Source organism: Medicago sativa, chromosome 8 (assembly GCF_051527215.1).
Source record: "Medicago sativa cultivar Bolivia chromosome 8, Bolivia_mono, whole genome shotgun sequence".
In the NCBI taxonomy this organism is placed as follows: domain Eukaryota; kingdom Viridiplantae; phylum Streptophyta; class Magnoliopsida; order Fabales; family Fabaceae; genus Medicago; species Medicago sativa.
The window spans coordinates 64373503-64496747 of NC_140756.1; the positions used below are offsets into that span (position 1 = coordinate 64373503).

The following is a 123245-nucleotide window of genomic DNA, read 5'->3' on the forward strand; positions in this document are numbered from 1 at the left end:
GATAACCTTGTTGTGGAGGATACCCAGCAGGTGGATAACCTTGTTGTGGAGGGTATGCACCAGGTGGGTAACCATGTCCTCCATGTCCACCATGTGCAGCAGCACCAGCTATACCTTGAGCAAGATGTGAAAACACCCCTTTGTCAGAAGATTCATCATGTTTGTCCTTACCACCACCCATCTTTCAAACCAAATTAAAAAAACACCTGATGATCCAAAAATTACAAATTGTTACAACAGAATCAGATTATAAAAACAAAGAAACACAAAACATGGAAATATTGAATCCCTAATCCAATCCAAGACAAATTTGTTCAAATGCAAAAATTACAGATCAATGTTGACTAAACACAATTAGATGTGTCAGTGTCGTGTTGAACATCAGACATGCTTTCAATCAGAAATGTCAGATATAAGACGCAATGATTTAAGTGTGTCGTGTCGGTGTTGGATATCAGACACACCTTCGATCAGATGTGTGTCAGACACTAATAAAAAAGCTAACAATGATGATCAATGGAAATAAAGAAGCTATAAAATTGATGATAATGAGTAAAAAAACAATAGGGAACTAACCTTCGAATAAGAGAAAGAAATTGAGAAATTGAGAATTGGAATGGAAGAAGAGAGAAAGAGGGATCGTGTGAATATATATAGTATAGTATAGCGTAAATTGAGTGGAGACAAAAAGAGAGAGGATCAGAACCAAATACCGCGTTAAGCATTCTTACTACGCGTCATCAACGCGCCCAATTGTCGTTGTCATAGAGTGACACGTGGGAACCTTTAATTGAACAATGTATTCATCTTCATCTACTTCTTTTTTTGGTTAGAGGTCAAATTTTCTTGAGGATATTATATTATTTCTATCAAGTTGGATATTTTCAATAAAGAAAAATTTAAGTCTTTCAAAAAAAAAATTAGTGTCCCTACATGCAACACTAGTTAAGGAGATTTTTTTGGGTTACAATAAAATAAAATGATTTTTTTTAGGGAATAAAATAAAATGATTTGAAATTTTTGTAGTTAATGTATAAAGAATGCTCTTTTTATTATAATTTTCTTTTTAAAAAAAATGAATTTTTGTAGTTAAACTTTTAAAAGTGTAAAGAACATTGTTTTTCAATATAAATTTTTTTCTATTTACGAGTGTCCCAAGAACATTAATTAGCATCACGCTTCTATAAATCACATACAATTATATTTTTGTGTATTTGTGAAAGTTTTGATTAAAAATATATTAATACATTATTATTTAAAAAAGTTGTTATTGTGTATTTGGATTCTCTTCTTTATATCATTTTTCCTCCTTCTTCTATATCTTTTTTATATATCTCTTGATCTTTTTTGTTTCTCTCTCTTGGCAAAGTAGGGAGAAGAAGAGAATAGGGGAAATGTGAGAATCTGAATTCGCAATATCGCAAATGTTAAAACAACTAAAAATAATATATTTTTTATTGAAAACAAATTCAAAAATTAAATATTTAATATAAAATTACAAGTTTCCAAACAAACTTACAATTTTAAACTTTTTGTAGAGAGTAAATAGTGAATTATCCCCAAAATTGTAACTTTCGTCACAACTCCCCTTGAATTTTGCAAAACTTCAAAAGCCCCCATGAAATTGTCAAACGGTAGTCAATTACCCCCTCTGTTTATTTTGGCGGTTACACTCTATGACGTAGCAGTTAACTGTACCTGTGGCACCTTCATGTGGATTGAAGGTTATGCCACGTCACAGGTGGTAATTGATTTTTTTTGGCTTATTAGTAGAAAATTTGTTTGATATAGACAAATACCTCCTCAAATTTAACACTTATCTACAAATATCTTCCTCAAATTTTAAATTTATGTAGCAGCCTCAATTTTTCAACAAGTCCTAACAACGACGCCAAAAATTTGACATGCTCGCAAGTGTATGTGGATGTCGTCGTAATAAAAAGAATATTCAATATATAGAGATTTGTGAATCTCAATACTACCTTTCCCTCCTAAGTATTCAATTAAAAAGTTTTTTTTTTAATTTTTTTGCAAGATGGATGATTGTAAATTGGCTGGAAATATGCAATGGATGAAAACAACTCGAAATCATTGGAGTTCATCACTGCAATGAATGTTCCATATCTTATTCCTTTGTTAAGCAATGACAATTCACTACCTAAGGATAAAGTAATCTCTAAAATATCAAATAATTTATTGCTGGCAACAAAAGAAGTTCCACACCAACATAGATCTCTATTCTCATCATGTTCCTCCTCAAATGTTTCTTGGCTATTCCGTTGCTTCAAACCTTTTTTCTAGCCTTATATTTCTATGCCTAACTTCATCTCTAGGTCCTTCGGTCATTGCCTAATATTTTTTCTTAAACTTCCTAAGGCTTGGTTAGGTTTTGAAATCCCTTAGCAAAATAAAAGAACATGATTATAGAAACTTCGTCATAGAACAACTTTCCATGATCCCAAGATAAAGAAAAAATACAATATTGTCACAGTGATTAGATACCTAACAAAAATAAATAAAACAAGTAAATAAAAAATAAACTTTAATGAAAACAAATACAAGATTACAAGAGTTCCATGGTAAAATATGGTGAGAAATCAAGGCTAGGCTTGTCTTATTTATAACTGAAGCTTTCTGATTATCGTGCACCATCATAATTACAACGCAATAAGAATTATATTAACACAAAATCATTCAAGTTCTACAAAGAAATCCAACAAAATAAATTGCACAAGTTGCTACGGTGTAGCCCGACATTATGGTTGGCTCTAACAATAATATTTGTTTTTCCACATTGATGAACATGGTGATGATTCCTCAACTTCGAAACTAATTGATAAGTGGTTCCTGATTTTCCCGAAGTATTATGATTAATAGAACTACCAATAGAAAAAGAATTAGCTGCATAATTAACAACCAGTGTGTGTATATACACACACATACATACATACACACATATATATCTTAGAGCTCTATCATCATGAATGAGGTTGTTGTCTAAGGTATTTAATTGAAAATGAAAATTATGACACCTTTAATAATGAAGTGAGAAGTGTTGTTGTTGTACTCCATAGCATTGTGAGTAGTAGGAAGAGTTGATCCAAAAAGTCTTGGTGGGGTAGTGGAAGAAGTAGAAGAAGAAGAAGAAGCGTGATTATCATTACAGTTTCAAGTATCATTGGTTGAGGATAATGAAGATGATCACCACCATGACCAATAGCAATAATGTTTGTGTTTCCATGACGATGAACATGGAGATGATTCCTCAACTAATGAACTAACCGATTTGTAATTCTTGATCCTCCTACAATATTGTAATTATTAAAACTATCAACACAAAGAAGAATTAGTTACAAAATTAACAACCAACATATATCTTAGAGGTCTCGCATTTTGAATGAGTTTCTTTCCTTCACGGTGCTAGTTTCCCAAATGGTATTGATGACACATTTGCTTATGACCAGCATGCACACCATAATAACAACTATATATCAACACAAACATGGACAAAGGATACTAGTGTTGACGCTCACATGTAGACAACAATAATAATTTGATGAAAAATATAAACAAATGTAGATGATTGTCGTATATGTGAAGTATAAACATTATGACATCTTTGTACTCTATTGTTGTGCTTAAAAAAATATAATCATATGGATTAATGGGTGATTGGGCTATCACGTTAGCCTTCTTTGCACACTATTCTTCTACTTAAAAAAATAATAATAATATATTGCCTTAGGATCTCCATGTACACCCCACTCTTATTTTTGGCCTCGTGTATTTGGGATAACACATCAACAAGTTGTAGCATCAACTTCTTCATATCGAGAACACGCTTGCGGCCGAAGAATGTCACATAAGTTGTTACAAAGACACATATTTTAAGCACATAACAACAAGTTACATATACACATTTTTTAAAGGTTTTTGAATAAACATTGATGCGAGGATTGTATCATAATCAAGATCCCATGAGAATAACATTGTTAACAATTACTTCCCCTTATTTTATTTTCAAAATTTTGAAATGCTAATTTTTTGCGGCCTCATGTTGTTTAGAATAACTTACCTTGACTTTTTCAAAATAATTTTTTCATTTTAATTATTGTGTCTCATTACCTCAAAATACAATTTTTATACTTACAATAATACAATTACAAACTATTTATCACTGATATTTTTTTTAAAAAAAAAACACACACACATAATCACAGTACTCATAAATAAAATAGAGAATAACTACTAATAAATCATTTTTTTCTAACATAACTACTCGCTAAAACATGTAACATATTACCGATTACTCGCTAAAACATTTCATAAGGATGACATAAAGATAATTAAAATAAAAAATATAGTACTATACAAAATAAAATCAATTAATACAAAATAAACTACAATATATTTTTTGAACAATAAACTACAATATATTAATGAGGTTATATATTATTTTTTTCATATTAAAGATATTATAGTCTGTCAAAAAAAATATTAAAGATATTATAGATGAATGACTTCAATTAACATTTAGTATTATATTAATTGGACAAAATTAAATCACAATGAGTTCCTCTTACATATCATATACAAGTAGATATATGTGACATTTTTTAATATGAATGAGTGATAGACATGATCTTGAAAAACCAAATGAAAGATAATAACTAATAAGAGCAAAAGGTGACACAATGAGAGACGCGTGGAAGAGGCGCCGCTCGTATTGTGAAAGTAAATTTCACCAACTATGCATTTATAACAAGTTCATAGGATGAGTTGGTGTTAGGTTAGGTTTTGTACCTATCCATTGGAAAAATAAAAATAAGAGTAAATTACACTCATCTATCTTCCCTGAGAGAGTCCTGAATTACACTTCTCTCCCCTCTTATGTTAAAATATACACTCCCCTTTCTTGAAAAGTAAAATCTATACTCATCTCCCTTACGAGATGCTTGAATTATAACTCTCTTCCTTAATAATTAAATATGCACTACACTTTTTTTTTGAGAGAAAAATATGCACTACACTTAAATCTGTTTTAACATAAATAAATATTTTTATGATATATACTAATTTCGAACCATCGTTTAAGAAAAATAAATTCATTTATTTTTTATTTTTTTTGGTGGTGGCCGGGGTTCGAACCACGAAACTTGCATATTTTATGCATTGTCCATACCAACTAAGCTAACCTCACGAGGACATTTATTTCTTATTTAAATGTCAATGATAATTAAATTTAAATATTTTGTTATTAATTTTTAATTTAGAGTATTAAATTCAATTTTAAACGAGCATACTTTATTGACTTTAGTAATTTTTCACATATTTTAATTTTATTTTTTGTTGTTTCATATTTATATAATAGGATTTAAAATTAAATGTTAATGAAATTGTGAATAAAAAACAGCAAAAAAATATGCATTCAAACTTTGATTATACTAAACCGACATGCAATACTATTTTTTAAAGCAAAATATAAATTAAATAAAAGAACAAGGAAGTACAAGACTGGGGGGCATGAACCTGACCCATATAACCACTGACTCAAACCCTAACGGGTGATACATCAAATCAATACACAAATGGTAAAGAAAATAACTCTAAACAACACTACTACGGACAATCCAACGAAACCACATGTGGATACGAAATCGAACTGCAAAAAAAGATGCAGAGTGAGTGTTTAGAGTATCAAGGCAGGCGTATGAATTGTCTGCCAACACAGAAACAATTTAAGGTCCAACAGCTCCCTAAAAACATCAACAAGCCAAAGCGCCATTTCGGGCCAAATCAATCCAATCGAAGTCCAATTAATGAACAAACGACGAAACTCAGTCCACCTACGACACAACAGTGGCAGATGAAAAAATTCTGATGGTACGATCAAAGACTGCTACCACAAACATGGAGCGACTACGCACCAAACTCTTTCGAGCAACATCTGTCGAATCAAGACCGCACAGATGAATCAAAACTTATTGAAATCGGATCTTAAATCTAGAAAAACCAGATTTGAGATTCACAACATCCAAGATCCGGATCAAACCTCCATTAACTTCCTCTTCCTGGAAACAAAACAAAAACCAATAGAACAACACAAAAACGAAAAACCGGCAACACAACACAACACAACCACGAACACAAGCACAACCACGAACACATAGCCGGTGAAACAACAAAAAACACAGCAAGACCATAACCGTAACAGCTCACAGGCAAAGCAACGACGATTCGTACCATCATCGAGGAAGGCAGAACAACCGACGACGACCTAACCCACAGACCTGCGAGAAGAACGGAAAAACACTGGATCTGAGAAGAATCACCATAACCCCAGAACCCCAAGAGCGAAATCACGACCAGATGAAGCTGAGAAACCCATTTTTCCAACAAAAAACCGCCGAAAAAACAGAGAAAAGAGGCGGTGTGGATGGAAGATCCACCGTCACACCACCACCACCACCATCTACATCTTCATGATAGATGATTTGGAAAAAAGGGAAGATGGTTTGGTTAGTTTCTAGTGAGAGGTCAAAGAGATCGTTTTTTTAGAGAGAGAGAGCGTTTTCTCAGAGGAGGAAAAGTTGACATGCAATACTATTTCTATTTGAAGTGTGTTAGATTTTTTTTTTTTGCTGGATTGTTAGAAATAAAAAAATAATAATAAGGGTGTAAAGTGTAGATTTTAACATTAGAGGAGATGATAATGTAATTAAAGATTTGAATATCCTTATTTATTAATTTTGTTACGTCTGCAGCAATTTAACCTAATTTTTTCCCGCTCATTTGCTTTATTAGGTTTGCAATTATTTAACCTAACAAATTCCATCTAAAAAAAAATGCATCGCACCAATTTCATTCCTATCCTCTAGCCTTTTTTTTTTTGAAGAAAATATTTTCTACACTTATCCTTATTTATTAATTTTGTTACGTCTGCAGCAATTTAACCTAATTTTTTCCCGCTCATTTGCTTTATTAGGTTTGCAATTATTTAACCTAACAAATTCCATCTAAAAAAATGCATCGCACCAATTTCCTTCCTATCCACTTGCCTTTTTTTTTTGAAGAAAATATTTTCTACACTTATTTGATGTTGCACGTTTGTTCTAGAAACTATGAGCATATCAATGATCACGTTTGATGCCTTCTATTTTATACTTTTTTTCCGGCTACCCTAATTTCTATGTAAACTTGGTTATATATACCCGAATTATTGATAGGATTACCAATTTTTCTTTTATAATATTTTTAGATTTCATACATTTTATGAAGTGTTTTATTTTGTCTACTATGGATTATCACGTGTTATTTTTTCACCGTTACCTATTATATATTGCATTTTATTATTCGCATGTCAATCCCTTTACAATAAACCCGAGCGGAGCACAGGTCAAAAATCTAGTTTTCTAATATGTTTTGAATAAGAGGGGATACAAATGTATATTTTAAAATAAAGGGGAGGAGTGTTTAACTCTAAAAATGATAAGTATGTTATAAATATTAATAGTGGATGTTCAAATAGCAAATGGGTTAATGGACCATACTACTAGGTTATTGGGCTTAGTTCATAAGCTACTTTATTCCCCTATAAATAGAGCTCATTTGTAACATTTGATGTCAATATATGAGAATACTTCTCCCTATTCTCTCTTCTTCTCCTTCTCTCTATTGCTATAACTATTTACTTATTTTCGTAAGACGTTATCAGCACGGTCTAATTATAGTTTTTTTTTTGTTGCTATTTTACGTGATTGCATAGAATCATGAAAAAATGGTTTCTTTGTTTTCTTTTGGTATTCGATTTTGATATTCATGTATCTATGGGCCTGTTTAATTGTTCCTATGAATTCATATACGGTTCTTTAAAAATAATAATAATATTATTAAATGAATTCATATATGATATTGGTTTGTGTTTTTGAATCGGTAATAATAATTTGTTATGAAGGCAGGTGACCCTCCTTAATCTATTATAATATATAAATGTTTTAATTTTGTATCGATGATTATAGGCTACTGTTACTATTCCACCAAATGGAATCAGTGCCTTATAGATACACATAATTGTTTGTTATGCAAATTATATAGTGTTTATTTATTTTAATTCAACTTTCATGCATCCCTGAAGGACTCCTTAAAAAAGAAATAAAGAAACTCAAATTTGCACAAACAAAAATTAAGGATTACACAAACAAAAGTTTTCTTAATGAATTCATGAAGAATTCAATACTAGTACTAATGCATCTCTGGAGGATTGCACGGTCAAAATTTTGTTAATGAATTCCTGAAGAATTCAACACTAATGCATCCATAAGAGATTGATAAGAAATATGTTATATTAAAAAAAGGAAGGAACGCATCCCTGAAGGATTTCTTGAAAAAACTCAATTTTGAATGATTTCTTGAAGAATTCAACATTAATGCATCTCCGTTGGATTGCATAAATAAAATTTTCTAATGAACTCTGAAGAATTCAACAGCAGTGTATCCCTTGCTTAAAACCCCAATTTTTTTTCTAATGAATTCTAGATGAATTCAATAATGATGCATCCTTGAAGGATTGCACAAATGAATTGATTAAATTTATTAATTTTTTTAATCAAGATTAGATTTAGTATATAATTCTTGAAGAACTAAAAAGAATTCAATACATTATTGATGCGTCCCCGAAGGATTACAAAAATAATTGATTTATGTTGATTCTATATGTTCAATGAATTGGGATCAATTACGATATATGCCTGAAGCAGTAGTGGACTTTTGTGCTGTCTGGATTATTATATTTTTAATTAATTCAAATTCATAAGTATGTTTTCCATTGTGTATTGATATAAGTCTGGTGTTGTGTATACCTGAATTCATTCAATTGTTTCCACATGATTTCTTTTAGTTTTGGATCCAAAAACGTTGGTTTTCGATGTGCTTAAAAATCTAGTATAAGTAACAAAAACATAATATTTAGCCATGAAATTCTAGGCATATCAACTAGGAAATAAAACGGCGTCCAACCTTTGCTAGATGTAAGAGCAAGAAAGACACTCAATGATAAATCGTTCTTACTTAATTTAAGTTCAATTTATTTTTCTTTAAGTACTTTTGTTGAAACAAATCTTTTGGTTTAATTTTGTTTCCGAACGTAACAATAAGGATCCGATTTCTCTTCCTAAAAGTAAGGATCTAAATTATATGACTTATCATTTATTTGCTAATTTGATATTGTGGTTATACTTTTTGCTGTCCTTAAGTTTGGATCAAAAATATTATTTTCTATATTTTATTTCTTGGTCAGAAAAAAATTATTTAATTCTATTTAAAAGTTTTAGCAAACTTAGAGATTCATGATTGAATCATCATAGTATTAAGATAAGGATGTAAGTTGCAAAAGAAAGGATCGCTAAAAAAAAATGAATTTTTCTTCAACATTGTATAGGCAGATTTATAATATAGTTCTTGAAGAACTAACCATCTCAATAATCAAACATCCTTTCAGGATGACACTAAAACTTTCTCGAATATCATTTAGATTTATGGTACAATTCCTGAAGAACTATTAATTTGACATCAAAGATCCTTGTATGATTACAAATGTGTGATTTTTATTGGTCTGGTTTATGAAGGTTTGTTGTTGAATTCCTGAAGAACTAAACATTTAAACCACGATAGACATATATACGATCTATTTGATCATTGTATTAACCGAAGAAAAGAAGTTATGAAGATTTGATGTTGAGTTCCTGTAGAACTACATATTTACCATGATAGATATTTACGAGACTTATTTGATTTTCGTATTGATCTGAAGAGAAACGAAAAATGATGAGACAATAAGTGTATTTTTATACCACTTGAATATGCTCTTTAGTTAGTAAAATTGAGAAAACATCTTCAATAATATTTTTGAAATATTAGTTAAATTTATAATTTAAAAAAGAGTGGTTATTGATTAAAATAGTGAAAGGTCACATCATAAATTGAACGTCATTCCCATAAGTGAATTATTCAAAGTGATAAAGTTCCACTAGTATCATTTTAGATGAGTTGGAAAATTAGTATTTGATCAAAAATTTATTTTATTTTATTATTTGATCAAAAAATTTATTTTACGAGGTAATATTTTTATACTTTGTTTTTCTTTTAGAATCTTGCAAAATTGCTCTCTTATTCTATGAACAAATTAATATATTTGATTATGATTTTATTTTTTATTGCAGAAGATTTTTATCTCGTAAACATTACATGGGAGATATGCATATTTTCTTATGAAATACATTTATTTGGAGATGTGACAAACTTTAAAAATATATCTCATTGATAACTTGTGTTGCCTAATTACTCACATGAGAAATGTATATGATTTATAAAGTCTTATTTGTTGGAGAAATTTTGTGTCTATCTCCTAACTATGATAATGAAAAGATAAATCAAGACTTTAGAATATTTATTATATAGCTTCACTTGGATATAATAATTTTTTTGTTCATTATTGTTTCAAATGGATATGAACAAATGGAATACATGCTATTGTAAACCGGAAGTTTATGAATCAAGTTTTAAATGCTCATTCTTGAGTGTATTAAACAACTCGTGAAGGATTGTTCAAATAATGATTTATCTTGATCATTTATGATATAGTTCCCGAAGAACTGCAGAATTAATGAAGCAATGCTCCTGAAGAGCTATTGTATTGTTATATGGAGGAACAAAGTTACAGATTAAGATTGCATTCTTATAAAATTTTATTGAATTTTAAGATATCAATCTAAATGGATATCATACTGAGAAAGAAAAAAATTATATACTCTAGAGAAAATAAGTGTTGTGAAAAGTTATAATTTTTTTTCTGATTTGTACTACACTTATATTAGTGCAACGAAAGCACGTATTATTGTAAACCAGAAGTTTACATATTATATTAAGTTTGTCGTTGGCAAGACCGGTTGGGTTATCCCGGATTAATTATGATGCGAAAATACTTGAATTTTGATGGATTTGTGTTGAAGAGCCAGAAGATTCTTCAATCAAATAATTTTTTTTTGTCTTAATTTTTTTCTTTCAAAGAAGTAGAATTGAGGATTTTGGTCTCTCAATATATATAAATGCGTATGAGGTGGTATTTGTGAATCAATACACCGAAAGTGTGGATCAACTAAATGACATGTATGGTTATTGTCAACCCACAAACCTGAAGTTAGTGAGATTATCCTGTCAACAAATCTGACAAAGAGTTTATTTTCTGAACTCTTCAGAAAGCATTTGATAAGTTTCATTTGTCAATTGAAATTGATATTGAATAACTGCTAGCATATGCTCGTAAAAATGGACTTGAAGATCCATTCTTTAGACGTCTAAAGTTAATTGTATGAATGATACTTATGAGAGCATAACTTCTAAATTCTACTTTGGGAAAATGTATTCTTGTATGTTAAGATATTGTTTGCATCAAGCCAACAAGTTGCTACATGTAAGCCCTCCCCTTAATTTATAATTTATTTTAGGTCAACAACTTATTAATTTCTCATCTAAGTAAATTTTTGGATGTGTTGTGTATAGCACAATTGCTCCAATATAATGCACTTAGATAGATCTTGAAAGAATATTGGGAAAATGTATTGATATGAATCTTCATCTATTATAAATTATATTGAGCCAACTTGTTTACAGCCCAGTAGGCTGATTATTAATTGATGAATTAGTTTTCCCAATATTAGGGGGAGAGAATATGCAACTGAAAAATGTGAACCTGAAGTTCAAATAAAATATTTGAAAAGAAATATTATTGTCTCTTCTTAATCCTCAAGATGTAACTCATTTGCAAAGTTAAGAAATTAAAATAGCAGCTGCTAATGCTCCAAGCAAAATAGACCAATCGGATAATATAATATTGCAAATGAGCATCAACCATGCATGAAGCGTGGTAGACCAATCGGTTCCAAATATAAAAGTCCTCGAACAAGAAAAGGAGCTAAAAAGAAAGATAACCCAAATGAGGATGTGAAAACTCTAAAAGAGTTGTTTGACAAAATTGAATTTTAAGTTCCAAAAGGACTGATCAGGTACCTGAAATTTATGAAAAGAAAGTGATCTCGATAAATTATGTCATGAATGAAAGGAGATGGAACCAAAATGAAAGTCAGCGTTGATGATGTTTTTGCGTATAATATAGCGCTACATGTGATTAGTGATAATGAGGATCATGAATTAAAATTTATAAAAGATTATAGAAAAAGGAAATATATGTATATGGAAAGAGACAATTCTAGTGAAATCAAACTCGCTTTTTAAAGCTGAACTTTTTGGACTTGTAGTCCGCACACTTGAAGATGTGAAATTAATTAGATATATATGATTTTTCGCGCGAAAGAAAATTATATTGATAAAATACATACATATAGAGTTTGACATAATCACCTGAAGTGAATTCAAGAACTTTTATTGTTTGGTTAAGTTTAGTAGCACATTAAAGGCTCAATTTTTATGAAAGATATGTTACAATGTACTTGTATGGCTCACTTGAAATTGATGATTATATGAAACTCCATGAAGGAGCTAATTTTCATGAGGCATTGAAGAAATGACATCATATGTCCATCCTAAATATTTGAAAATTAATTTGTTACAACCATTTTAATGATGATGGTATAAATATTATTCAACTCCTGAAGAGATTCTAACATCTATCGATGATAGAAACATTTGAAATTAAATATATTGCATGCGCAAAGTTTGTTTGGATTGGCATATTTATTATGAGATTTTGTGCATCAAGAAACTTATATAGCACTTGTATTGGATATGGACAAATCTAGTTGATTGTATACTAGAATGATTGTGATGTCACTTGATGTTAGTATAGATCATGTCCTCAAGAAAATGATAAAGAACTTGAATTGGTCCTGAAGTGTAACAGCCCGATTTTCGCTAGTTTTATTTTATTATTTATTTATGTGTGTTATGTGTGCTCTTATGTGATTATTTACCTCTGTGTGTATTTTTGGTTGGGAATCGTAGAATTCGGTGTTAGAAGGGTATTTTAGTCATTTTGGACTTAGGGGCATTTTGGTCATTTTGAGGGCAGTGGCAATTTTGTAATTTTGCAGAAAGTTATTTTTTTTAGTGTTTAGTGGAAGTTATTATTTTACCTAGTTAGTAGAGAGGGTGTAGTAATTATTTTAATTACCGTTGAGTGGCCGTTAGTGTTATATTTTACCGGTAAGTGAGTAGTAACATTTTTGAGGTTGAATTAGAAATGGGTTAGACCCATTAAGGTTTAAGAGATAAGCCCAATTGAGTAGAGCTAGTATATAAACTCTAGTTGTGGGTGAAACTAGGTTTTACAAACATTATTCATTTCATTTCATTTGGAAAGGGAAGAGATAGAGACTAGAGGCAACAACAACAACAAGGGTTAGAAGGCAAAGAGGGGATTCAACATCTAGGAGCAAAATTGAGGCTTGGGTTAAAGAATCTTGGTGTTAGAGGTAAGAGGGTTAGGTTTCAACCATAATTCAAATCTTTTTCTCTTTACCCATTTTTGTAAAATTGTTGAATTGAACCTATTTGTTTTCAAATTCGTGTTCATGTTTTGATGCAATGTTTGAGTATGTAATTTGAATGATAATTGAGTTGTTAGTGATGAAATTACATGCTTAAGTGGTGGTTATATGTATACTTTGCATTTTTGCCCAAAAATGGTGATATGAGATGTTGTTGTGATGAATTGTTGGTAAATTCATGAGATATAGCTACTGTTGTTGCTGATATATGTTGTTGTTGATGATTAAAACATTGGGTAATCATAATTGGAGAGTTTGATATGACTTTGTGTTGTTTTTGGATATTTGATGAAAAATGGGTCAAATGATGATTTTTGTTTAGAGAATGTTTTGGGGCAAATTTTATATGGAATTGAGTGTCTTTTCATGTTTAGAAATGTTTAGACAAACTTTGGGATCAAAATTGGGCATTGGAGAGTCAAAATTGGGGTTTTGGGGTGAAAATGGCTCTCTTTCCCGAAACTACTGTCATAACTCGCAACCGTACTCGCAGTTGCGAGTTGAATTCTAGCAGGAGTGGCTTCCTGGAAGCTACTCGCAGTTGCGAGTAAAGTCACTCGCAGTTGCGAGTTGCACAGGACAGCAAACCCCTGTTTTGCATTCTTGCGCCTTTTCCCTCGTTTCAGTCGCGAACTGGTTTTTGGTATAAACATGAATATTGTAGAGAATATTTTTATCTTTCTAAGGGCGTTGGTTTGACTTGAATACGATTTTTGGTTTGCAAGTTATGGGGAAACTACTCTTGAAACGTTTTATTGAAAAATCCCGCGTAACTCGTTCCAAGTCGACCCAATCCTTGTGGAATGTTTTTAATCTTTGAAAACTTGATTTTTAAGAGTGCAACAGTGATGGTTAAGCTGTGTTGAGGTGAACTTACTCATTTTTGGGAAATTCTTTGAAAAATGATAATGGAGACGAACTTTGTGATTTTTATGAATTCGTCGGATTTGGCCGATGAAATGCTTACGTATCCTCTACTGCACACACATGTGGACTGTGAGAATACAAGACATGGGCTATCGAGCTGGTTTACTTGGTTTTGAATTAAATGTTGGATTAATTTTAATTTATGACTTGGAAAGACGAACTTAACTAAAGATGACTTTTGTGAATCAGTTGATTGTGAATCCTTTATGGAGAGTTATTATATGTTATGTGAGGATGATTAGTGGTGTGTTTATGTGACAACTTCATGTTGTGTGATTTTTGGATGTTGTTGGTAATTGTATATATGATATGTGGTGAGGAATTGTTAATGATTGCATATATACAAGTATTGGTGATGGTGAGGTGATTATTGTTGTGTGAACATATGCATTGTAGTTGGGTCATATGTTCATGCATACATGACTGATGGTGGTGGATTTATATCCAATGGAGGTGATTACGATGTTTTTGTTGCATCAAAGGTGACGACCTTGAGGTGTTTTGGTACCACATGCATCTAGATGAGTCTAGAGACATTGCATAGACTGTTGGTGGATTAAATTGCATTGAGATGTGTTTGATGGTTGATTATTGCTAATTGTACTTGCGGATTGAATTGTTAATTGTTGACTGACAAGGTGAGGTTGTGATATGTGTAAGATACACTTGTGGATATGAACTTGATATGATGATATTGAACGATCTTTGATTATTACATGTTGCGAATATTGTGGAACTATGTATGAATTGTCATTCTTTATCCTTGATTATATCTTTCATTTTCAAAGTTCTTATTAATCTTATATGGATTATGATGATGTAATGCTAACCCTCAGTGGTTTACCACCTACCTTTCTGTATGGACGGGTAGATGGAGTGCAGGATGCTTAGTGTTGCTTGTTGATGCCGAGGAGTGGAGTCCTCTTTTTCATGCAAGTGTCTAGATTAGGGCTCTGATCTAGGATAGTCTTTGCATGTTGTTATTTGACTTTATATTTTGGAATTGTTGAGCTATTTTGTTATTTGGAGTTTGGAGAATACATTTGTATTTTATTGAAGATCCAGATATGTTTATGGATTATATGTATATGTTCCGCTGCTATGTGATGTGACATGATCTTTATGCATGTATGTATTGTGGTTTATTTGAAGACGTAGCATCTATTTCTAGAATATGGTTGTATATTCGCGCGTTTTACCGCTTATTAGAAATAGGGTGTTACATGAAGCACCATATCTTAACGAGGATATTAATGTATTTTGTTAATTATATGTATTGTGGTATTTTGTTTTTGTCAATATTTGTAAATACAGATATCGGAACAAAGTCAAGCATATGTTTTGTATCTTAAAGAAACAACATAATCAAGAAAGTGAAGAATACTCTTTTATTAAGGATGAAGATTTTACGAATACAAGAAACTTGTGGATTTCTTAAAGGGGCTCTTGCAACAAATCAATATGAAGAAACTCCTCAAGCAGCTAATTTGGAGAAGAGCATGAAGATATCATTTTATAGAATCATTTTCAAGTGAAGATTTTAAGTAGTATAAAAGATTATTTGACTTTCTTCGTCTCATATACAGTTGTCTTTATGAGGGGGAGATATAAATGTGTTCTGCACTCTTTTTTCCTTAACCATGGTTTTATCCCATTGGGTTTTCCTGGTAAGGTTTTTAACGAGGCAAATTATCACACACAAAAGGGATATTGTACTCTTTTTCCTTCACTAGATATATTTTTCCCACTGGGTTTTTCTCTAGTAAGGTTTTAATGAGGCATATCCTCAATGGACATCCAAGGGGGAGTGTTATAAATATTAATAGTGGATGTCCAAATAGCAAATGGGTTAATGAGCCATACTACTAGGTTATTGGGCTTAGTTCATAGGCTACTTTATTCCCCTATAAATAGAGCTCATTTGTAACATTCAGGATGATATCAATATATGAGAATACTTCTCTCTATTCTCTCTTCTTCTCCTTCTCTCTATTGCTATAACTATTTACTTATTTTCATAACAAAGTATACTTTTTGGATAACTAAATTATTAGAAAAATAATGTTTGGTTTATTTCTCCAAAGTAAATTTCATTTTTTTTTATGAAAATTAACTTTTTTGGTGTTGAAAGTATATAAAATCTAATGTTATACTCATTATTAAAGATTTAAAGGTTGATGTACGACCCAATCTAACCCGGTCAATTCATTTTTTAACATAAAAATTAAGATTGTCACCGTACATTTTTATAATTTAGTTTGCATTTTTTTATATTTGATTAAAAAAAATTGAAAAAATTCCGCAAGGTCAACATATTCATTTTTAGGCTCATCTCCAATTAAATGCAAAATCTACTAAAAGTCAATATTACAAATTAAAAGGAAGAAAGAGAGAGTACATCATGGTGATTCAACCGGTGATCCTTTTCTCATGTTCTATAGGTTAGGTCATGAAAGGCGAACTTCATTATAATTATTTGTTCATGTAACTTTAAGAGGTTGTTTGGTTCTAAAGATTGAAGGAGGATGGATAGCAATACCATGGAAAGTTTTCTGCAATTTGTGCTTTCCATGGTTTGGTTCACTATTAGAGAGGAAAGAAAGGTACTGTTTTCGTGGGGCCCATATGTTGAAAGCTTTCCGTCCCTGATGCGAAGAAAGATTGGTGAAAAGTGTTAATGTCCTGAAATCCTTCATTTTCCACATTTACATTTTACCTATCATTTTTCATTTTAATTTAGGCTTTTGGGTTATAGCGTCACTTGTTTTTTGATTTTTTATATTATTACTTCATAAACATTTTTTTAAATATATTACTGGTGCAGTGGCAACTTTTAATAAAAATTAATTAATTACAAAAATAAAATAATAATCAAATTAATATTTATTCTACAAATATATACATACATAAGGATAGTTATGTCTTTTATGAAATATACATCTTTCTTTCCTCACATAATCTAGTCACTTTCACTCATACCAAACAACCAAAACAATCATCTAACTTTCCACTCACTTTCTACTCACTTTCATTCTTTCAACAATCTTTCCTCTTACTATCTTTCCTACTACTTTCTTTTCTCTTCCAAACAAAGCCTAAATGATTGTATGGATTTAATTACTTTGTTATTTTATTCGATAAATATTGTTTTTAATGTTTTTTATTTGTTCAATGATTATTAACCATAACTTTGTCTATAAATCGATTTTAGGTCATCAAGGATTTTATTTTTATTTTGAATGAAAGGATTATTAAACCTAATTTTTAGACCTAACTTATTTTAACCGATCAATTATTGATTCAGTTTAGACATAAACTTTTTTTTGGTGGTGTTACATAGTAACAAAACAAAAAGGAACATTAGAGCGCATAACAATTGATTGGGACAAAAACTAATAATAATTGTTGTTTACTTTGACGTTCATAAACCTTCAATGATTATACTCATCTAAGACATTTGAGCACATCTCCATTGAAAACAGTTAGTGACGAAGACATTGATCTAACTATTTTGTTCAAAGATTTTAAAATCAAGCAATCAACAATACTGTATTCATAGTTTGTAGTTACTAAATGATCGAAGGAATAAAATCTAACATGACCCGATCTCTTTCTCACTCTCTCTTAAGAGATTAAAACCAACCTAATCATAATATTCACACTAGTTACGTTGAAGCTAAACAATCCATATCCATATTGTTAAGAGTCCCACATCGGATAAGTGATGGCCTGACAATGTGTTTATAAGTGGGGGCAATTCTCACCTCACAAGCAGGTTTTGTGGGGTTGTGTTAGGCCCAACCACGATTTCTAAGACATATAAAAACAAACAATTTTCTTATAAATATTAAGGGGAATTAGTCACTTTAGTCCCTGAATGGGGAACGATTCGTCAATTTAGTCCCTGAATGCAGATAAATTACAAAATAGTCCCTGAATGTAGACTTTGTTAGTCAATTTAGTCCCTGAATGCAGACTCCGTTAGTCAATTTAGTCCCTGAATGTAGACTTCGTTAGTCACTTTAGTCCCTGAAATTGATCATGCAGGGACTGTTTTGCATATTATCTGCATTCAGGGACTAAATTGACGAATCGTTCCCCATTCAAGGACTAAAGTGACTAATTCCCCAAATATTAATAGTTGCAACTATTAATAGTTGCAACTAATTTTGTGATCACAAATTGAGTCTAATTTTGTGATCACAAATTGAGTCCTTTTGGTCTTATGCATCATGTCTTTTTATGGTATTAATTTGATAATTTTCTCTTTTATTTGATTTTATGGTTATTAAGTTTCCAAGTATTTTCCACTAGTTGTAAGGAAAAAAATAAAGGGGAATTAGTCACTTTAGTCCCTGAATCGGAAGTGATTCGTCACTTTAGTCCCTGAATGCAGATAAATTGCAAAATAGTCCCTGAATGTAGACTTTGTTAGTCAATTTAGTCCCTGAATGCAAACTTCGTTAGTCAATTTAGTCCCTGAATGTAGGCTCCGTTAGTCACTTTAGTCCATGAAATTGACCATGCAGAGACTGTTTTGCAATTTCTCTTCATTCAGGGACTAAAGTGACGAATCCTCTCCCATCCAGGGACTAAAGTGACTAATAGTAGTTTGAAGGAGCCGGCACGGCAAGAAGAAGACAATAGACATTAGCGTAGACTACTCTAACAAAAAAAAAAAATTGGCCTAACTTCATTCAATTCATTTTTGTCCAAACTCAAACTCAGAAACAAAGCATCATTGGATCTTGTCTTGTCTCTCTTAATAAACCCACAACCAACACCAAACTTGTTTGTTACAAAACCCAACAAACCAATAACAACCTTCGATCTCCTTCACTCGTGCACTCATTCGATTCTCGTGCGCGAGTGATGATACAATAGAAAAGAGGAGGATCGTGTGAATTCTTATCAAATCAATTGAATTGAATTGCGATCTAAGAATCGAAGAATAATGGGAGTCGGAATCGGAGGAGGGAATGGTGATATATGGAAAGCACATTCGGCGATGGCAGTGGTTCAATTATTCACAGGAGGTTATCATGTTATCACCAAATTGGCTCTTAATGTTGGTGTTAATCAAATCGTTTTTTGTGTTTTTCGTGATCTTCTTGCTCTCTCTATTCTCGCTCCCATCGCTTTTTTTCGTGAAAGGTACTCACTCAATTCTTCTCCTGTTTTGTTGCCATTTGTATAATCTGTGTTTAGGGTATGCTTAACTGTGTCAAAATTATACCCTTATGTTTGTTCGTATCATCTTCAATATTTAATTAATTAAGGGTTAGGTTATAGTGGATTGTTTAAATTCCACTATTCAATAGTGTGTTAGAGCGCCAATTTTGGTGTGCTAGTCCATACACAGCTTTGCTCTGGCTTTGAATGCGGCCCTCGCAAGTGGACGGTGAGATTGGATCCCTCAGATTAGTCGGTCCTTGGACTGGATGCAAAGTTTTTTAACAAAAACAAACTAGTGTTTCAGTGCCACAATAGCAGATATTTGACAACATTTTCCCTTAAATAATGTACCCCGGAACAATAGCGGTTTGTCCAAATTCCGCTACACTATAGCAGTTTAGTGCCGCTATAGATAATGCTCCAGTAAAAAAACGTAAAAATACTAAAGAAAAACCTGTGTGGAAGGGTACGGCCTTAAAAATAAGTGGAAGCAGTTGGTGGCTGTTATAGTCTACTTTTAGTGTGGAACATGACCAACATGATTTAAGTTGTGGAACAGTAATGATTTATTCAAATTCTGCTATGTTATAGTCCCGTTTATATACAGCTGCTATTTGATGATACTGATCAGCGATCATCTCAAGTTTGATCCTAGGGTTGCTCTTTTTATTGCTATAGTCATAGTTTGCAATTATGAAGGTGGATGCTAATTTTGTTTTCGGGCCGGCGTTGTGTACATTTAACTTTGCAACTGTTACAAATTCAAACTTCAGTAGTGATATTTTGACTTGCAACTACTTTGTATCCTAATCTTGTCATCTGCACTTTATTGTAATGCATGAGTATCCTAATAATGCCATGTTGTATTGTATGTAGACGTACACGGCCGCCCCTAACCAAGAGCTTAGTGACATCATTTTTCTTTCTCGGACTAACTGGGTAAGGTTTTTGATGTAGTCACATACTCACTAGTTTTATTATGTTTGACTTATATGCTATCTTATTGATGCATTGGTATTTTGCTTCGTTATTTGTGCTCAGGATATTTGGAAATCATCTTTTGTTTCTTATTGGTTTGAGCTATACTAATCCAACTTATGCTGCTGCAATTCAGCCAGCTACTCCGGTCTTTACATTTTTGTTGGCTATAATGATGGGGTTAGTTTCTCTCTTTTCAATTTCTGTGTTGTGATTCTGTGAATGCATTTTTTTTTTGTGGAACGCACAACTCACGCTAATGTTGCACCAAATCTGCACATTAATTAAATTCAGTTACACCAGAACATATGATAATGTGTAACTTAATAAACTTATTCATGCAGTACAGAAAGAGTGAACTTGCTAAGATATGAAGGTCTGGCTAAGGTTGGAGGAATTCTTGTATGTGTTTTGGGGGCCTTGGTGATGGTTTTGTACCGTGGTCCAGCACTGGTAGGATATTCAGAAATGGACCTTATATCACACAGTGAAATAACTGCAAGAGGTCAACCAGAGCCATCTGGATGGTTAGTTAGTGGTTTAATGAATCTTGGATTAGACCATTTTCATGTTGGGGTTCTGTGCTTAATAGGAAACTGCATGTGCATGGCTACTTTTCTATCCATTCAGGTACATATCTTTTTATACCCTTTAAATGATTGTTTATTACAGCCGCATTAAGTTAAGGCAAAAAATAGTGATTACTGTCGCTTATCTCCGTTACTTATTTGTTAAGCGGCTAAGCCCCAACTCCCATGTATTATACACATTTGATGACTACAAGAGTCATAGTTGTCTGGGCTGGACCAGATAGTTCAGCTGGAAAACCTGCAAACTGGCCTCCATGGCAGTCTGTTTAGAGCCTTGGTCCAATTTTCACATCAACCTAATCACACCTGCTCGACTTAGTCGACCAGAAATGAATACAAGACTGCACCAATTTTGATCACTTAGGGTCTGTTTGGGAGGGGTTTTTGGAGGGTAGGACTTTGGAGGGCTAAGCCTATATTTTGAAATATAATTGATATTTTAAAAAAATTGAAATACAATATGATAAATGATCATATAATACTTCAATCACACTTAATTTGTTTTAAAACACATTATATAGTGTCTGTAATTTAAAAAAGAAAAGTAAGCCCTCCCCTCCCTTTCCCTCCTTATCCAAACATACCCTTAGTCCTTTCGAATGCTTTCAAGTCACAAGGTGGATGCACCTTTCATGTAGAACCGGAACAATGAGATTAGAATCAGAAAAATCAATGATTTTATTCAGACATAGTTTCAGAATTGAATTCAGATTTCAGACCAAGAATGAGAGTAAGAGAGCATTTTTCTAACCTAAAGAGAAAGAATGTTATTGATTTGCTGAAGAAAAAAAAAACAGGTTTTTTGGAGCTAAATCTTTTGAAGTATTAAACTCTTCATATACTCAAAATTTATAGTAATGGACACCTCCATTTCTTTTATGATGCTGATTGGACGAATCCTCTGGTTACTGGAGATCCACTTATGGTTACTGTTCTTGTTGGAGGTAACCTTGAGGGGATTATATTCCAACTTTATACTTAAGTGCCTAATGACCAGGCATTGGAAATATATGTCCCAGCTTGAGGGGATTTTCAGAAATAACCATTAGTTAAGTGTTATTGGGCTAGGCATATCCCTCCTGTATTGTGCTTTATTTCTTAGTATAAATATAGAGACAGGGAAACTGACAGCACTGAGTCAATTTGATTCTTAATTTTCTTTAACAATGACAATGAAAGATCCCCATATCCGTTCATCTCCATCCAAATAAAGCGATATTTTACACATATTGATGTCTTATTGGATGACCTCCAAAGGTTGTCATTTTTGTTTTCAGATTTAATGATTTATTAGAAGAATATCATTCAATATTTCTTCGTTGAGCAGATTAGTCATGCTTGCTCCTTAATATTTTTGAAAATCTATGGTGATATTGGGGTATTTTATATGTGAAATTCTTATGTTTAATTTATCATCATGGATTATTTTCAGGCTCCAATATTAAAGAAGTATCCTGCAAACCTATCTGTCACAGCATATTCATACTTCTTTGGAGCTTTACTGATGGTCACTACATCATACTTCGTGACCGATGAATCAACTGATTGGAGTTTGACACAGTCTGAAACATTTGCTGTTTTATATGCTGTGAGTAACCAGAATTTCCAATCAACCTTCAATGTCATGAGCCATTGTTAGTTATATTGCTAATCATTTTGGTCCATTTTCCCTATTCATTGTTTGTTGCTTTTATTCGATACGTCCATTTTCATTTTTTTGTGTTTTTGTAATGGAAGCCATCTTTTTAGGAGTCAATGTTGTTATAATACCACCTTTTTTCATAGTGATCCAAGTTTTTGCAAGTGAGGAAAATAGAAGAACCACTTTTTTATAAGCTTTCCTTAATTTTGTCTTTTAACTTTGGGTTCAATTTTGAATCTACTAATGATAGTATAAGTCCGCTACTTGTTAACTATATGTTGCCACTTCCACCGGTTAGAAAAACAGAAAAGTGAACCCCATTATGGCATTATTTAATCCATTCCCACTTGGTCGGAAAAAGCTTTGGTTGTAAGTAACATGATTTTATGCAATTTTCTATATGTGGTCTTTTTGTTTGTGTTTCTTTTTATTTGATTTGCTCACTTATAGGTATTGGCAAAAAAAACATAACAAATCTCTTAGCATTAGATGAATCCAAATGCTTTTGTAAAGCATTTACACCTCTCGAACACTTTTAATACTAGCAACCAAGTGATATGTAATGTCATGTTTGTTTTAATTATACACCACAGTTTGTGACCTAAGCAACCAGTCTTGGCATTATTTGTCACCTAAGCAACTAGTCTTGGCATTATAATGATTGGGAAAATTTATGTTTTTCTTTTTCTTTTTTGACTCAAAATTATGTTTTTGTTGGAGCAGCGTAATTTTGTAATTTGGGTTTCCTGATATGCTCTGGTGGTTTCTATCTGTCTAGCCATACAAGAGTGAGAAAAAAAATACTTAAACCGACGCGTGTGAAACAGGCCATAAATGTTGATGAAATTTGCATGTTAGGCTGTGTTCTTTTGAGCATGAAAAGAATTGGACCCAAGTTCTCTGCAGTTGCGAAATGTTGCATTCACTCCAGTCGGTGAATGTTGGCTGTTGGATGGAGATCGGATCACTCATATTTAAAATTCATCAAATCAGATTAAAAATACATCATGAAATCTGAGATGTCCGATCTTGATCCTACAGCTGAGATCTCGATTATTGAAAATGTCGACTGCAGGAAAAATCCATTTGTGTAAGAGTGCAAGTATCTTCTGTTCCTAGATTTTAGAACTCAGTGGTCTTGATATTGACTTCTATAAATTTATTACTTCGAAGGATATTGTCCATGTTGTTTCTTAAACATGTCTTTCTTCTTTATTCAGGGAATTATTGCATCTGCCCTTAACTATGGAATCATTACATGGAGCAACAAGATCTTGGGCCCAGCCATGGTTGCCCTTTATAATCCGCTTCAACCTGGGGCGGCTGCTCTCCTGTCTAGAATTTTTATTGGAAGTCCGATTTACATGGGAAGGTACATCTCTCGTATAACTTCCCACTTATTGATGCATTGTTGTCTTAGAATCTTTTTCGACGAACTCCTCAATAGGTACCAACAGAAAAAAGAGATTTTGAAAGAATATAGCAAATAATTTTGAGTTGTTAAACAATAACTCCTTATATATGAGATGAAATTAGTTTTTACATAATTTTTTTTCTTTCAGAAACTCTTTTATTTAAACACTTAATCTTAAGAAGAACTTTTTCATAAGTGATTGTAAGCCTATTGTCACTTTGTTAATGGTGGTGACACAAAAAAGACACGACACACTTCATTTTTCAGAAAAACAAATAACTTATTTTATGACTAATGAAATGTCTTAGTTAATTGATTACTTGAGTTTCCCCTGCTTTCCTTTTTCTAGTGATATTCTTAAACAAGCTTAGTATATTCAAGTTGTTTACATTAAGCCAATAACTTACACATCATTATTTGCAATATGAATTGTATAGCAGATAGATTGATGAAATAATGAAACATGTATGCTTTAGCTTAGCCTGCATGCATAACTTGTGTAAACGATGATTATGCAAGAATTCTTCCTATTTTTTTAACATCCAGAGGTGACTGAAATAATTTTATTGTTTAAAGCTATGTAGCACTGACATTAGTGTCCGACATCCTTCACGATACCAATGCACGTGTTTACATTCAATCACTTTCATTTTCTTAAACTATTATTAGTGTCTGCGTGTCGGTGCATATATCGTGTCTATGTTAATGTTTGATACAATTAAAGTCTTATTTTTCTGAATTATTTGTCCATGATGACAACAGTGTCTTAGGTGGATCTCTAATCATCATTGGTCTGTACGCGGTTACTTGGGCATCATATAGAGAAAGACAGGCAGCTGCCGGAGTTATTCCTCATCATAGCTCTAAAAGGGTCCCTGAATCTCTTCACAAAACTTCATTTCCTAGAGTTAACATTTTCTCAGTCTTATCTACAAAGCCTTCGGATTGATGAAATGAATTGTGAAAGGCTGTGTAAAAAGTTGTGCCATAATTTTTCTCTCTCTTATTGATATCCTATATACACATATAACTGGTTAGAAGAACTAAAATTAAGAGAATTGAAACTCTAATTTTGTAGGATATATTACAAATTCGACAAGGTTATCTGTTACCTGTGAAAAATACTTGAAAAGAATTTGGTTTTGAAACTCTATGCTATCACTTTAAGACGTTAAATGATAACAAAAATGGTGTCACAGTCATAGTACTTTGACGGTGTATACTGTTATTTATTTTGGGCGCACAAATTATCTAAAACTGCATATTTGGATATGCAACCTTTGGTGATTTTTCTAAGATGGTTGCTCCATAGGCTTCGTGTTTCTCATTCTCAAAATAGACAAAGTAGTCTTATCGGAAGATAGCTTTCGATAGAATATTTCCAAAAAAGAGTAACCCATGTGATGAATACCTTCTTATAGTACTAAACTTGTAGTTGCTTTATAGAAATCGTTGTTCAATTGGGTTGCTTGAAAGCTTTTCTAAAGGTAAAATACTAAACAACAAATAAATGGAGCAACTTTTCCTCTTCCCTCAAGCACTTTGGAAATACGCACCCAAAAATAATGCAACAATTTTTTTGCGTCTAAATGTGATTTTTCAGACAAAAACACGGGTTTTTCCCCAACTCCTATTGTATTTCTGAAATCACGTAGACGTAGGGTGAATAAAATGGACCCACAAATAAATGCAAGTAGGAAGGAAACACAACATGAATTTCTTTTTCCCACCAAAAACGCTTCTTAGAGCATCCACAAGGGTAGTTCCTTAATAAGGACTTTTTAAATGGACCTCACATGACACATCACTTATTTAGGACTCAATGACTCCAACAGCAATATACTAATAAGGGCTCCAATGAAAAGTACTTAAATATGTCCCAATATTTTTACATATTAAACAAAAATAGTTTATCTATTACTCATTTATACAAGTGGGACCAAGTAGTACACATTTTATTACTTCTTTATGCAAGTGGGACCAAGTAGTACATATTTTATTACTTTTTTGAACGTGGGACCCGTTAGTTACCTAGGAGAGAGAGGGTCCTTATATAGTTGTCCGTTCCTTAACGGGGAGTGATCATTGTTAAGTAAGGACCCCCCATTGGAGATGCTCTTAAGAGGCTGTTGGTGTGGTGTGGATTTTAAAATTTGAACGTGTAAAAAGGTTGTCCTTGCATCCCCCCATTTTACACATTTGAATTTTAAAATTCTGACAAACTATGGATATTTGAGATGCAAGCTGGGTGAGAAAGGAGATAGTCAAACACAACCCAATAGTAGGGGTGTTAAAATTGAATCAACTCAATAGAAAACCATAAATCGAACTAACTCAAACTGAAAACCGTAAAAAAACACATTTATCAGATGTGTTTGGACCAATTTGTGGCTTTGGTTTCGTCACACAAACCAAACCAAACCACACAGTAAAAGAAACGCTAACTCAATCCATGTTTAAACTGCATGGTTTTTTATCTTATAGTTTAATGTTTAAACTGCATGGTTCTTTATCTTGTAGATCAGATTATTTTTTATCTCAAAAGCGAACCAAATTGTATCGCGAACGCATCTCCCATGTAATAGTACAAAAAAGAAAATTGTTCTTCTCCCTTTCGAAATTGCTAATTTTAGTGGAAGTTAACTCACACTCGACATTTTTCAGCACAAGTTAACTCACAGTGATACTTTTAAGATTAGTTGACTCAACTTTTTTTGACCGAAGATTAGTTGACTCAACTTAAAAAAGGATTAAACCGAAAAGGAGAAAAGTAATTTTCTAAAAAAAAATGGGACAACCATATTCATTTGTCAAATCTAGCCCAATAAAATACCATAACTGCAAAATTCAAAAAATAAAAAAATAAAAAACCAGTTCTTCTTCTTCTTCTTCTTTGTTTTCACCAGCTCTGTTCTACAGAGAGATCCAACTCCATCTCTCTCTCTCTCTCTTCACTGTGAATCTCTCTCTCTCTCTCTCTCTCTCTCTTCAAACTCCCAACACTCCACACCAGATCTCATCAACTACACAATACCCATCAACAACAACTCTAATTCCTTTCCATTCAGTTTTCACAACCTCTAAATCTCATTCACTTTCTCACTCCACATTTCAGAACCCTAATTCACACAAATCACAATGCACTGAAATCTCTCTCTCTCTCTCTCTCTCTCTCTCATCGCAACAAAGCGCCATGGTCTTTGGCAAAACCTCCGGCGGCAAAAGCACCCTCCGTATCTCATCTTCCCTCCAAGATCTCACCTCCTACCGCCACCTCAATCCACAAGATCCAATCACAACCGTCCATCCAATCACCCAACACCAACAACAACAACAACTTCTTCCAAATTCAACTTTCTCCAAAACCAAACCACCTCAAACCCAAAGCCCAGCTCGTAAAAAATGGGCCCGGCCCATTACCCTCATCATCTTCCTCCTCTTCCTCATCCTCATCATCTACACAATTTACTCTCACCATCAATCTTCATCTAATAAATACTACGTCGTTTTGGATTCTGGTAGCACCGGTACACGTGTTTATGTTTACAAAGCCGAAATTCAACCTCAAAAAAAGGAACACACTTCACTTCCGATTTCAGTTACTTCATTGCGAAACGGGTTAAAGAAAAAACCCGGTTCACAGAGTGGCCGTGCTTATGATCGAATGGAAACTGAACCGGGTTTGGATAAACTGGTTCATAATGTAACCGGTTTAAAAGGCGCGTTGAGACCGCTTTTAAAATGGGCTATGAAACAGATTCCTGAAGATTTTCATAAAAGCACTTCGCTTTTTTTATATGCTACTGCTGGTGTTAGGAGATTACCGAATGAGGATTCAAAATGGTTACTTGATAATGCTTGGAATGTTGTTAGGAAAAGTTCGGGTTTTGTTTGTAGGAAAGATTGGGTTAAGATTATTAGTGGGACTGAAGAAGCTTATTTTGGGTGGATTGCTTTGAATTATGATAGTGGGATTTTGGGGGTTAAGCCTAGGAAAGATACTTATGGTGCACTTGATTTAGGTGGGTCGAGTTTGCAAGTTACGTTTGAAAGCGATCAAGAACGTTTGAATGGGGAAACTAGTTTGTTTGTTAGGATTGGTGATGTTAATCATCATTTAACGGCGTATTCTTTAGCTGGGTATGGTCTTAATGAAGCATTTGATAAATCGGTTGCATATGTTTTTAAGAAAGGGAAAGTTGGTTTAGGTGGAGTTGTTAAACATCCTTGTTTGCAAAATGGGTTTAAGAATCAGTATACGTGTTCTCGGTGTTTGGTTGGTGAGAGAGGGAATGGAGGGGAGAGTCCGAAAGTTAATGGGAGCGGGAGTGGGAATGTTGTTGGTGGTGGTGGGAAAGAAGCGATGAAGACACCGGTGACACTTGTAGGTGCGCCAAATTGGCAAGAGTGTAGCGCGATTGCTAAGGTGGCTGTTAATTTGTCGGAATGGTCTGATGTTGGTCAGGGTCTTGATTGTGAAGTGAATCCTTGTGCTTTGCGAGAGAATCTTCCTCGCCCGTTGGGTCATTTTTATGTGATTTCGGGGTTTTTTGTGGTGTATAGGTTTTTCAATTTGACTTCTGAGGCTACTATTGATGATGTGTTGGAAAAGGGTAGGGAGTTTTGTGAAAAAAAATGGGACGTGGCTAAGAAAAGTGTTGCTCCACAGCCTTTTATCGAGCAATATTGTTTCAGGGCGCCTTATGTTGCGTCTTTGCTGAGAGAGGGTTTGCATATTACAGATAGACATATAACTGTTGGCTCTGGAAGTATCACTTGGACGCTTGGGGTGGCTTTGTTGGAAGCTGGGAAGTCTTATTCGACCAGATTTGGGCTTCGTGGATTTGACTTGGTTCAGATGAAGATGAATCCTCTGATTCTTATTCCCATTTTGTTACTTTCTCTTATTCTTTTATGTTGCGCTTTATCATGTGTCCTCAAATGGGTGCCAAGATTTTTCCGGAGGCAATACCTTCCCCTTTTCAGGCATAACACCACGTCCAGTTCATCTGTTCTTAATATCCCGTCTCCTTTATGGTTCAAGAGTTGGAGTCCAATTATTTCTGGTAAGCTATTTACATGCATACAAATTATATATTACATCACCACATAGCTTATTTATCAGAGTTATCCATTCCATTTTACAACTAATGACCCCATAAGTTTAATGGCATGAGATTGCTGACACATCATCAACAGTTAAGTTAGTGACCTTTGTGCAATTGTTTATTGTAATATGTTGGAAATTCTGCCTCCATTGCGGTTCACCCCTAGCTGCCTAACTGTAGCATTTGGGTTGCCTTCATTGCAGCCTCCAACACCTTCATTGTGTTGGGTGTGAAGGGGTGGATTTAGTCCCACATTGCATAGATATATGGCATGTGTAGTGTTTATAAAGCTTGGGCAGCCCTCACCTTACAAGCCGGTTTTGTAAGGTTGACTTAGGCCTAGCCCAAATTCTAATATGGTATCAAAGCTTATCCAAGATGTGTTGAGTCATCTAATATTATTTTGGAAATAAACTGTAAATAATGTACAACCTTGGACCTAGAAGATAGTGTTAGGAAGTTTGAACTATGAAAGTGATTTTTAGTGAAGCATAGATGTGTGAAGTTATCTTTCTTCTCATCTGAATTTGTGTGATGCCTCTCCATTAATACACGTCACCTCGGTGAAGGTTGACTTAGGCCTAGCCCAAATTCTAATATGGTATCAAAGCTTATCCAAGATGTGTTGAGTCATCTAATATTATTTTGGAAATAAACTGATAGTGTTAGGAAGTTTGAACTATGAAAGTGATTTTTAGTGAAGCATAGATGTGTGAAGTTATCTTTCTTCTCATCTGAATTTGTGTGATGCCTCTCCATTAATACACGTCACCTCGGTGAAGCATTTGAAACAGAATTATCTTAGTTTGTATCTTGATTCTTGACCCCTTGTTCGGAAAGAACAATGTCCCAGTTTTCAGGGCCTGCTCGAGGGCCAAGCTGTCCAAGCTAGGACTTTAGGCCCCAAAATTTTGAGCCAAAAAACGACCTAAAGAATTTCAACTTAGTTATAGAAATATATAGTATATATGATAGATAATTCAGAGATGTTTGTCCAGCTCAATTGGTCAAACTGAAGGCGTCATATCCTCTTAACCTAGATTCAAGTCTTAGTGAACAAAACTTAATTCTTATTTATTATTTTCTGTACGTCTTGTGTTATTTTTATTTATTTTAATTTAAAAAGCATCAATATAAAATTTGCTTTAGGCCTCTATAACATTGAAATTTCTATACGCTTTGTGTTCTTTCTATATTTATCAATTTCTATTTTCCCCACTCCTAGTCACTAGGCTTTGTTTGCGAGTTTTGAGGGGAAGGAAAGGAAAGGCTAAGGAGGGGAAGGGAAGGGAAGGGAGGGAAGGGAGAAAGGAGGGAAAGCCTCCCCCTTGTTTGGGAGTTAAAGAAACCAACAAGGAAAGGAGATGGAGGGCTTATGTGATAATTTTACTATTTCACCATTTTTTCTCTTAAAATCAATACATTATGTTATACTTTGTAATTTATCTTGTAAATTATAATTGGAATTTTGAATTATTATGAGGACAAAATTGTCAATATGTATGTTTAACCCCCCAAAACCCCCCAATTTGGGGGAACTTTAAAATTGGACAAATTAAGCCCTTCAAAACCCCCCAAAACCTTTCCTTGTTTTTTTAAAACTCCCAACCAAGGGTTAACCTCTCCATAAGCCTTTCCTTCCCCTCCCCTCACCTTCAAAACCCAACTCGCAAACAAAGCCTAAGTAACTGTCAGATAGTTGTCCTGCCATATAACCATCCTTTTACTCAATTAAATAGCTATTACGTAACTATCCTACATATACTAGCTCTCCCCTGCTAGTACTCTAGCCATATTTCAGGCTTGTTTTCTGCTAGATCTAGAACTTGGATCATGTTTAAATTTGGGATCTAGTATACCGCAGCCATAACCTTGTCCTCAAGGCTAAGATTAGGAAATTGAGAATGGCACCTGATTGACTGTAGGTGAATCACCACTCAGTATTGAACAATTTCTCTACTAGTAAGCACTGATTCTGATTCGACTTCATCTTCTATAGCAATCATCTCCATACCACTTGGTTAGTTGGCTTGCAGATGATATCTGCCAACTCCCTTAAGGAGTGAACAGAAAAGTTGAAGTTGCATGCACCCTCGCCATATTCAACAATAATTTAAAAAGGCTGTAATATGTTGCTGCCAATTTCTGGTAGAACCTTCTAGAAATTGTGGGTTACGTATGGGGCCTCAATTTAAGAAAGACCACTTCTCCCAATTGAAATTGCACTGGTGACGGTCTCCTGTTCTTGTTTGCACATTTCTTCATTTTGTTATTGCACCCTAGCGAGATTATATTTTAAGCAATACCTGCCCAATGGCGGTGCTATATTGGCCAATCTATCTATACTATAGCGTGTTTGAGATTGGCTGCTTCGCACCTCTATTCAGGATTGACGACTGTGATCTCTTCTATCTAATACTTTCTCCCCACTGCCTTAACTATAGTCTCATTACTTAAGAAACTGAGGGACAGTAGGACTTTTCCTGCCATAGAATACTCAAAAAAGGGTTCAACGGAAAATTGAGATGAAATTTCATTTTGGAATTCCGCCTATAATTCATTCCAATCAGCCCAAATTATTTGTTGTTCAGCAGTTAAACATTTCAAATAGCTTCGAAGCACCTGCTCAAAACTTCTGTTTGCTTCTGGGTGATAGGAAGAACTGATGGAATCAGAGACCGCATAGGAAACGGTAAGAGTAACCGTCTAATGGTAGTTAAAGTTAGGAAAAAATTAGTGATAGACATATTAGCAAACATATTAGCCACTATAATCTTCATGAAGCCGTATAATCTCCGTAGCAAACATATTAGCCACAATATTGGCTATATAAGGGTGTTTAATAAGATGAAATGAACATATTTTGACTATACTTTGGATTTAGGAAGTCTTAAATTAAAATCTTTAAGGTAAATTTTCCCATATTAGATCCAGTGTAAGCAATGGGGGAAGTAGTCCCCCAAGGGGTTGTGGCTGCATGTTTGTGTCTTTGACACAACACAGAACTTTACCAAGTCCAATAAAGATTTTCATCAATCTTCTATTGGTCCTGAAAAACCTGAATTTCCACCCGAAGGAGCAAAGTCAAATTCCTTTCGAATTACTGCAATATAATGATGAAGCTAAAATTACAGAGTCTTTAAGAGGATCCCAGATTCAATATATTTGATGCAAACTTGGGCATTTAACTTATATATGTCCTGGTTTGATTGGCGAGTGTTGGGAAAAGTTAGATGGTTGCCAGGAATAACAGCATTTCAAGCCTTATGTAATTTGTAGATTCATGTACTGTGATTTAATCCACGCACTTTGGGAAATTGAACTTGAATTTATTTTCCTTGTAAATGTAACATGTACGTTGTAAAGGGGGTATGGTATAATAATAAAATTTGCTGAGTGCTAATTACACACTCAAGCATTTCACAATTCCTTCAGTCTAAACTCTTGATACAATCTGTGTAGAGTATTTGAAATGATTCTTTATGATTGAGCTTTGAAGATAATGTACCTATGTTATTGTAGGAGAGTCAAGAACAAAGACACCACTCAGCCCAACTATCGCAGGTTCACAAGATAGACCATTTAGCCTGGGACATGGTCTTGGTGATAACAGTGCAGGCATCCAGATGATGGAATCTTCCTTTTACCCGGCAGCTAGTAGTGTCTCGCACAGTTATTCCTCTACCAATTTAGGGCAGATGCCGTTTGACAGTAGTAATATAGGGACCTTCTGGAAGCCCCACAGAAGTCAGATGCGTCTGCAGAGTAGAAGATCGCAATCTCGAGAAGACTTGAATTCGTCAGTGGCTGATGCACACATGGTGAATGTTTAGGGCCTCATCTTCTGGACATTGGTATGATTACACTAATATCTTCTCGAATGTTTCATTTTTATATAGAAAAACTTTTTTTTTTAATTTTATTTTATTTTATTATAGTTTTGCTTTATCTATTCTTTATAGGCATTCTTTTTGTAACATAAAAATAGTTAGCCTTATAGGTAAATACTAGTAAAGCACATGCATATTTTTGTCAATTGTTCTTTCTATATTTATATTGGAGTTATTAGTGCAAGTGCCTTCCCTGTGCTTAATAAGATTTCCACCCATTTCTTCAATGTTTGTAATTTTTGGATTACACTTGTACCTCCAAATTTTATGGCAGGCTGAGTTGTTGTCCAATCAATTGAAGATGCATTTTTTCTGGGCATTGTACTGTCATCAGAAATCATTGTTATTCACTAAAGGATATTTTTGGGTCCATACCATGTGTTCTTTCTCTTTAATATTCATTGCAAATTATAAAGGGTTTGTACATGTCCCGGCATTTCAGTTTTTTGTCGTGGAGATGACCGAGGAGACTGAAGAAGAGCTGGCAAGAATATGTTTAATTCCAAACTAATTTGCTTCCCTGGATCTCACTTCTACATCAAATTCCTCCACAAGCTTCCTTGCACGAATGAGCACTCTTGTTCCATCATTCCTTACCACTCTCCTGCAACGGCTACTGATGTTTCCATGTTCTGCCTCGACTGTACAGGTTTCCGGTGGTCGTAAGCCTTCAAAGCACCCGAGTCCATTGAGCTTGAGAAGCTCATCAACCTGCTAAGATAAATTAATTTGTGACTTTGTTCTCATACCATTTTTTGGACTAATAAATCACCATTACTTACTAATTAGAATCTCCCCTTGTTTCGAAAGTGAATGATGGCCGAGAAAAACACTTGGAAAACATAAACCAGTGGGAGAAGTTGTAACATAATACTACAATGCTCACATCTTATACATATAATAATTATATTTAGTCATTGACAAAAAATAAATAAATAATTATATTTAGTTGTATTTTGCTAGCAATTTAACTCCTAAAATAAGGAATATGTCTCTGAAGAACACATTTGAACTAGGGGTGGGCATGGTTCAGTTCGTGATGAAAACTGAATCGAACCGAACTGAACTGTTTGCTAAATTTAAAATAACTGAACTGTTCTGAACTGTTATTATTGGTACCTTTGAAAAAAAATATGAAAAAAAATGAAATTGAATTTTAGTTACCGAACTGAACTGAACTGTTCCGAACTGAACTGTTTTGAATCGAACTGAACTGTTTTGAACTGAACTGTTTCAGTTCAGTTTCAGAATTGTTAGTAATAGTTCAAATTTTTTTTTTTTTGTTCAGTTCAGCAGTTCAGTTTTTGGTTTTTTTGCCCACACCCCTAATTTGAACATCTATACGAAAATGCATTTCCATCATGTATAGTGTTGTATTTCTTTTTTATTTCAAAATATGGAATATTTATTTTGATAATATTCTGTGGGAATATTTTTGGATTTGTTTTAAGTTTTGGCAATTATTTATTGGTGTCTTCTATAGAGTAAAACATAATCTTTGCATATAGGGAATAATCAACTGAGTGCAATTTTTTTTTTTTTTATAATAAAATTTTTAGGGTGAGGGGGATGGTGTCTTGGTCCAAGGCAAGAAAGTATTTACATTTACTTTCTTGCAAGGGAACCAGTGAGACCTATGTGTGTTAGACCTGTCTTTCTACTACTAGATCAAAACCTTTCGAGTTAATTGAAAACCTCTGGGTGTACCATTCCGGATGGCCAAGAAACATTGTTTTTCCACGTTTAGAATGGTGCACTGGACATATTTGGTTTTCTAAAAATGCATATGGGAAACTTTAGGAAATGTTTTGATTATGATGGGTAAATACCAAAAAATGCATACAGGGCTAATATAAAAAAATTACTGGAAACTTTAGCAACCGTAGAAGCTCGCGACTCTTCTTGTCCCCCTGAATGAGAGTGGACATCGGCATTGATCATATCAAGTTTTCATTCATGAGAAATAAGGACGAGTGACAACATCTACTTTCAAAAGGAGACATAGGCCGTGCTGAAATGTCGTCGTTGTTATTTCAAGTAATTTTCAATTGGTTCTATGTAGATCGTTTATCGAATATTTTTTTTATTTTAAAATAGATTTTAATTTGAAGATGTTGCCTGAATACATAACATTTAAACTTAAATTTATCAAACTCAATTTAACAACAAATGGATTCATCAGAAGCTCTACATTGCGGAACTATTTCTTCTTAGCTAAAAGGATAACCCCGCAAGAGTTATATAAAACAGGTTTTTTCTTTGGACTACTGGTGAGAGACATGGATTGAATACATAATTAAAAGAATCCATTTGCTGACTTGAGCATAGAAACACATTAAGACTTTTGATATTATAAAGTAATACAAATCTTCAAAGTATAGGCATTATGAAGAGCAACTTTTAATAATTGACACAAATAAATAACTTTATGCTTAATCTTCTTTGAATAAAAAAATATTGTGTTTCAATTCAACATTTGAAATCCCAAATCAATGAAACATGTTTTGATGGTAATTTAATTTATCATATATGCAGACATGTATAACAACAATAATTAGCATAGTACCTTCTATTTACTTTCAGCACCTCAGACAACATAGCAACCAGATGATTTAGCAAATTGAACAAGTTGACTTAATGTATAAAAAAAATCAAATAAATCAGTATCAGATGTACCAAAAGATATTTCCAAGCTACTATACTATTTTATAAAAGTGCATTTAAAAGCTTACTAATAGACTGACTACTTATGCCCGTAAATAAACTCAAATAAGCAAATCCAAGCGGACCCCAATGCGATAAAATACACAAATTAAGCCAGTAATTAAACTCGAACAATAAATTATTATCATGTCATGCATGCACCAGCAGCTTCAGTAGATTGTTGTCTTGACTTGTATCCAAGTAATCATGTAGAACTGCTATTTTAAGGCCCGGGGGCCTAACACCGCAACAATCTTCGACAATTCTAAATTCCACACCACCAATTCATCTCCTTCACTGTGAATATGCTCTAATTATTCCCATTTCCCATGTAAACAACAATGACAATGTAAATCCACCCCAGGTGTTGAAATCCACAATCTTAGCTCTCTCATCATTTGTAATGTAAACATCAAACACATAGTTTTCTGACTCAAATTTAGTTCTCACATAATTGTTGAAAAATCTTCGTATCTGTAATAGGAAATCATTCTTCTTTTCAAGAAGAACAGGATAAAAAGTAGTAACCTCTAGCTGAGAGATTCCAACTAATTCCTGATTCTACATTAAGCACTTAAACTCCATCTCTGGCTTAAGGGACGGATACCATATTACCATTTACGTATAACAAGGAAGAAATTATGCGGTCTAGATGAAGATTTATCATGGCAAGAGTCATTAGCATATGGCACAAGTCATGGACTAATGAGTTGGATGCTTGGAAAAGAAGTGCAATCTCACTGAAAGTGGTGCAGCCAAGAGTTCCCTTACATTAATATAATGTTGTAGGTACGAGAGATGAAATATGAAAAATGAAGTTAGACGTGTGATGGGAGCGGGGAAACCCACATTTACGTGTCGGTGTCATTTACGTGTCAGTGTTGTGTTTGTGTCTGTGTTTGCTTCATTGGTTGCAGCTAATAGTTGGCTAAAATATAATAATATTGTTGGCTTTGCGAATTTGCGTGACAATGTAAGGACTCATTCATGCCGTTGATTCAAATTGTGATGTGCATATTCTCCATTTGTTTAGGTTACAGGGGAATCCAGGAAAAAATACCAGTATCTGTGTTTTACTGAAAACTTTTGTGCCTGTTACTCTTTCTTTTACGATTTCGTCAACAGAGGGGAACAACTCTGTGTAAGGCCATACACTTTCTTGCTGTGTTTTTATTTTTCTTATTCAATTAATTATAAGCATTCTTATCACTCTAAGCTGAAGTATACAATAAATGTGCATTGTATGTGTGCGTGTATTTTTCAGTGTAAACATCAATTAGCTGCAAGATTTGCTGCATAATTAGGATCATAGATTGAAGTCAAGGTATCTGATGAGGAATTAGCTTTGTTGCTATCCAAACTATAGCCCTTTTGTTATTCAACATTGGCGGTTATCAACTTCATACATTATTCCTTAAAATGCCTAATGCATCATGTTTGTTGAATATGCAAAATATTAGTTGCCAGGGTTCCAGAACTTGAACTCTGGATGTCATTCTTAAAACTTCTTCAATGTCTCTTGGCTCCCCGGTCGAGCTACCGTGGTTCACATTAATGCAGCATGTATTCTAGAGGATCTGAATTTGGCCTTTATGATATTACTATGAAGAAAGATGAACAAATAAAAGGAAAAAAGAAGAATACAATGATGGATAAAGCTGTTTCATTTTAATAAGTGATTACATAAGTTTTTTGGGTGCAATGATACACCATGCAAAGTAAAAACATAGTAAAGATGTTGGATTTTTTTTTGGTTACAAGGCTAAAATCAAACAAAAACAAAAACAGAGAGAGGAAAAACAAAGCCAGAAGCCTAAGCTCTAGGAAAAGAGGTTCCTATGGCATCAGTAAAGATGTTGGATTACTAAAAGCTATATGTTTTTTTGTATCAAAGACTGAAAATGAACACTGCTCCCTTCATATGACGGCTACAAGGAGCGTGAAGATATATATGCATTCAAATCTGTTATGCAAAAGAGGATGGAGGTCCTACAACATAGTTGGTCTCACAATGCATGCGCATCAGAAACTTGTCACCTGGTTTAAAGGCTAGTGGGGCTATACAGAGGGATACCCCAACATGGAATGTTGTGTGTGATATCCTTAGGGAGGCTAGTAGTGCCTTGGCAGAGGTGGATGAAGTCTATGACAGACATAGTAGGATTTGTATTTGTGTAATATTTACTGATATACGGTCTAGGATGCACCAACAGTTCGTGTTGAATAGAATGTGTTGAAACTTATATAAATTTGTGTGTTTGATTCATGATCATTCATAAACCACCTTACCCACTTGGGTTGGTCTGGTGGTATTGGCTTGGGTCTTGGGAGTGCGCTCCTCCGCAAGGTCTCAGGTTCGATTCTCTCTGGTGCCAATTTGGATGGGCTATTTAGCTTCTTCAAAAAAAAACATAGTCGCAGTTTACTATAAGCGGTAAACCAAATTTGTTTAAGATCAATGATAATGTTACATTTTATGATACAAAAAGTCAACTAAATGGTCGCCTCAACTATGATAAATACGTTAGTGTTGAGTATCTCCGTTGACAAAAAGTTTATGTGTTCATGACTATCGCTACAAAATATTGATCATGGACTGAAAGCTGCCAATAAACCCAAAAAGAAATTTGCTCTTTATACATCTAGTAATTAGTCGCAGACACTTCAAACTATTAAAACTGCCATCAACGATATCTAAAGAGCAATTATTAGGTGTCTAAAGAGGAAATCCCACCCAAGAATTGTATGACGAGTCCAGAAACGAGTCTCCTAAATCCAACGGAGACAATTTAGTTCATTGAAGCTATAGTTCTTTAAAAAGTTGGAATTGTTAATTGTTAAAAGCGAGCCATAGTTTTTTTTTTTTTTTTTGAAGGAACACATTCATCATCTATGATATTTGATAGAATTTAGGAATAATCGATTGTTATAATTCTTCCACAAACGATGACTTATCTTATTTAAAGTAAACAAATCCATGCACCATAATTTGCTTTTGACCCCATTTGCGTTTCAGGGCAATCAAAATATGACTAGTTAATCAAATTTTATCAAGTACACTGCAACAGCAATGGAACATAAAGCAAAAATGACAAAACTCATTTGTGACGCAAACTCCTATACTATGCTTATAGTTCAGAGGTAGGAGATTATGCATGTCAGTTAACGGCGGCTTCCACGCTTCTCTCTCAAATCTTGTTCCCTGAATACATACTTTAGCTTTATCATTCAAGAGTATGGAACTATTACAATGTAAATACAGAGAGCATAAATTCCCTACCTCTGGATGTGGTCAAGAATCAAAAGTAGAGAAATTTTCACATCCCTCAGAACGCTGAAACAACACATCAGAGTAAAACAAAGTACCTTAAGTCAATAAATGGTAAACAAAATAAGTGGAGAAACTCTGACAATAAAGAAAGTAAGCATCCTACCTGTCATTGAGTAGAGGCAATAATAAGCCTCTCTTAAAATCCTTCTTCATGTTTCTTGTTTCATCAGCATGGCGAGATAACGATTCATCCATCTGCATGATTAATGTATAGTTTAATAAATGCTATGGGTTAAGGGGGCACCAAAATAAAAATCGGCAATACATATAACAACGAATCTAGGCAAGAACATCTCACTTGGACAGGTGATAGAAGAAACCCAACAACAATTAACCCAAAAAACTTGTTAATAAACAACAAACATTCACTGAGGTCGCCAACATGAAAATTGAAAGATGCAAGAGATATAAGACCTAGACATTCCTTTATAAAAATTTGGCATCGCCTAAAAGCCTATTTAAAAAGTCTATCTAGAAAGAGAAAAGGAGACATGCACTACCAGTGTAAACTAGTTTTACACTGACATCCAATATGACTTGAGTATTTGACAGTTATTTTCAAAAATCGGTTATAATGTAGACTTGCATGGCAATATGATAGGTTCTTATTGGGATCTATCTTAAATCGTTAGTGCATCTCCGATAAACTCATCTTGCAATAAGGCTTTCAAGGTCATGGTGCTATTGTAAAATCACATCAATGGTTTCTGTTAATGTGAACAATGAATCCTTTGAACATGGGAACAATGAATCCTTTGTTCCAGGTGAACAAACAACTGTTGCAACACCTATTATCATGCCTATCACAATTTATGATGAGATACTTGGGCCTGATAAGGGCAAGATTTCGGCACCTGCTACTGTTAAAAACACTACTGCGGCTTGTAGAAAGAGTGAGCAAATTCTGACCAAATTCTGGGCAGAGGAATTGGAAACTGATGACGCATCTGACAACACCTTAGATCTGGATAACATTGCTGAAAGATCTCATGATTTCTTTTCCGAATTAAATGTTGCTGACCAATATCTGATGCAAAATACTACAATCACTAAGAGGGGAAAGAGAGGAAGGCCAAGAAAGACCAAGAGTCCCAATATTCTCTCTGGCACCAGGACAAAGAGTAAACATATTATAGAACCTGTTGATGATGGGTCTGATGGTGTTCTTACAAGATCCAAATCACATAATTCCTCTAATATTGCTCTATGATGGAGTATCTGGCTCGAGAGGAATCAGAGTGGTGTTTATGCCTTGGTTTAGGCTTTTGTTCTCTGTTGCTTTGTTTAATGTAACTTGGTACTATCATTAGTAGCAGAGTGTGTTAGGATCCTAAGGAAGTGACCTTGATTTATTTCTGGTCTTTGTTGTTTAATTGGGTTTTGGCCTAGTCCCCCCAATATTGTGCTTTTCCCTTTTTCCTTTTAATGCAATTTTTCAAGCTTTATCAAAAAAAAAATCCATACATAGCAAAAATGTTTACACCTTTAAATGGGTCCGTAAGTCTAAGATCTGATGCTATACACACGCAAACACCTGCCTAATAGGCCCTGCAAGGCTTTTTCGATGGATGGCCGAAAAATTTGACATTTATAACTACACAACACAGGCTTGTATGTTGACTTGGTAAATATAAGCCTTAGTCGACATAGATTTGGCATAGAGTACGCTCTACTGCTCTAGGACTCCATGGGGGTACTACAAGATAATTTTGGTTTACAAAGCTGTCAAAAAGATGCATTTTGTTCATGCTCACCTTGAAATTCCCAGCTTGAGCCATTGCAAATTGTATTCCAATTGAGACTGGCCCACCCATACCAAATAACAATGAAAACATGGCCCCAGAACCAAAACCTGCCGCCATGCTGCAACAAATAATTGTAGTGCTGTTAAATTACTGCTATAAGAAGACGCATCAATGATAATCAAATCAAAATACTGGGTAGAGCATTAAGAAAGCTCTTCAAGTACATCATATATGTTTGTTTAGGCTACAATACAACCAATCATACAGACCAATAACATACATAAAATGGTGATTAACTAAAACCTTATAGCACTAGTTGGGCATGAATCATGTAACACCTTACATTATAATGGTTTATTTGACCCTTTTAGGCAATCCTGTCTAGACCAATAACATACATAAAATGGTGATTAACTAAAGCCTAAAGCATGAAAATATACCATCTTTTGAGATGGGTGGCAGATTAACAAATTTGATGTAATTCATGTTGAAAAAACTCAATATCTTAATGCTTATTACTTAATTTTTTCATAAACTCTTTGCAAAAATAAATAAATAAATTAGGTTAAGAAATTTGACCTAGATAGAACATCTTCCTTTCCTCTCAACCTTTTAAAAACACAACGAATACCAGCATTCACTCCAGCCACAACAGCAAGATTCTGAGCAGGAATCAAAGGACGTTGAATAAAGTCCTGTAAAATCATAAACAATAAACCCTAAATTTTCAAATTCAACAAAATTAAATTAGAAAATTCAATGAAACCCTGACCTGATGAGCAGGAGTCATGTTTTTAAAAGACACATCCGACACATCCCACGGCATAATGAATACAAAAGGAGTAGCAAGAGCACCAACAGCGAACCATTTAGCGGCGGTGGTGGCGGTGACGGCGGCGGCTTCAACGGCGATGGACTGTTTAGAGAGCCAAAGATTGAAACCATTTTCTAACTGTTTGTAGCGAGTTTGAAATTGAATTTGAATTCGCTCAACTGGGTCTCGAATTTCTTCTTGCGGTGAAGCATTCAACACCTTTGCTCCTTGCTTTCCTTGTTCCAGCCAAAGCTTGAAACCATTTTCGAAGTGTTTGTAGCGAGTTTGAATTTGTTCGATTGGGTTTTGAAGTTGTTGTTGTGAACCTTTCAACATCGTTGCTCCTTGCTTTCCTTGTTCCCCTTTCTTTGATTTCAACTCAGCAGTGAAAAGTAGGAAAGTAAAAATTAAAATAACTACTTTCTCCTTGTCTTTGTTATAAAAATCAATTGACTTTTTTCTCTAAAAAAATATCAATTGACTGAGTAATTGACTAGGGTTAAATATGTTTTTAAACCTTACTAGTCTAAATACCCGGCGTTGTCCGGGTTAATTATTATAAGCAAATTTTTGTGTTTGGGCAAACATAAATATATTAGGTTAAAATAATTTAAATTCATAAATAAAATTCATTAAACAACATAACATATTAATGGTTAAAATCCTTTAACCAACAAATATTGACTTTAGTTTCACACCTAAATAAGCTATCAATACTTGGCTTATAGTGGTAGAAAATAATATTCATAGTCTGCATCATAAATAAAATAATATGTTAAAAGGTATAATACTTTGCCATAAAATAAAATTTTAAAGACGTGTGAAAATAAAGAAGTATGAGAATATTTGGTTTAAAGTTATTGGACTTTAGGAATATTAACATTAATTATTGTAAAAAAAAAGTCTACAGAAACAATAAATATATACAAACGATTACAAAACATGATAGGGAAAATTGCTGTTGACACATTAGAGAAGGCTGGGACACACATGTAAAATACGTTTTTGCCCCCTCGGCAGTTAACTGCCGAGGAATTTAAAATCCGGCTGCAGTTAACTGCCGATGATTTCCTCGGTAGTTAACTGCCGAAGATCTTCTGCTACAAGTCTGGCAGAAGCTCTCTCATCTCCATTATTCATCACATCTTCAAAATTTTTTTCTCAAATCTCTCTCACAAATCTCTCGAAAAAAACCCAACCAAATTTATTCAACAAAATCACAAGTAAGTAATTATAATGCTATTAACTTAAATTTTAGTTGTTATAAATGTTTTTATTTTTTAGTTTTTGAGTAGATTTATTTTATTTTAGTTTTTGAGTAGATTTACATAGTATAATTCATTTTTAGAGTAAAATGTTTGTATGATGTTTATGTTATAGTTTAAAGTTTATTGGTTATATTTTAATTTGGTGTTTTAAATTAATTTTTTATTTTAGTTTTTAATTAGATTTACATGTTATAAATCATTTTTAGATTAGATGTTAGTTGATTAATTTTGTTAAAATGTTTGCATGATGATTATGTTATAATTTAAAAAATTTAGGGTTATTTTTTAATTTGGTGTTTTATATTTTTTATTTTATTTTAGTAAGACTATATGATTTATTTTAAGAGTAAATATAATTTGAATAATTTTCCTATATTTTTCGTTAATTTTTTTTTTTAGACAATTACATTTTAGGGTTATTTTTATGATTTTTAGAGTCTATGTATAATTTGCACATTAATTGTTTGATGAAATGTTTGAATGAGTTTTTCATTGATTATTTTAAATTTCTACGTGCGTAGATTTGAAACAATGGCCAGATGGATCGACGTTCAGGCAACATTCAACGGAGGAGAACCTCAAAGGTTGAAGGTTCGGTGCCTTGATGTAACGTTAAGAGATCTCAAGGATCAACTGAATGAATTCAACCAAGGAGTCAACCCAAGAGACACAAGAAGGGTGCAATCATTCATACAATCATCATTATGTCCATCATAACTTAATCATTTCTATACACTTAATCATTCACATCATAACCTAAATACACTAAAAAATCAATATACACTTAATCAAACTATAATTAACATCACTTCTATCATTTCCATAACCTAAACTAACTAAATAATCAAAATAATTTTCATTGAGGCATTTGATCAAACACTTTGTGTGCAAAGTATAAAACATTCAAATTGTGTTCATTTGCCACCATTCAAAGCCACATTATCATTTAAACAGCATAGGCAACATCTACATTCATTTATCAATTCAAAAACTACACATGCAATCATCAAATTGTCAATTTTAATCATCAAATCATCATTAACCTAACCACATGCAAACTACTCTATTTTTTAAAAAAAATAAACCTAACAAACTAACATTAACATTGCAATGATTAAGGGTACTTACTTGTGATAATGTGGTGATGATTTGCTTGCAATTCGTGAAAATGTGCTTTTGGAGAGAATTTGGATGTGTTTGAAACAAAATATTGAAACTGGAAACTGCTTCTGTTCGTTCTGTTTATGTTCAGAAAACCTCGGCAGTTAACTACCGAGGAAATCCTCGGCAGTTAACTGCAGCCGGATTTTAAATTCCTCGGCAGTTAACTACCGAGGGGGCAAAAACGTATTTTACACGTGTGTCCCAGCCTTCTCTAATGTGTGAACAACAATTTTCCATGATAGGAATGAAAAGCAAGCAGAAATATTAGGGATTACGGCATTTTAGAGGGAATTTGTTAGGTTAAATTGATGCGCTGCATTTTAGATGGAATTTGTTAGGTTAAATTGCTGCTAACCTAATACATCATTTTAGAGGGAAATTATTAGGTTAAGTTGCTGCAGACCTAATAAAATTTTAAAAAAAGGCAAGAGAATATGAATGAAATTGGTGCGATGCATTTTTTTAGATGGAATTTGTTAGATTAAATAATTGCAAACCTAATAAAGCAAATGAGCGGGAAAAAATTAGGTTAAATTGTTGCAGACCTAACAAAGTTAATAAATAAGGAAAAATTAGGTTAAATTGCTGCAGACGTAACAAAATTAATAAATAAGGATAAAAGTAGAAAAAAAAGGCAAGAGGATAGAATGAAACTGGTGCGATGCATTTTTTTAGATGGAATTTGTTAGGATAAATAATTGCAAACCTAATAAAGCAAATGAGCGGGAAAAAATTAGGTTAAGTTGCTGCAGACGTAACAAAATTAATAAATAAGGATAAATATGTCAACTTTTCGTTTTAATCCCTTTAAAAAGACTTTTAGTCTCAAAAAATTTTAACACTCACTTTTAGTCCCTACTTTAAAGTAAACTCATATGTAAAATTCATATTTTTTAATAAAATCTTACAGAAAAAATTATAATATTATAAGAATCTCTCCAAAAAAATTGGAATTTTTTAACAAAACATGAATTAAATATGAATTTTTATATTTTTTGCGGTTAAAAATTCATATTTAATTTATGTTTTATTAAAAAATTCTAATTTTTTTGGGATAAATTTTTACAATACTCTATACATTTCTGCGCAATTTCATTAAAAAAATACAAAATTTAACTTAAAAATAGTGACCAAAAGTAGTTATTGAAAATTTTATGGACTAAAAGTTGAAGGAAAATTTTAGAGGGACTAAAACGAAAAGTTGGTATATTTATAAGGACTAAAAATATATTTAACCCTAATTAATATATCTCGTTATAAATAATTAAATATAGACTAGATACATTACTTACACAATAAACTTAAAAAATCAATTGTATTTATAATAAGAATAAGAGAGACTAGTGATCGGTGATGAATACTAACTAAAACTTTAAGCATTTTTTTTTAAAGACAAAATGAAATATATTAATGAGCGGAGCCGATACAAGGATTGTTAGGTAAGGACTTAAAACAGTTACGGTCACATACAAGGATTCAAAAGCAAGCTAGGGAAGGTAAATTATTTTTTCTCGCTTGTAACCCTTCTAAAAGATAATAGATTTTTGCTTACAATAATGACATAATGTGTATTCCAGATAGAAAGTCATCCTTATAACATGAATTTAAGCAAAATTATTAACAATAACATTAAATGTGGGTGTTTATCGGTGTTTTTGGTAAACAACAGGACTAGTTTTGATTATTACAAGCATAATCAAATTAGAAATCGTAGGATATGTTGTGCAACCTTTATCCAAAAAATGCATGAATGTTTATCATATTCATATGTTGCTTTATGAACAAGATGAAAAAACAGTTTTTTGTTATGAGGGTGATGTCTTTCGATAGAGAACACTAAAGAAAATGCAAGTGAAAAAGACTTAAAAGTTTAAAAGTAGAAACTTAAAGAAATGTAAATTGCATTGCATTTGAATATAAAGGTGGTTCAACAAATCAAGTTACATACATTTTGTGACTCTTTTCTCTAGACGCTGGTACTTCGAGTTCTAGAATTCTATAAATGATTTGCGACCTGTTTTTCCTATGAAAAACTATTATTTATACAAAGAAGAAATAACTGCAAAAACTAAACTGCTAAGAACTGCACTTCCTCGACCAGAAATTATCTGTCTCCCACATCCTGGACATTTGAAACTAACCTCTTCGCTAAATTATATGCCTGTCGAATCGTGGCTTATGTCGATTCCAGCAACCTCTAATCATGGACTTAGAGAATTTTGCAGTTTTGGACCTTCTTTTACCTGTCGAATGCACCTAAGATAAAATAAGGTCCAACCAATTGCCCCTTAAAATAACATTTTTGACTCAGAAATATGAGGGAGAGAAATGGTATTTTTGAAGTTTCTACACATTCTTTACAAAATGACGTCATGTTAAGCATCATTTTCAAAAATGATCTTTTCAGTTTCCGCTTAACTGCGCAACTTTCAGACTAAGTGAGCCCTCACTTTGCAATTTTGAAAAAATTAGTAGGGTCTTTCTATTGCCCTGGGGAACCAAGTGTCACCTTCAGACCCTTCATGATCCCACTAAAACTCAACATCTCGACCACGAAGCAGCTTTTAAGGGGTTAAGAACTCCAAAGCTTCTCCTCTCTCTTGGCTTTATAAAGGCCACCCTTCTTCCCGAAGTCCACTCTTCGAAAACTTTCTCTCTTTTATTCTCTAAAAACCTAAACAGTAACCTCCATTGTTACCCCTCAAAAAACTTTGAAACGAGCTTCAACATCCTTCAAAAACTTTTACCAAGACCTTAAATCTCCATCAATCACCCGTTTCAAGCTTAAAAATGGAATCTTATAGTGGACATGCAAACGAATATGGAAAATCCCAGGGAATCCCTTTCGCTGTCAATGTTGATGTTTTTCCAGTGAAGAACATGCAATTTCACGCCCAGAACCTAAATTGGATGCTGAAAAGGCAAAAATCTGGCAATCTCGGGTAATAATTTCTTACTCCGTTTCTAGCACTACCAACGCTTTCTTAGGGTCATTTCCAGATTCTAAATTAGATCCCAAAGAGACTGAAAGTACATTTACAGGCCACGAAGAACTAAAACCTAGGATCTTTTCTACTAGGCCACATAAAATGTCTTTTATGAATCAGAGGATTTTTAGGTCAGCCCCTTCACCTATTCACGCTTCGACCTATTTAAAATGGGTAAAGAAGGTCGAAGCCCAAAAAGCTCAAGTTTGGAAAAACTTAGGAATTTTAACCTTATTCAACTTTGTAAGACTGGGTTAGACTATGACAAAAACTTGTTGTTGGTTGCTATGCATTTTTGGGAAGGTTCTACTAACACCATGCAACTCAAATGTGGCATTCTAACCCCCACCTTGTTCGACATAGCTTCCATTACTGGACTTCCACCAACTTGTGAGATCTACGACCCAAACTTAGAGAGCGCAACACAATTCAACTTCGACACAGCTACCTATGGTGCATACATGAATGAACATTTTGACAAGGACACCACTGAAGTTTATGACGAAGAGCATATTGATTTTCTCACTTTTTGCCTTTGTCGTTATGTTTTTTGCACTAGTTCCCTCCAAATAGCCAAGAAATTTGTCGTAATGGTCATTCAAATTCATGAAGGTCACATGCTGAGCAAACTGATCATGGGAAACTTATACGAAGCTATAGAAACTGGATGTCAAACTATGAGAACTCTGGCTGAAGGAAAAGCCCTTGTTCTTTCTTGTCCTTGGTGGCTATTACAATTTATCTTCATCTGTATAGTTCAGCAGTTCCCGCCTTTTTCCCTCCTTCATAAAGGTAATTAGATATAGAAGCAAACACATCAATCAATAATCGATAATTGAATTTCATTTTATGTTATGTTATATTTCATATTTTAGCGGCACCGTGAGCAGCGGTGGTGGCGGTGACGACAACAACTTCAACGACGATGGATTGTTTAGAGAGCCGAAGCTTGAAACCATTTTCTAAATGTTTGTAGCGAGTTTGAATTTGGTCAATTGGGTTTTGAAGTTGTTGTGGTGAACCTTTCAAGTTTCAACACCGTTGCTCCTTGCTTTCCTTGTTCCATTTTCTCGAATTCCAACGCCGCAATAATGAATGCACTAATAATTCACAAGAGTATTTAAAATAATTTTTATCTTTATTTCATGGTTCACCCATTTTGAGAGATATGTGACCATGAAAGAAAGTTACATCAAGTAATACATTAAGACTTATATAGTTAATTAAACTAACTAACTCTTAATTAATGCAACCAATGTGTAACTAATTTTTACACATCTAATCGTCTCCTGCGAGCTTGAAAGTGCTTACAACACTTTTAACTTAGGATATAAAAAAAAATGTCGAAAACATTGACAAATTCCAATTAAGATAAAAGTCACTGTGTAATTAGATTATAATTAAAATCACATACAATTGGATGATGATATGGAGAACTTTTTATAGTAATGATGTATAGAAATTAATCTCAGAAAATATTTCAAACACACATGAAGATTTTAAATGAAGGTATTACATAAAATCATATAATTATTACTATGCTAAAACAAGAAACATGTTGCAAAACCTTGGTCTTCAGAATTACGAGAAGAATTTTAAGAAAAGGCTTATTATCCGACAACACTTTGCCTCTACTCAATGACAGGTAGGATGCTTAGTTTTAAGCAGGGCCGGTCCTACAGGTTAAGAGGCCTAAAGAAAAAAATTTAACGTGGCCTTTAAAAATATATTTTCCTAACAGAATATTTATATAAAATCAATTTTGTGTAGACCAAAATTTGAATTCATGATCAAGAGTAATTGAGATCTTTTTAGTAATCAGTTATGTTATGAAAATGTATATAATTTATCTATCATGTAATATATTTATAACCAAATTAATTTTTTAGAGACATTTTTTTTTCACCCAAAATTTTGAGACCTAAAGCCCTTGCTTGGGTTGCTTGGTCCTTAGACCGGCCCTGGTTTTAAGTAAGAAAATTGCTTTTCTGACATTGAGAACTTCACAATGACACAAGAAAATTACGTAAAAGGCCCCAACGGTTGTTAACAACCGTTGGGATAAGCGGCGGCTGTTAACAACCGCTGGCACCAACGCCATTTAACTGTCGTTGTGTTCGTAATATATCCAAGTCAGTAGCCAGAATCCAGACACTCACTCTATCGTCACCATCTTTCTCTAAAAATCTAAAATTTTCACTTTCTCTCTAAAAAAAACTATACCAAATCATCCAATTTTTTCCACTAAATCACATGTAAGTTATCACTTATGTTATTGTCATACATTTTAGTTAGTATATGTGTTTATATGTTTATAATTTTAGTTGTAGTTTAATTTTTAAATTTTGAATTTTTGTTTTTAATATAGTTATGTTGTAGATCTAAAATGCTATTAAAAAAATATTATGAATACTTGTTATAATGGAGTTATATTGCTTAAATTTATAAAAATTTTCGAATTTTATAAATTATTTAGGGTTTATTTTTTTTTAATATAGTTATGTTGTAGATCTGAAATGCTATTAACATATATTATCAATACCTGTTATAATGGAGTTATATTGCTTAAATTTATAATTTTTTTCGAATTTTATAAATTATTTAGGGTTTGTTTAGGATTTTTTTAATATAGTTATGTTGTAGATCTGAAATGCTATTAACATATATTATGAATACCTGTTATAATGAAGTTATATTGCTTAAATTTATAATTTTTTTCGAATTTTATAAATTATTTAGGGTTTGTTTAGGATTTTTTTAATATAGTTATGTTGTAGATCTGAAATGCTATTAACATATATTATGAATACATGTTATAATGGAGTTATATTGCTTAAATTTATATTTTTTCCGAATTTAATAAATTTTTTAGGGTTTGTTTAGGATTTTTAGGATTTATGTCAAATTTTCACTACAAGTGTTTGAATGAGTTTTTCATTGATTGTTTTTAATTTCTTATTGTGTAGATTTGAAGCAATGGTCGGGTGGATCGACGTTCATGCACAATTCAACGGCAGAGAACCTCATAGGTTGAAGGTTCGGTGCCTTGGTGTAACGTTAAGAGGTCTCAAGGATGAACTGGATGAATTCAACCAAGGAGTCAACCCCGGAGACACAAGGAGGGTGGAACACGTTCGGTATAAACGTCCAACGATCGACGAGGGGAGGGTATCATTCACTTGGGTGGAATTAAAGAACGACGAAAACGTGACGAGCATGTTTTGGGAGCACAACATGTTCCAGTGGATCGATATGCGGGTGACGTTGCTGAGATCAACTGAAGATATCATTAAAAGTTTGATTCCGCCAGAAGATCGAGATTAGGTAGGGAATGCACATTCCAACTACAACAATTGTGTTCCTCTGAATGGGGTAATTCAAACTTGTTAAACGGCAGAACTCCAACATTCGACCGACATTTCTATTGTTCCATTCAAAAGATTAAATTCTTGTTAGGCTGGTTTAAATGAATCTATTGAAGTGTCAAGGAATGAACCTTATTCTTTTGACACTTGAATACCGTCATTTAAACAAAGCCTAACAAGAATTTAATCTTTTGAATGGAACAATAGAAACGCTGGTCGAATGTTGGAGACTTGCTGCTTAGCAAGTTTGAATTTACCCCATTCAGAGGTAAGATAATTGTTGTAGTTGGAAGGTACATTCCTGAATGTAATGTAATGCAATGTAATGACTCGCCTATAATAAGTTAGGAACATGTATTATTGAGAATCAGCTATATAAGTTATGATATCGAATGGAACAATACTTTATTTATTCACTTTTCGAATTTATTTATTCATTACGCAATTTTTATTCGAATTCACGTTAGATTTAATCAGTGTTTATTAGAATACACAATTTTTATTGGAATTCACGTTAGATTTTTATTTGAAAGACCAAAGTAGCATGTCCTCCCGCTCCTCCTCAACCTCGACTGATTGTACACCAGCACCTTCGAATCCTTGTTTTTGACGGAACCATCACATGTGATTCCGGAACCATCGCACCTGAGAAATCCAAAAATGCAACAATGGAGTTTTGGAAACTCCTATGTCTATTCTGTTCATATAACAGAACGCAATGACAGTTAACTACCGATGAGGCCAGCGGCAGTTAACTGCCGCCGGTTTTCCCAACGGTAGTTAACTACCGCTGGGGGCTTTTGCGTAATTTACTTGTGTCAATGTGAAGTTATGCATGTCAAAAAAGCAATTTTCTTTAAGTAAGTTATGCACATTCTTGCACAATTTCATTGAAAAATATAAAAGCTACGTATAAGTTGGCTTAAAACTAAAAACCAAAATGAGAATTTGAGGAAGTGTCCCATCCTCCTTAACTTGATCTTATTCTTGACCAAAATTTCTCATGTACCTCCTTCTTCTTTTTTTTTTTTTGGTACAATGTACCTCCTTCTTTAATTGGTTAGTTTTTCTATTTTATTTTCTCTTGTTTAAAAAAAAATTGTTTTTTCTTTTTAATTTTTTTTATTATTATTAATGCATAATTTTTTTAAGGATTTAAGACATAAGTTTTGTCTTTTTTTTTTGGTACTAAAATTTTGCCCTTTTTTAAAGGAAATGTTAACTTATGCCGCCCTTAAGGCACAAGTTTAGAAGTCAAATGTAGAAATTTATTTTTGAAAATTGTGCATTCAATGTCTTGGAAAGTTAAAAACTTATTTTTTCAATATAACACACATGTTTTAATTCTTTTTTTAGATTCTTAACTTGTGCCTTTAGGGAACAAGTTAATGACCCTTTTTTTAATTAATAAATAAATCACCAGTGAAAATGAGAGTTTGACCAAATTTTCATATTCATATTTATTTACTATTACTTGAGAATCACTTCCGACTCTTGTCGGCGGTGGTGGGGAAAATGTCGCGGCGGACGATGGAGTGGGCGGCGAAGTCGGACCACCTTCACGGCATACCTCGCAAAATCGTAATAGCAGCAGTCGGTTCCTTCGCGAAAACAGTCTCATCTCTCATCAACACAACCTCCGTTCACAACGCCGACACTCTCCTCCATCTCGTTCGTTCCAGACCCAAAGGCATCCCTCTCCTCACCGTCAGCAATCACATGTCCACGTCAGCTCTCTCTCTCTCTCTCTAGATTCTCTCTCTTGTTTTGATTTTGTTTAGTTTTTGTAATGATGATTGGAAATGGTGTTGTTGTTGTTGTTGCAGTTTGGATGATCCGGCAATGTGGGGATTTAAGGGTTTTCCTATATTTGATACTAAGTTAGCCAGATGGGTTCTTGCTGCTGAAGATATTTGTTTTAGAAATCCACTTTATTCATATGTTTTTCGCACCGGTATGTTTAGTTTTCACATTCCCTGATTAGTTTTAATTTGATTTGTAATGTATACTTAGTTTGATTTCAACGTCGTCACGAAAAATAATAGTTTGTTCGAATTCTGCTATGCTACATTGCTATAGTGCTACCATGGGAGCCGCTATTTGACTATATTTTGTAGTGGAATTTGAAAAAATAGCTATTGTTCTGTGTTGGATATTCAGCCTTCAGTGCGGCTTTTGGGTTGCCTTCATTGCAGCCTCCAACATCTCCAACGGCTATAGCGGCGCTATAGCATTGTACCGTAGTTGAAGTTGAACAAACTGATATTTTCCATGATCTACGATTGACATCACTGCTTCGATTATAGAAACAACTTATACATAAGCTCTTATATGGCAAACACTTAATTAAGTTGTTTATCAAAATGCTCTCTTATTGTATTTTATTAACCTGTGTTAATGTATAGTTGAGTGTGTGCATCAAGAAGATAGATTCAATTACTCAAAAATAATAAAGGTCTATTTGGTCTGGCTTTTTTCTTTGTTTTGGCTTAAATTTATATTTGTTCTTGATTGAAAACATGTGTGAGAAATGGTATCAATAAAATGTCGTTTTCCCTAATAAGATAGGATGGGATAGGAACATGTGGGTAGTTTACCTTCCTGCTAGAGTGCTCTAACAAAGAAAGCGTATCGGCGTTTCTCAACCCTTGATTATTATGGTGAAATTTAATTATGAGTTGCATAAAAAAAACCAAAATTGGTGACGATTTGTTATAGAGAACAAATTTTGAAATCAAGGGCATATTCTTCATTGAACACAATTGCTTGAATTTAGATTGTGCTTGTCCAATCACTATATAGTACTTCAGATGAAGTCCTTTTGTGCATCGTCTATATTTCAGTAGTATTGAATTAAGTCCATTTCGCTTTGCAAAACTAAACTTGGACTAATTGGAAGGTTACAATGTAATGATCTATTACTATTTAGTGTAATTGGTTTTTAGCTTATTGATTTATACATCAAAATATCCTGAAAACTTTTCTATGATTTTGTAGATTATTGTAGTTTTGTTGTTTCTAAAATGGTAACATTCACAGGAAAATGCATACCTATTACAAGAGGTGGGGGGATTTATCAAGAGCACATGAATGAAGCGCTTGGGCGCTTAAATGATGGAGAATGGGTATCTATGTAACATTTACTACCTTCTTCCCTCCACACAAGCATAACTCTTTTACGATGATAATTTGGGTAATTTATATCATGTTTTGATTATCATAGCCCTCTAGTATCGCTAAGAGTTTTTATTGTCCTTGCTTTTTCTCGGTTGATGTTAAATGGACTGCATGTTTTCGAGTCTAATTTTCTGATAGTAGCCAGAATATGAGATGATCCTAGAGGACAGATAGTAGGCACCTATTGTCTCATGGGTCAACACTTGATAGGAAAGGTCTACACGAGGCGGTCTAAGAAAGTGGCCAGGATGGGCCTAGTGAGAGTCTGTTACTTACTCTGTAGCATCCAAAAGGTGTTATAATGAGAATGAATATTCAGGGGAGGTTTTTTAGAGTAGAAAGTGAATAATTTTTCTCGAGTCCAAATCAAAGCTACGAGTGATTTTTATTTATAGTTTTCCAATTTTTTCTTTGAGAATTCTTAGACACCAAATCAAAGCTCTAGCAACCATTTTCTGCCATGGATAACAAGCTTTAACTGCATTTATTTTTTATTTTCTCTTGTTTTTGATGCATTTATGGACTGAATTGGAGAAGAGTAGCGATGCAAAGAAGGAAATAAATCTCTATTTACTTTATTTTCAAATAGTGTAAAATGAACTTTTCATAGTAAATCTCCACGAAGCTTGATCAGTGTTGGTTTTCCTTTTTATTTGGTAAACAATCTTTCTTGTGTGTCACTGGGTGAGTAGAGTTTAGACTTTAGAGTGTGTGTTTCTTTCGTAAAGAGAAAATTGTGGATGTAAAAGAAGCCACTGTGGTTTAGTGGGAACACATTTTCCTCTTAGTCAAATCAAGCTCAAGCTTTGTTTCCTATTATTTGTGAAAATGAAATATTCTCTTATATTTTAATAAACTTACATTCTGGCTGCTTATCTTGAAAATGTGGGCGAGTTACTGAATTTTACTGTGTTTTTGAGTGTTTAATGCCTCAACTTCACCAGATTTTTTTTATCGCTTAATGATATTTTCAATTTATATATATTTTAACGAGAAGCTGATTATTTTATAAAAGACTTCATCAACTATTGTCTACTCTGAAATATTGGGTGATTGGCATATCACAAGCAGTTAATAGAAGTATAGGATAAACAGGTTTGTGGGTGTATGTCCCTTCTGTTTTATTGGTTATTAGATTCATCCTATTTTTTTTTATTTGACTGTTTTATTTGCTTGACCATTGGGTGTTTGACAATTGATTAAGAACAAAAGCTATAAAAATTGGATAAGATTGCGTTGATTTCATGGGTAAATTCAGAGGCCATCAACTTTCCACAATTGAGTCTCGTTAGCAATCATATCATCTTTCCTTGCTTTTTATATTTGGGCACACTATTTTCTGGTCACTTGTACTCCTCTATTACGTTTTGGCAGGGTGATCTCCGTGTGCAACTTCTATGGAGATGCATGCAGTAATTTGATATACCAGAACTAAAAGATACAAAGTTTCAGAAGTTTCTGAAACTATTGCTTTAAAAAGATTGATATTGCATTTTAGTGCCCCAAATGGAAAGTTCTCTGAACTGGTACAGCAGATCTCATCTGACACAACATTTATGAATTTTGCCATTGCAGCTGCATACTTTTCCAGAAGGAAAAGTTCATCAAGACGATGCACCCATAAGGCGATTGAAATGGGGAACTGCTAGTCTAATCGTCCGTGCACCTATAACTCCGATTGTATTGCCAATTGTTCATCATGGTTTTCATGAGGTAACTTAGAGCATTCCTCTTTCCTCTAATACCTTTGGGGTTCGAGGATTGCCTTATATACCATTTGTAGCACTTCTAATTGATCTTGTCTGTTATATTAAGAGAGTCTAATGTAAGTCATTGAATTTAGTTGTTAGACTTTTGGAATTGGAGCATTTGAATCTTGTAAATCAGCAGTATTTTCTTACAAGGAACACAATTTTAATATTACCTATAAATTCATGATGCAAAATAATCATTTTAAGATAGTAATGAGCATGTATCGATGGTTCAAAGACTAAATGAAGAGTTGAACAATGAGTCAATAAGCCTTGATATATGTCCTGTCATTTTCTAATTATTTGGCATTGTAATTTACACATTTTAAGTTTGATCTTGCCATGATCTTTTTCTTAATGCTTGCTTTCTTCTCAAGGATTTCAATACATTATAAATTTGTCGTAACAAAAGGCTTATATAAATTCTTGTTATTATCTATTGCAAGAGATTAGAGATCAAAGGATTGCTACTTGTGAGAATTATTGAAGGAGCAATTCTTTCATGAGCATATGCCCATTGAACAATGACCAATCAGAAGATTAAGATAATATTTTTATTTTTTTGACTCAGATAATTTTGTTATTCAAATAATTGAAATAACTTCATCACAATGTTTTATGTATTTTTATTATTGTTTTAATATATCTTAAGCATACGATTGGTTATCCAATAAGCACTGTGCTCGTAGTAAACCGTACTAGACTTTTTTTCTCTGCATGACCGGATCTGCAATTGTCTTAATGCTATTGTGATTCATATTTAGAAACTGGAGCGATTTTAAAGATTTCTGACTTTTTCCATATTTCTTGTATTATGTTCTGCATAAGAGATTTGATTCTGCCATTACTCTTATGATTCTTGTTTAAAAAATGCTGCATATGCCTAACCGTTGCTATGCAAGTATCTCATCATTGTTTCTATGCATGTTTTTGCGCTGTCGTATTGTGGCATTGTATACTAAATTTTAATTTCGTTATGCTGATTCTGGTTTCTAATGTAAATTTCTGCTTATGTTTTCTAGGTGATGCCAGAGAAATATATGTTTGGTAGACGACCTCCTTTACCATTATGCAATAAGAAGATTAACATAATTATTGGCGATCCAATTGAATTTGACCTTCCAGCAATGAGTGAAATGGCTATTGCCCAGTCTCGGAATGATTCATTCCCTGCTATCGGGTGGCCCAAAACTTCCGATGGTTTGGATGAGGCAGCACAACGATATCTGTACACTACACTTTCAGAGAAAATTCGTGTTGCCATGGAGAAATTAAGGTGTTATGGTAAAAGTTTTCTGAAGTCTTAAGTTAAACCCCACCTAAGCCTTTTAAGATGTTACAAATTTGTTCATTGTATTGTATCATTCTTTGTTATTGTAGTTGATGCTTGAGTGAGAACTCTCAACTTGGGGTTCTTAACTCGAGTTAGCAATAGAATATTTTAGTTCTGTAGGGGCTTTGGCCTATGCGCAACCCTCCATGCACAGCCCAAAATTAGATGGGCTAATATTTGAATAATCATTTTTTCAAGAGAAGGTCAACAAGTTTTAGGGTTTTAGCTCAATCCTCTTATAGTCTAGGGATCCTAGTTAGTAATTTTTTACTTTTATAAGAAACATGCATGCATTTTTCTCCTTTGCATTTTAGTAGTGCCTTATCATTTGTTGTGAGATATAAATAAACGGCCAGGATTCGCAGATCCGGTTGGGATGCGGTTCAAGCAGGCTTGTTTATTTCTCTTTGTAATGTACAAATCCTGTAATACACGATCGCATAGAATGTCATGTGCTCCTTGGTTATTACTCCTCAAGGTACTTGTCCTATTTAGTTTGTTCCCTTATTTTGTGGTGCAGAACAGAACTGGTTGTTTTGCTGATTAATAATTCACAGCAAACAAAGTGCAAGGGAAGCACCGTTCATTGAGTGTACTGTTAGCAGAAAAGATTTCACTTGGTTGGGTCCATCAGGCTCTGTTATCCATCAATGATTACCTCATTTCCAAAATTGAACTTGTTGTTTCTGATCACCTCATTTCCAAAATTACTGGTTATGATTGACAGTGACAATGGCAAATTGTACTGTATTTCATATTTTGTTTTAGTTTCTTTTACTATTCTGTGGTGAAGCTTCATATGGTCCTACTAAAAAGTATGAGGTTAAAATTGGACTTCACTCAATAATAGAGATAGTTTGAGAAATAATGAAGCACTACATTAAAAAAAGTACTTTTGTTTACATTTCTCTTTGCATATGGGCTAGATATTTTCAAAATTAAGCAATTGTATATTGTGTACATCAATTGCATCATTTGTAGCAGCTTTATTTAAATAAAGAGCTCATGTTAAAGGAGCAATGATTAATTATTATTATTATTTAGATTTTTTTTACCATTTTTAAATCTAGATTTCTACACTCAAGTTTCTAATGAAAATCACAATCATTTCCACTAGAACAAGTTTCATTGATCAAAACAAAAATTCTCAAAGTGGTTACCAAACTGCCTTTGCCAACAACTATTGGTCATTTCAATCAAAGCTTGAAATCACAATCATTTTACGTGTTTTTTCCTCCTATCAATTGGTCCACCCAACTGAAGAGTCAAGACTTAATAGGGTTTCTCCCCAACTTTTTCATGCTTGTCTTAATTGTCAATGAAGACCCTTACGTTATGGATAACAATACTCCTCTGGTTGTTGGTGTAGAGTAACTACTTTTAGTGTGTGTTTGTTAATTCCACATCAAAACACCAATAGATACACATCTAAGGCAAAATTCATAGCTTCTCGAATTCACGGCAAAATATGACATTGGGACGTGGTTTTGCGGTTGTCGTGGTTTTCAAACGTGGATCTAAACACACCATTAGTATGTCGAAACAAGGAAGTGATTATTGCACAATATAGCTCAATGGATGTGAAATTAAGCTAAAGTAGCTATTCTCGTGAGTGTTAAGTTCACATTAGCTAGCCCATGTTTCGTTACTCACTTTGTAATCACAAGATAAACACTTTTGTTTCATTTCACATGCTAAGGCCGGCGACGTGGGCTATGTACTGCCTGCCTACCTACAACTTTGCCTTTTTTTTACTCCAACTTCAGCTGTTATGATAGTTAAATTAAAAAAAAAAAAATAGATTGTAGATGTTTTTGTCTTTCATTAGATTATAGATATTGTTTCTACAAAATTTAAGAATGAAGTTTATCCAAAGAAAAAGGAAAATCAAATGACATTGTATTTAACATTAAACTTTTGATGTTAAAGTATTGTTTTTCTTATTTTTAACATATTATAGTTAAATGTTGGATATATCATACAACTATTTTAGTGCATGTTTAATATCATGACGAGTTTATTAAAATTACAGTAAGCCATTGTAATTTAATAAAAGATAAACATTGTAAGTTTTTCAAAATCACAACGGTTCATTTCAACTTTGACAAATTCATTACGATGCAATGTGTACATTATTTTTTTTTGTCTGTTGAAGAAGTGAAAATATTCAACCAAAATTAGAAAGTGGACATTAATTTAGTCCCTTAGACTAATAGGTTGTGCCCCTCCAATGCCCTCTCTCCAAATTTTTATTAACAAAAACATTTTAAGTTTTAACATCAAAATAGGTTATAGATGATTTTGGAGTTGGATCCTCCCCAGTCCCCACCAGCACCCATTTCCAACAAAAAAGAATAGAATGAAAGGCGAGAGAAGGTGGGTGAAAAGTGAAAACGATGAATGATAAACATATAAAAAATAATTAAAATGTAGATATGTAGAAATGAGTTGCTATAGAAGGATGTTATGAAGTTTCGTAGGACATATTCCAGATCAGATAATTTTTTTTTTATACTTGCATGAACATTTTTTTTTCTTTTATACAAAAATGCATGGACATTTCACAACTTAAAAAAGAATAACATTAAATATATGGTTTGATCTCGACAAAATTACAAATTGTTAAGACCAAACTATCAATTTAGTTTATAAACTATCAACCTATTTAAAATTTAGTCCTTAAACTATGTAATATAATAAATAGTGTCTAATGTATATGAAAATTTAGTCCTTAAAAGGTCATAATTTTATAGACTTAGAGGCAAGAGGGCAGAGGCTCTAAATATATTTAATAAAAAAAGGTGTAAAACAAATTAACATGACAATCACTCTGAGAATGAAAATTGTTGGTAAAAGTAAGACGGCATAGAATACAGAATATAAAGACTGGGATTTTAAGTTTCAAAATTTGTCTTCTAAAGTTATTATGGGAGGATGTTTCAAAAAAAAAAAAAGTTATTATGGGAGGAGAGAATATGGATAAACACAAGGGACCCATAGATACATGCATGCATGTTGTAATGTCAAAATCCTAACTGGGGCCTCAACTTTTTGGAAGGAGCATGTTGGTACTGCCTTGTTAGTGCTGGCAATACAACCCTTCAGATGAGAAGTCACGTCTCACTTTGAAGGAACAAAAGGAGCTCAAAAGTCGTGGGTCCAATCTTATTAGCTACTTCAATTTATTTACACATACATCTTTTTTTATACAATTTATTTACACATACATATTACTTCTAATTTTTACATGCAATAGTAGAATAGTAGACATATGCTCGATAAAATAGATATTTGTGGGTTCTTAAGTTTGGGTACAATTGCAATGTCGATATTGTTAGGTTGTGTGATAAGGGTGTGCAACATGCGAATGTCTACCCTTGTTGCAATGGTGGTGAGTTTGAAAATATAAACCATTTATTATTACCTTGCACGGAGAGTAGAGTCGTGTGGTGTTCAATTAATTAATGGGAGAGGATTGAACCTTTAGTGCTGAACAACTTATGTTTCAGATAAATTCTCTAGAAGTTATTTAATTTTTTGTCGAAGGATAGTTGCCATGTGCTAACTACGATGATGTGGAGTTTGTGGTGGATCAGGAACCTTGTTGTTTGGGAGCATGAAGTGGAGCGACCAATTGAGATTGTTTATAGGGGCAAAATCTTGTCAAATGAATTTAGGACTACTCGATCCTGCCATAGGATTTATTAAATGTAATATTGATGTTGCTTTCTCATCTTTACACAACATAACATGAATTGGATTTTACCTGAGAGACCAAACATGTCTCTTTATCGGTGCTAAAACAATTTGGTTGCAACATGTTGTCCCGGTCAAAATCAATGAAGCTTTAGGGCTCCTTGTGACTTTAGAATGGATTGTGAAGTTGAGTTTCAATCAAATTATTTTTTCAATGGACTCGAACAAACAGCCTCAAGATAACATGAAAGTAGACGTTATTCTTGCTAAATGTAGATCCTCATTTGGGATTTTGTTACGATTTTCATGTGAAATTTTCTATGAAAAGCGGCTAATATGGTCTGTTATATCTTGCAAAGACGATCATTCAAATGTCAATTATCATGTTTATTAATTGAACACTTGATATTTAATGATATGAATTAGTTTTTCTCTTGTAAACAAAAGTCACACGAGCTATTAAAACTCAGCAATTTTTTTAAAAAATAATAATATTGAATATGAAGGAGAAATGGACGTGTTCTTATGTCCAAAAATATATTTGGAATTCAAAAAAATCGCATTAGGTTTTATTACCGTTTGGTTTTCCATTCCAACTAATAGAAAAACTCTTCCTTCTTAATTCAAATTCAAAAACTCAATTTTCAGTCTAATTTTTTTCCTCTTTCTTATCTTCATGTACTAAAATAATAAAACCAAACAGAAATTCATGCCAAATTCCAAATCTTAAACCTTCATTTTATTTTTAGTTTTTGTTTAACCAATTCCTTCATTCTTAGTTAATCACTAAAAAATTGTGAAAACATAATACATAGAATCTGTTTTGTTTGTCGATCGAAACATTATTCTCACGTCCCAATGCCACTTCAACGTGACTTTTAAGAAGTTGAAAATCCTAACATCAGCCTATACATGCGTTGTTCAACGTAATTCCAAACACGAGTAATTTTTTGAGCAAGAGTTTTAGCCACATTGAGATTCAAACCGGCTCGAAAAATTAATCTATCCAATTACGCGCAAAATATTCAGTTTAAACAATAAAAAAGTAATTTTGATAGTAAAAAGTAAAAATGAGTGAATTATTGATAATTTGAAAGTAAAGAAAGGGTTGTTTGGCATTTATAACGCACATGTGACTTTGTGTTTCTCTTCTCTCAACTCTCTTCCATTCAGCTCTTTCCTCGTTTCTCTCACTCTTCACAATTTTGGACTCATTCATCATTCTCTCAGATCTCCTTCTCTCTCCAAGACAACCTCTTTCCAGACAGACACCATTGTTGTCCTCTTCCATTTCTGTTTCAAAGGTTGGTTTTTTATTTTCATTTTCATTTGTTAGCTCTTAGTTTCTGTGACCATTTTATCTATCAATTTCACTGTCAATGCTCAACTGGGTCAGTGCTAATTTTCAAACTCATGTGCCTGTTAATGCTTGATTTTTGAAAGTTTCTGACTTTTTCCGATCTTACGCTTCCTTGTTTGATGTTTCAAGCATTTTGGTTTCTGGGTTTGTCTTTGTTTTGCTCTTCATCGTTTTTTTTTGTTGCTTATTTCACAAATTTGACTAATGGGATTTTTGTTTTCCTTCTATGCATTCATTTCCTTGTTTATTTGTTTGTTTTGTTTTGATGATTCTATTAGTTATGTTATGTTCATGTACTTCATTTGATTCATGTTTGCTTAGTGCCTATGTTTGAAGAGGTTTTTTTCAGTTTTCAATACAATTACACTAAATTATATAGCTCAAATGGTTAATGTGTTTCAGTCAATGACAAATTGATTTGATTGAGAATTCCTGAATTCAAACTTGGTCAAACCTTTACTAACCTCTTGGTCGAACTCTGGATTAACAGAGTTCATAAACGGGTCGCTTTTTAGTTTTTAAAATGTGTTGTTTGAACTTGTGTCTTGGATTTTTGTTATGCAGTGGAAGAAGTTGAAGGATAAAGCAATGCTAATATGTGATGTTAAGATAATCAGAAAGTAACATGATCATTGATAGGCCACCATCCATGGCTCAAAATCATATGACAAGCAGATCTTCTTTTAGCTCTAACAATGGCAATGAGAATACCAATGTGAACAACTATGCTGCTGCTAACAATGCTGATGACTATGATAGTGATAGCTCGAATTTGGCAACACCGTAAGTAATGAGTATCTTATCATTCTTTCTGTTAGCGATGTATTGTAAATTTTAAAATGATGACAATTTTAGTCTGAAAATCTTTATTTAGTAAAATCTCGTATTATTATGTGTATTTTTTGAATAATAGTAATTTTGAAAATCTTTATTTGTTTTGTTTTTGCAGCACACCGTCAACTCTGTCTATGACTGTTCCAGCAGAACTCGCTGGAGCTATACCCTTAATCGACAGATTTCAGGTTAGAAAGTTTATATTTTAATCTAGATAATGACTAGATATAAACTATGGTCTGTCTTAATAATTTCTTTTTTTCATTGTCAGTTATGTGTCTCATGGATCAGTTTTACTAATTACCTAAATCAATAGTGGATTTTAGGTCCTTGTTTTATGTGCATTAGCATTTGATATTGTCAATTTTCTGTTATAAATGTTTGTCATAGGTGGATGGATTTTTAAAGCTGATGCATAAACAAATTCAATCTGCTGGGAAACGTGGATTTTTTTCTAAAAGATCTTCAGATCCCCAAGCTCGTGAAAAATTTACATTCGAGGACATGCTGTCTTTTCAAAAGGTAATCAAATTCAAATTAAATACGGAAAATTCTTTTTAACCTACAAAGAGCTAACAAACTGAATCCTGTAGGATCCAATACCAACAGCGTTGCTTAAGATTAACGGTGATTTAGTAAGTCGAGCGACAAAGTTATTCCAGATAATTTTGAAGTATATTGGAGTTGATTCGTCTGATTGCGCAACTCCATTAAGCTTAGATGAACGAGTTGAGCTTGTCGGGAAACTATACAAGCAAAGTTTGAAACGCGCAGAACTCCGAGACGAGCTTTTTGTTCAGATATCAAAACAAACAAGAAATAACCCTGATAGGTATGTAGCTTTAATATTTAGTGTTGAGTGTCCTGTTTCATCTTTTCTTGGTATTTTCTTGATTTTTGTTGTCTTAAAAATAGGCAATACTTGATCAAATCATGGGAGCTTATGTATGCATGTGCATCCTCTATGTCTCCAAGTAAAGACATTGCCATTTATCTGTCAGAATACGTTCATAACATAGCACATAATGTTGCTACTGATTCTGAGATCCAAGCCCTTGCGTTAAATACGTTGAATGCTTTGAAGCGTTCTGTTAAGGCTGGTCCTAGACATATAATACCTGGGCGAGAAGAGATTGAAGCTTTGTTGACTGGGAGAAAGCTTACAACTATAGTGTTCTTCTTAGATGAGACTTTTGAAGAAATTACATATGATATGTCAACAACAGTTGCCGATGCTGTCGAGGTTCTTTCAAACTCTTATATCATATGCTTCTGTTTGGATTTGCATGCATTTATAACTAATGTAAATATATTCAAAATATTATGGAGATTGAAAATTCGAGTAAGTGAAATGTGAAATAGATAGGACTCAAGACTACAAATGAGTTCAATGAACATGATTAGGAGCAGTAAGAGAAGTCTCTTGACAAAATCTACTCAATGTAATGAAGGTTATCCATATGTATCCAATTTCAAAGTTCTACAAATTGAATAAGACTTGAGGCTTGAACTAAAAAAAGGGTATTAGTCACCATCATCATCACCACCACCACCACCATCATCATCATTATTATTAGACTTTCATAATTGCTATCTGTAGATACTAAAATCCAAGGATTTCAATACTAGTTTCTCCTGTAAATCTATTTGTACAAATCGTTATAAATATATAGAAATTATTTAGATTTGATTTGGTAATAGAACATTTTAGTTCGACAACCTTCCACTTTTTTTTAGGGGTTTACCCACTGTTCATGTTGGCCAACTTTATATTGTCAACCACATAAAATAGCACTGCTGTTTACCTCAATAGCCACCGTCCAGACATCGTTCTTTTATGTGGCTGCATGAAAATTGGCCCGTGTTGGTTAGATATTAAAATACTTTCTTGCAGTCCTCTCATCTGTAGGAGGAAATCTAAGTATGTGTTGAAAGAATGCTATTTTGTATTAGTTTGTATGCTTCTGTGTGAAGTTCTTGATACCATAATTTCTTTTGTGTATATATCTTTTTGTTGCTTACTCGACATGTTTACTCTAGGAACTTGCGGGGCTCATTAAACTGTCAACATACTCTAGCTTTAGTCTGTTTGAATGTCGTAAAGTTGTTACAAGTTCCAAATCACCTGATCCTGTGAATGGTATGCCATTTTCAATCTCCCCTCAATTGTTATGTGGCAGTTCTATATCCTAGCTTAATTTATTAGTCTAATGGTTTCTATTGTTGTTGCTCAGAGGAGTACATTGGATTAGATGATAACAAATATATTGGGGATCTCTTGACGGAATTTAGAGCAGCAAAAGATCGAAGTAAAGGAGAAATCTTGCACTGTAAACTGATATTCAAGAAAAAGTTATTTCGTGAGTCAGATGAAGCCGTGACAGATCCAATGTTTGTGCAGTTGTCCTATGTACAAGTATGAAAACTAACAAATGATTGAAAGCATATTTACTTTAACTTTGAAGCTGAAAATACCTTCAAGCTCATAGATTTGTTGATGTTGAATGCGTTGTTACAGATGCAACATGATTATATTTTGGGTAATTATCCTGTTGGAAAAGACGATGCTGCTCAGCTTTCTGCATTACAAATCTTGGCTGAGATTGGATTTGTTAGCACACCTGAATCATGCACGTAAGTCATTTACAATGTTCATTTTGCAAGTAAATATCTTGCAGCAATGTTTAGTGCTTTTTAAATTTTCTCCACGTGGGTGAAATTGTCAAATTCTATTTCTTATTACGTTTGTAATTTGTGCTTCTCAGCAACTGGAATTCACTTCTGGAGCGATTCCTTCCCAGACAAATTTCAATGACACGAGCAAAACGTGAATGGGAGTTTGATATTCTCTCTAGATATCGTTCATTGGTATGGGGAAAACCATGTGTGTGTGTGTGTGTCTATATATATATATATATATATATATATATATATATATATATATATATATATATATATATATATTACCTTTGATAAATAGCTGAGATAAAGCTGAGTTGTTAATTGTTTTTGTATATATGACTATGCACGGAATGAGTGTATTTATAATCGCAAGAATATATCTTAGGGAGGATCAATTAATTCCCTAATTCGTAGCAAGTTTTATTTACACAATAAGCACATGTTAAATGTATTTTCTAACTCCCGCAAAAAAGTTTTTTCCCTAATTACATTCCTTCATTGTTTATGTAATTTCTGTCTTTTTTTTTTTGGTCAGAATTTCTGACTTTTTTTACTTATGCGTTTCTTTAGAATTTGGAAAGTTGATATTTGCTTCTAGCATATGCTTTATAATTGATGAGTATGTACTTGCAAATTTCTTTTCTTTTATTTTCACTGATACAATGTTTTTTTTTTCTCTTCTCATAGGAGCATCAGACAAAAGATGATGCAAGACAACAATTTCTGCGTATATTGAGAGCACTCCCTTATGGGAATTCAGTTTTCTTCAACGTTCGCAAGATTGATGATCCTATTGGACTCTTGCCCGGACGAATAATAATTGGAATCAATAAAAGAGGGGTATGCATGATTCAGCATAAATATAAACTGATCAAGTTATATTATTATTTAATATTAAAAAAATGAACTATGCTTTTAATTGTGTGCTTTTTCTTAATCAATTGTCTATAGATTCATTTTTTTCGTCCAGTTCCTAAGGAATATTTGCACTCGGCTGAGTTGAGAGACATAATGCAATTTGGAAGCAGCAATTCAGCAGTCTTTTTCAAAATGCGAGTAGCAGGTGTTCTTCACATATTCCAGTTTGAAACCAAGCAGGTATAGCACCTTTCTTAACACCATACAAGCTCTCGAGTGTTTTGAAATTATTTTTACTCACTGGCATTGTGGCTTTGTTGTAGGGTGAAGAAATTTGTGTAGCTCTTCAGACACACATAAATGATGTAATGCTGCGCCGCTATTCGAAAGCACGATCTTCTAGTGGCGGTAGTTCTTTGAATGGAGATGCTTCTATCAATTCAAAGCCTCCTAATTTAGAATCGTATGAGAAGCGCATTCAAGATTTATCAAAACTTGTTGAAGAATCTCAAAGAAGTGCTGATCAAGTAAGTCTAAAGTTCTTCTAATGTATAATATAACGTGTTATGAAATTTGTGCATCAAACACCAAACTGAATAATTAATTATTTTATGCTTTGTTCTCTCAAAAAAAAAGTATTTTATGCTTTGTTACATGGTAGTATTTATTTGTTTAGCTTTGGCTTGTCAATGTTGAATTTTGGTACTGATTGTATTTTGCATACAATTAAGAGACTTGTTATGTTCATATCATATGTGATTGGGATGTCTAATTAATGTGTTTTAGTCGATTAGTTATAACTTTAAATTGTCTTGACTAGTTGCATAAAGATTTGAGTGAGAAGCAAGAAAAGGAAGTAAAAATGCAAGAACAATTGGAGGGTTTGAAGGAATCTTTAAAAGCTAATAAGCAAAATCTTGAAGCAGTTACAAGTGACTGTGAAAGACTTAGGTCACTATGCAATAAAAAAGATCAGGCGCTACAGGTAAAGTTCTTGACTCCATGAAATGAATCATATTTTATCTTTTAGTTACCAGTCTGTGTTAATAATCATATGCAATCTACCAGGTTATAGAGAGCAGTTCCAAAAAGGATCTCGTTGAAACAAACAACCAAGTAAGATATACCTACTGTATGAAACTATTATTCATGCTTACAATATCAATTATTTTATTATTATGGTTGTTGGTTGACTTTGGATTTATAAAATGCGGACTTCAATGGTATCAATAGGTGCTACAAAAGCTTAAATATGAGCTAAAACATTGTAAAGGTGAGCTGGATTCGGCTGAAGAAACTATCAAAACCTTGAGAAGTGAAAAGGCGATTTTGGAACAGAAGCTATCTGTGCTTGAGAAGAGGAATTCTGAAGAGGTAACACAGAAGATACAAATCATTATTCAAAATTATAAAACTATAAGATTAAGATAATGATGGTTTTTGTAATGCAGAGTAGTTCTCTTCAACGGAAGCTTGAGCAAGAACGCAAAGCTGTGAAGTCTGAAGTGTATGACCTTGAAAGAAAGATAGAAGGGTACAGACAAGAATTAATGGCTGCGAAGTCTATTATTTCAGTCAAGGACTCTGAATTGGCTGCATTGCAAAATAATTTCAAGGAACTGGAAGAACTGCGAGAAATGAAAGAGGTTTAAACTCTTATGTAACTTTTTACTTGTATAATGTTTTTTATATTCTCATTATTATTTCTTAGGGTTTATGTACAATAGTGTGTATATTAGATCCTGTAATTTGAGACTTATCTAGTCAATAATACTTGTATAATTCAGACCTAGAATAACACATGCCTTTTTCAATGTTTTATTTATTTTTCATTGTATTGTTAGTTTAAAAAACATATCAACTTTTTTGTCTGATTGTTTGTCCAGGATATTGATAGAAAGAATGAACAGACAGCTTCCATATTGAAGATGCAAAGGGCTCAACTAGCCGAAATGGAAGGTCTTTATAAAGAAGAACAAGTTTTAAGAAAACGTTATTTTAATGTAATAGAAGGTAATTGACCAGGTCTATTTGAATGTGTTGAAATATTTACATGCCTGATCTGTATTTAACCTTTCAACTTGTTTTATTAGACATGAAAGGCAAGATCAGGGTTTATTGTCGGTTAAGACCTATCAGTGAAAAAGAGGTTGCTGAGAAAGAAAGAGAAGCTGTTACTGCGGTAGATGAATTTACTGTTGAGTTTCTCTGGAAAGATGATAATCCAAAACAGTATATATATGATCGTGTTTTTGGTGGTGATGCAACTCAAGAAACTGTATTTGAGGATACAAGGGTAAGCCTTACTATGACATCTTATAGATCATAATTAAGCCTAAAACTCATTACTAATTTCGTCACAATTTATTCTGCAGTATTTGGTGCAATCTGCTGTTGATGGTTATAATGTGTGCATATTTGCTTACGGTCAAACTGGCTCTGGAAAGACATTCACAATCTATGGATCAGAAGACAACCCCGGTCTTACACCTCGTGCAATTGCTGAACTTTTCAGAATTTTAAGGAGAGATAGTAACAAGTATTCCTTTTCCTTGAAGGTAATATTTCTGAAATGGATAAGAATCAAATTTCATTTCTAGTCTCAGGTTGAAAATTTTCATGTCATTAGATCTAGTGGTTATATGCATAAAAATTCAATAGGTAAACGATTAAAGAATTTATTTTTTAGTCTCTAAATTGTGTGATTTTCACAACTACCAATCACAAGAGTTAAATAATACTCTGCTTATTATCCTGTGTTGACTTCTCTTGTGTTAACAATGCAGGCATACATGGTGGAATTATATCAAGATACCCTAATAGATCTTCTGTTACCTAAGAATGCAAAGCATTCTCGATTGGATATCAAGAAGGATTCAACGGTAATGATCCTTATGTCGTCATTGTGATTTCCCATTTGCAAATATTTTTGTTACTTGAGTGCAAACCATTTACCATTGGTCACGAAAAATGATTTAAAGATGTCCATCTGTTTGCTTAATTTTGACTAGTTGCTTAACATTCTTCACATATTACTTAACCATATTTTCGAGCAAGTGTTTAAGTAGTCTGTCAGATATTTCAAAATAAGTTCTAGACTCTTATTCATAACAGTTTCATTTTTAATTCATTGATGTTAGGGAATGGTCGTTGTGGAAAATGTGACAGTGATGTCAATTTCCACAATTGAAGAATTGAATTATATAATACAAAAGGGTTCTGAGCGACGACATATATCCGGGACACAAATGAATGAAGAAAGTTCAAGGTCTCATCTCATTCTTTCAATAGTAATTGAAAGTACCAACCTTCAAAGCCAGTCAGTTGCAAGGGGAAAGGTATTCTTTACAATTTTTTCCCTTTGATCTACATTGATATTATTGGTTTATCAATTTTTAAGACTTTTTAAATATATGTAAAGAAAGTGCCAAAAAACGAGTATATGATTATGTTAGCGTAAAATTTCTCTACATTGTTTAGCAACAATGTGGAGTATTGATTGTTTCTTGAGCTCAAGGTATTATCGCAATACTGTTACGTACATTAACTTATTTTATGTTGATTTAACTTGCAGCTGAGTTTTGTTGATCTTGCTGGTTCAGAAAGAGTGAAAAAGTCAGGTTCCATGGGTAGTCAACTCAAAGAAGCACAAAGTATCAACAAATCCTTATCAGCACTTGGAGATGTTATAAGTGCTTTATCTTCTGGTGGCCAACACACACCTTACAGGAATCACAAGTTAACTATGTTGATGAGTGATTCACTTGGTGGTAATGCCAAAACTCTCATGTTTGTCAATGTCTCTCCAATAGAATCAAGCTTGGATGAGACTCATAACTCTCTCACGTATGTTATTTGTTATGCTTATTTTCTTATTATTATTTTTTTAACTTGAAAAAGCTTAGGGTCTATTTGGTTTGAGAAAATGTTTATATTTTCATTTCCACTAGCTATCATCATTGTATAAATCTTTAAAATACGAACAAATTGAAAAACAAGATGACAGCTCTGTAATTAAACGTGAAACATAACATGGTAAAAAAAATAGTTTTCTGCTACCAAACACATACTTATTGTATGTTTGGGTATTGGGTTGGACGTGGATTTGGTAAAATCACGGCGACAATGTGATTTGGTTGAAGCTCCAAAGTGTAAGTATCTTTTGCCAAAATCGCGGCGGTTCAATGTGATTCTTACAATCCGACTATCAATCCAAACATACACTTAGCCCTTAGAAATTGTAGTAGTATGTTCCAGCTTAAATTCTCTCATGTTCTAACAGTCATTCCATTATACTTTTTTATAGGTACGCATCACGAGTAAGATCGATTGTGAACGACCCTAGCAAAAATGTTAGTTCAAAAGAAATTGCGCGATTAAAGAAGTTGGTTACATATTGGAAACAACAAGCTGGAAGAGCAATTGAGTATGAAGACTTAGAAGAAATTCAAGATGAACGACAAAATAAGGAGAGACCATCTAGTCATGGTAGCTCTAGCTCTAGGTAAATAAGAGTATTCAAACAGCCTCTAGTGCACTGGATTGACCATGTGCACAATATTCTTTTCTAAATGTACTGTCATCTATCAATTACCTTGATCAATCAGGCTGAGTATATTGTATTGTTTTGTTAGATGGATCTAAGATGTATAGTGGGATTTTGTATATATTATTAATTAACCCTTTTTACTCCTGCTGATATAAACACACACACACACACACATTATAATTCTAACTAAATATTCTGTTATTCAATTTGTCCCTGAAAGTAGTAACATTTTCACATATACCGTAGATGTCTCATTTTCCAAGACACTAGGAGTACAAAAAGGACATTGGTACAAGAAAGTTATTTTTGAAACTTAAGGACCAAAATTTAGTATTAACATAAAGTTGGTGGATTAAAAAAAAAAATCCTTAGATATTTTATGCAACAATGCAACCAAGGACTGCATGGAGAGTTTAAAATGTAATTCGCGTATACGAGATCGAGAAAATTTACTAAGGAATGTCCACAACCCTGGCTTGAGGCCATTAAAATAAAAACCTGGCTTGAGCTTCAACCTTTTTGCTAGATTTTTGAGCTATATGTCGACCAAAAAACAGACATTCATTTGTTTGTCGGGATATAATGTTACTGATTTGCAATATTTTTATTTTGGTTTTAAATAATCTAGCGATGGACTTACACACACACTAAACGTTAGAAATTGTGGAGTTGCATGTTCGAACCTGCTCCCCAACATATCAAATGTCTCTGCAACCTTTATATCATCTGACTTGCATTACTTACTTGGTAAGATATATTTTTTCCTTGTGACGACCTAAGTGTAATTAATCTAAATTTCTTTGAATTATTTAGCTTTTTTCTAATTGTTTTTTTTTAAATAAAAGGTTTGTAATTGGGTCTACAAATTTGCCAATGATTTGTAATTAGGTTTATTTCAAGAACCTAATTAGAAATTATTAATATATTTATGCAACTCTACAGTAATTAAACCAATTGAAAATGAAACATGTGATCCTTAAATTGTGTAACATTGTTGCCAAAATCCAATAGTTTATAATATAAATAAAAATGGGATTTAGACAAGTGTTTTTCATCTCAAAATACTGTATAATCAACCTTGCTGCAGAAAACTGACAAATAAAAACGAATTTCATAGTAATTTCATTGCATGACCTAAATACAAGATTTCTTTGGATTTATTTTAGGTAACTGTTACTTCTCCAATCATACACCTAACACAATTTTGGCATTGATATAATCTAATCTACATCATAATTTTTCAGTATGAATGATTTGTGATTGTTCTATTGATTATAATAACATACTCAAAGCCCTATATAGATATTTACAATCATTGTTATCTAACCAACCTTTACAACCAAAGGACTAGTAACTTGTAACCTTTTATTTGTCCATGACAAAAATCCAAATTTGTATCCTTTTGAAGGAGAAGTTACTTTGAAATTCACACTGAACTTGATTTTCTGACCAACTCTTGTGAACACTAACCGGTTCGGCACAACGGTGACATTAACACCAGGTGGAGAAGAAACTACAGAATTATATATAATTGTTGCTTTTCCAACATTAGTCACAACCCTTGTAACTGAAAAGTTGTCTTTGAGATTAGGAACTGAAATGGATGGATAGTTGAGGTTTGATGCAGTGGTGAGTTTGCTTTTACAAGTGCTGTTGTCTCTTGTAACAAGATGGAGTGATCTTTGATCATAACCAAGTGAACATAGGAATGTAATGAAATCTGTTGGCTCAGAATCATAGATTAGACCAGGATCAAGAACTCTTGCAGGGTTCAAAAACCCTGACCCATAATCAAATGCATTAGCCCTTTTTTGTTCCGGATCTACACTGATCGGTTTGTGGCGCTTATCTAGGATTGTAGCTGCAAAATAAAAAATTCACAATTAGTTTCTTGAGAGGAAATACATAATATATAATTCAATGACTGCGATTCTCTGCAATATCAAATATGGCAACAACTTTGGTTGAAAATCACAAGTGAATTGAAAGGTGTATGTATTTTGTTTTCTTTTTTGGTGATACAGTGGAGTGCTCACTGTCTAGATTAGTAGCAATCAAGGGTCAAATGAAATTTAATCCTATTATAAGGAGTTCTGTATCACTTTGTTTATTTAGATGAATAACTAATTAGATTTAGATAAATGTAGGTCTTGGAAAATGATAATAATATGAGTATGTAATGTAATACCGGTTGTCATGATGGCCGACTTGATAGCAGATGGAGACCACGAAGGATGAACAGCTTTGACTAAGGTTGCAATTCCAGTTACATGAGGACAAGCCATGGAAGTTCCTGACAGAATGTTGAACATGTTTCCAGCAACTGGAGACCATGCTGCAAGAATATTTAGTCCTGGAGCTGTGATATCAGGCTACATAACGAATATCAGTTTTACAGTTAGAGTTATGGTCATTTTACGACAGTCGTAAGAGGTTACAAGGTCAGACTTTAACTACTGAGCTGATACCTCATTAACTAATTCTCGGTAAAGTCCAACAAAGAAGTAAAAAAATCATGATCGATATTGTAAAGTAAGCTAAGATAGATTATGGTAATTCATTTGCATATAAATAAGAATTTCACCTTCAAAATCTCAGGGTTTAATGCATTAGGACCTCTAGAAGAAAATGCCGCTACACGCGGTGCAGATTGAGCTCCTATTACTGTCTTTGCTCTTAATATCTTTGTCATAGGTTTACTGTTCAACATATAACAGAATGTGAAGTTAGATTTTGGATAATAGCCCTAACAGTAAAAATTGGACCCTCCATAGCTGCAGTATAATGTTGCAGCTGTAGGCAGAATTATATTTAGAGAGAGAAATTTCTAAATCTAACGGGTCCCTACCTCTATAGTACCAAACTGTACTTGTAGAGGATTTAGGTCCATAAAAGTATAGTTAATTTGCAAACTATAAACAAACCGTGTAGTCTTGAGATAGGATAGAATCTTCTGTCCTTTTTTCTTTCCAACAATAGCTGAAGGGATCACAAATGGGATGGCAACATCTTGATCTGCCTCATCAATAAGTATCATGCCAACTCCACCTGCTTCTTTCACAATTTTGCTCTTTGCCACTTTTGATTCTGTTGAACGCTCTACATGTCTACAAACAAGAACCTTCCCTTTGGTCTTTGTTTTATTCATAGAACTCTCTAAACAGTAGCTACAAAACCAAATATAATATAAGTTTAAAAGGCATCATTTTGCAGTGATTTTTTTGTTAGTTCTAACTTTTAAGTACCTTGCTTCACCTGGATTGGTAAGGAGTGAAGTATCCGGAAAATGCTTCAGAAGCAGAAATTATCCTTGTGGAGGCATTCATTTCAAAGAGACTTAAACTTTCACCCTGATCCAATCACAGAAAAATAATAAGGTTCCTCATGGTGTGCAACAAATTACCTTAAAATAGGTTAGTTATGGTTTTAGTCTTTTAACATATTACCCTAAAGGCCTATTTGGATTGACTTATTTGAACTTATCTACGGACATAAGTACTTAAGCTGCTTTCTGCTATTTCCATAAGCTCTCTAAGAAAAATTATGAAAACAACTTATAGCTTACACAAAAACAATTTGATTTTATTTTGTCTTTTGTTATAGAAATAGCTTATACAAATGCACTTCTATGAGGCTCTTAATTAAGTTGTTTATCCAAACGGGGCCTAAAAGTGTAATTATGAAAGCACTTCAAATTACCGTGATTTTAGCACCATTTCCTAATATGATATCAGAAGTGAAATCCCTATCAGTTGAGCCAGCAGCAACAGTAAGCATCCAAGGTGCAAGGTTAGTAGCAGAACCAGGATTTCCTTCATTTCCAGCAGATGAAACAACAAGCACGCCGCGGTTTGCAGCATGAAATGACCCTATAGATATAGCATCATTGAAATAATCTCCCTGTGGTGATTGAGCACCAAGAGAAAGAGACAAAATGTGAACACCATCTCTTATAGCATCATCAAATGCAGCTAGCAAGTCCACATCATAGCAACCTGAATCCCAACATGTTTTGTACACAGCAATTCTAGCCATAGGTGCACCTCCCCTTGCACCTCCACTTGCTAGTCCTTTATAATTCATGTTTTGTACATATCTCCCTGCAGCTATTGAAGCTGTATGGCTACCATGTCCTGTGCTGTCCCTAGCTGATCTGAATGAGATTTTTGCATTTGACTCTTCCTCTGCTTCATATCCACTCTTATAGTATCTTGCTCCTATCACTTTCCTATTCCATAAATAAATCATCAACCAATGAAGGTGAAACAAATGGAAACCAGTGTTTTAAATAGAGGTCGCGGTTGTGTCACGACCTTTGATATTTTAGAGCAATGTGGCCTATGCAGGCTCAATCACGGTCGCGTTAACATAAAAAACCATTATGCTACAGTCAATATTGCGGTAGCAGACCTTTATTTAAAACCCTTCTGGAAACTAATTCATGTGAAGTCATGAAAGGAGTATTGAGGGCAACAGTTAACCACAAACCTGTTGCAAGTTGAGGCATTGAATGCTTCTCCTGATTGACAATGACCTTTCCACCCTTGTGGCACTGCAGGCATGTCGGTGTCACTGAAACTTGGAGATTCTGGCCAAATTCCTGGTGAATCATGGTTATTATTAACAGAACTCATTGTGATAAATTCATGTTTACTAACAAAATCCAACTAATTAACATTTTCAGCATGCAGTGCCTAAACCATTTTCCTCAATGTGATGTTTTCGATATTAAGTTTCATATCATGCAGTAATTTTACCAACAACAGAACAAGAAATGAATAAAAAAATATATTTAGAGTTCATTAGTAGGAATTTGAATGCCATAATGATGTAATTAAAATTCCATTTTTTTTTATTTGATGAACATCCACATGTTCCCTTTTACCAAGGTAGTCATGTCTGACATCTGTATCTATTAAACACCGACATAGACACCAGTCACGACACGACACTGATCATGACATGTAGACACCGGTAATAATTTATAAAAATGAAAGTGATTGAACATAAACACATGTGTCGTACACCAAATATGCCTTCGATCTTAAATGTCGGTGATATATATATTTGTACTAATTCAGTCCTCTTCAAGTGAATTTGTTTTTCACATGGTTCAAAGTAGGGGCCTCCCAAATTCCCAATGAAGAGTACCCTTAAATTCCAATTTTGGATTTTACCATTAGTCATACTACTTTCCTTAAACATGATAATGCTAAAGCTAAAGCAGAAAAAATAAAGTGATAGTTTTTCAGCTAGTGAAGTAATAAATGAGTGTGGAAGTGAAAATTCTTGTGAACCGATTAATAAATGCCACATCATGGAACAATAACTGAACTTGAGAATGAATGTGTTACTTTTTTCCATAGAAGTTATCAACTTTATCATAAAGGCTGAAACTTTACTTAAAATAGTACAAAGATACTCACCAGTATCAATGAAACCAATGATGATATTTTCTTGATTTTTAACTGAGTAGCCAAGTGTTTCCATGGTTTGATCATCCAAAAGTCCCATGAAATCCCATGAATGAGTTGTATGCAGCTTTCTTTTAGAATTTGGAAAAACAGAAACCACTCCTGCCATTTCTGCTCAAATTTTTCAAGTTACAGAAGCCATTATATTCTTTCTAAATCAAACTAGTATAGTAGTAACTAGCAAAAATAAATACTACTACCTCCCTTAGTAACTAAATATAGGATTCTCTTGAGATATCTTTCAAATTTTTAACTGCATTAATTACTTTTTTACCACCATAATACTCCTTATTATATCACATATTTTTCTGCAATCATTAATAACACTATCAACTTTCTTAACTCTTGTGATTTAATCAATGTGGTCCTATATTTAGGGACATAGGTGGTAGTAAGGGACAAGGATTTAACCAGCATTAAAAACAGAAAAACAACTAAACTTACTAGAAATTTTGGAAGCTTGTTCATCAGTGAGCTTAGCTGCAAAGCCTCTGAAACCATGTCTATAGCTATAAATATGAGAAGCTTGTGCTTCTTCAATGCTGTCAAAAACATTCAAAACATAAAAATGAAAAAACAAAATCACTTTAATCTCCAACAATAGTATATTAATAAATCAACTACAGCTGAAAACACCTGCAGAATTTGTAAATAAAATCCAAAATTGCTATTCATAGTAACCTCAGCAACACTGACACTTGTGATTGAAAGCGTGTTCGGTGTGCGACACTGACACGAGACTACTGATACATGTGATTACATTCATTTAATTCATTTTTTCAAATTTTTACCGGTGTTGACGTGTTCATGTCAGTGTCATAGTGTCATATCGAGTGTCTGTGTCAGTGCTTCATAGATAATATCTCTAACCTTCCACTATGAACGGAGGCAAGAATTTGATGATCTTCATTCAAAATATCACCTGGGTATTCCAAACTTTTGCTTCCCATGTAAACAACATAAACCTGAAATTCAATCAAGATTTCAAAACTGTGATTCACAAACTCAAAATCAAAACCAAAACCAAAAAAGCAATAAAAAAGACACTAGTTTTGAATTTACCTTGGTAGAAAAGCAAAAGCTAACTTTTGCAACAAGCACAAAAAGAAACAAGAGAGAAAACAAGACACTGTTCATAGGATAACCAGAAGAAGAAGACATTGTTAAAGTTTCAAACTTTTTAGTGTATATGACAAACTAGAACAAAGTTCTATATAAATAAAGAAAAGGGTATAGAAAATTTTCAACTTTAAAAAAATTCTGATAATGAAAAATAAAAATGAAATATTTTTAAGGTAAAAAGTGAAGGGTAAGAATCATGGTTGAGGTGTCATGTGTTTAAGATTCAACAAGGTTGTTATATAACAAAAAAAAAAAACAGTGATGGTTGTAATGAGAGAACATGGAGCAGTAGTGGCAGAAAAGGAGCTGAATGGTTGAAGCACTAGTGGTTAAATTGGTGAATTATATAATGACTATGAGAGAGAGAGAGAGAAAGAGATAGATATAGAGAGAGAGAAAGAGATAGAGAGTGGTGGTTTTGTTTTGTAACAATTTTGGTGGGTCCATTTAAAATGTGAATATGGGCCCTCATATTGAGGAGACTGTTGGAAGTAATGTGATTAACACTCAAGATTAGTGGAGGATTAGCTAGCATAAAGCATGTGACCTTACTTATGTTTTGATTAATGGAAATCAGAATCTAATTATGATTTAAGAAATTAGTTGTTGATGTTGTGAAGTTTGTCAGTAGATGATAGTTCAATTTATAATTGAGTGGCAATCCCCAAATTCTGTGGGTGAATTAATGATCATTGATTTAAGAAATGAATCTAAATTATTGGTTAGTTATGTATCAATCAATACTAGTATATTTTTTTTGAAGAATCAATACTAGTATATTGAAATGTTGGATTTGTGATTTTCGGATATCACATAGTAGCTGTCTAAACCAGAAAGAGACAAATTCATCATCATCCATCGATGGTGAACTAAAATAATATAGAATACATGGAATTATAGTGAATTATAACTGATTGTTCGATTAAAATTAAACGACTCATATTTTAATTTAACAAAATACGTGTCTTGAACTGTCACGTGATTGATGAAACTAAAGTTGCGGTGACACAAAATCTATAAGTTGGAGCTTCCGATTTTTTCGGTGAAATGGTTCTGGATTGCTATAAAGAAATGATACCGGGAATCCAAAGAGGGGCGAAGTAGGAATATTAGTTAGTGATTTTTTTTTTCTCTTCTTATTGGTCAACTATAGTGATTAGATTCATACATTTTAAGTGTAGAGAATTGAAAATATCATGTTCAAACTTAAACTCATGCATATCAACGTTCTTGCACTATCAATTGAATTATACTTGTCAAACTTAGGCATAAAATTTTGATTTGACATAATTGCGTCAAATATGTGATTTCTAAATTTGAATATGAAAATCCTTAAAAAAAAATTGAATATGAAAAATATTAATTACTTTGCAAACTAATGACACTAAAGTAGTGTCCAATATATTTGAGATGCATAATTAACTCAATTTCTCTAATTATGTATCTTAGAGGGGTTAGTTGGAGTTAAGATCCTCTCCATTTGTTAAAATAAATGGAGTATACAATTTGTAGAGAGATAGACACAAAAAAGAGATAGTGGATATTTTAATTAAATGAGTCTTACCACCATTAATTACTTTAAATTTTTTTATCAAGATTTTTTGTATATTCATCTCTCCAAATGAAGGAAATAGAGAGAATTGTAAATGAAGAGTATCTTGACTCGACTAGTTGTAATGTCTTAGCACGATTTCTGAACCATTTTAAGTTACCTACGCCCTTCAAAAAATAAATTATGCTTCTCAAAGGGGCTAGTTTTAGGTGCACAAGTAAGGATCATGAGTTTTTTTTTTATAAAATATTGTATGAAATAATAAATTTAGATTTACAAAATTGCACTCTAACAATAATTGTGCAGAAGATAGACACCCAATGGTGGGCAAAATAAAGAGGAAATTTACCGTTAGCCTGGAATCATTCGGATGGAATTTCAGTGCCTAAAGTCAACATTCTTGTTGATGTGTGCTTTTGCTCGGTTAATTTCAATTATGATAAGCTCACTGACAAATATATCATCAATTATCTTTCAAAAAAAAAATATCATCAATTACAATCATTAATCATTATTCTATCTTTCCCTTTCATATCAGAAAGAAAGCACAATAATTACCTTCATCAAGACTTTTTTTAGTAAAACTACCATAATCATGATACTTATTTGTTGGCAGCAACGGTTCACTATTGTCTCTTTTAATTCTTGATTTTTTTAAACTATACATATTTCCCTATTTATAAGTCCTTCTAGTGTTTTTGATATATCTTAAGAAAACTAGACAATTAATGTATTCTTTCAAAAAAAAAAGAAAGACAATTAATGTATAAGTATTATATATATATAGTATATCGTCCTTTCTTTATAATAAATATGTTCAAATTGACTTTTTATCTTTAAGATAAATTATTAATTTTTTTTTTGAAGGAAAATAAATTAGTAATAAGGATCCGACTCCTTTTAAACGTGTTGTTAGTAAGATGGAGAAATCAAGAGCTGATAATTTAACCATCATAATTAATTTGTTATGTATGTGCATATAATAAAAACATTGATTGCTTCTTAAAAAAAATTGATCTATTTATCGATTGTTGATATAACTCACATTATTTTATCTAGCTCAGAGTTATACCACCTCAGTAATTTGATCTCTTTTTCTCTATATGCACTAGTATCGCTTATCAGAATGCATCAAGAGACATAAAAGCAGCTTTGTTTTTTAGTTTTCTTTGGACAAGTCTAACATGATCCATTAAATTATCATATGAGATCATGTGCTTGTGTGGGATATTATTGTTAAGGCTATTGTAATTAAATAAAACCTATCCAATCTAAATAATTGGATTTTATTTGTTTATGGGTCATGTTAACTTGTGCTCTTGGGGCCCAAATGTAGAAATGATTTCTTAAATTTTGTACATTCAATTAGTTAAAAGTCAAAAAGTTAAATTCAAATGCATTAATTACAACAAAACATTTCTACTTTTACTTCTTAACTTGTGTCTTGAGGGCACAAGTTAACATTAACCTTTGTTTATTTAATCAAGTTCAGTTGTTTCAGTTTTTTTCCATCGGTTTCAAACTATACATAAGGGAAACATGCAGAAAATTAATCATTTTGTCTTGGTCCTCGATTTTCACTATAATGATGAGTAACTTTACAAAAGAGATATCAATGAGTTATAAGAATAAGTCTTCCGCCTAATTCTACCCAAAGTCCCAATCTCTTCCCGTGACAAAGAGACTCAATCCTAATAGTGTTTTCCAAGGTGAATCAACCCAACCCTAGTGTTTGTTGCCAATAGCAAACTCTATACAAACCCTAGTTTGATTTCTAAACCCTTGTTTCAGCCCCCTCTATCTCAAGGTTTACTCTGATACAATGTCTATATTTATAGAGAAATATAACTCATAAATTTGGAACGAATATCACACTGAAGATACGTTTCTTTTTTTTTCTCCTTCAGTGAAAGAATATTTGCATAAAAAATATTTCAAAATATATCTGCATCAAATCGTCCTTAAAATATATTTATTGTCCATAAATATATTTTCAGCACAAAATATATTTGAAACAAACCTTTTATATTTTTAGCAACAATATTCTCCATCCATCGAATTTTGAGTCATACTAAAACACAGGTCTGGACCTTAGTTAAGGTTATATATCCCTCTCTCAACAAATAGATTTATCTACTAGACACCAATTTATTAAGGAAATCAGAAGATGGATTCCAATATTATCGAACATCTAGCATAACATTGCATACAGGAATCATCAATATTATCGAGACAGAAAATTTCAAGCAATCATACGGCCTAAGAAATTGAGAAAAAATGGAAAACCAAAAATACCTTGCTGAATCTTCTTTCAAAATCTTCCTAGGTTGTCTGTCGAGTAATGCAAATAACTCACCCTAGGGCAGAAGTCAGCAATCAAACATACATGTGTGTCTGTATGTAGAAACAATGGAAATAGCAGAACAGACGGTTAGCAGCCAATACTCAATAGGCATTGCCATTATTAGTAATAATCAAAACTGAAATTTTCATGCATTTTATTTAGTTAAATCAAGAATGCTTTGAGTGAACATAAGAAGAGAATATAGTCATAATAAGATAAGAGTAATAATAATTCACAAGATGCTACTACACAAGTGAGACTTACCTGAAATGATGAGGTGTATAGTGTTGGAAGAAAAGGATGATCCAGTAATGATATAAGTGTGATTGCTAGTGATTTCTACTGTAGAGTGTGATTGCTCAATTTCTCTTTATTTTCATTTCCATTTCATTTTTCATATAAGTGGTTTGCATATGAAGTAAAATTTAATGAGAATTGTAAAACTTCCCAAGTTTAGGAAGCTTGAACAAAATGATATAGCTGCAAATGATAATATCTTGTTCGAGCTTTTAGACTTCGGAAGTTTCTACGATTTCGGTGGTGCGTTTTTTTTAGTAGAAACCGGTGGTGCTTTTGGTATTCCATGTGACTTTTAGTTCATTACCCGCAAGGAGGTCGATAATTTTTATTTTGTTACCATCGTGATACGAAGTTTTCATTGCAGCTCCGCTTAGTAGTGTTGATCTCCGTTGGAGAATTTGTGGACACACAAGGCAAATTCTCCTTTCCAATCAGATTTTTTTTATACGTTAGAGCTAGTATTCATAGTCAACAGTTTTTTACACTTATATTTAGTAGTTAAACGCTAGTTTTAAATGTGTTTTTAATATCTTAGTAAAAACAATGTTTTGAATATCTATAAAATTAAAACATTTCATTTTTATATTTCAATTTTTAATCTCTATAAAATCATTATGCAAGAATATGATATTAAATTGGCTTCAATTTTAATGTTTTTTTTTAGACTTGATTAGAACATTAAGAAGAATATGCACATAAAATAAGTTTAAAATTTGATCTATGAGTTCCAATTTTTGTTACGTCATTGCAAGTTTTTGACATTTAAAAAGTTTATATTTAATTCATATTATTTTAAAAAAATCTAAATTTTTGGGTAGGATAGTTAAAAATTTAAAAGATAATTAAACATGTTTCATTTATGCAGAAATAAATTTATTTTGCACATTTAACAATGTAAAACCTATCTTCAAAACTTGTTATTTACACATTTAACATAACAATTATGTAGATGAAAAGTGTTTTGCCCATTTATTCCACACAATGTTGATGTATCCAACTTACTTTTTTTTATTTTACAAATTGTATGCAACATACATGTATGCAACATACATATAAGAAGATTAATTACAAAATATATATAAATTTTTAATCTAGATATAGAAAAAGGAAATATATATTACTGCATAAATTTCACAACAAAGGAAAGTGAAACAAATAGATTGGTACCTTTTGAATAGCTACCCAAGAAGGATTGTCCCTTTTGTGTGGTCTTGGAGAAACTGCTTGAGAATGAATTGCCCACAAATGTTCTGGTCTCTATAACCAAAAAGTACAAAATCAATCATAATCTATTTTTTTACATAAAAATATGAAACAATACTATTTTATTTATAACCCAAAAGGAATACCTTACCAAATTGGCATCAGGAAGTTATCTAACAGCTCCATCAACATTTTCTGCAGTAGCTTTCACCTGGTAAGGTACAAATAATATGAAGACATTTTAGTAACAATTTCTTGTCATTCATTTTCTTATCTCAAATGTGATAGAATATCAACATAATAAGGAAGAATTGGAGGCCATTGAGAGGGGAGAAAAGAGAGGTATTTTTGCAGCGGCTAATTAGGGATTTTGGATCGAACCCTAGCTGATACCATATAAGAAATAGGCTAACAGAGAGACAGGCTATAAGAAATATGTTCGATGATTATTATTGATCTGACTGAATCATTATATACAAGAATTGGTAAGCTAAATAAATAGTAACTAATCATGGCTCATGAAGGCTAACCATTGACTAGTGCTACCTAATAAACAGTAATGATATTTACATCAATAATAATAAAGACTAGGCTAAAGTGCAACTTTGGCCCCCTATCTTTCAAAAAGTTGCGATTTTGACCACCTAAGTATGAAAACTACAATTTTGGCCCCCTAAGTTTTAGCCTCATTGCAAATTTGGTCCTTTTGGTCAATTTTGACCGGTCAATGCCCATGTGGCATGCCACGTGGGTAATTATTAAATTAAAAAAAATAAAAAAACCACTTAATCATTTTTTAATTAAATAAATAAAAAATCTAATTAAAAATATATAAAAAATCTGGAAAATTGAAAAATTAATAAAAAATTGAAAAAAAATTCTGGAAAAATGAAAAATTAATAAAAAAATACAAAATTCTGGAAAATTGAAAAATTAATAAAAATGAAAAAATTGAAAAAATACGGAAAAAATTTAAAAATTCTGGAAAAATTAATAAAAATAAAAAATGATTAAAAAAATAAAATAATCTAATAAAATGAAAAATAATGAAAAATTCTGAAAAAAATAAAAAAGATTAAAAAATTCTGAAAATATTAAAAAATTCTGGAAAAATGAAAAATTAATAAAAAAAATGAAAAAAACATTAAAAAATTTCGAAATTTTCTAAAAAATAAAAAGAATAATCATTTTTAAAAAAATGAAATTTTTGAAATTAATTTCGAAATTTTCATTAGTATATTTGTCGAGCTTAGATTTTTTCAGTGTATTTATTTCCAAAAAAATTTCCTGGAATTTTTGCGTATTTATAAATCGGAAATTTTTGTGTATTTATAAACCGAGAATAAGGGAAAAAATATGTGTATTTATAAACCGAGCTTAGGTTTTATGTGTATTTTTCGAAATTTCGAAATTTTTATTAGTATTTTTTCCCTGAATTTTTGTGTATTTATAAACCGGGAATTTTTGTGTATTTATAAACCGGGAATTTTACAATGAGAATTTCGAAATATGCATATTACAATGAAAATTTTGAATTTTTTTAAATATTTTCCAGAATTTTTATTATTCATTAAAATTTTAATTAGAATTTTAATTAAAATTTCGAAAATTTTAATTAAAATTTCATTTTTCCAGAATTTTAATTTTTTCAGAAAATTTTGAAATTATATTTTTTCAGAATTTTTTAATCTTTCTTATTTTTTTAGAATTTTTCATTATTTTTCATTTTATTAGATTATTTTATTTTTTTAATCATTTTTTATTTTTATTAATTTTTCATGAGTTTTTAAATTTTTTCCGTATTTTTTCAATTTTTTTCATTTTTATTAATTTTTCCATTTTCCAGAATTTTTTTTTATTTTTTTTCAATTTTTTCATTTTTCCAGAATTTTTTAATATTTTTTCTGATTTTTTTAATATTTTTAATTAGATTTTTTATTTATTTAATTAAAAAATGATTAAGTGGCTTTTTTTATTTTTTTAATTTAATAATTACCCACGTGGCATGCCACATGGGCATTGACCAGTCAAAATTCACCAAAAGGACCAAATTTGCAATGGAGCTAAAACTTAGGGGGCCAAAATTGTTGTTTACATACTTAGGGGGCCAAAATCGCAACTTTTTGAAAGATAGGGGGCTAAAGTTGCACTTTAGACTAATGATATTTACATTAATTAACAGATATTCTGTTGATATTCTATCAAAATGATCATCTAGCAAATTTTTTCACTTAAGTATTTGAGAAATCCTAAAAAAAATAAAATAATTTCACATGTAAAAAAAGTAAAATATTTGAAAGCATGTGAATAGTGCCATGATACATTATTGTACTCGAATCATGTTATAAATTATTTTTGTAAGTTTTCCCAAGTGTTTTTGTTAGTACATAAGTTCAAATAAGTAGACATAGCTAATTCAAGGTGAATTCAAAGAAAAATAATTAGAAGAAAGAGATTCCGAACACTTACCAATTTAGCACTTTGTTGTATATCAGAACCCTCGGACAGGCGATTTCTTAAAGGTTCTAAGTGATCACTTCCATCTAATTGAACACCGATGAAGTATTGAAGTTCACCCTTGAAGTAGCAATAAACGTCACAAGAAAGGGGGTTTGAATTGTGACCCTTTTTAAATTTTAATTCTGAAAAGAAAATTAAGTATATGTATGCTCAAGAAAGTTCTTGGTTAGTGTTACGCAAATAATAAAATATTATAATATTAGGACCAGAGAACTCTGGATAATAAAATAAGTAAAAGGACCAGAAAGTTCTGGAATAAAAGACTGAAATAAATAAAGCAGTAAAGGACCAAAAAAATCTGGATATATAACTGAAATAAATAAAGCGATAAAGGACCAGAAGGTTCTGGATAATTAATTAAGTAGTAAGTTAATTATTTAATTTTAGTTTAAGGACCAGAACACTCTGGAAAATTAATACGATTAGTTATAGTTATATGTGACGGCCAAAATATAAGAGATAGGAGAAGAGAGAGAACACAAGAGATTTATCCTAGTTCACCCAACGTGGGCTACGTCTAGTCCCCACACTTTCAGTGTGAGATTTTTCCACTATAGTTTCAAGCCACCAAATCGTCCTTAGTAGCACTACAGTTCTTGATCACACCAGATCAGTCTAGTCACAATTCTTGATCACACCAGATCAGTCCTATCTCAAACTATTAAGCCCAATAGACTTGAGATCTAAATACAAATTGTTTATGAGAGGTTTAGGTTGTGGATCCTATTTTCTCAACACTTGTTTGAGATTAAGATAAAACAAACTTAAAGGATTATGATCCAAATCTAGTGTAAGAGTAGAAGTTTGTTTGTTTGTAGTTGAAGAGCTTGAAGAACTTTGATGAATATTCTTGATTGATATTCACGTGAGAGAGACAATTGATTTTGCTTTGAGAGATTATGTATTCTTGTTTTTAAGCTCTTGAGAAACTAAGTGGAGGTATGCTTGTATTTATAGAAGCTTTGAGCTTCCTGCTTCAAAGACAAAACCAGCTGTGTTGTACTTCCATAAAACATCCCATGTGCGTGTGTTTTTCTTCTTTGAAGTGCAAGGATGCAAAAAATGAACTCTTTGTGAGTGGCAGAATGTTCTTGAGAACATTCTTTGAGTTCCAGCTGTTTACAACAAGCATACACGTGAAAGATCACCAGCTGTGATGTGGTGGCCATGTGAACTTGTCTTTTATCTTTGTTGTACTTTCAGCAGACCAGCTTGACAACATTCTTTGTTTGTTGTAAGTTTCACCAGAACCTTCTTCTTGTGCATTCTTTCTTCTTTTCTTTGAGACTCACGTGAGCCTTTGGCCTTTTGTTATTGAATATTCTTTTTGTTTGTCAAGCCTTTCCTTGCCATTAGATTGCTTCCTTAAAGTCATTTATCAAAGGTATCTTTCTATCCTTTTTTAGTGAGACAAAGGGAACAATATTTTCTTGCTTTCAATGATGCAAGTGTTATTGGCAGAAAGTGCACTTGTGTCTTTTTGCTCTTTTGCTTTGATGAGATTATATAAGCTTAGAATGTTCTTCTCTTTAACAAGAACATTCTTCATGAAACAATTCTCATAAAACACATTAGTAGATAACAAGTGAAAACATATATAATGTTTGTGATCTTTAAAACATCAAATAAGGATTTTGTTCTCAACAACCCTAAGCATAGAATCATTAAAATTAACACTCTATATTAATAAATAGATATTAACTTTTAATGTGCAAACTAATTGTGTTCTAGGAGAATAATGAGTATTTTAATCACCTTTTGGTCACGCATAGGTTGCAAGTGAATCAAATTCCAGAATTTCTTTCCTACAAATTATAAATCAGAAATGTTTATCCTGTCAATAAAAAAATAAAACAAAAAGGATTCTAGATTTGAAAGCCAGAAACACAATATCCACATAGAGCCAAATTGCTTACTTTTAGGTAACTTTCAAGAGTGCAACATTTCTTCTTAATTTTGATAAATGAAAATTTACGTTGGAGAAAAGAAAAGAACAATTAGAAGTGGGTAGGGTTTTCTTATAAAGATGGCGACCACGATTTGGGCCGCCACATCATGATTTTAATGTATTTTCGACTGCAATGTGATTGCGATTGAGGCCACATCAATCAATCACAGTTGCTCAACTGCATATTTCTCCGCAACCGAGATTTAATACTTTGGAAGAGAGGATAGTCAAACTATAGAATATCTACACTCTCTTTTAAGGTTTTAAATCAAGGTCGTGAGTGTAGTTGCTCTATAGTTTGAGCAATTACTTACCACTTTTTGTATAGTTGATCAGCTGAACTGTGATTTCCCTTAGATGAGAAAACGTCCTGGTTAAGATATACGCTTCATGGTTAAGATATACATCTGTTGGTGATTTCCAAAATAATTGGATCACTTTAGAACCAAGAGTTGTAACTCTTCATGGGAATCTTGGAATCTTTCATATACATTGGAATCTTTGGCAAAAGGGTGCTTAATGAATCTTTGCATTGATTCAAGTGTATATAATCATGACCTTTGACAAAAGGGTGCTTAATGAACCATAACATTGATTCAAGCCAAAATGGTGTTTTCTCTCATGTGAAGGGTCATATAATGCACTATAAATGCCTAAAATTTGGGCATTAGTTTGATATAATAACAACAGACACAGAACAAGAATTTTGTTACATTAACAACATAATTCTCCATCATTCTCTTACTCTAATCATCCATCAATTCTCTAATGCATGAGTGAATTGATGGAACCATAAATCTGTAAAATACTGTTAGGAGATACGCTTGGTATGATTGTGCAATACACGTCAATGAACTTATAGTATCCTGAAGGGGATTCGCCAACTATTCCAATTGCATCCAATATACAGTTATTGGTGGGGGAGAATCAAACCTAAAGGTTAGTGTGATGACCCCGTGCGATTTGAGTTTTAAATGCATAATCATTAAACTTTTCAGGTTTCAAGTGCAGAAACATCTTCCCAACAATCAAGATGTACAACAATCTTTGGAATTTATGTGCACACTTCATCATGTTCATCTTCATCATCTTCTTGGTCAAGTTATTGCAGCAGACCCCCTTTACAAGTTCCAACAATCTTTAGGTTCGATTTATGATTTACTTGTGATTAATGGCAACAATTTTGGGAGAGATGAAAATTTATATTTTCATCCATGACTACGGTGAACGGTAGACAAATTCCTTTTATGAATATATGCTATGGAAATTTATGGATAAATATTTCGTATGTGATGTGTTTGTGTTAAATTTACATGTGGTTGTAGATAATATATGCATGGTAAATTTTGATATGTGTGAAGTGTATCGTTTGAAATTCATTTGATGTTAATTTGAATATGAGATAATATGCATATAAGTGATGACGTATTATGAAATATTTGTGTTCTAAATGCATGTGTATTTAATAACGTGAACTTGTTCTTTTCTGATTATGAGTACGTAATGTGATCGTTTACATGATATATAATTGTTATTGCAATTTCTGTTTGTATGTTGGCCTTTAAATTATCTTGGTAGTTTCATACTTTGACTCATAGATTGAAAGAGTAAACGAAATTGAAAGAATAATAAAGATAAAAGTTAAGATACTTGTCTATCTTTGAATAACATATGATGTTGGACTCATATATGCATGAATTAGAAATTCTTTAAATATGCATGAAGTTAAGATACCTATTATCTTGAATTTGAATTTGATAATTTATGGGCTTAAAAATTGTTCAAATACAATGATTGTTGTTTGATTCATTTAAAATTAGTGTATGTGCTTCGGTCATAAATATCAAGTGGTTGCTTTAATGATATTATTTGCTTTTTGTAAGAAATTATTATCATTAATAATATTGTGTTGATATTATATGTGCATGATAATATGAAAAGTAATTGTTAATTTCTTGTTATTAAAATAACTTGGGTATGTTTTGAATTATTGTAAGTTGATATATGTTCATGGAAGAAAGTCATAGAGAATATTAATGATTTTGACTCATTGTTTATTTTTGGCTTAATTGCATGTTTGGTCCCTTTTGTTTATTTTAGGTTTCAAGTTGGTCCCTTATGTTTTAAAAGTTTCATGTTGGTCCCTTATGTTTAAAAGGTTTCAAGTTGGTCCAAAACGTTACTCACATTGGAATAAGTTAGTCCCTTCCGGTACATGATATTGGGTTTAATAAAACAAAACAAAATTAAAAAATGTTTTAAAATTTATTTTCTAAATAAGTTAAATTCCATCATCCATCTTTTCAACTCAAATCTTTAAACGGTCAAGTGAGGAAGGGACCAAGTTATTCCAATATGAGTAACGTTTTGAACCAACTTGAAAGTTTTAAAACATAAGGGACCAACTTGAAACTTTTAAAACATAATGGACCAACTTGAAACCTAAAATAAACATAAGGGACCAAACATGCAATTAAGCCTTTATTTATCTATGTGACTGTTTATTGAAATTTAGCATTGAACATATTTAAAATAAACTTGAATTTAACACAATGAATTTATGATAAATATCAAGTGGTTGATTTAATGATATTATTTGCTTTTTGTAAGAAATTATTAACATTAATAATATTGAGTTGATATTATATGTGTAACACCCCGTTTTCCCAACACAAAAATTTCATAATAAATCAAAGTATTTAAATCATAAACGGAATGTCACACTTCTTGAAAATCATAAAATGGATAAATAAGCAATTATCCTTCAAGATCAACATCATAATATCTAAAACTTCGCAGCGGAAAATTAGTTCAACATAAAAAAAGTCTTTGGCACACAGGCCTCATCATGAAATCTCTTAAAGTCTTGTTTCATCATTTATTCATAAAAGTTCATAAATAATACGTAAGGAATAGAAGTAAAGACATAATCTCATCCCGTTACGTATCAGAGCACCTAAGACACACACACACACACACACACACACACACACTTGTGAGGAGTTCACTCACGACCGTAACTAATCTTGGTTACCTACAAGTTACCCATACAAAGAGCAACATTTTCAAGCAGAAGGGGTGAGATTTATCAAACAATAATATTAAGCAGGTAACTCATTAATTATATTTAACAACATAAACATCATATAATTCAATTATTATATCTAACAACTTAAACTTCATTAACTAGTATCATTATTCTTCCTACAATAGTCATAAACTTCATCTTGTATTATCATAATAAATAATCATAAACATCATATATCATCTTAATCATAACATCATATATATCATCATATCATAAATCACATAAATACAATCATAAACGTCTCCATACATCTTCAATTAATACATTCATAAACGTCATCGATAACATCATAAAAACTTCATCATATGTCATCAAATAATAGTCACAAACAATCATCTTCTAGCATCAATATTGATTACAACAATCATCACATTTCATCAAACTATCTAACTATATTTATAGCAACATCATATATCTCCGACATATTAATGTTATACCCTAATTTTGGACCTAAAAATACTGGTTCAATTCTTCTTTTCTTGCATTATAAGTCATCTGATATGTCTCTGATCAATTGCATCTTTCTCTGCATTTTATTTCAATGTTGTTTGCAAAATTCACATAAAAGGGTATTTTAGTCATTTCCTGCATTTAACTCATTTTAATCCTTGAAAATTGTTTGAGTCTTTTAAATTGGTTTGTATAAGTCCCTGTTTCAATCTCATGTCAAAATTCATTCCAAAAAATATCAGTTGAGTCATTTTCTAGTTAGTTTAGCCCCTAGGGGCATTTTAGTCATTTCCCATGTTAAAATCTCTTTCAATCTTTAAAAATTTGTTTGAGTCCTTTCAAATAGTGTGAATAAGTCTTCATTCCAATTCTATGTCAAAATCCATTTTAAAAACTGCATTTGAAGTCATTTTGAGTCAGTTTTGCCCCTAGGGGCATTTTAGTCTTTTCATGTGTTAAAGTCCTGTTTAAATTCTATAGTTTGTCTCTGAGTCTTTTAATTTGTTTGAATAAGTGTTTGCTTCAATTCTCTGTTAAAAATCCATTTTAAAATTGCATCTGAGTCATTTTTAGTCGTTTTAAGCCCCTAGGGGCATTTTGGTCATTTCACATAAAATTGCTGATTCATTTTAATCTGCTTGGTTGTTTTTAATCGTCTCGCTTTACGTTAATTTTCAATTTACTTTTTTTCAATTCAATTTTTGTTTTAATTTTCATTTTAGTCCGCGCACTTTTGTTATTTACATTTTAATCCTTTTTTAGTTTGTTAGAGTCCAAGTGCCATGTGTCCAAACGTTATTGGTCTTTAAAAGTTTGTTACAAGTCAAGTCCATGTGGCATTTCCTCATTGGTCCAAGCATTCCTTTCATCCCCTATATAAGTCAAAGGTCCAAGTCAAAGTCTCACACATTCATTCATTCACCAAAAATCATAAAAAAAAATCAAGTTTTCTTTCCTTTTTTTCTTTTCCCACGTGACCACCCTAAACCTCCATAACCAACTTTCTTCCCCCACCTCTAACTAACTCCACCACCATAACAAACCACCATCTCCATCAATCTTCATCTTCAACCACCCTAACCACTTCTAACCACCTCCATCTTCATCTTCAACCTCCATCACCACCACCAAACCTCCATAATCACCACCATCTTCATCCCTAACAACACAAAACCTCAACCAATTCACACACCAATCTTCAATCAATCCTCAAATCATTCAACCACCAATCTCAGCCACAGATTCAAGCCCACATTCAATTCATTCAAACATCACAAATTCGGATTAAAAACACACGCAAGCTAGTTCCACGCACAAGGCCAAGAAACAGAACGAAAGCCACTTGAAGGTACTGGATTCACGCAACAAGCTCACGCAAGAACAGCAACGTGAAAGAGGGAAGAACGTGTGAACAGAGAAGAGTGAACAAACGGAATCGAATCCGAAACCGAGTTGAATCTTGATCGGAGAAGAAACGGCGAAGCTGCGGGCAATGGAATCGATCGGATTGAAGAAGGACGGAATCGAAGAAGGAACCGGAATTGGCCAAGACTGAATCGAAATCAAAGGTAATTCCTTCATCACGTGTTCATCTTTATGGTAGTGTTAGAAGGATATTTGTGAAGAATTTTGTTGATGGATTTTTTAGATCAAGATCATATGTCTTCTTCTTCTTGATTTTTTTTGAATCGAAAAAGCAAACATAGAAGGGGAAAGGGGCGTTGAACTGTTTTGAAACAAGGAAGGGGAGAATTTTGTTTTGTTTGAGAGAGGAAGAGAAGGAATAGGGCGATGGAGAAGAAGAAGAAAGCTTCACACGTTTTTTAACTTGTGGTGGACCCATAAACCGCTCCATTGATCCATACCCATAATCTTGACCCGGTTTTGTCCCTTGGATATGGGCTTGGGCCCTTGTATGTTACTGATTTCAGTTTTGGTGAATGTTCCTGCTATTCGTACACTACAAAATGATTTTTACACCCCTGCGCATTCAAAAATGTTTTAAAAAATTCCTAAAAAATTCCTATAATTTTCTTTGTACTTTTTGATCAATTTTGACATATTACATGTCAAGATTGATCAAGAAATACTGGAGAATTATTTGTACTTTGGTTTATTGTTTATTCTTCAATTTTTGTTGAAAATCTTGATAAAAAACTTGTAAAAATCTTGTGCTTTCTTTTACATTTGTTTTGAGTGATTAAGACTTGTTTCTTGTGACCTTTTGCATGTTGAAAATTGTTAAAGAAAGTGCATGTGAAATTGTGAATGATTTGTGTTGTTTTTCATCATATTTTGTGAAGCTTTTTTGCACATTTTAGCTCCAACATTTTGGCTCATGATAATTGGTACTTGGTGGATGATCTTAGAGTGTTATTTTTTGCATAATGTGTAGTGTTTGGTGCTGTTTTGAATGGGTGATAATTGGTTGCTTAGTTAGCAAGTTATTTGTCATTTTAATATGTGAATTGGTGCAAAAATAGGCCTATTTCATATCATGATTCCTTGGCCTATAATTTTCTTGTAACTCTCATATTAGGGCTGACCCCAAAACCCCCTTGAAAAGTGTCATAATATGAGGGTTATGAGTCTTTTGTGTGCTTGGGATTTTGGTATTTCGTTAGGTGTATTTGTCACTTTTTCTTGCCATTTTTGTTATGTCATCATGCCTTATTTCTTTGCCAATTTTCTACTATCCTACGCCTTATATTACTAACCATTTTGTTCCATGTTTCATGAGCATCTTTCATCATCTTCATCTCATTCTCCATTCTATATCCTTGGTTTTTATTTTTTTCTTACACTTTAAAATTCCATGCAAAGATTAGTATGTAATAATTAGGAGTTTTGTAATATTTTCCTTTATGCACTTTTAATTTCTTGGCAAAGAGGCCATAGAATGTATCTAGGGTATGATGTAAAGGACAATGGACTCTAATGATGTACACCGACACAAGCACCGACACATGCACACACATCACTATATAGCTAGAATATGCATGTTTAGATGTATGTTTAGGATTGTATGTTTAGATGTATGTCTAGGCCTTATACTTAGAAAAATCATTTTCCCAAAAAACTTGAACAAACTTCACTCAAACGTTTTTCACAATAAACCTTGGGGTCAAAACCCCATTGAATTTTCCTTTTATTTTCTTAATCAAACTTCAATGAAAATAATCATGTTTAGACCATATTTTGCAAATGACTAATTCAACCTCACAATTTCCTAATCTCATGCCCTTGAGGCCTCTTTCTCATTCTTCAAAATTCATTTTCAAACTTAAAATCAACCAACAAAAACAAAAACATTTTTGGAAGAGAACTACGGTGGATTTGATCCCTTAATCGGGTACGTAGGCAAGGAACAAAATTCCTTCAATTCAACTAAAATAAAAATCCAAAAACATTTTTCTCCCTCCAATTCTTCATTTAGTAACTCTTAGGTGTAAATATCATTTCAAAATAGCATTTAAAAATAAAGCGCGCGCGTAGAAATTAAAGACGGTTCCTATAGGATACTATAGTCGTTATGGGTGCCTAACACCTTCCCGTGGCGAAAACAACTCCCGGACCTCGATTCTCAAGGGTTTTGCTTACTTTTTCCCTTCCCAAGAAAAAATAAGATATCACCGGTTTAAAAGGTTCAAACTTAATCAATGTTTGACACCCGAAAACCAAGATAAAACAATTAATCACAAGCATCATCATCTAACATCATTAACAATCATAAACATCATCATGTAATTCACATAAGAATCATTATTAAAACATAGCATTATCGAAAACAACTTCATAATCAAATTCATAATCAACTTCATATGTCAACATAATCATAGCACTTCATTAATAACCCATCAACTTGACATCTTAACATCTTAAATCATCTTAGACATCTTGATAATGCAAATGCATGTGGTACCAATACAGGGCATCAAGCCCCCAACATATATGAGCGTAAATAGGCTCTTCAGGGCATCAAGCCCCCAACAAAAGTGAGCAAAATCTCCAAGGCATCAAGCCCTCACCAGTCGTGTGAATGACTAAACATTCCAGGGGATCAAGCCCTCACCAATCGTGTGAATGACTAAGCATTCCAGGGCATCACGCCCCCAACCTTGAATGAGTATGTAATAGACTCAACTTCCTACAACTTAGACAACTTCACTAAGATTCAACAACAGCAAAACATCAACATATGACAGTCTTATATATCATATCATCATTGAAGAATGAATCACGTCAACATAAACATCATAACAATACATATAGTGCATATATAACAATATCTCATCACTAATCATCTTAGTCATCATGATCAAGGTTCAACAGCAACAAACAACAACAAATGCAGCATATAACAGTGCTTGAATATCATATCATCATTAAAGAATGAATTTGCATCAACTTAATCATCAAGAAGAGCCCATAAAGCATATTTATCAATATCACATTAATCGTAAACTATATCATCTTCGTTCAGGCTTTCTGGACAGCTTCTAATGTCCTAAACAATCTTCATCTTAGTTCTAGGATCAACTCATAACTACATGTGCGAAAAGGATCGCAAAAACTTAACCAGGTTGTCTGTCTTTTAGTTGCTCGCGAGGTGAGCTCATCTACTCGCCATTGCGAGTTCATATTTCTGGGTTACTCGCCGTTGCGAGTTAGTTTGCTCGCGAGGCGAGCAAACTTCTGGGTGCTCTCGGGTTCCTGACATTTTTCACCTAAAAGTCCTATTTTTAACTTCCCTAGGTCCAATCTTGACCCCAAAACTTGTCTAATCATTCTTATAATTTTTAAGGCACTCAAAATCATATAAAACTTGGCCTAAAACGTCAAAATTACAAAATCTGAATTTCTCACCGAGTTGCTCGCAGTGGCGAGCGATTTGCTCGCAGTGGCGAGCTTGTTCTGGGTTTACTCGCCGTTGCGAGTGGTTCTGCTCGTGAGGCGAGCGATGAAGTTCATCACTCGTGAGGCGAGCTAAGCTACTCGCCACTGCGAGCGATGACTGTCAGCTCGGGCAGAATCCTAAAAATCTCAACTTTTCATCTATTCTCATGGTTCTAACATCAAAACAACATCTAATCATCACTATATGGAATATCTAAGGTCTGCACACTATTTTCACATCAATTCAACAACTTTTCATGGTTCAATCATCAAAATCAGTCATTAACCCTAATTTTAAACCCTCACAAAACTCAACCTAAATTATGCTAAATCCATTTTTCAGAATAAGAGACTTAATAATATTGAAAGTTAGTCTCACCCTTACCTTAATCAATGAAAATCGCAGCTCTCCTTGTCTTCTCCTCTTCTCTTGAATTTTCTCCCTTTTTCTCCTCTTTCTCCAAAAAGCGGTTTAACGTCCCCAAAACTCTTTCTAACCTAAGCTTCCTTATTTATAATACCAATCACTCTTCCTAAATCTATTTAGGCCCAATAACTTATTCTTCTTTCTATTCTAACCTCCAATTCTACTTATACTAATAACTCTCATATTCTAATAAATAATAGAATAATGCTACATAATAAAATACTAACACCTCATATATAAATAAATCACATAAATAGATTCTAACTTAATAAAAATAATTAAATAAAAGGAGGGCGTTACAACTCTCCCCAACTTATAGAATTTTCGTCCTCGAAAATTTACCTCAGATCAACGATCCTCACTCTCCGTCTGAGTACCCGATAAAGCAAACACCTTCCCACTAGCCTGAGTTTTCTTAGGTTTCTTGCACTGTGAACCCATGTGACCTTCTTCATTGCAATTAAAACACACCACATCATCATGCTTACACTCTGTAATACTATGTCCCTTTCTACCACAACGAAAGCATCATTTCACCTCTCCAGTACAAACATTACTCTTATGACCCTTCTCACCACATGTGTAGCAAACAACCTCATCAATAGTATCCTTTTTTCCAGGTTTACTCTCATCATTCATCCTTTGACTACCTTTATCAGCAGGGGCACTGTAAGGCTTATGACGGTTCTGTTGACCTTTACCTCTCTTCTCATTCACCATCTTGTAATGAGCTTTCGAGTCTTCCACATAGATTCTGCAGCTTCTCACTAACTCAGAAAAATCACGGATCGTTCGGTAACCAATGGCCCGTTTGATGTCAGCACGCAAACGATTCTCAAACTTGATACACTTGGAGAACTCAGCAGTCTCAGCAGTGTAGTGTGGATAAAACTTAGCTAATTCCACGAACTTAGCAGCATACTCAGTCACCGACATTTCACCTTGCTTCAACTCGAGAAACTCAATCTCTTTCTTCCCGCGAACATCCTCCGAAAAGTACCTTTTTAGGAACTCCCTCCTAAAGACATCCCAAGTAACAATCGCATCATCTTGCTCTAAGTTAGGTAGAAGACTCACCCACCAGTCATCAGCTTCCTCAGCTAGCATGTGCGTACCATATCACACCTTCTGAACTTCACTACATTGCATAACCCGAAAAATGCTTTCAATTTCTTTGAGGCACGTCTGAGCTCCATCAGGATCATACCTTCCTTTGAAAGTAGGAGGTGATTCCTCAGAAAAGTATCCAACATTCTTACTCCAGCATTAGCACCAACATTCACATTAGGCTGTTGCCCCACAGCTTGAGCCACAACTTCCAACGCAACAACAATCGCAGCATCATTTCTTCCAGCCATCTTAGTTCTCTACACAACACAAAACAATTAGAATAACATAATAATGGTATTCCAATTGTTAAACGACACGACTCGACTCAACTACTTGGCCGGATGGACCGACCTGCTCTAATACCAATTGAAACACCCCGTTTTCCCAACACAAAAATTTCATAATAAATCAGAGTATTTAAATCATAAACGGAATGTCACACTTCTTGAAAATCATAAAATGGATAAATAAGCAATTATCCTTCAAGATCAATATCATAATATCTAAAATTTCGCAGCGGAAAATTAGTTCAACATAAGAAAAGTCTTTGGCACGCAGGCCTCATCAGGAAATCTCTTAAAGTCTTGTTTCATCATTTATTCATAAAAGTTCATAAATAATACGTAAGGAATAGAAGTAAAGACATAATCCCATCCCATTACGTATCAGAGCACCTAAGACACACACACTTGTGAGGAGTCCACTCACGACCGCAACTAATCTTGATTACCTGCAAGTTACCCATACGAAGAGCAACATTTTCAAGCAGAAGGGGTGAGATTTATCAAACAATAATATTAAGCAGATAACTCATTAATTACATTTAACAACATAAACATCATATAATTCAATTATTATATCTAACAACTTAAACTTCATTAACTAGTATCATTATTCTTCCTACAATAGTCATAAACTTCATCTTGTATTATCATAATAAATAATCATAAACATCATATATCATCTTAATCATAACATCATATATATCATCATATCATAAATCACATAAATACAATCATAAACATCTCCATACATCTTCAATTAATACATTTATAAACGTCATCGATAACATCATAAAAACTTCATCATATGTCATCAAATAATAGTCACAAACAATCATCTCCTAGCATCAATATTAATTACAACAATCATCACATTTCATCAAACTATTTAACTATATTTATAGCAACATCATATATCTTCGACATATTAATCACAAGCATCATCATCTAACATCATTAACAATCATAAACATCGTCATGTAATTCACATAAGTATCATTATCAAAACATAGCATTATCGAAAACAACTTCATAATCAAATTCATAATCAACTTCATATGTCAACATAATCATAGCACTTCATTAATAACTCATCAACTTGACATCTTAACATCTTAAATCATCTTAGACATCTTGATAATGCAAATGCATGTGGTACCAATACAGGGCATCAAGCCCCCAACATATATGAGCGTAAATAGGCTCTTCAGGGCATCAAGCCCCCAACAAAAGTGAGCAAAAGCTCCAGGGCATCAAGCCCTCACCAGTCGTGTGAATGACTAAGCATTCTGATAACACGGAAAACACACTATTTAAATAGTTCAATTTTTTATTTATTTTAGAGTCAATAATTGTATTTTGCATAGTTACTACTAGTATTTCGTTGTGTTTCAGGTAATGAGAGTGTCAAAAGTAAAAGAATCAAGAAGGGGGTGAAAATAGCAATTTGGGCTAGTACGGTCAGCCCATCACCATGGCCAATGACATCATGCTGATGTCACTCTCAATTCAGATCAGCCAAGAAAGGAATTACGCGTCCATGAACAAAACTTCCTAGTTTCCTGCAAAAGAAATCAGCTTTTATCCCAATCCTTTCCCACATCTTGGGGAGCAAGTTTGAGTAATCCAGTTGCAAATCAAGGCTATAAAAGAGGCGCTGCTGATCAGAAGAAGGGGACGTTTTTAGCATCCAGTTCTTAGCTTCTAAGTTTTCACGATTTCAGAAAAAGAAAAACAACTTTTGCACTTTAGTTTAATTAAGATTTCCTCTTGTTTTTTTTCAATTCAGTTTCGAATAAATAATTATTTCTGCAGACTTGTTATTGATTTTCGATTTCAGTTTGCTATAATTGATTGTTTCGAATTCACGCTGCACTGCTCTTGTTTCATCCTCAATTCCAATTTGTTTGTTTTAAATTCATTCACGGTTATATGCTTTATTCTCTAATAAATTTATTATTAATGTTCTATGGAATTTTCTGTGAATATATGCCTTGACAGGAACACTTTGGTTTTGATGATTGACAAATGAAGTCCTAGAAGAACAAAGAAGCAAAAAGCGGAAAAGAAGATTCAAGCTTTCAAGTCTTGAATTTTATTTTTATTTATTTTAGGACTATTTGTAAGTAGTAGAAAAAGCTCTCATTAAAATAAATCACACACTCACAATGGTTTTTATTTAAAAGTGATTTTGCATGAAAATATTTTTCAGGAAAAGCCATAATTTATTATGAAAAATGCATAACTATATTTTGACATTTGAAATCACTTTAACATGATTTTGATTTGGTACAAGTTGACCGTGTTTCAATTGAACCAAATAGCTTTTAATTTCTTTAATCAATTGATTACACCATTGGCATTAAAACACTTTTGGTTAACGTTGGCCTTTCATGCTTTCTTTAAAAAGGAGATTTTTTCATTGCCTAAATCATTTTTTTTTCCAACGTCTCTTTTTTTCTCAATTAAGGCTGCATATAGTCAATTTTGTTTTAGTGACCGTTGGAATTAAATCAATGATTTAATACTGTTGGCATTGCATACAAACGGCTAGTATTTTATTTAATTCATCATTCCCGTTTGTCATTATAAATAGAGCTTTTGTGTTAGCTCATTTTAACAACTAATATTTTGCACTCAAACATTGTCAAAACTTATTATTCATCACTCTCATTATTTTTACACTTGCTAATTTATTATCTTGAGAGCTCTTTTATACTACATAGTTTATCTTGTAGTTCTTGTGCTTCAATTTGTTATATCTACACATTTGGTGTATTATTTAATTATTGTAACTCTTATTTGTATTGGGTGCGATCCCAAGGTTTCAAGAGAGGTGATATCTCTTGGTTTTAGAGACTCTTCTACAAAGGATTGTTTTGTTTGGAGAGTGCTCGTTATTTGTAAAGGTTACCAGCTTATCCTAATTAAAAGCTAGAGCAGTGAAAATCTCAAGGGGCTTTTCCTTGGGGACTAGACTAGGCCTTGTTGTTTTAGGCCGAACTAGTATAAACTTCTTGTGTCTTTTCTCTTGTCCCTTTTTCTCTCTTGCTTTATTTGTTATTTATTTTAGCCCAATATCTCAAGTTTTCATCTTTATTAAAAACTTTTATAAGCACTTTATTTTATTTGGTTAAAACCTTTTTTAAGTGCTTGTTTTAAATCGTTCTTTAAAGATCACAATTCACCCCCCCCTCTTGTGTGTTTGAAGTCACTTATTTAACAAGTGGCATCAGAGCTTGAACTCTTGTTAAGGACTAATCGTCTCAAGAGGCAAGATGACTTCAAACAACAATTCCATAAATTGTCCCCCATCTTTCAATGGTGAAGGGTATGGTTATTGGAAAGAGAGAATGAAAATTTTCATTGAGGGAGTTGATTGTGATATTTGGGATGCTATTGAAAATGGTCCATTTATTCCCACTCATTTAGTCAATAATGTTGTGATGAATAAACCAAGATCCCTTTGGACCAAACATGAAAAGAAAAAGGTTCAATATAATTTGAAAGCTAAGAACATTATCACCGCTTCATTAAGCATTGATGAGTTCTATCGTGTATCAAATTGTACAACCGCTAAGGAAATGTGGGACACCCTTAAATTGACCCATGAAGGTACTACCGAGGTCAAAAGGGCTCGAATGAACACATTGACTCATGAGTATGAATTATTTAGGATGAAATCGGGAGAAAGCATCCAAGATATGCATAAACGATTTATCCATATTATAAATCATCTTAGAGCTCTTGGAAAATCTTTTGACAATGAGGATTTAATTAATAAAGTTCTTAGATGCTTGAGTCGAAGTTGGCTATCGAAAGTGACCGCTATTTGTGAATCTAAAGATTTATCTTTTATGTCTTTGGCAACTTTGTTTGGAAAATTGCAGGAACATGAGCTTGAATTGAATCGTCTCATTGATAGTGAAAAAGGTGAAAAGAAAAAGAAAGACCTTGCTCTCAAAGCTAGAATCAATGAAAGAACTTCCTTCAATCCAAAATGCTACAAGTGTGGTGAAAAGGGTCACATAAAATCCAATTGTCCTATAAACCAAAAGAGATATACAAAAGGAAAGAGGTCTTATATTGCTTCGGATGACAAAGATACAAACTCATCCGATGAATCGAAAAATGAAGTAGCATATTCATGTTTCATGGCAAACCATGAGGAAGATGAGGTAAACTCTATTGAATCTGAATATGACTTAACTTATGATGAGTTATTTACTATTTGTAAAGAATTAAATGATGAGTCAACTAAGCTTAGAAAAATTGTTTCTACCTCTAAGAAAACTATTTCTACTCTTGAATCAAAAATTGATATTTTAAACAAGGAAATAGAAATTCTTAAAGAGAAACAAGTTTTTGTAAGTGAAGTTTCTTCTTGTACCTCTTGTGAAAATAAAAAGGAAAATATTTTAAAGTGTGATGATTGCAATATTTTGAAAATTGAAATTGAGGATTTGCAAAACACACTTGCAAAATTCACAATGGGAAGAGAAAACTTGAACATCATTTTGGGGAATCAAAAGGGAACTTATAATAAAGCCGGTTTGGGCTATCATCCAAAAAATCATGAAAAACTTTTTAGAAAATTCTTTCATCCAAACAAAACATCAAGTTCCCCTTTTGTTAAATGTTTTTATTGTGGAAGAGAAGGTCATACATCCTCTATTTGTAATTTAAGAAAGAACAATGATATGAATGGTAAATGGAAGTGGATTCCAAAGGGCACTTTGCCTAATGCTAACTCTCAAGGACCCAAAATGTTTTGGGTACCAAAAGCGAAAACTTGATTTTGTTTTGTAGGTGTGCTTGAAGGCCAAAAACTAAAATTGGTACAATTATCGAGGCTATTCAAAGCACATGAAAGGGGGGAGAAAAAGAAGTTCTCCTATTATTACTACTATATTGGCTATGCATCATATGGTGAGCTTTATCAAAAATTCTTCTCCAAAATGAAATTGCAAATTCAAGAGAAGGAAAAATGGTTTACTCTTTTCACTTAATTCTTTTATTTTTTGCTTTAAATTTTCCTGAATATATGCTTGACATGATTGTTTCTTTCCCGCTTTTTGATAATGCCAAAAGGGGGAGAGTTATGTGATTTGCATGTTTTAGGGGGAGTTGATTTTAAATGTTTGCATATAGTGAGGGGGAGCAAAATCTGCGCTTATCTCTGTTATATATTTTATTATGATTATTATTGATCTAACCCCTTCATTAAGCAAATCCCTCCATGAGATGTTTGTCATCATCAAAAAGGGGGAGAATGTGAATATATGCCTTGACAGGAACACTTTGGTTTTGATGATTGACAAATGAAGTCCTAGAAGAACAAAGAAGCAAAAAGCGGAAAAGAAGATTCAAGCTTTCAAGTCTTGAATTTTATTTTTATTTATTTTAGGACTATTTGTAAGTAGTAGAAAAAGCTCTCATTAAAATAAATCACACACTCACAATGGTTTTTATTTAAAAGTGATTTTGCATGAAAATATTTTTCAGGAAAAGCCATAATTTATTATGAAAAATGCATAACTATATTTTGACATTTGAAATCACTTTAACATGATTTTGATTTGGTACAAGTTGACCGTGTTTCAATTGAACCAAATAGCTTTTAATTTCTTTAATCAATTGATTACACCATTGGCATTAAAACACTTTTGGTTAACGTTGGCCTTTCATGCTTTCTTTAAAAAGGAGATTTTTTCATTGCCTAAATCATTTTTTTTCCAACGTCTCTTTTTTTCTCAATTAAGGCTGCATATAGTCAATTTTGTTTTAGTGACCGTTGGAATTAAATCAATGATTTAATACTGTTGGCATTGCATACAAACGGCTAGTATTTTATTTAATTCATCATTCCCGTTTGTCATTATAAATAGAGCTTTTGTGTTAGCTCATTTTAACAACTAATATTTTGCACTCAAACATTGTCAAAACTTATTATTCATCACTCTCATTATTTTTACACTTGCTAATTTATTATCTTGAGAGCTCTTTTATACTACATAGTTTATCTTGTAGTTCTTGTGCTTCAATTTGTTATATCTACACATTTGGTGTATTATTTAATTATTGTAACTCTTATTTGTATTGGGTGCGATCCCAAGGTTTCAAGAGAGGTGATATCTCTTGGTTTTAGAGACTCTTCTACAAAGGATTGTTTTGTTTGGAGAGTGCTCGTTATTTGTAAAGGTTACCAGCTTATCCTAATTAAAAGCTAGAGCAGTGAAAATCTCAAGGGGCTTTTCCTTGGGGACTAGACTAGGCCTTGTTGTTTTAGGCCGAACTAGTATAAACTTCTTGTGTCTTTTCTCTTGTCCCTTTTTCTCTCTTGCTTTATTTGTTATTTATTTTAGCCCAATATCTCAAGTTTTCATCTTTATTAAAAACTTTTATAAGCACTTTATTTTATTTGGTTAAAACCTTTTTTAAGTGCTTGTTTTAAATCGTTCTTTAAAGATCACAATTCACCCCCCCCTCTTGTGTGTTTGAAGTCACTTATTTAACAAGTGGCATCAGAGCTTGAACTCTTGTTAAGGACTAATCGTCTCAAGAGGCAAGATGACTTCAAACAACAATTCCATAAATTGTCCCCCATCTTTCAATGGTGAAGGGTATGGTTATTGGAAAGAGAGAATGAAAATTTTCATTGAGGGAGTTGATTGTGATATTTGGGATGCTATTGAAAATGGTCCATTTATTCCCACTCATTTAGTCAATAATGTTGTGATGAATAAACCAAGATCCCTTTGGACCAAACATGAAAAGAAAAAGGTTCAATATAATTTGAAAGCTAAGAACATTATCACCGCTTCATTAAGCATTGATGAGTTCTATCGTGTATCAAATTGTACAACCGCTAAGGAAATGTGGGACACCCTTAAATTGACCCATGAAGGTACTACCGAGGTCAAAAGGGCTCGAATGAACACATTGACTCATGAGTATGAATTATTTAGGATGAAATCGGGAGAAAGCATCCAAGATATGCATAAACGATTTATCCATATTATAAATCATCTTAGAGCTCTTGGAAAATCTTTTGACAATGAGGATTTAATTAATAAAGTTCTTAGATGCTTGAGTCGAAGTTGGCTATCGAAAGTGACCGCTATTTGTGAATCTAAAGATTTATCTTTTATGTCTTTGGCAACTTTGTTTGGAAAATTGCAGGAACATGAGCTTGAATTGAATCGTCTCATTGATAGTGAAAAAGGTGAAAAGAAAAAGAAAGACCTTGCTCTCAAAGCTAGAATCAATGAAAGAACTTCCTTCAATCCAAAATGCTACAAGTGTGGTGAAAAGGGTCACATAAAATCCAATTGTCCTATAAACCAAAAGAGATATACAAAAGGAAAGAGGTCTTATATTGCTTCGGATGACAAAGATACAAACTCATCCGATGAATCGAAAAATGAAGTAGCATATTCATGTTTCATGGCAAACCATGAGGAAGATGAGGTAAACTCTATTGAATCTGAATATGACTTAACTTATGATGAGTTATTTACTATTTGTAAAGAATTAAATGATGAGTCAACTAAGCTTAGAAAAATTGTTTCTACCTCTAAGAAAACTATTTCTACTCTTGAATCAAAAATTGATATTTTAAACAAGGAAATAGAAATTCTTAAAGAGAAACAAGTTTTTGTAAGTGAAGTTTCTTCTTGTACCTCTTGTGAAAATAAAAAGGAAAATATTTTAAAGTGTGATGATTGCAATATTTTGAAAATTGAAATTGAGGATTTGCAAAACACACTTGCAAAATTCACAATGGGAAGAGAAAACTTGAACATCATTTTGGGGAATCAAAAGGGAACTTATAATAAAGCCGGTTTGGGCTATCATCCAAAAAATCATGAAAAACTTTTTAGAAAATTCTTTCATCCAAACAAAACATCAAGTTCCCCTTTTGTTAAATGTTTTTATTGTGGAAGAGAAGGTCATACATCCTCTATTTGTAATTTAAGAAAGAACAATGATATGAATGGTAAATGGAAGTGGATTCCAAAGGGCACTTTGCCTAATGCTAACTCTCAAGGACCCAAAATGTTTTGGGTACCAAAAGCGAAAACTTGATTTTGTTTTGTAGGTGTGCTTGAAGGCCAAAAACTAAAATTGGTACAATTATCGAGGCTATTCAAAGCACATGAAAGGGGGGAGAAAAAGAAGTTCTCCTATTATTACTACTATATTGGCTATGCATCATATGGTGAGCTTTATCAAAAATTCTTCTCCAAAATGAAATTGCAAATTCAAGAGAAGGAAAAATGGTTTACTCTTTTCACTTAATTCTTTTATTTTTTGCTTTAAATTTTCCTGAATATATGCTTGACATGATTGTTTCTTTCCCGCTTTTTGATAATGCCAAAAGGGGGAGAGTTATGTGATTTGCATGTTTTAGGGGGAGTTGATTTTAAATGTTTGCATATAGTGAGGGGGAGCAAAATCTGCGCTTATCTCTGTTATATATTTTATTATGATTATTATTGATCTAACCCCTTCATTAAGCAAATCCCTCCATGAGATGTTTGTCATCATCAAAAAGGGGGAGAATGTGAATATATGCCTTGACAGGAACACTTTGGTTTTGATGATTGACAAATGAAGTCCTAGAAGAACAAAGAAGCAAAAAGCGGAAAAGAAGATTCAAGCTTTCAAGTCTTGAATTTTATTTTTATTTATTTTAGGACTATTTGTAAGTAGTAGAAAAAGCTCTCATTAAAATAAATCACACACTCACAATGGTTTTTATTTAAAAGTGATTTTGCATGAAAATATTTTTCAGGAAAAGCCATAATTTATTATGAAAAATGCATAACTATATTTTGACATTTGAAATCACTTTAACATGATTTTGATTTGGTACAAGTTGACCGTGTTTCAATTGAACCAAATAGCTTTTAATTTCTTTAATCAATTGATTACACCATTGGCATTAAAACACTTTTGGTTAACGTTGGCCTTTCATGCTTTCTTTAAAAAGGAGATTTTTTCATTGCCTAAATCATTTTTTTTCCAACGTCTCTTTTTTTCTCAATTAAGGCTGCATATAGTCAATTTTGTTTTAGTGACCGTTGGAATTAAATCAATGATTTAATACTGTTGGCATTGCATACAAACGGCTAGTATTTTATTTAATTCATCATTCCCGTTTGTCATTATAAATAGAGCTTTTGTGTTAGCTCATTTTAACAACTAATATTTTGCACTCAAACATTGTCAAAACTTATTATTCATCACTCTCATTATTTTTACACTTGCTAATTTATTATCTTGAGAGCTCTTTTATACTACATAGTTTATCTTGTAGTTCTTGTGCTTCAATTTGTTATATCTACACATTTGGTGTATTATTTAATTATTGTAACTCTTATTTGTATTGGGTGCGATCCCAAGGTTTCAAGAGAGGTGATATCTCTTGGTTTTAGAGACTCTTCTACAAAGGATTGTTTTGTTTGGAGAGTGCTCGTTATTTGTAAAGGTTACCAGCTTATCCTAATTAAAAGCTAGAGCAGTGAAAATCTCAAGGGGCTTTTCCTTGGGGACTAGACTAGGCCTTGTTGTTTTAGGCCGAACTAGTATAAACTTCTTGTGTCTTTTCTCTTGTCCCTTTTTCTCTCTTGCTTTATTTGTTATTTATTTTAGCCCAATATCTCAAGTTTTCATCTTTATTAAAAACTTTTATAAGCACTTTATTTTATTTGGTTAAAACCTTTTTTAAGTGCTTGTTTTAAATCGTTCTTTAAAGATCACAATTCACCCCCCCTCTTGTGTGTTTGAAGTCACTTATTTAACATTTTCTGGTGCCGTATGATATATATCCTCCATGTTCCCACGAAGCTATTACATTAAATTCTCCATTGCAATTTTCTGAGTTGTTCCACTTGCTACTGAAACTTTAAGTTTGGTTTTCTTTACATCCCTGTTCCTATTCTTTTATTTAATTATGTTTAGAATTCTGCTACCGAAGGAAGAAGCACCCCCACGTGCTTGTTTCTTATTGTTATTTGTTTAGTCATTGTGTTTTGCAGTACGGTGCACCTCATTTAGCAGTCTACGGCAAATTGTTCGAGGGAATTTATACTCAATTAAAGTGGCCAGATTTTAACAGGTATAAATTATTTGCTTTTAGTATGAATAAATTAACACGTTGTATGTTTAATATAACTATGTGTGAGTAGTTTCATTTGAGTCCAAAACGAGGTTCCGTCGTACCGACGGAACTCATGTAAATTACGCGCCTCTTCTAGTGTAACGAGAATTTAAGAAATTGTTTTGAAAAATTCTGTTTTGTAATTGTTAAAAATCTACTACGAAAGTAGAGATACCGAGATATCGTTTACGCATCGAAAGAGCGAAAACGATATCCGACTTAGAAAAATATCAAGTTTTTAATAGAAAAGGTTAAAACGAAAGCATTTCTTTTCTTTTAGTTTATTGAATTTAGAAAAAAGAATTTTTAGGCCTGTAATTATACGCTACGAAAGTAGGTTATTACGTGCCTAGAAATTCCGACAACATGTTGCGAAAGCAAACATTGTCTCTTGTTCGATAAATTCTACAAGCAGCTTTAATTCTCTCGTTACCATTTAATCAGCGCAATAATTTACGTGAGTGACGGAAGTCGACGGAAACCTTCGTTTTGGTCTCTACTTGTCCATAAATTAATTAAAACCTATTTTATTCCGTGCAAATTCCAAAATATTTTGATTTCGCCTTAGATAAACACAGTAACAGCGAACTTCGGTAGTTGTTAAATTGGTCTTTGTGGATACGATACTTTTTATACTAAAACCGACATAGCCGTACACTTGCGGCCCTGTCACATTCCAGGGCATCAAGCTCTCACCAATCGTGTGAATGACTAAGCATTCCAGGGCATCAAGCCCCCAACTTTGAATGAGTATGCAATGGACTCAACTTCCTACAACTTAGACAACTTCACTAAGATTCAACAACAGCAAAACATCAACATATGACAGTCTTATATATCATATCATCATTGAAGAATGAATCACGTCAACATAAACATCATAACAATACATATAGTGCACATATAACAATATCTCATCACTAATAATCTTAGTCATCATGATCAAGGTTCAACAGTAACAAACAACAACAAATGCAGCATATAACGGTGCTTGAATATCATATCATCATTAAAGAATGAATTTGCATCAACTTAATCATCAAGAAGAGCCCATAAAGCATATTTATCAATATCACATTAATCGTAAACTATATCATCTTAGTTCAGGCTTTCTGGACAGCTTCTAATGTCCTAAACAATCTTCATCTTACCTCTAGGATCAACTCATAACAACATGTGCGAAAAGGATTGCAAAAACTTAACAAGGTTGTCTGTCTTTTAGTTGCTCGCAAGGCGAGCTCATCTTCTCGCCATTGCGAGTTCATATTTCTGGGTTACTCGTCGCTGCGAGTTAGTTTGCTCGCGAGGCGAGCAAACTTCTGGGTGCTCTCGGGTTCCTGACATTTTTCACCTAAAAGTCCTATTTTAACTTCCCTAGGTCCAATCTTGACCCCAAAACTTGTCTAATCATTCTTATAACTTTTAAGGCACTCAAAACCATATAAAACTTGGCCTAAAACGTCAAACTTACAAAATCTGAATTTCTCACCGAGTTGCTCGCAGTGGCGAGCGATTTGCTCGCGGTGGCGAGCTCGTTCTGGGTTTACTCGCCGTTGCGAGTGGTTCTGCTCGCGAGGCGAGCGATGAAGTTCATCACTCGTGAGGCAAGCTAAGCTATTCGCCACTGCAAGCGATGATTGTCAGCTCGGGCAGAATCCTAAAAATCTCAACTTTTCATCTATTCTCATGGTTCTAACATCAAAACAACATCTAAGCATCACTATATGGAATATCTAAGGTCTGCACACTATTTTCACATCAATTCAACAACTTTTCATGGTTCAATCATCAAAATCAGTCATTAACCCTAATTCTTAACCCTCCCAAAACTCAACCTAAATCATGCTAAATCCATTTTTCAGAATTAGAGACTTAATAATATTGAAAGTTAGTCTCACCCTTACCTTAATGAATGAAAATCGCAGCTCTCCTTGTCTTCTCCTCTTCTCTTGACTTTTCTCCCTTTTTCTCCTCTTTCTCCAAAAAGCGGTTTAACGTCCCCAAAACTCTTTCTAACATAAGCATCCTTATTTATAATACCAATCACTCTTCCTAAATCTATTTAGGCCCAATAACTTATTCTTCTTTTTATTCTAACCTTCAATTCTACTTACACTAATAACTCTCATATTCTAATAAATAATAGAATAATACTACATAATAAAATACTAACACCTCATATATAAATAAATCACATAAATAGATTCTAACTTAATAAAAATAATTAAATAAAAGGAGGGCGTTACAATATGTGCTTGATAATATGAAAAGTAATTGTTAATTGGGTTTATTATGTTGTTTTAGGTCCCTATAAATAGGCGTGTTTCCAACATTAGTCCCTACTTAAATTTTATTAAATTTTTGGTCCCCAACGTTTTTTTTCCGTTAGCAAAATAGGTCCTCGCTGTTAATTGTTGCTGATTGAGCAAACGGTGAAACACATGTGGATGCCATATGTAACATCCCAGACTGCTTACAGGATTGCCGACTAACCCCACAAACCAACACGAGTCTTTTCAGCATGCTTTGTCCTCACTCACATGCTTACCAGGAAACTTCCCGGTAGGTCACCCATCCTAGTACTACTCCAAGCCAAGCACACTTAACTGTGGAGTTCCTATGGATTGAGCTCCCGAAAAGAAGATGCATCTTGTTGATATGGGTAGTACCTAACAATTCTTATAAGCCTTCCTTCAACCATGTAGTCCCATACCTACACGGCCTCCGGATCCCTCTCATTCCGATGTGTTTCGGTTCCTACTATTGTCGTGGGGGTCCCTTGCGGCTTAAACCGTTCCCCTTAGGTCGGGAACCTTTCGTATCCACCTAGCGGGATATCGAAAGCCACGACGTGGGTGTTACATGCCCACCAGCTTCCGCCTGGTTCGTCCCCGAACCACACCGTACTGGGAGAGGTCTGCTCTGATACCAAGTGTAACATCCCAGACTGCTTACAGGATTGCCGACTAACCCCACAAACCAACACGAGTCTTTTCAGCATGCTTTGTCCTCACTCACATGCTTACCAGGAAACTTCCCGGTAGGTCACCCATCCTAGTACTACTCCAAGCCAAGCACACTTAACTGTGGAGTTCCTATGGATTGAGCTCCCGAAAAGAAGATGCATCTTGTTGATATGGGTAGTACCTAACAATTCTTATAAGCCTTCCTTCAACCATGTAGTCCCATACCTACACGGCCTCCGGATCCCTCTCATTCCGATGTGTTTCGGTTCCTACTATTGTCGTGGGGGTCCCTTGCGGCTTAAACCGTTCCCCTTAGGTCGGGAACCTTTCGTATCCACCTAGCGGGATATCGAAAGCCACGACGTGGGTGTTACATGCCCACCAGCTTCCGCCTGGTTCGTCCCCGAACCACACCGTACTGGGAGAGGTCTGCTCTGATACCAAGTGTAACATCCCAGACTGCTTACAGGATTGCCGACTAACCCCACAAACCAACACGAGTCTTTTCAGCATGCTTTGTCCTCACTCACATGCTTACCAGGAAACTTCCCGGTAGGTCACCCATCCTAGTACTACTCCAAGCCAAGCACACTTAACTGTGGAGTTCCTATGGATTGAGCTCCCGAAAAGAAGATGCATCTTGTTGATATGGGTAGTACCTAACAATTCTTATAAGCCTTCCTTCAACCATGTAGTCCCATACCTACACGGCCTCCGGATCCCTCTCATTCCGATGTGTTTCGGTTCCTACTATTGTCGTGGGGGTCCCTTGCGGCTTAAACCGTTCCCCTTAGGTCGGGAACCTTTCGTATCCACCTAGCGGGATATCGAAAGCCACGACGTGGGTGTTACACCATATCTGACTTTTTTTGTTGGGTTAAATATGTTTTTAGTCCCTATAAAATTGAGCCATTTTAAGTTTAGTCCTTACTTAATTTTAATAGTGGTTTTAGTCCTTACAAAAATACTATGCACTCAGTATTAGTCCCTGCTCAATTCAAATTTGTTTAATTTATGCTTAAAGTCTTAAGTTTTTTAACAATTTTTTGTAGACGAGTTAAGAACATTACTAAAAGTTCCTCCGCAAAAAATTATCGCAAAATTTGATTTATATGTCCAGATTTTATTACTTTTATCTTTAACTTTTATCGTTTTCAAAAACTCATATTTAATTCGTTTCATGTTAAAAAATTCTAAATTTTAGTAATTGAACCTTTCGTAGTGTTAGAAACTTGTCTAAAAAAATTGTTCAAAAATTTAAGACTTTAAGGATAATTAAACAAACTTTGTTTTAGCAGAGAGTAAAATTAGAAGCAATTTTTTTTTTGTAAGGACTAAAATTTTTGAACGATTTTTAAGCAAAAAAATCTATTCTATTTTAAAATAAGCTATTCTATTTTAATAGGTTTTTTAGTCCTTACAAAAAAAAATTACTTCTAATTTTACTCTCTGCTAAAACAAAGTTTGTAATTTGGGACACTCTATGGTTGGCACTAATTGGCTTGATACTCTTCCAGGTGCCTTACGGTTTGATTTCTTTAGAGACAGATGTGGGTTGCCTAATTACATATTTCCTTAGTCTGTTCTGTGGCTGTTTTAGTTTCTGTTTTTATTTCGTTTTTGCTGTTTCTTTGGTGGGTTTTGGCCTAGTCCCCCCACTATTTGTATATATTTTTCCCCCTTTTTTTAATAAAATTTCTTAGAGTGTGGCGGCATAGGATGGCAGTGTCTCGGGGTGCCAACCTAGTTGGGATGTTGATGATGCCGTCTGATGCCTGTCCACTCTCCTTGCTTATCAAAAAAAAAAAAAACAAAGTTTGTTTAATTATCCTTAAAGTCTTAAATTTTTGAACGATTTTTTTAGACAAGTTTATAACACTATGAAAGGTTCAATTACTAAAATTTAGAATTTTTTAACATGAAACGAATTAAATATGAATTTTTGAAAACGATAAAAGTTAAAGATAAAAGTAATAAAATCTGGACATATAAATCAAATTTTGCGATAATTTTTTGCGGAGGAACTTTTAGTAATGTTCTTAACACGTCTACAAAAAATTGTTAAAAAACTTAAGAGTTTAAGCATAAATTAAACAAATTTGAATTGAGCAGGGACTAATGCTGAATGCATAGTATTTTTGTAAGGACTAAAACAACTATTAAAATTAAGTAAGGACTAAACTTAAAATGCCTCGATTTTATAGGGACTAAAAACATATTTAACTCAATAAAAAAAAGTCAGATGTGGCATCCACGTGTGCTTCACCGTTTTCTCAATCAGCAACAATTAACAGCGAGGACTTATTTTGCTAACGGAAAAAAATGTTGGGGACCAAAAATTTAATAAAATTTAAGTAGGGACTAATGTTGGAAACACGCCTATTTATAAGGACCTAAAACATAATTAACCCTTGTTAATTTCTTGTTATTAAAATAATTTGGGTATGTTTAAAATTATTGTAAGTTGATATATGTTCATGGAAGAAAGTCATAGAGAATATTAATGATTTTGACTCATTGTTTATTTTTCTATGTGTCTGTTTATTGAAATTTAGCATTGAACATATTTAAAATAAACTTGAATTAAACACAATGAATTTATGATATATGTATTAGTTATATGATAACTAAGATAAAAATGTTTGTGTTATATTTAATTTGATATGGAGTATATGACTTGCATGTTTAATCACATCGTATGGTTTGGTTATAACATTCTTTTATGATCAAGTTTTATTTTGCTATGTATGTTTAAATGCATTCAATGTATGATATATCTTGGCCAGATATAAAAGAAAAGTTGAAGTTCAAATTAAAATGCATATTAAATATTGTTATAGCCACTAGTACAAAAAACCATTTTTAAGTCGGTTAAAAAAGGCTTTTTAAGTCGGGCGCGCATCTGACCTAACAGCTCCCGTAGTAAGAAGTTTCTGTCTTTTAAGTCGGATATAGCAACCGAGTTAAGGCCTCATTGTTTAAGTCGGTTAAAAAGGCTTTGTAAGTCGGGCGCGCATCCGACCTAACAGCTCCCGTAGTAAGAAGTTTAGGCTTTTGAAGTCGGATTTAGCAACCGACTTAAGGCCTCATTGTTTAAGTCGGTTAATATTAACCCGACCTAAGATATTAACTTCGTAAGTCACATAGTTTTAACAGTCTTAAAAAGTTAATACTTTTTTTTTTAAATATAGCACACATGCAGAATATGCTTCCATTTTTTTTCTGCAACCATTTTTTTGGCCACTGCATGCATGCAGAATATCCAATGCACTATCTTGTAGTAATAGAAAGATACATTAAATTGTTGGATAAAAATACATGTACTAGTCAATAAAATAAACCATAGAACTACAATGTCATACGAAAGTAAATATTGCCACTGGGCATTAAAGTACATGTTAGAACCAAAAGGCAAATAGTACAAAAACTCAAAAGAGGGCTAACACTAAGCTAAAACCCCAACTGCTAAAAAAAAACCAGTCTCACTAAAGCTTACTCCCCACACATGCTCCAAAAACCAGTCTCGCACTAAGATGAATCCGCATTTGCTTCAATAAGTTCCAGAATCAAATTTGCACAGCGTTCTTGAACATTTTTAACTTCATCCTTTTGCAAGGGAGTTGAATCCGCAAATATCTAAATAAATAAATGATGACATAATATTAGTTTATCATATTAGCATGTAAAAATAAAATTAATTAATTTATAATATTTGTTAAAAAAATCTTATACATACTTGCATCCATGAATCCACAACACCATTGTACGATGTTCAACATATGTAGCATGACAAAGTATCCGCTCGCGTAACAAACCGATTGCCTTCAACTCTGAAATTGAGTATGATCAAATGTGCTCGATTAGTCGGTAAATACTATTAAAAATAGAAGCTATTTAATACAGAAACACCGCAAAGATGATAGATAAAGTAGTAGCATGTGTAAACAACTTACCGTGGGATAAAATCATACTACTTTATTATGCTTTCTCACCCGTTGTAGCTTATTATAACCTTCCAAAGCTCTACAATAATCAATACTTAATCGTTAAACTTATATCATTAAACATATCACAGTTCATGTACAATAAATAAATTGAATACTTACGAATCAACAATGACTGATAAATTTTTATATGCCGGCTTCTTTCCTAATGAACATAGAAAGGTTACCTCACGCTTCTTGGGATTAATTATGAGCAACTGCCAGTGACGACTACAAGGGCATTAAACAATTAAATTATTTGTAAAATTCAAATCTCTATATTACAAGTGATTGGATATAAAGAAGGAAAAAAAATTACTTGTTAAATTAAGGAGCTAGGTACAAAACCTTTTTATTATGGTCCATCGTGTTTTGAATGTAGGTTTGAACACTAACTTGGTCATTTTGACCAAGATTGTAATATGGATCAAGAAATCCGTACATGCCACTTTTGCCCAATTCAACACAACGACGGTATAGATACCTAAGATAGTGAAACGAAATTTTGTTATAAATAAAATTAAGTAATTGAATGGCCATTAAATTTACAAACAAAATATACTTATGCGAGTCACACTTGCAAAATAGTCAAGTGTAATTCTTTTTTACCCAAACACAAGTCCATGATATCATCCCTTGGTAGCTCAATATCAATCCCACTATGTTTAGCCTTAAACTTCAAAGCTTGTTCCATATACATTGCCTTCACTATCAATTTTTGACAAATAGGTTCCGACTTTTTCTGTGGAACATCAACTTTCATAGGTATATCAACATTCTAAACCATTATAATAAAACATTACACAAGTCTAAACAGTATCAAGTGTAAATAGTGATAGACACAAAGATAATAAGTACCTTATTAGCGATAACTCAAAAAGTCTTTTTGGCCATTTAATGAAAGTGTTGACAGCCTCAGCAATTGTTGTCACCTCATCAGTGGGCACAGGTACTTGAGCCTTTGCATCTATCACCTTGGTAACAGCCACTCTAACCATATCATTAGTTAGCACCTGATTGAAATAGCTTTGTCACTGACGTGCGTGAAAACCGTTACAAATTGAAATAGCTTTGTCACCGACAGTTACAAACAAAGAGTGAACAAATCTGGAAAGTTAAATCGTTATATAAATTAATAATATTAACATAATCAATTTCTAATCATAGACACAAAAACAAGATCGAATTACTAAATAGACATTATTCAAGTTATGATATTGATACTCACACAAAAACATTCACGTGAGACTCAATAGAAGTAAACAAAGAATTTGAAACTATAACCATTAAGTAGGGAAAGGAAAAATACAAGGAATATGAAACTACATGTTACTCAATTCCTTGCATTCATTGTACTTTTGTTCATTCCATCTTGTGAGGAATGGAATTTTATTTTTCTTTTATTTTTTCAACGGCATGAAGAATGGAATTGAGTTTTGCCTTATCCAATGGTTTCTCTAGATATTCGTCGAGTCCTGCTCCCATAAATTTTACCACTATTTCCTCCTCTTCCATAGAGTGTGACTGTGTGAGGATAAACCAACAATAGTGCTAGATATCCCCATCAAGCGTAATTGCTTTGTTGCCTATATAAGAAACACATAAAAAGACAAGATAATGAACTCATTTATGCATGCATGCATGCATATATATTTTTTTTATAACAAAAATAAAACACTAAGCCACGCCTAAATAAGCAAGAATGAACTCGTGCATGCATAGTTATATATAAATGTAAAAATTGGGGCGTAATATAAATAAAGTATACCTCAGTTCCATTCATCTCAGGCATATCCTTATCCATCAGGATTAGGTCAAATTTTTTACCATGCTGACGAATTTCCACTGTTTCTTTTCCGTTTTTCACACAAGTGTTGTTAACTCCTAAGTTACTCAACGTCATTTGATGAATTCTTCGGGGCATTCCATCATCATCGACAACAAGTGCTGTTAACTTGGATGCAAAGTTTTCAGATGGTGATGCCATATTCGGTTGTTGTCCTTGGGAGGAGGAGGAGGAGATGATATAGCTGAGGAAAAGCTGAGGAGGAGAAGATTTAAAAACAAGGTGAAATCAGTGATGAGAAGTAGTAAAAGACATAGGTACAAACAGATGAGTGTTTTCCCATTTATACTCACCAAATCTATATTTTTTTTTTCAACATTTTGTTTGATTCTCATACTGAATTGTAATGATCTACAACAAGAGTTTCTAAATTGGATGGGTGGTCCTTGCTAATACTTTTTGAGGATGTATATATATATATATATATATATATATATATATATATATATATATATATATATATATGTATATATATGCAAATAACTCTAATTCTTTGTTTGTACAAAAAGAAATCCAATTCCTCGTGAATATAATTTTAAAAGAGCTGGAGGTTATGAGTTTAAACTCGGACAAAAAATAATATATTAACCTGATAAACTAACTACTACTCCCTTCATCCCATAATAACTGAGCATTTTTTTCATTTCACATATATTAAGAAAAATGTATAAGATAAGTGAATGAGAGAGAAAAATATTTTGAGTGTTCATTTCAAGTATTGGTGCATTCATCATTATCATAAATACAAAGTGGATGTTGTTGAATTGAAAATGATAAAAGTAGTATTAACTATAATATATAATTGGAAAAAATGGCCCAGTTATTTTGAGACAATATTTTATTACAAACTAGTTACAAACCCGTGCTTCGCACGGGTTGAATAACGTATTTTTTTAAAATTTAGCTCCGAAGGAGAAATCTTATAAATTACGGAAAATTGTTGTTCTTTATAAATGTGAAAATCAAAGTTGTGTAAACCAAAATTTTGCAACACAGAGCCTAAAGCACTACATAAAAAATAACATAACAACTATTGTAATCTCTTATTCCTTAAAGTTAACCCGAACACAAAATTTTACCCTAGATTTAATCTAACTTCTTTGCTTAATTTTACTGTATTGACCCTATTTAATTTAATCAAAATGTTAACGTTAACTGTTAGGGAAATCAAAATAAACAAATCGCTCCTAATTTTTCTCCTTAATTTTACTAAACAAATTATATTAACCCTAGATTTAATTCATGCAAAATGTCATCTCTTATTTATAAACGTTAACCCATGACAAAATATTAACCCTAGATTTAACCTAATTTTTTCGTGTGACTTTACTGTATTAACCCTAGATTTAATTTATGCAAAATGTAATCTCTTATTTTTAAATGTTAACCCGTGACGCAATATTAACCCTAGATTTAACCTATTTTTTCACGTGACTTTACTATATTAACCCTAGATTTAATTTATGCAAAATGTCATCTCTAATTTTAACCTTGTTTTTCCCTCCACGCTTTTGCATTTAATGTTTATCTAAAGTAAAATAAAATTATGTTCCCAATTATATGCTGTTTTTTTGGAAAGGAATAACCTTTAACCCGTCTCGCTATACTTAACCTAATCTCTTACTTATAAATGTTAACCCGAACACAAAATTTTGCCCTAGATTTAACCTAACTTCTTTGCTTAATTTTACTGTATTAACCCTATTTAATTTAATCAAAATGTTAACGTTAATTGTTAGGGAAATCAAAATAAACAAATCACACCTAATTTTTCTCTTTAATTTTACTAAACAAATTATCTTAACCCTAGATTTAATTTATGCAAAATGGCATCTCTTATATCTAAATGTTAACCCGTGACGCAATATTAACCCTAGATTTAACCTAATTTTTTCGTGTGACTTTACTATATTAACCCTTTAATTTATGCAAAATGTCATCTCTTATTTCTAAATGTTAACCCGTGACGCAATATTAACCCTAGATTTAACCTATTTTTTCGCGTGACTTTACTATATTAACCCTAGATTTAATTTATGCAAAATGTCAGCTCTAATTTTAACCTAATTTTTCCCTCCACACTTTTACATTTAATGTTTATCTAAGGTAAATTAATAACCTTAGATAATCACGGCATAAAAAAATTCTTCGAAAGAAAAGATGTTAAAACGACAGAACATTGTGATTCATCATAAAATATGTATGGGCTGATTTAGAGATCATATAATCAGTTTATGAGATTAGGAATTGACATAATATTTAGGATGAAAACAATTGGAACCAAAAAGGAACCATCGATGTGTGAATTATGATTACATATTATCCAAAATTATAAAAAAAAGTGTTGTTGTTGTAGAGTTACCAAAAAAGGATTGATACCCATATTGACATCAGATGGAATCAAGCAAAGAAGTAGCATTGGTGAGTGAAGATAATCTTGTCTAGGATTAGAGTTAAGGTGATATGTTGTAAGTGCGGATCATGAACACCAAATCTTTATTTGGGTACGACTTGAACATGCATATTTTTAGGTGGCTTCTCTAGATCAAAAATTAGCTTATCACCTACCTCTAACATATGTTCTCGGCAAAAGTTGAACCATTGACCGCCTAAGTATTTTTCGTAACTTGCTCTCTTTGCCGTTATCAAGAGACACTTATACCTTTTTTTAGTTTGTTAGTCGATGAGTGTGATTTTTTTCCCTGTTCCTTTTAGAAATGTCCTTGATATCTCATTTGGGAAGTGCTAGGTACAAAACAAATTGCAGTGTTAATTAGATGTTATATATATAAGTACATTTCTAAAACATTTACCAAAACATTATAAAGATTTGTTGTAGGAAAAGAACATGTTCTATTTTGTTCAAGAGATTAGGAAAACAACATTATAATTAACTTGATACTAATTGGAATCAATGAAGGAACCAACAATGTGCAGATTAACGTTTTATAATAGTTAGGTTTATAAAAAAGACTGCAAGTGTCATAGACTAACCAAAAAGGGATTTTTGCCAATGTTTACATCAGACAAAATGAAAAGAACAAATGACATCTCAAAGTCAAGATAGTTTATGATTACAGTCCAAAGCGATGCGTCTAAATAGTAGAAGTTCAAATAGTTCAGCAGCAAAGATCTACTCTGGAACAACTCGAACATGCAAGTTCTTCGGTGACTTTTCGAGATCAAAGATGAGCTTACCACCTTCTTCCATCACACGTTCTTTGCAGAAATTGAACCACTGCCCACCCAAGTATTTTTTCATAGATTTCTCTTTCGGCGGTAATGAGGCGACACTTATATTTTCTCCGTGTCTAGTTATCAATGAGAGTGATTTTTTTGCGCTTTCCTTTTAGAATTGTTCTTGACACCTCGTTTGGGAAATGCTAAACAGGGAAATAACAACAATATTAGCATAATGCTTATTAACATGGATAAGACGTATGCGAATATAGTTACATATAATTTATAAAATAAAGGTAGCATAACTGATTTTAAGCTAAAGAAAATGTATCATGACTTCTAATTTATCTTCCTATTATCTTCCTAAAAAGGCTAGATAAATGCATTCATGTGCATTATATGAACCCCGTTGACCAATTAACATTGTTGAAACAAATGGAAATTAAGCATTCATTCCACATGTGCATCTATAGCTAGCACCATTTGACATTGATGTCTTCGAACATTTGGTGCAACTCTCATAATATCATCCAAACTGGTTATGATTGAATTTAGTTGCTTTCCAAATAGTGATTCAATATGTATCCTAACACAAATTATGCACATGAAATAAAGAATAATGCAATATGTATTTTTAATTTGTGCGTAAAAAAATTCAAAGCATGTTTGTGCATAAAAAAAGTAGACCTTGACTAAGTTTATAAATTCAACAATTGGCCTAACCTGAGACAGATTGGAAAAATCGTTGTACGAAGTACATTGAGAAGAAGCCGAACTCTGACTTAAGTTTTGACTGATGCTTTGACTCTGAGCTTGAGAAGTGTTAAGATCACGACAACAATTCAAGAAACATGGGCAAAAAACAATCAAATCAGATTGTGAAATAATAATTTACTCTAACACTGTATTGTGAAATCATAATGCAAACTTACTAAGTCTTAAACTTCTCAACAACCGGATAATGTAGGTTGATGAGCAGCCTCGAACCTGACCAATTGTTACATATATTTGGGTTGCCATTGACTACAAAATGGAAGCAAAGAACTCAAGGTAAATAGATGGTAAATGATAAAGCTACAAAATATTTTTCCCATAGTGTTACATCAACTATATTATCACTGCATAAGGAAAGACATCTTTCAAGTCATTATCAAACTTATACAAAATCCTATCATCTTATGCTGACAAATTAGAAAATAATACCTTTTATCTTTCAACACAATGTTCGTAAACAGTTTCTTTCTAGTCCCAATTGGCATTGTCTTGACATTCTCATGAAGAAGCCCGATGATTTCTTAAAAAAATTACTATTATAAATGTTGGAATTTATATTATATGATATTATATTTGTTGGTGTCATGGAAACATATATGTTTAATTTTTTTTGAATAAGAAAAAGATATGCATAGTTTGTTACAATATAAAGGTGCAATATATATATATATATATATATATATATATATATATATATATATATATATATAGAGAGAGAGAGAGAGAGAGAGAGAGAGAGAGAGAGAGAGAGAGAGAGAGAGAGAGAGAGAGGGCATTTCAAATGAGAGGAGTGGTTATTATGAGAGATGAGATGACTTAATAATAACCATTGGATCTAAACTAATCATGTTACTTCATCAATAGCTATGCAGTCAATTAAAACAAAAAACACAGCTCTTCGTCTTTCCTCTGCACACGCTTCTACATGCAACTTGTACAGAACCCTTTAGCTGGCGATGGCGATGCTTACTGCTTTTGTTAGAAGATTTCTATGGCCACCTAAATCATACATACCCCAATTGAATGTTTTTTTTCTATTTTCCATTTTCGTGACTCGTTTCTTATCAATTGATTAAATTTTTTTAAAAGGGTTAATTTAAGTTGGAATTGAACAATAGTAGAACTAAACTATAATTTCACTCTTAACCAAATCAGCTTGTGATTATTTATTAGTCTTCTACGAAATTACTCAAACTAATTGAAATTTTTCTCCCAAAGCTATCATAATCTTTCTTTTCTTTGACAAAATCTTATTATGTTTTCTTTCTATTGAACCTAAATTGAGGAAAAGGAAAGAAAGGAATAGAAGAACGTTGAAGAGATCATTTCTATAAAGAGAAAAATCAAGGAAGAACAATACATAGAAGAGGTAAAAAGAGCAGTCACTTATGGCTTATGCAATAGAGAGAACGGGATAAGGGAAATGAACAAAGCAAATTTAGTCTTAACACTCCTCTCATTTAATATGCCCGATATATATATAATTTTTTTAGGCATCTAGACCTTTTTTTGAAGAAAAGACATCTACAATTTTAATTTTTAATTAAAATCAAAATTTCAAAAAAATAATCATAAGCATTATGCAACGCCAAAAAAAATTATACGCAGTAGCGTAACAAAAAACCAGACACACATAAAGTATTACTCTAAACACTAATGTGTGTGTGTAGAAAGAAAATAAAAATATTTGGTATCATTAAATGACTGCGTGAATAAAAATATTTGTGAGGTTGTGATGATTAAATGATATTGAAATTAAATATATAAATGATAAAAAGATAATAAAATTCCTTTGCAAAAAAGGTAATAAAATTAAATGGGACCTCCTTAAAAAAATTAAATTCAACGGTTCAAAAAAAATTAAATGGAAGAAAAAAACATATTGAAATATAATGTTAAAAAAATAAAAGAAAAGGTTCCCATCGTGAATTGAAGAGAGATACCTGTGAAATAAATTGTCCAGAAGTAGTTTTTTGAAGTAGCATTCAACAACTTTTGGCAAAGCTCATTCCATTCAATTTTATGCATTAAAAAAAGTACATTTTTTAGTAATTACTTAATTGATATTGTATTTGGCCTAACTTCTCCTTAAAAATATAGAGAAGTTGAAAAACAAACCGGGTCAAACGGTATCTTATTCGGCCACAACGGCAGTGTAGAAGCAACTGAATTTGGGAGAAAAAATTGGAAAATAGTTAAAAATAAAAAAATTATAAAATAGTTAAAATTTTTTAAAAATATAAAAATTGGAAAATAGTTAAAAAAATTGGTGAGGTAGCACTCAACCAAGCAACACTAAAAAAATTATATGCATTAGCGTAACAAAAAAAAACAGACAGACGGACATAAAATATTACTCTAAACGTTAATGTGTGTGTATATATTCACGAGATTGAAGAAAAGAAATAATATATTTGGAATCATTAAATGACAGCGTGAATAAAAATATTTGTGAGGTTGTGATGATTAAACGATATTGAAATTAAATATATAAGTGATAAAAAGATAATAAAATTTCTTTGAAAAAAAGATAAAATTAAATGGAACCTCCTTAAAAAATTAAATGGAACGGTTGAAAAAAATAAAGTTAAATGGAAGAAAAAAACATAATGAAATATAATATTAAAAAATAAAGAAAAGGTTCCCAGCATGAGTTGAAAAGAGGTGTTTGTGAAATAAATTGTCGAGAAGTAGTTTTTTAAAGTAACGTTCAACA

The 123245-nt window shown here is 32.8% G+C and overlaps 8 protein-coding genes and 2 pseudogenes across 13 annotated transcripts in view; 4 read left to right on the forward strand and 6 right to left on the reverse strand.

The window, feature by feature from the left end:
* Positions 1-722, reverse strand: part of LOC146900474 (uncharacterized) — a 6385-nt gene extending 5663 nt beyond the window's left edge. For all 4 annotated transcript variants that reach the window (XM_085731254.1, XM_085731253.1, XM_085731252.1 and 1 more), the window contains exons 1-2: positions 577-722; positions 1-206 (exon numbers count right to left, since the gene is read on the reverse strand). The exon at positions 1-206 is cut by the window's left edge and continues 75 nt beyond it. In XM_085731254.1, coding sequence (XP_085587380.1) covers positions 1-181 — 181 coding nt within the window. In that variant the 5' untranslated portion in view covers positions 182-206; positions 577-722. The remainder of the gene's footprint in view (positions 207-576) is intronic.
* An 18468-nt stretch (positions 723-19190) lies between these two features.
* LOC146900475 (WAT1-related protein At4g19185-like) lies at positions 19191-25433 on the forward strand. The gene is made up of 7 exons (XM_085739054.1): positions 19191-19640; positions 20538-20600; positions 20703-20819; positions 20984-21269; positions 22662-22817; positions 24092-24243; positions 25048-25433. Exons 1-7 carry the CDS (start codon positions 19441-19443, stop codon positions 25232-25234), a joined length of 1161 nt encoding a protein of 386 aa, XP_085595180.1. The 5' UTR covers positions 19191-19440; the 3' UTR covers positions 25235-25433.
* Positions 25434-27180: 1747 nt separating this feature from the next.
* On the forward strand, positions 27181-34237 carry LOC146900476 (putative apyrase 7). Of its 2 annotated transcripts, none has more exons than XM_085739052.1 (3): positions 27181-29351; positions 32916-33247; positions 33558-34237. In XM_085739052.1, exons 1-2 carry the CDS (start codon positions 27479-27481, stop codon positions 33224-33226), a joined length of 2184 nt encoding a protein of 727 aa, XP_085595178.1. In that variant the 5' UTR covers positions 27181-27478; the 3' UTR covers positions 33227-33247; positions 33558-34237. The 2 variants fall into 2 exon arrangements, with proteins under 2 accessions (XP_085595178.1, XP_085595179.1); XM_085739053.1 differs by having other exon boundaries at positions 33726-34237.
* Positions 34238-36028: 1791 nt separating this feature from the next.
* On the reverse strand, positions 36029-37482 carry LOC146900477 (uncharacterized; annotated as a pseudogene).
* A 1436-nt stretch (positions 37483-38918) lies between these two features.
* LOC146900478 (chloroplastic import inner membrane translocase subunit HP30-2-like) lies at positions 38919-42268 on the reverse strand. Its single transcript, XM_085739055.1, has 6 exons — positions 41835-42268; positions 41642-41757; positions 41072-41180; positions 39421-39512; positions 39267-39320; positions 38919-39188 (listed from the first exon to the last, which is right to left on the reverse strand). The coding sequence occupies exons 1-6, from the start codon at positions 42210-42212 to the stop codon at positions 39149-39151; spliced, it is 789 nt and encodes a 262-aa protein (XP_085595181.1). The 5' UTR covers positions 42213-42268; the 3' UTR covers positions 38919-39148.
* A 9875-nt stretch (positions 42269-52143) lies between these two features.
* On the forward strand, positions 52144-57699 carry LOC146900479 (Phospholipid/glycerol acyltransferase family protein). 2 transcript variants are annotated; one of them, XM_085733092.1, is made up of 6 exons: positions 52144-52387; positions 52487-52614; positions 53700-53785; positions 55413-55550; positions 56611-56872; positions 57442-57699. In XM_085733092.1, exons 1-6 carry the CDS (start codon positions 52176-52178, stop codon positions 57462-57464), a joined length of 849 nt encoding a protein of 282 aa, XP_085589218.1. In that variant the 5' UTR covers positions 52144-52175; the 3' UTR covers positions 57465-57699. The 2 variants fall into 2 exon arrangements, with proteins under 2 accessions (XP_085589218.1, XP_085589217.1); XM_085733091.1 differs by lacking the exon at positions 57442-57699 and having other exon boundaries at positions 56611-57398.
* Positions 57700-61773: 4074 nt separating this feature from the next.
* Positions 61774-71091, forward strand: LOC146900480 (kinesin-like protein KIN-14E). The gene is made up of 24 exons (XM_085738652.1): positions 61774-61921; positions 62542-62760; positions 62927-62999; positions 63202-63333; positions 63405-63643; positions 63727-64054; positions 64852-64951; positions 65046-65227; positions 65330-65445; positions 65577-65679; positions 66181-66333; positions 66445-66591; positions 66675-66878; positions 67172-67336; positions 67420-67467; positions 67585-67725; positions 67803-67997; positions 68238-68364; positions 68445-68647; positions 68727-68909; positions 69138-69233; positions 69492-69689; positions 69926-70197; positions 70658-71091. Exons 2-24 carry the CDS (start codon positions 62603-62605, stop codon positions 70857-70859), a joined length of 3765 nt encoding a protein of 1254 aa, XP_085594778.1. The 5' UTR covers positions 61774-61921; positions 62542-62602; the 3' UTR covers positions 70860-71091.
* A 901-nt stretch (positions 71092-71992) lies between these two features.
* On the reverse strand, positions 71993-77812 carry LOC146900481 (subtilisin-like serine-protease S). Its single transcript, XM_085737715.1, has 11 exons — positions 77437-77812; positions 77245-77339; positions 76819-76916; positions 76327-76485; positions 75389-75500; positions 74600-75128; positions 74156-74250; positions 73825-74067; positions 73485-73599; positions 73089-73272; positions 71993-72761 (listed from the first exon to the last, which is right to left on the reverse strand). The coding sequence occupies exons 1-11, from the start codon at positions 77533-77535 to the stop codon at positions 72223-72225; spliced, it is 2268 nt and encodes a 755-aa protein (XP_085593841.1). The 5' UTR covers positions 77536-77812; the 3' UTR covers positions 71993-72222.
* An 18940-nt stretch (positions 77813-96752) lies between these two features.
* On the reverse strand, positions 96753-97582 carry LOC146900482 (uncharacterized). Its single transcript, XM_085736947.1, has 2 exons — positions 97432-97582; positions 96753-97324 (listed from the first exon to the last, which is right to left on the reverse strand). The coding sequence occupies exons 1-2, from the start codon at positions 97580-97582 to the stop codon at positions 96753-96755; spliced, it is 723 nt and encodes a 240-aa protein (XP_085593073.1).
* Positions 97583-116091: 18509 nt separating this feature from the next.
* LOC146900483 (two-component response regulator 24-like) lies at positions 116092-116949 on the reverse strand (annotated as a pseudogene).
* Between the last annotated feature and the right edge of the window lie 6296 nt (positions 116950-123245).

Excerpts from the sequence above, each read along its gene's own strand:
- LOC146900476 (XM_085739052.1), top strand. The coding sequence starts at position 27,479 with ATGGTCTTTGGCAAAACCTCCGGCGGCAAAAGCACCCTCCGTATCTCA. Across the intron at positions 29,352-32,915 it reads TTGGAGTCCAATTATTTCTG|GAGAGTCAAGAACAAAGACA; the intron begins GTAAGCTATTTA and ends ATGTTATTGTAG.
- LOC146900478 (XM_085739055.1), bottom strand. The coding sequence starts at position 42,212 with ATGTTGAAAGGTTCACAACAACAACTTCAAAACCCAATCGAACAAATT. Across the intron at positions 41,181-41,641 it reads AAGGAAGATGTTCTATCTAG|CATGGCGGCAGGTTTTGGTT; the intron begins GTCAAATTTCTT and ends TATTTGTTGCAG. Across the intron at positions 39,321-39,420 it reads TTGCCTCTACTCAATGACAG|CGTTCTGAGGGATGTGAAAA; the intron begins GTAGGATGCTTA and ends GTGTTGTTTCAG.
- LOC146900480 (XM_085738652.1), top strand. The coding sequence starts at position 62,603 with ATGATCATTGATAGGCCACCATCCATGGCTCAAAATCATATGACAAGC. Across the intron at positions 66,592-66,674 it reads TCCAGTTTGAAACCAAGCAG|GGTGAAGAAATTTGTGTAGC; the intron begins GTATAGCACCTT and ends GCTTTGTTGTAG. Across the intron at positions 67,337-67,419 it reads AAAAAGATCAGGCGCTACAG|GTTATAGAGAGCAGTTCCAA; the intron begins GTAAAGTTCTTG and ends GCAATCTACCAG.
- LOC146900479 (XM_085733092.1), top strand. The coding sequence starts at position 52,176 with ATGTCGCGGCGGACGATGGAGTGGGCGGCGAAGTCGGACCACCTTCAC. Across the intron at positions 52,388-52,486 it reads GTCAGCAATCACATGTCCAC|TTTGGATGATCCGGCAATGT; the intron begins GTCAGCTCTCTC and ends TTGTTGTTGCAG. Across the intron at positions 56,873-57,441 it reads GGAGAAATTAAGGTGTTATG|AACAGAACTGGTTGTTTTGC; the intron begins GTAAAAGTTTTC and ends TTTGTGGTGCAG.
- LOC146900481 (XM_085737715.1), bottom strand. The coding sequence starts at position 77,535 with ATGTCTTCTTCTTCTGGTTATCCTATGAACAGTGTCTTGTTTTCTCTC. Across the intron at positions 75,129-75,388 it reads AATGCCTCAACTTGCAACAG|GAAAGTGATAGGAGCAAGAT; the intron begins GTTTGTGGTTAA and ends TTTATGGAATAG. Across the intron at positions 73,600-73,824 it reads TCCTATCTCAAGACTACACG|TAAACCTATGACAAAGATAT; the intron begins GTTTGTTTATAG and ends TATGTTGAACAG.
- LOC146900482 (XM_085736947.1), bottom strand. The coding sequence starts at position 97,582 with ATGGCTGGAAGAAATGATGCTGCGATTGTTGTTGCGTTGGAAGTTGTG. Across the intron at positions 97,325-97,431 it reads CCTCCTACTTTCAAAGGAAG|CTGAGGAAGCTGATGACTGG; the intron begins GTATGATCCTGA and ends CGCACATGCTAG.
- LOC146900475 (XM_085739054.1), top strand. The coding sequence starts at position 19,441 with ATGGGAGTCGGAATCGGAGGAGGGAATGGTGATATATGGAAAGCACAT. Across the intron at positions 19,641-20,537 it reads ATCGCTTTTTTTCGTGAAAG|ACGTACACGGCCGCCCCTAA; the intron begins GTACTCACTCAA and ends TATTGTATGTAG. Across the intron at positions 20,601-20,702 it reads TTCTTTCTCGGACTAACTGG|GATATTTGGAAATCATCTTT; the intron begins GTAAGGTTTTTG and ends ATTTGTGCTCAG.